Below are 132,667 nucleotides of genomic sequence, written 5' to 3'. Positions count from 1 at the left end.
GGAATCTAGTTCTTGTGTGTATTACCTCTAAGTTTGGGGTTCAAATTCTCTTTCTCCCTCCTTTCTAAACTCAAAAGAAAGAAAGCAAAAAAATTTGCATATGAAATATTTATCTACACTGGAATGCTGAGCTGTCATAATTCATAACTAGTCTCTCTTTGCTTTCACCCTTCTGCATTGGGAGGGCCAAAATGCAGGAAGACACATTTCCATCTCAGGATGGGCTACCAGAAGGTTCTCAAGAGAAAAAATACAATTAGGCAGGAAAGCTGATGAAAGAAGAGAAAGAGGAGGGAGATGGATGAGGGCTGACAAAGTGTAAGGAAAACAGTGACACAGTGGGCTGCCTTGCAACAGGAAGCGCACATGCATCAAGGGCAGAGGTACAAGCCCCTGCTTCACAGACCCTAGGAAATAAAAAGTTCTGGCAGCTGTCTGCCTGTTGCCTTCTGGGGAAGGCTACTATCCAGCCAGCAGCAGTGCCATTAGCAAGGAGAGCTTCTGCACAGAAGTCCTGAAATCCAGAATATTCTCTCAGTCCTTGACTTGCCATACCTCTTTACATACTTGAGAATTTTATGGCAGATACGCAAGATCAAATTTTCCTGCACTTGTGCGCTTGCTGCTGACTGCATGGACACGTATGGTATGGACTGCATACCTTTCGTCCACTGCTTTTGTTAATACAGTTCTTTAAACAAAAGCTTATGAGAAGCATAAAAATTATGCCTAGCCAGCAATTCCTAATAAGCAGTGCTTACTATTTCAGAAGGACATAGACCTAGGAAAAAATGGAAAGATGAGGTGATAGTAACTCAAATTGCAGTTACATACATACATGCACAGCCGATGAACTCTGCATATTGCCCACCCTCTTCTGAAACATACAAGTTAAATCAAAAGCATATCTAGTTTGTTTTGGAATAATTTTCTAAAGCTTTCCTCAGCCTAGTTCTATTGCCATTAGCAGAGAAATTGCTCCCTTTTCAGCATGTTCAAAACTGAGAAACTCTCTACCACCTCAACAACTGTCTTTAACACCCTTTTTCATCTTTGCCCTCCTCTCTCTTACAAATATTACAGAATCCACAATCTCAGAGATACTTTTCTCAAGGGACTCAAGATACAGCATGAAAACAGCTTTCACTTGCCTTTCAGTTTGCCAGAACTACAGTCTGTTTCACAGCTGAGAGGGCTAATGCAGTCCCTGCAGGTATGAAAACAGGACTATGACACAGAAGCAGAGGAGAGATCTTACTTCTTTACCTTCCACTGTTAAGTGCACTATGGTATCCAGAACTGTAAGTCATATTTCAAAAAGATGTTAAAATATTAGGAACACAAAAGAAGTGATAAAAAGTGACTAAGGCTCTAGAAGGCAAGTTTACAATGTGAAGTTTATGGAGTTCAACCTATGCAGATGATTGAGAAAATGGAGAGAGGACCTGATGAATCTGTCTAGCATTCCAACACTTGGAATGGCTGCATAGATAAGGAAGATATGAGAGATCATTCCTACCAAGTGCTGAGTAGACAGGAAGGATCACATCCCTTGGCCTGCTGGCAACACCCCTCCTAATGCAGCCAAGAATACCATTAGCCTTATTTCCCACAATGATACATTACCGGCTCATGTTTATCTTGGTGTCCACCAGGAACCCAAGTCTTTTTCTGCAGAGCTGCTTTCCAGCTTCAGTTCACTGCACGTGCTGCTGCATGGAATGGAGACAAAGAAGTTGAGTTAAAAGAGGCGGAGTAAGCAGGTTTCTGGAATGTATCTGAAAGAACTAGCACATAATGAAGGTTTGTACTGTGGAATAGAAAGGGATTGATTTAAAAAAATATCTGAGGGAAAAAAATTATGACACCTAGCAAGAGACTCTGTGAGAATAAAAGCCAAGACAAACCCAAGGAAAGAAAAGATGCTCAGTAGCATATTCCCTCATCACTAGATAGCTTCGTGACAGAATTATAAGTGGTTGCAGCTTCGACTACTCAAGTTGCTTATGCAGCACAGCTTATTGTGAGTGAGGTAGAAATTAAGCTTTTCCTATCAGATCAGATATCCGGCAGACTCAAAAACTCTGAGATCATCGTTCTTCAGAGATTTTTTCTTTCTATGTCTGGGATATTGTACTGTTTGGAGAGTGTGTCAGATGAGGTTTGGTCAGACTGGATTGGCTGAAACTGGCAGAATTATGCTGATGGATAACAACAGATCATGCGGCCAGTCGACTTTGTCCAGACCGTTTAAAATAATGAACTTCTCAGTAACAGCTAATTCTTCTTCTGCTTTAGTTCAACTACAGTTAGAACTGATCGTTATCCTTAAACGGTAAAGGTATTAACATCTTTGAAATCACGGGGAAGCAAGGTAGAAATGCTCAGGAGTGAAAACTAGATTGCAGACCTTAGAAATCCAATTAGACTATAAGCACTGGGAAGGGGTTTTTTTTGAGTCAGTGGTGAAGTCCTTGTAGGCATCCAGAGCAGAAAATGTATAAAAACAACTGCAGTACAGAACAGAGTAGGTTTTATCACGCAAAATACCAAAATACTCTATCAGCATAACATACATACATCAACACCCAGCTTCCCCTAAAGTAATGCAAAGCAGCTGTTTGATCCCAGAAACCAGAGTTAAGAACCATGGCACATACTTGTCTTTTCAAACTGGTTTTTAGCACTCCTTAGCTTCCTCTCATTGACAAAAAAGTGAGCGGAAAAGTGGATTCAAGGGTATCACATCCAGACGTTCATCTGCAGGGGAATTTTGTGAGGCTGACTGTAACTAGCTTTGCTAAAGCCCAACATGAACACCCACAGCAGCAGTGCAGCACCAAGGAGCATGTAGTCATGTCTTACAATGACGGTCCCTGGTCAGGTCACTGGGCTTGGCTCTTTATTTCATTTTTCTTCTCCTTTGCTTTCTTGGAACTTTTTACCAGCAGCGTCGACAGGCTCCCGGGCAAACCTGGCAGCCTCCTCCCGCCCACCAAGCCTCCCTGAGGCAGGGAGCACCTCCAGGTGGGTCGAGCTGCAGCCTTTGTTGAGGGAAAGGCCGTCTGTGCTCACCGGTTGCGCTGACGCCCGCGTGCCCTTTTGATTCCACATTTTTTTTTCCTCAAAAAAAGTAATAAAAAGGCGAGGGTCGGTTGTGAGAGCCGTGCGGGCCGTCACGCCGACCTGCCCGGCCGCGGCAAAGGCCCGCCGCCGGCTGGGGCGACCGTTGGCCGCGGCCGTTGGGGATGTTGGAGGGAGTGGGGAGCGCGACCCCCCCCGCGGCCGTTGGGCGGCGATGCACGCGCCACGCCTGCCCCCTGGCGGCTTCCCGCCCTCCCGCCTGAGGCGGCCCGGCGGCGGCGGCGGCGGCGGCTACCCTTACTGCACCCTGGCAGGGGAAGAAGAGGTCCGGCTGCCTTTAACAGGCGACTCTGCGAAGATAGCGTCTGTCAGACGGTATTTATGGAGAGGCGTGGGGCCACAGGCTGAAAGCGACGTCAGGAGGTCTCCGGTCCACCCTTCACCGCCAACGGGGGTCAGTTCTTCAGGCCGGACTGGGCTTCTCAGGGCTTTCTCCAGTCAGGTCTTGAAGACCTCCAAGGATGGAAACTGCACAGCCTCATGGCGAGGACTTGGTCTACTGCTTGACTGTCCTTGCAGAGAAAAATTTTTCCATTACACCCAGCCTGAACTGCTGCTCTTCTTTTTTGTCATCTCTCATTCTCACAGCCTGGCTCCATCTCAGAATGATAGAATCGTCTAGGTTGGAAGGGACCTTTAAGATCATAGAGTCCAGCCATCAACCTAATACTAGGTGCTGAAAAGGTGCAATTCGATGTCTCTTCTCTAAGCCAAACAGAGGGAGCTCCCTCAGCCTCTCCTCACAGTGTGAGTCCTCCAGCCCCATCACCAGCTGAGTGGTGTCCCACCAAACTTGCTCTAATTTATCCACATCTTTCTTGTGCTGGGGAGCCCAGGAATGTACACACTATTCTAGATGTGGTCTAAGAAGTGCTGAGTAAAAAGGGGTAGTGTCGCTCCCCTCACTCGATATACTGGCAATGCTTCTGTCAATACAGCAGCAGACACTCTCAGCCTTTTTTGCTGCCAAGGCACCCTTCTATCATGAGCTACATGGACAGAAATCATCTCACCAGCATCTTCCTCCCTACTGATGGGACTATTTTCGTCTTTTCCCCAGCAGCAGCTAGCACTTTTGGAGATGAGGTATTGAGAATCTATGCATTAATTCTGCCAGTCTTTAATGTTGCATTGTAGTTTTCTTGTCATTTCTTCTCCTCTTCTGAGGCCTGCCTCATGACCAATCCCCCAAGTCTAGTCCACTCTCAACAAATTCTTTGCAATTTATTCCACTCACATTTTGGGAACTTTTTATGTAAAACTAGAAAGTAGCCAGAAGATAACGAAAAAAGGAGAGTTATTCACATGAACAGAACTGGAAGGCAGTTCGGGCAGAAAAGAAGCCATGGGACAAGACATCTGAGTTTTAGAAAAGCGGGGAAATGAATTGTAAGGTGTGCTTCAAACAATGGAATGCAACAGGGAGAATGGAGTTTATACACACCATTGAGCATCTGGACACATCAGAGACGGGGACAGAGGCTCTCTAAGGGGAAAAGTTCCTTTTTCATGAAATTTATACACTCTGCAGGTGAAAACTGTAGTTGATAGGAAGCAGTTTTCCTCTCAGGGAAAATGTAAATAATTGAAAGTATACTCTTACTCTTAAAAGGGAAATCATGAAAAAAAGTATTTGTAAAAACTGAGGAAAAAATCTAGTCAAAGCATTTAATTTCAATAGTGTCGGTACTATGCAATCCAAACAATTAAGATCACAATGAGAACATATAAAATATCAAAATAATGCTTTTTGATTTTTAATTATTTCCCTCTTGCTCCCAACTTCTAAAGACAATTTTTGCAAATTGTTTTCAGCATTTTCAGGAAAAATAAGAAATCTGTTGAAATTTTCTTTTTAATACCTAAAGGCTGAATTTTCTTTATGGGCTGATTTCAAATGACCTAATGTCATGGTTTAAGACCAGCCAGCAAGTAGGACCACACAGCTGCTCGCTCACTCCCCTTTCATTCCCCAGAAGGGTAGGGAGAAGAGGGAGAAAATGAGAGGAAAAAAACCTTGTGGGTTGAGATAAAGACAGTTTAATAGAACAGTAATGGAAAAGGATAATAATAATTGTAGTAAAAAAATATACGAGACACAAGTCACTTTCAACACCCGGTGAATTGGTTGCCCAGCCCGACCTGAGCACTAATCGCAGATTCCTGCCCCCCAGCCAACCCCCATTTATATACTGAACATAACATCTATGGTATGGAATATTGCATTGGCCATTCCACTGTTCTGTCTATGCTCCTTCTCAGCTTCTATGGGAAGCTGAAAAAAGTCCTTGAATACTATAAACATCACCTAGCAACAGCTAAAACAATATGCATTATTGACATTCCTTTCATACTAAATCTGAAACATAACAGCCACTGGAAAGAAAATTAACTCTATCCCAGCTGAAACCAGGACACCTAAAGAGAAGCACTGGGAGACTGATCTACCAGTGAATAAAGAGGCCTGATAGTTTTGGTTAGATAGATTCCACTATCTAACATGTGTCATTAGACATGTATCAATATAAGTACGGTGGTTTTTAAGCTACATAGTGCAGTACAAGTCCAACGTATATACTCTTCTCCATCTTTTATTGGTGTGATTAAGTACAATTTCAAAAATAAATAACAATATGAAAAGAATGGAATTCAGTAATACTGCTAGGCTCAAGAGGGTCAGACAAGAATAGGCCCTGTGAAGAGTCTTCATGTGACAGAACGGTGAAAAAACAAGAAGCCTAATACTAAATCCTTTCAGTTTGCACTAGCACTCCATACAATAGAACATCAGCCACCTGAGACATGAAAAACCATTCTCTTACATGCCTCTATGACAATTTCTGAGCATTTAGGTAGGGTGAATAGGCACCTGTAGGGGAAGGCTCTAGCATCACATTCATTACACACACATAATGACTCCCACTGTGCAATGTAAAGTAGTACTGATAAAAGCGTGAAGCTTGGTAGGGGTGTCACAGTGACATTTTGCAAAGCGCTCTTTTGCCACATACCCTCAACAAGACCTCAACGTCTTAAGGAAAGATAGTATTATTATGTCCTTATGGCATTACCTAAGGCAGCAAGCAAAGATGTAAGGCTCTGTCAGAATGAAGCAAGTATTCCTGTGATTATGGATTTTTAGCAGCCAACTTTTGCTTTCCCCGGACATTTTAGGAGGTAAACTGAAGAGCACATGGGTCTTATAGTCTTGGAGATATTACCATAATTATTTATTGGCTTTATATAAAAATGTTACTTACTTATTACTGATCTTCTCAGAGATACCTTGTCTTTGTGTAGATTCTTAATCTGGCTATACAAGCAATATTAACTGAAGTTTTTGCCTTGGCAATATCTGAAAAATACTTTAAAACCCCACTCCTTTTTCTTCCCTTTCTCCCTCTCACACTTGCAGGAAAGAAAGAAAAAAAAATAATAGGGAATGCCCCACCCTTTCAGTCCTGGCAGCAGCTCTGCATGTTCCAAGAATACAAAATATTCTGGAAGAAAGCCATCAATATCACTTGAGCTGTTGCAGTTGATACTTTGATTGTAGTAGGAGCATCTTTTTTCTACCTTTCACTGTACATGTCTCAGAAATTTGAAGTAAAATAACAGCCTCTGTGCTGATCTCACCAGCCATTAGGTCTCTTTGGGTCAGAAACAAAAAACTGGACCCTCCATCGACTTAACCCTGCTAATATGAGAAGAAAAGGTTGCCTGAAAGCCAAATTGCACAAGAAGCTTTAAAAATATATGCAGGAAAAACATCCAGAGAAGAAAATTTCCTGATTCAGTGCACTTCTTGAATAACCTCTAAGTATGTCAACAAATACAATGTATTGCATGGCAGGCAGCTGCAATGGGTCTTTGCCTTCCCAGCTCTTCCAGGTGAAGTAAATACAACCAAAATGCTGTTTATGTGAAAAGATGAAGAACACAGATCACCACAGGCTTAAGTGACTTCTCCACAAAGATTCTGAGTGAAAAAAATTGAGATCCTCTGTAGCTACTGATTAAAAGTTTCTGAGCATTAGGTAGGTAAATCTAGATCTTGGTGCATTGGGACTTTCACAACAGCTTAGTGAGAGAAAATCAGAAAAAAATGTATCCCTTTTAGTGTATTATGGCAATACTGCCACTGAATGCATACTCAGCATTCAGTGGGAAAATCCATTGCTTTTATTTTAAGCAAATAGTCCAATATAGCTGGTAGAAATGCAGTGTCAGGAAAAAGTGAGTTAGATTTTACACATGGCAGAGAATGCAGATTGTCCTAACATGTTTGTCTGTTGGTCTTCTCCCACTGATTAGCAAAAATGTCTATTATTGAAGAGGAACAAACTTACTCTATTCCTCATTCTGAGAGCTGGAACCAGCTGATGTGATTAAGCAGCTGAGAGATAAAGCCCCCCTTAACTGATCTTAAGAAGATCTGTGATAAGCAGCAAAATTCTGAAACTTTGTGCTAGAAAATAACAGGCCCTGGAACAAATCCTGCATGAACCATACTGAGAACTAGTAGAAACATCACAGCCTCATTCCTTATCTTTCTGGTAAGCGCACACAAACCAGCACCAGGACGAGAACTTACCTGTGTGAGTTTGCATATTTGGAGATGTGGGTGTTTCTGGCTTCTTTACATGGGAAAGAGTAAAGACATTTGCCTGAAGTTCCATTCTGTTCAGAAACTTCTGCAGCAGTGCAAGGTAGAATTTATTTTCAGTGAGAGAAATGTGGTTGCCTGTTGTTCCTCCAGCCTAATGTATAACTAATCATCTTGTATGATGTCTCATAAGGCAAAAATTATTAAGATGCATTTTGTTTAGGATTTTTTTTTTTAAGCTAAGTAAAATTTCTTGATTCACAGACCAAAGGAGGAATCTGCCACCTTTAACTCAAAGGAAAAAAAATGTCAGGGTCCTCTACAATGTCCCTGGTGAGAGTGAAAACCAAGTCACTGGTGTTGTGGACCCTTCCCCTTAACAACTTCTCTCCTGCAGCCTGACCCCTACATGAAAATATAGAACTGAGATCTGGCCCAGAGTAATTTCCTACTGATTTTCTGGGAGACTCTGCTATGGAAACGCATCCCAAGAATGACAATGCAATGGAGTCTCAGCCACAAAGAAATGCATCTGAGACATTAAGTTACCTTCAGTGAGGGGGCCATGTGAAGGCCTGTCTAATTCTGTATGTGTCATATTCATTCTGTGTAGGAACAGCTCATTACTGATATATATAAGATGAACCACAGCTATTGTTTAACATTGTCTACAGACAAATGGTTCAAAGGAAATTAGAAGGATGGCTGACTAGCTGAAAATTCCAAGGAGCTTATTTCCTGCATTTGAAAGTAGATAGGAAAAAAATTAAATGACTGTTGCCATTAGCTGCAATCTGATTTATAATCTGGCATAAATGAAACGTTTTAGCAATAAGGAAAGCCTGGAATTGAAACAATGGAGCTAAACAGCTCCAAAGACAGGCTGAGGAAGCACTTAGGAAACTAAATTTAAGAGAAGGCATCTGTGAAGGTCCTGGTGTCTTTGTAGCACTGTTATATGTCAGGGCAGACACTGCAATTGGCATTGGAACTCTCTAGTCATTTAGGTGCTCAATTTGTCAGCATCACTATAATATGCAAGGAAGGGATGCCATCCAGAGGGACCTGGACAGGCTTGAGAGATGGGCTCGTGCAAATCGCATGAAGTTCAATCAGGCCAAGTGCAGGGTCCTGCACCTGGGACGTGGAAATCCCAGGCACAAATACAGGTTGGGTGGAGAATGGCTGGAGAGCAGCCCTGAGGAGAAGGACTTGGGGGTGTTGGTGGAGAGAAGCTCAACATGAGCTGGCAGTGTGCACTGGCAGCCCAGAAAGCCAACCGGATCCCGGGCTGCATCAAGAGAAGTGTGGCCAGCAGGTCGCAGGAGGTGATTCTACCCCTCTACTCTGCGCTCGTGAGACCCCACCTGGAATACTGTGTCCAGCTCTGGAGTCCTCAACACAGGAAGAACATGGACCTGTTGGAACGGGTCCAGCAGAGGGCCACGAAGATGATCAGAGGGATGGAGCACCTCCCCTATGAAGACAGGCTGAGAGAGCTGGGGTTGTTCAGCCTGGAGAAGAGAGGGTTCCGGGGAGACCTCATAGCAGCCGTGCGATATCTGAAGGGAGCCTACAGGAGAGCCGGAGAGGGACTCTTTGTCAGGAGATGTAGTGACAGGACAAGGGGTAATGGTTTTAAATTGGAAGAGGCGAGATATTAGGAGGAAATTCTTTACTGTAAGGGTAGTGAAGCACTGGAACAGGTTGCCCAGGGAAGTTGTGGATGCCCCATCCCTGGCAGTGTTCAAGGCCAGGCTGGATGGGGCTTTGAGCAACCTGCTCTAGTGGAGGTGTCCCTGCCCATGGCAGGGGGGTTGGAACTCGATGATCTTTAATGTCCCTTCCAACTCTAACCATTCTATGATTCTATGATTCTATGAATTCCCGAGAAAAGTAGTCAAGTACTGTCATGTTGTGCCACGGGAGAACTAAAACACAGAGTTAAGCAATTTGACTGAAGCCATACAGGAAGGCTTTGAAAGAGCAAGGTACAGAATCTGATCTCCTGAGAATCACTCCACTGTCTGATCCACAAGGCCATTCTTCCTTGTTGAGCCAACTGCTCTACAACTGATCTCAGTCACCGCAGACCACTTTTCCAACAGGAAATCCACATTCTGGGCTTTGCTTGAACCAGATTACAAAAGGATGTAGATGTTTCTGAACGGCAAATGGATAACAAGCAGGTTTAGAATCTGGGCAGACTTTGATCTGCAAGGGAGAAAGAGCACAGTGGAGGAAACAAGTCAAGTCAGAGGCTTGAAAGTTTGGCAAATGTGGATTAAGGAAGTATTGGTTTATTGGTTTAAGTATCTTATATTCTTGTTGGAATATGTCTTTGTACTATCTAGAGCAAATATTCCTGTTTGTTGTTCATCCAAATTAAGTATTCTTAATCTTTTATTAATAACTGCATTTCTTAAACCAGCCATTGGCATTTTCATGGCTCCTGGATCCTAGACCATTGTATGCATGCAGTCAGTACACAGCAGCATTAATAGATTTTCTGTAGTAATCCTTCTGTAGTTGCTCACTTCCTAGACACCTAAGGAAATGAATCACATCAGCAGTACAGTGCAGATATAGCTAGTGGGAAGTGCCAGGAAGCTGTAAATAGGCAGCAGAGACCATCTTACTAATTTGATCAGGAACTTTTGAACTTTACCATGTTGGGGACAATATAGAAATAACCTTGTAAATAATTTCTTTCCTCATTTGCAGCCATAGAGAACATGCTTCCCTGTGTGCATATCCACGTGGCTAATTGATGCCTCCAGTAATTCCAGCTCCTGTAAAAAAAAAACAACTTCTTGTTATCGTCTCCTCATCTTTCATGGTTAGGCCTCCTACCCAGGATAGCTGCATCAGCACCTTTTTGCCTGTGCTGGTGTTGCTGACCTGTACCTTTTGACAGCTGTTGACAAAAAGCTAGTTACCACCATGTGATGATATGTTTGTTACTGGCAAGCAGCATGTAGTCCCAGGCCCCCATGTGAGGAGTTTTGCATTGCTTTTAAACACAGTCCTTAAAACTGGCTATGGATTTTCTGAAGTAGCATTGTTCATTAGGAAAAGCTAATTCTTTGAGACATGCCCTGCTAGTGAGAAAGAGCAGTTTTTCATAAATTGACTCAGTAAAGGTCTGGCGAAAAAATTATGTGGTTATGACATCTGAATTTAATGTTTTCAAAATGAAGCTTTCTTTTTCAACTGGAAAATCTTTTTGTTTCCAATATTTATGTTTTTAAAGGTTTAAAATGTTCAGACGTTCAAATGGAAAAAGTGGTTTTCAAAATCAGCCTATCAATATTTCATATCTCCCCATTCTTTTATTCCCCACAGATTATTTCCCACAGAATTTCCATTTGCTTTGTTTGATAAGCTTAGGGTTTTCATACCACTTCAGAAAGAAGAGATACTTCAAAATTAGACTTTCACAGAAACAAAAAACTGCTTGAGATTCCTCTGTAAACTTTCTCTGTTTTTTTCATATCACTGATGCCTATCCAGATATTGCAAATCAGGCACTTCTCTAAAGTGGTTCTTATTAGGGCCTTTGCCAATAACTTTGCCTGTTTTCCAAACATCTGCTTGCATTTAGCGGGGTTCATTTAAAATCACAGACATTGGCAAAATGAATACATTCCATCATGCCCTTTCCTGTAGATCACTTTGGTACTCTAGGTGTTATTCAGACTTTCTAGATCAAAGAAACAATCACTTCATATTTCAGTTCCAGGGTCTGAAATACCGCAAGAACAATCTGATCTATCTGTACAGTACTGTGCTATTTCTAGTTTCATTCCTGGCTGATGAGAGCAAGTGAAGAGATATGTAAGCAATTAAGAGCATAAATCGAATTTGAACTTTGAGCACTGATGTTTAATACAACGGACAAAACATGCCCAGCCTTGCTGTAGTCAAGCTCTGTAACCAGTAAATAACTAATTTTATACTGACTGCATCAGCACTGCAATGTACAGGGTCCCAGGTAGAGACTTGATACTTAGGGCCTAGGGAGTCAATCAGAGCCTGCAGTAAGGCGAAGATTTAAACTAAAGTGTGGCTGCGTTGTCTAACTGCATGTATGTCAGTATGGGTCCACTTACAAAAGTGGACAGAGTAAGGTATATACGCACAAAAATTGTTGCAAACATCATTCATTCATTCGAACACAGGAATAATACTACTTCCTTGCCTGGGTAGGCATCAGTCTCCTTTCTGTAGGTATTTCACTACAAAGTCACATTTTGGTGGTCTTTTTGGCTCTAGGAAGGGTTAGTCAGTTAATAATTACCCTACTAAAAAAGTGGTTGGCCCTTTTAAAAATTAAATCCTTGATGCTGTAAGAGCAAGGTCCACAGAGAAAGTTCCTGCTGTTGCCAGCCCTTACTTTCTGGTTGCGTGACTAGACTTTGCACCTCAACTCTCTGCACATTAGTGTCCCTGACTGTTAGATAAGGTAATGGTCCCCCAAGCTACAAAAACGCTTTAGCATCCCTAGACAAAAGGCACTGTGGAAGCACAAAAGAACTGTTTACATGAGTTAAAAAATAACTTTTAACCTTTGATCTTTAAGATCTATTTCATGTGTGCACCATATGCTCAAAAGCCTGACAGCTTCAGCTTCACCTTTTTCCATGGATGCACTCTTTGACTTCACAGCCCTTATGCTTTTAGCTTGATGGCATCCAAGATGTTTCTTAGCAATCATATTCTGCCAGCAACACACATTCTTTGCTCCTCAAGATCTGGGAAATTTGCTGCATTCCTCTCTTTTCCACACTGCTCTTTGGAGAAGTTAACCTCTGAAGAAACTCAAGCAAACAAACAAGAAATCCCACAAGCATAAGGGATTTGCAGCATGTTGAAAACGCATAGGGGTGGAAAAACAACTCTGTAGTTGTCAGCTGAACCTGATCCAAACAATCTGATCAAAGATGATAACTCGACTTTGTTTTGTGAAAAGAGACCTTTGTTTATACATTGGGTGCACAACAAGGGGAAACCATTAGCAACATTAAAGTAGCTGGAATAAGAAATATGATGGCTAGAAGAGAGGAACAGCAGCCTGTAGAAGAAATTCCGCTTTTATAGGGCTTCTGGTGACAAAGGAAATGGTATGGAATATGGAAGGTTTTCTTCAGGGCAGATATCTTTTAACTGATATCTTGTTTCTGATACTTGATTAGGGAATGTTGTGGGGCTATGTGGGGCAGGAATAGAACAGAGATGACCATTAACACCTTACATATGCACCTGCATGGTGATCATGTTGAAAGATTTAAAAAAAAAAAAGAGACTGCTTGGCCAAGCCAAGGGGTCACAAAGAGAATGAAAATGTGAGAAAGACAGAAGATCAAACAGCAGCCTCACACTGAAAACTGCAGACTGGGTCACTTGAAAGTACAGGACAAGGAGAGGAAAAGGCAGATTCTTTCCCTGCTCTCCTCATCCCTGCCTTTCCCATCTAGCAGTCAACTAACAATCACGTTGTTCAGCACTTTCTCACTGATGACTTGATCTCATATGCCAGTGCATTCAACACCCCACTATATCTCTCTCTCTCTCCCTGGTTCCAGCCTTCCTAAGCACATAAGAACAGCCATCCTCAGTTGTAGTAAAGGTCCACTAAAGAATGTAGCATACCACCTCTGTAGGCCAGTGGCAAATGCTGAGGGAAGGAGTATAAGAACCATCCGAATGTGGTTCAGTTCTCTGCCAGGTTCTAGAAATCCACCAGTTAAGTCCTCCCCACAAGCCAGAATAATCCTGGGTGGAGCTTTCTTTCATGAGATTGTCAAATCCCATTTTGAACCCATTCATACTTTTGACCTTAATGGCATCCCTTGTCACTAAACTCCATAATCTGTGTGGAAAAGACATTCCATCCTTTTGTTTGTTCAACACTTCTCCATATCATTTCACTTGCCTCCCAATCCACTTCTTGTATTCTGAGAAACGTCAAATTCCTTTTTTGCTTTTTCCAGACCATGATTTTGCAAACCTCTATCATAACTTACCTCAGCTGCGTTATCTCCAAGCTGAAGAGCCTTTGTAGTCTCTCCCTGTACATAAGTCATTCCTGTCCACTGATTATTCTTACTCCTTTACTTTGTGACTCTTCTAGTTCTAGTATATCCTGTTTTCAGTGGGAAAACAGACCAGACCTGAGGACACCATTCCAGATGTGGACATGTCAGAGTTTTGGTCTTTCCATGGCATCTCCAAGTCTACTGAATTCAACAAGAAGCTGAAGGGCAAACAGCTGGTAGCTGAATTGCAACCGGTTGTAATCAGTGTAAGTCCTCTTATACAAGCACTTCTAAAAAACAAAGAATAAAATAAACAAAATTAACAACCACCAAGAAAAAAAAGAAAAAAGTCCAATCACTCAAAATGACAAAATTCTTACCATCACCCAAAACAAACCAGCAGCAGAAAAATAAATTTGAAAAATATTAGTAACACCAAGCTACTGTGCCAAATGTTGCCTTCTGCCTTATAAGATGATGGATGATCATTTTATTTCAAACTCCAAGCAAAATAAATTGGATTCTGGGAAAGTTAAAAAAATAATGACTACAATACTTTTTGAGGGTGGCAAATGCTACTTAGAAAAGCAAATAACGCAAAGCAAGTGTAATGACTAAAAGAGAAGGCAAATGGTGAAAGCAGTAAGTATGGCAACTACTGATGAAGGACTACGGAATGATCAACATAAAGAAAAAGGTAGAATACTAATATTAAGACTGGAATACTACGTGGGACATAATCTCTGAGCACTGTCATTCAGTCATCCTAGGTTGGAAAACTGTGAAGTGATGATACTGATTGTTGAATCTTTGTTACAACAAGTAAGTTATGTTTAAAGTGCTTCCTGTAGTTTCAGAGTTGAAAATCTGTAATGATGCAAGTAACTAGATTCTAATTGTACTTGTATCAATCTTTCGTCAAATTCCTAGAAATTTGAGATGAGCACAGAGAGGCAAAAACTTGCCTCTGATTGAAACTTGATTATACTAAGAGTCAGGGCCTTTCAACCTGAGGAGTGACTTTAGCTTACAAAAGCATTGTGAGAACCTCTAAGCAAGGGCTAGCCCTTTGGAAGAATCATCCTCAGACTAATTAATATTTTATGTGTTATTTCTCAGGATAGTTTCAGGAACCTTCAAGGAATAGAGGCATTGTTTAAGCCACTTTTTATAGCTATATCTCCTGATGCAGGCAGGGCCCCTTTCTGTTTCCATCTAGCCTCCTTAGTTATGATGATACCAGTGATTGCGGGGCTGTACAGGGAACAGGACCAAATTAAAAACTTATGTACTTTTAATTTTGATTCTTTAATCAGATCAGTTCCCCAATTTCCTATCCATCTCCACAGTCAACCACACACAACAAAGAGGGGTAAGTGACTGTTTGGGGCCAAGGGAGGCAAGTAGGAAATTCTTAACCTTCTGGCTCTGCTAGGAGGATTTTCTTGAAGCCATAGCCTCAGATACAGACAGGTGATATATGATATTAATCTGCGTATCTTGTTATGCCCTTTCTTTCCACTAAAAATCCAGAATTATCTGTGTCATGATAATAGGTTCATTTGTTTTATTTCAATAGTGACCTAGTTGTTGAATCAGCTACCAGATAGAGCAGTGGATGTGACCATGGAATCAGTTAGTTAAACTGGCCAGTCACTGGCAGATAATGGGGTAAACAAGATTGTAGAAAGATTTGTCACAAGCAATTAGACCAAGTCACAGCTGGTAAGGTGGAGAAATTATTTTCAAATACCCAGCACTAAAGGCCTATGTAATAAATCATTGCCTGTTTGTTTGCAGAGTTACCCATTCTTGTAACTATCTGAAACTAATCTCTGCAATACTGAATATGGATATTAATCCAAGTGAGTTGATTCCTATTTGCAAAGGAGAGGCAATACTTAACCAAGTGTGTCTTTGGAGCAAAGAACCTTCCAAGAAGCAAGATACTTCCTTAATTGAGACATTTTGTCATAGAAACTATTAAGACTGATGTAGAAAAATAATGTAGTAAGATATATAGCTAAACACCATAAATAACACCTCTTCCCTTGCCCTTCAAACGTGATGTCAATATTGACCAATAACTGAGTATTTAAAAGCCACCCAGAAAATTCTCATTTTCTATAGAAGCCTGAAGACTCACTCTGCCCAAGAAGATGTTCTAAGGCATGGTAAGTGTGGAAAAGTATATGACAAAAAGTAGGTGCAATACAATAGCAACATTTTAAATTACTTTTTATGTTTTCACAAGAAAACAGAATGTACTTTCTGATGTACATTATAGATATCATATCATCCCATTAGCAGCTGTAACAGGAGACAAGAGGAGATTAATTATTTCCTTTCTTTAATGACTAGATTTATTCAGTAATGGCTGAACAGTACGTGTGACCATTTCACAGGAAAGCAGAGGTGGTTAATGAGAGCTTCATTAGGACTGATGATCAAACAATACTGTAATAAAGGCATAAATTCAGAGGCTGGGTTGTTATAAAGACAGGAGAATGCATTGTGAACGTGTAGTCTGACCTCTTGTAACAGAGACAGTTGCATTTGGAATTAATGTCCTATTAAAACAAACAGTTTTGAATTGAAAAGTTTTCCATTGCAGGAGATTGTACCAGAAATTGTTGGTAATTTTTCTGAAAGCTATTTGTCAATGATATTACAAAATTTAATCGATTTCAAGTCTGAATTTCCTTAAATTCAAATTCCAATAAATGTCTCTTGCCCTGCTAGGTGTCTGGGTGTAAATGCAAGCAAATGGGTGTCTGTCCGTTTCTGAGAAGTTGGGGGCTGACCCATCTCTTTTTGCCTACTTTGGAACACCAAACAGGTAAGGTTATCTACTTTTTGCTTTACTACCATAATACTGTCTTTGGCTTTGAAACTGAAGAGCTCCCTATTACCACTTTCCCCCCCCACGCCAGGTTGATACTTGATGGCTGTGATAATCTCATACCTTCACCTTCCTTTTCATAAACTAAACAAATCTGTCTCTTTCACATTTTCATTGAGGCATTTTTTCCAAATCTTTAATAATTCTTATGTCCTTTTTCCTGCTCATCTCCAGTTTTAAGGCCATCTGTCTCAAAGTGAGAACACTTGCACTTGATACACCATTCCATCTGTTGCCACAGCAGTACAAATCAGATCTCCAGTTTATGAATTAACACTTCTCTGTGCAGCATTGTTCAGGTGAACCTGATGTTCATCTACATGTCCATTGAGATGTCCTACTGCTTTCATAGCAGTTGAGGACTAAGCCATAGAGAATACATGCACATGTGTCAATATGTGTGGGTTTCTCAACATGAATAACCCAACAACACCTGAAGAGATTAGATAGATTGTTGTGGATGACTGAGTAGAATCGCTGAGGTAAATCTGATGGCATTTTGTGTGAATCTGAAAAGATACTGAGAGCTACATTCATCCTGTTTTTAAGATTTTTTTTTTTAACCCATGTTAAGGTCCTGACTGAAGTATCTGTTCAGATCTTTTGATGCGGCCTTATACTTTCGCTCACCTTCTGTTATGTGTTATATAGTAAGTATCCTAATGGATCTGCATTACAGATCACTGCTCGCACTGCCAGTTCTTCATCTGTCTATTGTTATCACAGAGCAACAGGAGACAGCAGCTCATTTGTAGATAGTCAGATCCCTGTAATTTTTATGAAGGAGCGTATTAGGATTCAGCCTTTACTACAGTAAAAACTTTCACTTACAAAGATCTTAGGGAAAAGTGGCTATAAACCTTCATTATCATGAATAATTAACCGCAACAGCAGCTGAACTTAAATTCATCTCTCAGTTAATGTTTGTTCAGACAGATAATACCTGAACTGACCAAAACCAAACACAAACCCCACATCACACCCAGTCAATCCGTCAAATCTACTCATGCCTGTGATTGCATGAAACAGGATAGACTCTTTAAATAAGTCACATTTTAAAATTATTTTTAGCGTGCAAGCTAATTAAGATCATTCTGTTCTTAGTAGGCTGTTTATTATTCAAAGCATAAATTCTCTGGGAAGGCTACAATTTGGGGACAGATAGTATGTGCAACTCAAAAGTGGAACAGAAACTACAAGAGAAAGGAACTGGGAGAAGAAACCAGTAAACCAAGCTTATGTGCATTTGGCTAGAAATCCAGCTAAAATGCAGCACTTCTGTGACATCCCCTCTTAATAGAAGTGCAGCAGGAGATCAGGAAGGACAGGAGTTAAGGAGATGTGGGAAACATGAGGGAATATGAAGAGGCTTCCCAAGAGTAAATGAGCACTTAAAGTTCAGTTTTGATCTTGAAATTTTTTAAGACATACCTATAGGTCCTGCAAGAGTACTTCTAAATGCGGGGGGGAGGGTGAACTTTCTTAAGCTATCCAGCTGTAACTTGAAAGTCTTCTGATTTCAATGTAGTTCTGTGGTTGCTTTTAATCCTATAGTATAACTTTTCCTTGGGTTGTCAGTGCTGAAGGGATGTTTGGAAGCCTCCTTTGAGATCAGATTTGATGGTTCTCCATCCCAGTACTTCATTTGCACTAACTGCAGACTAACATAAAGGGAATAACATTTACGAACCTACAGACAGAGCAGTGTGCACAAGTTTTTTCTGTAGCTTTTCCAAACCAAATTTTGGAAATATAGAGAAGAAATAAAAGTGTAAAAGTGAGGGAAAACAGTGAGAGAACTAGTATCAGAAGCTAAGAGAAAAAAAAAAGCAAACAACAAAACTGTCTGAGGAAAGAAGATCAGAGAATACAGGACGAGCCTGTCTGGAAGAAGTAGGCAGCCAGACACTAGTAAAATTTGCCTTCAGTTCAGTTATTGTGCTAACGCTGGAAAGCTTCATCCTCAGTGGCCTGGTTTTTCATGCTACTTGTCTCTTTTAATTTATGAGCAAACAGAGATACTGTTCACCACGCTGATTTTTAAATAGCTGTTAACAGGCTCTGGAGCTGAAATGTGGAAGGAAAGTCCTACCTCTCAGAATTATTGTTTGAAGCTGGCAGCCTTCTGGTGCAGATATCAGTACATCCATTTTGACTGGCTCACATCTGGAAAGGTTTTTTTGCAATCATAAAATGTGGACATGAAACTGTTATTTTATCCATGACTAGCTCCTGAAGCACAAGACAATTCTGTCATGAGGGAAAACAGCCAACTCACTAAGCTGCCCCAAGTAGGCCAAATGGGACCTATAGATCAAACAAATCCAGGGCCTGACTAATAAACAAAGGAGCTACAATAGTTATAAATAACATTATAAATAACATGATCTCAAAGGTCCCATCCAACCAAAAATATTCTGTGATTCTGTGATTCTGTGATTTTAACAGAAAATTTGTTGCTGAAAAGTTGTAGCAAAATAGGATTTTAAGAAGAGTGTGCTTGGCTGTGATTAACAGAAGGACAATGATCTCTGTGTGCTTCTGCTTTGGTATTCAGCAAATACCTTGGAGCTTTTGTTTTGGTTTTTCATACTCCCCAGGGCAGGATATTCCAGGGTTGCTCAACAAATAACTGCTCAAATGATATTGCTTAGGCTGCTTGTATCTGCCAGAGTAGCCCTGCCCAACTGTGCAGATCCTTTTAAAAAAGCTAAGGAGGGAGAAGAAACACTTAACGATAACCAAATAAGCAGTGCCTGTGTCTGAAAAAGGAATATGAGAACAAAGATGAAGAGGGAAAGGAGTGCAGAAAAGGTGAGAATTGACATCACCAGCTATTTCCAGATCTGTACACGAGGAACACAGACCCTCACCAAGAAAGTAGAATATTTTAAAATTAGTTTGGAGGTGGTCCTGGAAAATGTACATGCAGAACAATTCTGCAATGGCAGCAGGGGGGATGGACTGGATGTGAACTTACTGGGTCTCTTCCATCTCCAGTTTCTATGAAAACAGTCACCATTCTTTAGCAATATGATAAATATTTTAAAAATCATAGATACAAACTAAATAAAACATATTAAATAACAAGTTCAGCCAATTTAATCATGACTTTTCAACTTTTTAAACCAAGACAGCAGGGAGGAAGAAGGAACGGGCTTGAGATTTTTAGGCCTCTTTGTTTAAGGCTAATTCACATAGGACACACCTTCATGAGACTTGTTCAATAACATTTGTGGAGCTGGGCTGGAGTTGTTGTTGGATTGTCCTCAGTCCACAGGGCTGCTGGTTTTATCCAATGCACACTGGGTGCTGTCTCTCTTTAGCAGCCTTTAATTCAGATTTTGCCTTGTGTATGTTTCACTCCTAGCTGGACCAGTAGATTTCTTTTTGTGCAGTGTAATACCAGTCTAGTCCTTTCAGCATTTAGTTACCAAAGCTGATTCCTTTTTTCATTCCTGCACTGACCAAAACAACATCAACTGCCCTTCAAGAGCAAATTGCTCCTCTGTAAGAGATCCATGTGTTGCAGACACGCAGACTTCATGGTCCTCAGCAGGGGAAGAAGAATTTTTGGCTTGAAAAACATAGAATTCATTATTAGAGCACGTGGTGTATCCATAAACTCTAGCTGCAGTGAGGGGACTTGTGTTCCATGGGACAGCCACTAGACAGTGATATAGCCACATCTACACAGTCAAAGTATGTCAGCTTAACACCCCTGTAATAGCCCCAGCCTCTCTCTAGCTTTTCCTTTAGAGCTTAACAGCTCGAATTTTCTCTGAATCCCAGTCAAAACTCAGCTTGCGTATGTTGCTTCTGAGTACTTATCATTCAGTCGCAGCAGAGAGGAAGGCTGAATAAAGCCTTTTCTCCTATAGAAGCCAAAGATGAACATTCTGGGGCAGAGGGAGCCAGGCATATGCCTTGCCTGCGGTGCTCAGCTTGTCCAATGGAAGGAAGACCTCAGCCTTCTGGGTTGTCAGTCTTCAAACTAATAGTCTAGCTTCTTTTATTAGCAATAAAAGTAGTTTAAGAAGTTGAGGCAGACATAGACATTCTCCCTGTCACATACTTCCCTGAACTTATGTAACAGAACAAAAGAATGGAGAGCCTGGTTTAGGCTTTATCAGTATAATTCCCTTCAGCATATCAGGCCCTGGGAACAAGACTCAGCCATTGGTAACCTAGCTCAAATTTGGGCTTCGGCTTGCCACGCAACTGGCTCCAGCCACTTACATCCGCACCCGTTGTATTAAGCATACCTTTGGCAAGCACCAGCTGCAACCTCAGAAAGCTCTATCAGAATGAATATCAGACTTTCCAGTTGTCTCATCTGACTTTGCATCTTGCCATCTAGCCTTTACACCTTCTTCCTGACCCTTTCTTCTACCCCAACCACATGCATACCCTGGGTGAGGGACAGAGATAAGCTGGAAGAGGCTAAGTTACAGGAGAAGCAAGCCTGTCCTAGCACCAATCCACCCTCCTGACTAGGGCCAGGTGAACTGGGCAGCTTTCCAAGACCTTTTGGAGACCTGAGTGACTGCTGCACTTAAGAGCTGCAAGAGTTCTGTTTGGGTGGTTATTTATATCTATGTCCAGATGATGGACAAAGAGCTTGCTATTTAGAGATACAATTGTAACTGTCCTCTTAACCCTCTGCAGAGTTTCTGCAGGAAAATGCTTCTGTGGGATTGTTTTGTCCTTCACGTGTAGAGGGGACCAGCAGCGGGTGAACAAACTACCTGTATGCAAAGAGCAACCTTCAGTACTCTGCCTTATAAGCTGACATCTGCCCTGTTTGCATCAACACATCCTCACCACTCCCCATACCTTGTGAGACTCCATCACCTCCTGGCATCTGCGCATTCCCTATTATGGCTACTGACAAGGAGATTAACTTGGAGAGGAGTAAGTCATCCACACAGCTAGGGTAAGATGGGTGTGCAATGCCATCCAACAGAGCCATTATTCATGACCAGGGATCATCAGAGGCATCATCAAAAGAATCAGCAGCCAAACATAACTTGCCCAACTGTGCCCTAAAGGACAGTCCTTGAGACCCTATTTGCCTTAATGCTGCACAATGAGATGTGTTATATACATAAATTCTTCAGTATGTCCAACCAACTACAGATCCCACTCCAATCAATAGTCTCCTTCAAGAGTCCTTCCCAGCAGTTGCCTATTTCTCTCCCAAGCCACTTTTGCCTCCGAGTTGCTAACTTGCCTGGGCATCTGATGATATACAGTTGGAAACCATACTAGCCCTGCAATCAAACAAAATCCTTGCAAGAGGAAGCTAGCTGTTCCTGAGGATCCTTCTGTCTTTCTGAACTCCCCTTGTTCTATGAGACACCCCTTGTTGATCCCTGAAGAATCTCCCCACTGACATCACAGGTGTCTTTCCATCACAAGGGACCTGCTGCAGCCTGACAAACTTGCTTGACAATGCAGCCTTTGATCCTTTGAGATCAAACCCTGAATGCCACAGTCAAGTAGAGGTGACCACACTACTCTGGAAATCAGAGAAGTCTCTAGCCACCTCAGCTTTTCTCTTCTTTAGCCTTAGGTCTGGTGTTCCAGCTCAGTCCTTCCTGGCTTTTCCTTGTTTAAGTGCTTGTGGTATTTCCAGGAAATATTCAAAGGTGGTTTTGACTTATAGTTTTAAAGGAACAGTGTTCTCTGTAGCTCTGTGTATTCCTTTTCTTTTTACTCTCATGTGCCTCTGAAGTAGAAGTGATTCTCGGTATTTGTTGCTTTGCTTCTTTCACATGCACTGTATTACTGAACTACTAATGCTGTTTAGTATTACAACAAATGGGGAAATAAATAATAAAAATAATATATTTAGCTTTTACTTATTATTTATATGTGGTATTTTAAGAATGTATTGCATATGGCAAAGGCAGAGAGAATCTGGAAAACAAGAACTAGCTCCCAGATCAAGTCACCACTGAAGCTGGCTTGGATCCAGAGTCTCTACTAAAAATGACGGCTTCATCTGCAAAGATAGTGGTAAGAGTTAAAATCGCAATCAACTGTCATTAGCACAGGACTCAAAATGTTAGTGTTTTCCTGCTGCAAGGAACTTACTCTTTCTTTTTCCTCCCACCTAATTCAAAATAAAATGAGGCCATGTGAAACAAAATGAAGGACAGAGTGGGTTTCAAAAGGACAGCATGAGTAACTTTTCCTCTGGAATGCTCTGTGGCCAGCTGTTTAGGCTATTTCCTTGCTAAGAGATGTGGGTTCAAATCTGCTTAGACACAGGAGGAGTTGAGCCTTCGGCATCCTGGCTGAGCTCTCCAAACATTAGGATTTGAGGGTGCCCTGACAAAGTGCATTCTGGTATGGTCTGCTTGAACTCTGTAGATGAGGTAGAGGAAGAATGCCTGTCATGGTGCTCAGGCTTAGATACAAGGGCCCTGAATGGGTGTAACTTGACTACCTTGGCTTGTGTAGTTTAAGCACTAGGAAGCAACGAGTTGTCCAGCAAGAGTACAGGAAGTCCCTATGGGCTTGTCTTGCTGCCTCTCCATTGTCCCATTTTTATCAGTGGAAACAGCTTTTGTTCTGTTGCTACTGTCATGGTGAACGAAGCAATCACAAAGGGATGGTATGACAGATAATGGGGAGCTACAAGTAATAACAAGACAAATAAAAAAAAACCTGTTCTGTTACATTGTTTCCTATTTGATACAACCATGCCTCAAATACTGCGCCACACAAAAGCTACGGCATAAATTCCATGGTTGGCTAATTGGGGATAGTGCAGCAATTAACACAGTAATATCTGACTTATAGATTTTGTGGAAGAAGTTTGCAAAGGTACCACAATCTGACATCCCATTTTAAAGGTTTTGTTTTCTTCCATCTTTTCTGCCTCTGCCCCATAGCTATAGCTAGGTGATTACTTAAAATAACTGACTTCCTCTTTTCCTCCAGTTTCTGTATAACCAGAGAATAGCCTTAAAAAAAGTTTAGTTTTGTTGCCATGCTGCAGTGTAGTCTTGAAAAACCTGACTCCAAATACTTGCTGTACAAAGAAATCTCTAATGTTTCTTCAAACAAGAGTTTATTTTTATTTGGGATTCGAAACATTAACACTTTTGACACCTGCAGGGAAATGTTAGGTTTGCTTGGGTCCCTAAATGAATGTCTAGTTTAACCTTAATAGGGAATTTTCTGAATTTGTAGACCTTTTATTTGGAGCCATCTCCAATTAAACATGATTAAGAATTTAGGAGGCTATTCATTCACCTTTGCAATCATTTTAGTTTGGGTTTGGTTTTGGTTTTTTTATCGGGAAAGTATTTGGTCATAAAGGTCATTCAATTATGATCGTGCAATTATACTGTAATAAGTATTATAAGGATGATTATTTCTTAAAAAGTTAGTGTACTGCAGTAGAAGTGGGAAAATAAGTATAATTATTTATCAAAATTAACTGCATCTTAATACATGAGAAGCTATCTGAGGACCTAAGTGACTTTAAGTCCACTAATAATTCTGCAATAATACATGGACTAGTCACGTACTAAAGTTAGGTCTCATGGACCTCCTTCAGAAGTAAAGGTCTTTGTCACCTCTTCACGGTGAAAAATACAACACACTTTTACTATATAGTAAGTAAGTATCACTCTCATCAGTACATTGCAACTCTAACGACAGCTTTGTTGTTATTATTTGGGAAATGAAAACTACACTCTCAGGACAGATCCAGACCACTAGGACTGGGTAGTAGAATAGCACCAGAACCTGAGTATAGCCTAGGGCTAGGTGCTACTTATCTTTAAAAAAAATAAAAAAAAAAAATAAAAAAAAATAAAAAAAATAAAAAAAATTATGAGGTTAAGATATTTCAGATATAAACTGTACAGTGATCCCAAAAGACAGTGTTGCTCTGAACCAACGTTGACAGATCTTTGGATGTGAAAAGCAGTGTAATAACATCAGTGCTAGCAAACAGTGATGAAAGCATTTTGTTCTCTGCATTTCAGTTCTAAAGATCCAAATGAACTGCTGAACACAGCAAATCTGGAGCTGTATGTATCCGTACAGCCACAGAACAGTTCAACTGTACAGAGTGATCTGAGGAATTTCTCCTTCAAGAGACACAGGTGTCTGGTATGGTTACTGCATGGGGTTCGGCTACCTGGGAACAGCATAAAACAGAAGGCCAGATTTTTTTGGTGTGAACTGGAAGAAGACCCCAGTCTTGAAAAGAAAACTGAGGGAGGGATGCTTTCCCTCCCGGCAGCAGTGTCCCCACAGCCGCAGGGCTAAGAACTCCGGTGCCAGCCTGTCGAGTGCCTGTCCGGGGAGCCGCCAGCGCCAGGCAGCAGCGCTCGCACCGCGGCCGTGCCCCCCGCGCCCTGCCCTGCCCTGCCCTGCCCTGCCCTGCCCTGCCCTGCCGGGGAAATCGCGGGCCGGGCAGCCCAGCTGCAGGAAGGTTCGTGCAGAGGTATCCGACGTTCCCGCACCTCCTGGGGCGGTATCCGCGATGCCCTGTCCGGGGACGCCGTGCCCAGGAGTAGCGGGGCGGCGCGGAGCGGGGCGCGCCCGGGCGGGTCCCCGCGGTGGCCGCCGCCGCCCGCCCCTCCTTGCGTGGCCCGTGGGAGCGGGCCCGGCTGCCGGAGGCGGCGAGGAGGGCTGGGACGGGGACGGGGACGGGGCCTTGGCCAGGGGTTTCTCTCTCCCCCACCCCCTCCTCCCCTCGCCGCCGGTTCCCGTGAGGCTGCAAGTGCCGCCGCGGCAGCTGGGGGGCCGGCGGGGGATGCTGCTGCTGCCGCCGCCCTGCCCAGTGCCGGAGTAAGGGCAGGAGCTGGTGGCGGCAGGAGCAGCCCCGGCGGCGGGACGAGGTGAGCGGGGCGCGGGCCCGCGGGTCAAGTGGGTGCGCGCCCGGGAGCGGGGCCGGGGCGGGCAGCGATCCCGTCGGGGCCAGCCCGCCGGCGCTGGGGGCTGGGGGCGCACGGGGAAGGGACGGGGTGCAGCCTGCGGGGTTTGCACCGGCGGCGAGGCGGGAGGGGAGAGAACCCGCGGTGCAGCGCCGGGGTCTGGCTTTGGGGGTGCAGAAACCCAGAGAAGCAGAGCCCCCGGCGAGACGGGATGGCGGGGGCGGGGGGGGAAGTGGGGAGGGCAAGGCGAGGGCGACGGGGAGCCAGGGGCATTTCAGGCTGAGCCCGGCCGGCCGTGCCGGCTGCAGACGTAATTCCACGGAGGGACCCCTCCGCCTCCCCTCCCCAAGTCTTGGGCAGGGTGGCTTCTGATATATGTAGGATCAGGCAAAAGGAGAAATTTCCGTAGAGCTCAGAGGTGTTTTCTCTGGCTCAAGTTATCTAGAAATAATATTGAGGGGAAGAACAGTACAAAACTTTAAAGAGCAACAGGTTGCTTTACTGAAATCACACGCATTGGGAAAAAAATCACAAGTGGTCCTGATAGAAAACGGCTGATAGCAGTATCGTGCAAACTGATTTATAACACGGGAGTTTTGGGAGCACCTAGCACTACTGAAAACAAATTTCACCATATGTCTAAATACACTGATGAGTCTGTCCTTAAAATCTTCATTTTTACTTCTGTGGATAAAGGATATGATCCTTAGAATTACTTTCATATGTTTGTTTGAAGTGTCTCCCTTTTGACCGATGTTTTCCCTACTTCAAACGGGTGGTCCATCATGCACAGCCTTCCTGTTCACTGTCAGCCTCTGCGCCCCAAACCCGTTTCGGTGTGCCTTCTTGTGCAGCTCTGGTGCAAACAAGAACTAACTCTGCTGGACACCCTGGGTTGGATTTAGAGGAGCAGGGAAGGTAATGGGCTAATAGCCCTACATCTGTCAGCCATGCCCAGTGCGGTGCTACTGCTCGATCATGTGTGTGGGGGAGAGTGGCTTTGCAGGCTTTTCCTGATTTCCCCTTGCGAGTACTGTCTTTATCACAGACAGGACTTTTCTGCCTCCTACTCGAGTTTCACCACCTGGTGTAAATGCACAGAGGATGTGCTGGGAGGGGCAAGGTCAGGGGAGTATTAGTGAGGCGTTGCTAAGGCTATTTCCCAGGCAGTGTAGTGTCCCTGAAAGTGTTTATGCTAATTGTGGAAATTAGAGCCCTTAACTCTTGTTCTTGATTTAGGCTGGGGCTGAGCAACTGTGAACTCTTTTCACTTACCGCCTTACTCTTCATGCCTCACCATGCTGCAGGATTAAGCTCTCATCTCAATGAGAAATGCCAAGTTCCAGCCCTGGGGACAGGATACAGTTCTGTTCCCTATGCATTCACAGGGGTTTGGTCACTGATCCCAGTGTTGTGAAGTCTGGATCCATACATCTCTTCTAGTTGTGAGAGTGGAAAGAATTAGTAGGATTTGCTGAGGTTTACTGAGTGGTGGTGAAGGGATCTGATGGCTGTTAAAATGAAACACAATTTGAATGACTAGCTTACATTTAATTAATGTAAGTTATTGAAAAGTAGATAGTTTTAAAGCAGATTGATTATGGCAGGTTGGTGATGAGAAGGCAAACAGAACATCTCAAAGTAGTTTCTTTTATTCTAGGTCATGACATGGCTGATGTCTGGGGTCATCTATAAAATTATTAGAGTGATCCCAAGTCTGTGCCCAAGTGTGTGTCAAATCTCACCACAGTATTTGACACCAGACTGTCCTACCTGTAACCTCTCAGAGAGGCTAGTGATGGAGTGGATGGCATGCTGGCAAAATTTTGGCATCATCTCAAAGTAGCAGTAGAGCGATATTGACAGAGAAGGTTGTACAGTTACCTCCTGTGCTAAACTTTATGGCTCAATAAAAGAATTCAGATTCCACATCTGTCAGTATGACACCCTTTGCGCCATTCTCAAGCCTCAGTATTTTCTTGATATTTGATAAGCTTGTTAGAATTAACTTCTGAAACATAAGCAAAGATATATCAAGTGAGACAGTGGGAGCTTTTTCAGTCTGCTCCCATTCAATCCGCTTGTTGGTTGCAAACTGTTGCATCTACTGTTGGCTGCAAACAACCTCTTCTGCATAAGTTGGTAGGCTTTCTCAGTCACTTATTAACTGCAAGAGTGAGGAATGCTTTACCTGCACTAACGATTTACCTGTGCCAACGATTGTAAGAACATTATAGACACTCAAGTAGACTGAGGAGGACATTGAGAGAGTGGTAGCTTCTCTGCTGATGTATCAGGGCTAATTCTGTATAAGCACGTTTTTGGTTCAGCTTAGAAAGTTAGGATAGGCAAACTGCTCAGCTCACTAAGTATGAGAGATTGTAATCTCGTGTGTATGTGAAAAGCTAGTGAAGGCAACACAATCTAGTGACTTAGGTGTAAAGATGATTCCAGAACCTGTTCTGGGCTTGGACATAATTTCCTTTCAGTTTTACAGTTTCAAAAGTGGGGATAAGAACCATACCTCACAGGCTCTTGTTAGAAATGTCTTGCTTAGAAACAGGGGTTTCTAAAGCACACTGGAATTCCCATGCAAAAAGCTCTCTATTGCTGTAAGGTATGGTTACCTTACCTGCCTATGGTTATGGCAACAGGCAAAGCACAGGTGTTCAGAAGTTTCTGATTCCATTTCCTGCCATTTTCAGAAGGGTTCAACTGACTGGTGCATAGAGTCAGGCGACAACTTCTCTGTTCTGCAGTCTTCAGCTGGACCTTATAACTAGATTCCCTGTGCCTGAAATTAGCTTTACTGATTCAAGTCTGTTTTGGAGCAGGAGAGAAAACTTCATGCTACTGAACTTGATAGATTCTATTTATTAATAGTTAGTTTGCAGCACTTGGGGCCGGCATATTAACCTGTCTGACTACAGTGCTTGGCACTGGGACAGAGACTACCTGGTGCTGAGTGCTTTGGTGGACAAGATACTGAACACCTGGGTGAGTATCTGGTATGGGTATGGTAGGTAGTAAGTGCCTGGGTTCTGATTTTTGCCCCTTGAAAAGCGTGTGTGTATGCGAGGGGGGGAGGAAGTTAAACACAGCTGTGACATTGCAGATATAGATAAGCAATATTTCCTTGTGCAGAAAGTGAGGGCCATTGTGCTGTGTCTTAGAGTCTGGTGGTACTTTTGAACCATTACTCCTCGGCACTTGTCAGAGTGCAAGCACTCATGGTCAATGGTGGCACTTTGCATGCTAACAGTGACTGTTCCAACATACTGCACAGGGAATGGGAATTTGTGATGACAGATACAAAGAGAAGAAAAAGAAGACAGAGAAAAGCAAGAAGGATGGGGAAAGAAAAAGGAGCAAGGGTGGCAGTAATCCTAGCAGAGAGAACATTTACCAGTAAGCAGTTCTGAATGTGATGTAAAAAATAACAACTGAAAGTTTTATTTTACTACACAGAGCCCAGATTCTTCCTTTGATCTCTGTACAAGCTTCCTTTTGGCATCTGTGGGAGATCAGTGGAGAGTGGGGAGTGTGTAGTCTTGAATTTATGATGCAGCCCGTGGACAGTCATGAAACAGAATTCAGTGCTCTCCAAAAATGAATACATGGCTGTGTGTCAACCAGAAAGGTAGACTCATGGTCCTGAAATAAATTATAAAAATCAGTCTGTTCACAGACATCTCACAACCAAAATCATAGGTGAGTTTTCTGAATGCTCTGTTCTTTGCAGCTAGACTGTTGGCATCTGTTTTAAAAGATTAACTCAATGTCCATGCTGCTGTCTACAGGAATTTCTTAATAGACTTGGTTTGTGTAATGGCTTACACAAATACACTATTTTTGAGACTTTTACCAGTATTCAGCATCTAGAAACAGTTTTCAGGTTAGTAAGTAAGGAACACATTAAGTGATCTCTAATGTGTAACAATAAATTCTCTACAACACTTTCTAAAATTATGGGATCGGTGTAATAAATTTTGCTAATTATACTTACTACTTGAAAATAGCAATATGTGAGCTTTAAAAGATACAACAACCTCTCTGAGCAAACCAACTACACGAGAATTCATAGAACTTAAGATAGTTGATTTCAGGGTTTTTTTCAAGTGTCTGTCATGAATAATCAACATGTATGTCTATTCACCTAGAGAAAGCTTGCTTTAACTTGAAAGAGTTTCACATCTGATGCTTCTGTTTACTCGTTGTGCTGATGCTATACTTGGACACTTGGTATCTTGAATTAAAACATTGGGAAACTAGGGGCTTTGGGTTCCTTCACAGACATCTTAGGAGAAACAGAAAATTTAGGAGCAATCCAAAGCAAAGTTGAACATCGAAGTGTCACTGTAAATCATCCCAGCTATAAGAAGCTCTGTCTGCTTTCTGTCTTCAGTCAGCAAGTTCTCTGAGCACCATGACACTGCTCAGAGCGTTGGAAGCAGTGAGGGCTGCTGACCTGTTACCATGACTTGTCTCCACTTAGGAGGACATCTCATAAACCAGAATAGTGGTCTACAGTATGCTCTGCAAACAGAAAAGAGAGCTGCTACCTACCATAAAGTGCTGAAGTTGCTTCAGGCAGATTAGGTTAAAAGATGGAAGACATTTCATCTTTCCATTTCCTGTCACCATCTCCTCAAGGAAGAGCTTAACAGATGTAGTCTTTTTCTCTGAGAATTACCATCTAACCTGTATTTTCTGCTTTCTGTTCTGTGTGCTTTCTTTTTATCTTGTAACCTTAATCTTCTTCAAAAGGGGACATACATTCCCCATTCCTGTTTTTCCACCCTCTGGCTCACCAATGGCGTAGCACAATTAATTTAAGCATTTGCTTGCAAAGTTTCTTTGTTTGAGAATTGTCTGTGCTAAAGGAGGACCATTGAAGACAAGCTGTTGGAGGAATGTAAAATTATGGGGAGATTTCCTCCAGTCCCATTACTTCTGGTCCTCTAGTACTAATTGGAAGCATCAGGAGTTGATAGCAATGGGAGCAGGCTGACTGTTTCAGTGAATGTGCAACAGATCTGTGTCTCTTATACTGGCTGTTAGTATCAAAGTGTTAAGCAAACTCATGGCTGTGTTCACATGGTCCATTGCACAAAACTCTCCACAGAGGCAAGGCAGAAAGGGAAGTTGAGGTCTCGTGGTGATGGGGTTCACCAGTGAAGTTACAGATTAGAGACTGACATAGTGTATGGGTTGTTCATCCAGCCTTCTATTAAATTCTTCTTTGAGAAGCCTGAGCTGATCTAGAGATTGAGACAGTTTTGTTGGCACCCTTCCCTCTTCCCAGAAAGGTTCAGGTACTTTTGAAATACACAGTGAGTGCCATTTCAGGTGCACAGCAGTATGGTGCCCAGCTCATAGCTGCTGTGCCTCACAAGGGCAAGGATCTTTTGTAGGTCCTGTGTCAGGTCTGCCAGAGCAGTGCAGTTATCTCTGATATTCTAGCAGGGCATGGTGTAGGCAGGTTTACATGTCTAGACTAGTGCCTCAATAGTTGGTGGTTGGGGCAGAGATTGCCTCCCTACTGCCATCTCCTTCCACCTTTCACCTCATGGCTGTCTTCAGCACATGCAATGCACGTTTCTGCTGAGTTCTTTGACCTGACTTGAAACTCTCTTGTGGGATGCCATGACTGAATGGGTCCACATGTATCACACAGTCTGCTATGGTAGCTGCTTTCAAGATGACCTATTTAGCTGTATGTGTTTTTAAATATTTTGAACATATCATAATTGGTACTCATTAGGAACTTCTGACTAACCCTGAGCAAGCCAACTCTCCAAGCCCTGCAACAGCAATCCAGTTTTCAGATCTCTCTCTTTGTTTACATTCTAGAACATGTTTTACATTTAGCCTTTGAGAAGGAATTTAACTAAGCTGTACCCAGTCTACACCAAGCAGTACACACTACACCATGCAGTGTTGCAGCTGTTCAGATGCCATTCTTTCTACACAAGTGTTTTGAAAGTAATTTGAATTGTGGAGGTAGTTCCTTCCAGGAGACTTTGTACTGGAAAGACAACAGTCTGCTCAAAGGTCAACTAATCTACACCATATTTAAGTCCCACAGATATTTTATGTCTTCTGCATAGCCATATATTTTGCAAGACTGTCATATTCTTGCTCAAATGATAAAATGTCAAACCCTGCTGATGAGTTTCCTCCATTCAGTGGCCTTCAGTCTAGGGAAAATGCACAGATTTATAAACTGAGCTGTAATCCTAAATCTTCTGCTGCTGTCTTTATTATTTCAGGGAACCTGCTTACAGTCCTTATCTTACCTTAGGGAGGCAACTGTAATTCTCCTGTTTAACATATTAGAGATTGAAGGGCCTGGATCCAGTCAGTGAATGACAAACGGGTTATAAAAGTCTGGTTTCTAAACAACAGAAATAAGTTCCGCTTGTTGCACCATACTGTCCTTCAAATACATTACTCCATATGATACCCTTGTCTAAAGCATTGTAATGATGATATAAACATTGATATCAACAGTGGTGTGTGAATGTATATATGAATGTATAAGCATGAATTCTTGATATGATTTAGACTTCTGTCTTTAACAAACATACTGATAGCAGATTATGCTGCTTATACCTCCCAGGATAGTCTTAGCTTGAGTAATTGTAGCAGCTAGCTAAGGTACAATTACTGCTGCTTCCATTTCTCAGGAAGCGGTGTTTGCACAGTTAATGGTCTCTGATACGTTATGTCCATTTTCATGGACATTTGCATACCTAAGCCTTTGAAAGCAGCCATCAATCAGAAAGCTCGGCTTAGTCTTATGGAGAAGCCTTTTCTCTCCTGCCTCCACAGTTAGATCAGAGCACATACTCTAAATGTGCTGCCTGGGAGCTTTCAGTTGAGAGCTTTGAGCAGTGTCTCTCTCTGAAGTGGTGCAGGAGGCCCTGTGCCAATGTGCTGGCTTGCAGAGATGAGATCTCAGACCTCTAGGCTTAAGCAGCAGCTGGATTACACTTTCGAGGGTGGAAAAGTCTCTGTCCCTAAAGTGGGTGATGAATATCTCAAGAACCTTTGAGGACCTGAATTTTAGTTCCTTAGTGTTAATAACTGTAATCCCCCTTCCTCTTCTGGAGTGTCTGTAACATTTACTGTATTTGTTTCACTCTACTTAAGCACTGAAGTTTTGATTCACAGCCATGAGAGCTAGAAGAGTTTAGTTTTAATTGAAAACTGAGGTTCAAATGAAACTACGTGGTCCCTGATCACCGAAGTCATAGGTGCATTCTTGCTGAGTTTGTGCTCTGACAATAGATGCATCAGTAACTCCATGGCTGGAATCTCACACAGGCAGGACCTGTCACCATATATTGGAAATAGCCATAATGAAGCAGATTTAAGTTTGGGAAGTGTTGCTGAGGTTATTTTTGATGCTTTCATAGAGTTTATTTCAGTTTTCAGTTTTGGCTATGAAGTATTTTATGAAGGAAAAGCAAAAAAAATTGGCCTCACTCTTAATGGGAAGGACTCACTGCAACCAGAAATATCCATACATACTGTTCAGTGTCATAGGTGAACAATATGGAGAGAAGAAATGCAGTGGTTGTCCTTGTTGTTGGATGCCACCCATGCAATGATAGAGCTGAAGGTACTCAGGTGGAGGCCTGGATCTAGTCATTTTTCAGTACTTGTCAAATTGGAATTGCTCTAGCTGAAGTAGGACATGTCTGTATCATCAGCAGTGGTAGCTGGCAGTGCAGTGCCATGAGAGATGCTGCAGTGGTAGCACTGAAACCAGCAGTAGTGAGAGGGTCTGGAGCAGATGCAGAGACCTGACAAGAGACAGTGGTGGGGTAGGAGTTGAGGCAGGCACAACGCTGGCACTGTCCGCTCTCTTACAGACCTGCCTAAGTGAAATGTGGGAAGAACTTTGTCTCTTGCGTGGCTGTGGGAGTGAATAGGGTCAACGAGATGAAATAAGGGACTGCGAGGATGAGTGCTCCCCATTTGCTATTTGTGTGAGGATGATGTGCTTTTCCAATGTAATGCTTGGTTCCTTTCTCCCCTAATAAACTAGTTATTCCTTGCTTCGTACATCAACATGATATTTATAGAAATAGACTTATTGCCTGTTAATGACACTGAAGCATAGCACTTAGTTTCCATTATTCTAGGTGGTGACTATTGCTGGTGATAGCTGTATCTGATGATATTTTTTAAGAACTTTTATGTTGGTGACAGTGCCTGGCAAACTACACTAAAGATCCCAAGACAGATAAATATGCAGTCATAGTTTGGGTCTTGACATACATGCTGTCCTCTGAACAGTGTCCTATGAGAAGAGACTATCTACAAAGATTATTACTGAGGAACAGATTATTTTAATGCCACTGTATAAAAATAATTTAAATAACTTATTCTGAAATTACTTCTTTTCCTGAAAGTTTTATAGTTTTGCCAAAATATCTTTTGTATAAGTAATGCTATGATATTGTTAGTGCTTGCAATTTTTAAAGTGAAGTCTTATTCTGGGAGGTGATTTGTAGTAGTCCCATTTTCTTATTCAATACATCTGTTGCCATATTTATCAAGGTGATAGCTGCAGTTATTAAAGACTAAAACAAATCTTGGGCACTGGTGTTTCTATTAACATTGCAAAACCAGCGGAGCTGACACAAAGATTTGTATTGTCTCTCTTCATGTGCATTGCCTAGAGAATTACTGACTTGTAATTGAGAATTTTTGACAGTTGTGCCAACAAACCGGGGGATACAGAAGAGTGTAGGTGACACCGAGGGCTCAGTTTGTTCTGGTGATTTTCTGTTGCTGTTAGCAATTTGCAAACTGGCAGGTAAGTTTGGAGGGATGGCCATTAAAAACAATAATATCTTGTAAATTATAAAGAATATAGCTGCATGCAACACATGTGGAGTATTAAGATTTTGTTTTTACAGGCACTTTTTGAAACAGCCCTACATTATATGGGCTTGTTTGAAAGCTCTGCTTGTAGTAAATCACAGCACATTGAAATAGCTGTCTCAGAAATGAGAAAGGTTGGCTTGATTGAGCCAGGATTTGAACATATAATTCCAGACAGTAAAAACAGTTGACAACAGCTTGGCATCCAGATACTGTCTTTGGTCCAAAGATCTAAAGGAGCTTTTAAAAATGTCTAATTACAGCATAATGGGTTCCCATTTTGTATCAAGGATTATCAAAGTGGAAAAAATACACAACTCTAATTTTCAGGTTCAGATTTCCATTGTTGGGTACTTACATTCATATTATACCTCATGTTATTGATCTAAATATGGGCTTAGATGGCAGCTTACATTCAAGTTTGAAAATGATCTGATTTCCAGGCCCAAAGATGAAAAGGTAGAATTTTTGGTGAGCATATAAAACATTTAAAAGCGTAATTATTTTGTTTCTCCCCGGGATTTGTGCTCGTAAATTTCATTTTTGCTTTTGCTAATTTGTCTCTGATTTCAGCCTGTAGCTGCCAGCTAACACATCTCTCTGCTGCTTACACTAGTATTATGGAACCTTCTTCAGAAGCAAAGCAACTACAAAAATTATTCAGGGAACATTACAGGAGCAATAACTAGGAAGGAAAAAGAAGTAATAATTCTTAGTTAAGCAGGTAACACTGCAGTGTTGGTGTGTACCTAACAATGCACATTTCCTCCTAAATGAAGTATTTCAGGTGAGCAAGAGTTCACATCCTGTTGGGGAAAGGGATTATGAGATATATACCTCTTAATTAAGGGAACACAATTTCACTAATACAGCTGACAGTGGGGTTAGATGACTCATGGCTCTAATCTTTTCCTTTTGATGCTGTGGACTAATAGAAATTTAAGATGAACATGGTGAGATCTTGCCTATGCGCTTTGTCCAGTTTAAATCTAAGTGCTCTCATGTTAATTTTATGGCATTGTTTCATCCCAAAAGGCCATGGAGTACAGTTTTTAAATTTCAATGCTTCTAAAATTCAGAAACCTATTTCCTCAGGATCTGCGAGCTTCCATAATGTTTCCTGTACATGGGGAAAATACCTGTGGGAATTAAAGTTCACCTTCTCCCAATGGTCCTCAGTTATCAAAAACTGTTAGAACCACAGGCAAGCGATACACAGAGTGGTCCTATAGCTATACAGTGGCATGCAGGGCTGGGGCTGGCTTCTGTGTTTGTTACTGGATTTGGGTAACTGCAAAGATGGCATAAAGCTATTTTTGTTTCACCTTCTCTGGTCTTACGCCAAGAACAGCTTGGAGAATCTGGGCATAACTTGTACAGCAACATTTACTTACGCGTAATTGCTCATTGGGGCACATGGTCCCTTCTCAGTTAAATGTTTAAGATACGAGTTGTTACAGATGCCTAGATTCATTGCTTTCTATGTTTATTTTTGATTAATAAATAAAATCCTTATCTACATGGATTGTGCAAATCTTAAAGAGGCAAAAAAGAAATCCCTCTTCCACTGCTTATTTAATTTGTAATAATTATACATAAAAATATACAGATGTCCTCATTCTGAACAAAATTCATAAGTATATCAAATAGCAAACCTTATCCCAACTTACTATACCTGTTTTTCCTAAATGCCTGAAGAAACAGAAAGATCTTGTGGTTCCTCTGCTGATTATTAAATGAACTATCCTATGTACACTATCTTCTTGGACTATTACTTCAGAAACATTTTGCATGCTCCAAGACTACATGGATACATATAAAATTACAATAACAGCTGCCTGGCATGATATTATGCTAGGAATACTGCATGACTGTGTAAATAAAGATTGCATGATAATGCAAATCTCAGCTAGTTAAAAAATCAAAAGGTCATTCTCATTCATTCTATACTGAGATGAAAAATGAAAAAATGGATGAATAGAGCAGTACAAATTTGAGTTCTTGTTGTGAAGCTGAGCTAGTTAATTCTTCATTTCAGTTCTAGTTCACATGCCACTGTGACTGAAGTTATTTCAGTTCACTTAAATAAAATAGCAAAATAATCATTCAAGTTCAGCTGTGATTTGAGGAAAAGCTCCTTCTCCCTGGTTACAGGATGATTTAGTCATGCATGAGTAATCAGATAATAACCAATTGAATATAGGTAAAATTGATAGCAGGTTCTGAAATTTTAATTAACTTTACAGAGATTTTAATATTTCTTCAGAAATTTGTATCAGGAATGAATTTCATTTACATTTCTTCAAGTATTGTTCACTATTCCATAGTTTTAAATTATTATTAGTTTAGAAATTAGAGGGTGCATATGCAACTATTGGATCATTTTAAGGTCACATGACATCAAGAGAAAGAAACTTTGTCAAATGTTATTTGTCTGAACAACTCTTCTGCACTCACAAATTAGAATAGAGTTTGAACCTTTTTTTAAAGGTTCAAACTTTGTCCCCCTCTTTTGAGCATTTCAGGTATTATGAATGCTGTCGTTATCTGATATTAAAAAAAAATAAAATAAAAGGGCATTTAAAACATTTGTACATATAATCATCAAATGAATGCATTAATTTGAGTTTATCCCGTAATTTAGAGATTATGCTAATTTACACCGAAAAACTTAATCCCATAACAGGGTTTGAATCCTGCTTTCAAAAGTGACTTCAGGTCAGGCTTTTCAAGTTGTTGGTGAATTTATGCTCTTCAGTGAGCAAAGCAACACTTAATTTTGGTTGGCTAACTGTCAGATTTTCAATCCTGAATTATAGATTTCCTACAGAGTATATTAAAGACCTGGCAAAAGATTTCCAGAAAACAGATAAATGGGCAGCCACATAGACTTCCATGGAGTAAGATGGTAACAAAGGGGGCTGGGACACTCTTCCTCTCCCCTGAAATTCAAGCTGTGTCCTCTTTTAATCTACCTCCAGGCTTCTGATACTATGCATTTTTCTCACACTGCTCCTAAATTTCCTATTGTCACACCCTTCCCACATTGGTAAATTTGATTCAGTCTTTTGCTGTGTAGTCTGAGCAGTGGCAGAGTACATTTGAGCTCTGTAGGTGAGAGATATTTTCTTCAGTCTAAGTTAAAAGCCCTGCTTACGAGACCTGAGCAAGACCTGAGCTGGGGGTCTGAGCAGTCTGCCAGCTTACACGGGTGCGTTCACAAACAGAACGTCAGCTTCTTGTGGTTCTGTGTGAATAGGGAAGGAGAAGACTGGGGATGTTTTGGATGATCCTGCTCTGAAGGAGAAAAGAGGGTAGGATTTGACAGAGAAAGTGAGATTATTTAAATCAAATCATGGAAGCATATAAAAGTTGTATTGGGAACGTTTTTTTCCAACTATACCGTACATTTTTGGATCAAAAAGAAGAAGACACATTTCATAATTGAATGACTGTAATCTAATTGTAGGTGTCTCACTTGGTATGTAGGATGGCCCAGTTCTAGTCTTTCAGCCAGATCAGAGCCAAGTAGAGCTGGTTGGACTCCAGAAGTTGTGTGCAAGTGCCCACGTTGACAATGGCACTGGCAGTCCTGAGCAATGTTTGTGACATTTTTGGCTTAAAACTGGGAAAGGTCTTGTAGTTGTTCTGATGTGGAATGGAGAATATATCTTAAGTTCTGACAGTATTCACTACATGGGGAAACTTTTTTTGACATAGCTTTGTTGTAGGGGTGGCTGACATGTGGCTTTGAAACTCTAAATGACACCTACATGATAAAGAAATACTTCATTGACAGGTGTAAGCCAATTTTTGGCAAGACGTAGGTTCTCAAGAGTCAGATTTTTAGACTTAATCAATACCTAAACATTTGATTAGGAGCCTACTGGGCTTTTCCAATGTGCCTAATCACCTAGCTCTTACTGACTTCAGTTCCCAAGTTGGGGGACGCAAGTCTAGAGTGTCAATTGAAATGGCAAATGACTGTGATGTGTCATAAACTGTTAGTATTTCTTTCATTAAACTGCAGTCCAGCATGTTGTCTCTCACTGAATCTCCAATTCTTTGTTTCAGTTGTTAATTTCTTCATTTCCTATTGTTACCGATCATTGTAGCTGTCTTCATTCAGCAATGTGTTTTGCTGGAGGTATATCAGAAATAGATCTATATTTGTAGCTATATGTATTTATAGGTCTATGTAAAACACTCTTCGGGAAAGCCAAGTAACTACAATGATTGATCCATTTCAATGTGTGTCAAAAGCATTAACAGTAAATGATGCTTAAACAGATGCCTGTCTCAAGGCCTGGACTTCTTAAGGTGACAGACCTGTATAACTATACTGGTTTGGAACCCATGTCCTTGGAAACAAAGCATCAGTTTTTTCCCTAAAAGTTGTATTGTTTTAAAGCTGCAGGTAAAGGCTACTTTGCTTATTTTTAGTGGGCTGACGTGATGCAAACTTTATTCAACATGGCTAGATCCCAGAAGACACAGCATAGCTGACAGCTTTACTAGCAAGGCCAAAGCCAGGAACAGCAAACTGACAGACAGACAAAGACACATCGCTGGGATTGTGTGATTCTAAAAACATAAATACATTAAATGCCTGAATATAAGCATATGCATATAATATTCAGAAATATTAATCACACAAATATACAAATAAAAACAGTTATGGTGTCTTACAGTTCATGATAGAAGATATGATGACAAACACATGGTAAGTAGGCAATTGAGTTAAAAATGGCTCACCTTTGAAAAAGGAAAAGGAACAGTTGAACTTGAGTTTCTGGATTTCGGCAGTATTCCCCATTTTTCATCTCCTAAATACAGTTTGAGCACTGTCTCTTCCTAATGTTATTAGCGTGTGCACAATAATATGTTCGGGGACGCCTACGCAGCTCCATCCCTCAGTCAGGATAGACAGAAAATCAGTATGGGTTTTTAAAAACACCCTGGATATGTATGTCAGTCAGTGGAAAATTTAAGCATCAGGGAAAATTTAAGCATCAGAGAAAATTTACCAGCCTAAGGATATAGCAGGCTTGAAAAAATGATTTTTTAAAAAAGTAGTGATGAATAGTCATAATACAGTAGGAATAGTCATTGCTAACGACGACATTTATTGGTAGAAATGTGAAGTCCTTTTTGCCTCAGTGCTTGAACAGCTTATAACTGTTGGAGATGAAGGTGGGACCTGAGGTGGGAGGTTAATTATCCCAGCTCACTGTTTCTTGTTCTGAAATGACCAGCAATGATTTCTGCTGGAGAGCGAACCCAGGCAAGTTATGTAAAGGTGTGGATCCATTTTTTTCTGTGTTTGTACCTAAATTTTAGTGCTCTTACTGTGATACTGGTACTCAAAACAACATGCTCTTATAATATTCCCCTCTTGCTAATTTCTCACTAAAATAAATAATAGAAATATTTTCTGTCTCTCTAGAAAGCCCTTTGCTGGCTTCTTCTAAACTCTGAAGGCACTGTCCCTTGATACTGATGTTCCAGACAGAGCTATTAGTGCTGGGCCTCCAGACACAGAAATTGAATTTACAGACTCGATGTTTTAAGGCTTCAAAGAGATGAAGGGGTGGAGAGAGGCTGGTGTAAAATAGTATACTTTTCTCAATTTCACTTTTGGGAAATTAAATAAACATTTACAAATAAAATCATGAAAGCATTTTTTTTTAAATTAGGTCTATAAGCATTAGCTGTTCATTATATTCCCCCACTTGCAAATTGTAGTGAAGAACCATTTGTCTTTCAAGAGTGTGGTGGCAAGGCTTAATTTAATGTTTGTTAGGAAGTCTTGGATCCTTGGAGAGAAGTTAGGAGTATGCAGTATCATTTTATACATAATAATATTCTGTTCTTTTATTTTACTGGGGAACAATGATTCAGTCTCAACATCCTCCATCCTCCACAGAAGAGGTCAAAGCTAATTGTTGTCTCTCTATTTACTGGCTGGGGAAGCAGAGATTTCTTTTGCTGGATTCAACGTTGCACAAGAAGTAAATGACTGAGCAAGAAATGAAGCTGGCAAGAAACAAGGCATATACAGTGAGCACTCGAAATCTTACAGATGTAGTTGTTTACCAGAGTACCTCCTACTACTGTTTTCTTAGCAATGCTTTTGTTTCTAATGGGTTGAGCTCAGAAAGAGGTTACAAATGCTAATGTTAGTTCTGTGCTCTCCTTGATTCCTTGCAGAAGGACCAATAGGGGAGTGCTTTGTTTTGTTTGAAATTGTTTCCTTCGGCTTTGCAAATATAAAAGAGAGATGAATATGCTGAATTCTGAAGATTTAGGGGCAGTCAGCCTTGACGTTTTGTAATTTGAAAAGGTGGTCCCGCTGAGTCTTCAGCATGGCTCTTTAACAATGTTATCATCCATAATCAATTAAAACAAAAAAACTTTCCTTGAACAATTTGATTAAGATTTGCTTCTGTCAGTCACTTTCTAAATGTTTATTGCCTTGGCTGCTGTGGTACTACTTTTTCACTGCCTGTCTGGTATTTTCACAAGTTTTTCTAGATTACAGAAATCCAGATTTGCTCTCCTGCATTTCTGTGGTACACCTTAGGTCTTTCTTTTTAATAGTGGAAAAGGAGAGATATGACTGTTTTTTTTCCATTGATAGGTTAATTTTAAGAGTATTCACTTTCACTTTGTATCATACTAGGTCTTTTAGCTGGCTACACATCTGGTAGACTTGGGTTTAGCAAGGGCATATTTTGAGTACTGAATCTGTACAGTCAAAAAGAGGAGAAAATAGGGTATCACTGTAGTGATAAGCCTCAAGAAGGTTCGAGAACAAGTTTTCAGATGCAGCATTTGCACTTCCCCTTATAAGTGTGGGTAGGTCTCATAAAAGTGAGCTATCAATGAAATGACCTCTTGCTCGTCTATATTTATTCTCCTTTTGAGGCTTTGTCTTTGCTCTATTCAGTTTATAAATCAAAACAAAGTGTCACACCATTGCTAACACTGCAGGTTCAGCCTGCTATCTGAACATCAAGCCAGGCTTGTTCTGCTTCACTACAGTAGCACCCACAGGAAAAGGACTCTGGATCTGGAAATTATCAGGGTTTTTTGTTTATACTTAATACAAGTGTACATGTGACCTAGACTTCAACTTTTACTGTGCTGACACTATAGGAAACACTTCCCTTGTCAGTAAGTTGATATGTCAATACCAGAAGTAGTTACAGCAGTTATAACTAGTGGCTACTTTTTCAGCTGGTTTTCTGGTCATTTTTTTAGGTACTTTTAAGAGGACTGCCTAAACAGCTGAAATATGACAGCTCTGCTGAGAAGTGAGTTAATTCCTCAGCAACCAAAGTTAAGGAATTTTTTTTTCTGCAAATATCTACAGCAGAACTTGGTGTCGCATTGTTCTCATTTTGTGACAGTGACACATATGTAGCACACTCTAGACACATGTTGGCTTTCAAAAATTAAGCATGAAGCTTGTGTTATGCCCTGAGGAGCTTGCAGTAAAACTGTCACAAGACATACAACATCACATATACCTTTCCTTTACTCAAATACTATGCATGTCTTTTGCCCCACATTTACTCAGAAGAATAAGCCTCTTTGAGTCATGCAGTGATTGCAAAAGAAATATGTCTCTTTTTTTTAAGATCTTGTAAATCTATGAAATCTCTGGGTTTAAGTTTGTTATTTGCATCTCCCTGTGCAAGTCTAGGGAGATAAGAAGAGAAAACAGAGAGTTAGCTGCACTTGGGATTCTCGCCAGTCTTTGTGGGATGGAAAATTCCTTCCTAATTCCATATCTGACTTTAAATTTGACCCTCAGCGTGTGAGCAAGATAGACCAACACACGCACTTCAGAAAAAAAAGATCCTTTGTGTCCGAGCAGGACACTGGTGCAACTTTTCCAAGGTCCCAGTCTAGCTGCTGCCAATCAGTGAAGCTTTGTCTTCCCTCAAGCATCCTAGAGCGTGTGGGTAGATGGGGCATCCGAAAAAAGAACTGTCCTCTCCCTCCTGCAGGCTGTCAACAGAAGCCTTGAAACATGAGATTTGGTTATAGAGTTCATCTCAATGCAGGGCTACCAGAAAGATGAGTATGTTGAGCACAATACAGAACACCAGTGGTCCCCAGGGGAGAGTTCTAGTTTTGTATATTCCAACATCAGTGGTCATTTATACATTAAAACTTTTTCATTGTTAGCTTTTGTGTTCCTCCCAGCTTTTAACAAACACAGTTTCATTTTACTATCTAGAGGACTGATTAAAAAATATTTAATAGGTTTCAAAATGAGATTGATCTCTGAGTGATGTTTTTAGAAATGAGTCCACTCGTTGGTATCATCCCTTTAACAAAACTTTTGAGATCTTTCCATAAACTAATTTTGAATCTCTCTATTAATTACAATTTTTAAATTTGGACAGTCATATGCCTTGGAGAAGCCCATGTTGTAGTCTGTACAGTTGCTTTTATCAAGTCAGTGTTTCTTAAAAAGAACAGCGGGGGTTTTTTGACAAGATGGCTCACATTAATTGTATTTTATCCTCATTGATTTTTAGAAAGAATGCTGACTTAACTCATTTCATTATTGTGTCCAAATTGTTATTGGGGTATGACACCTATAATTTCCTGGGCCTTGCTTCTTTAGTAGTTATTTAATACCTAGATACGCTTGCAGTTCTCTCACCCTTTGGAATTTTCCCAGTTTTCCATGAGTTGTTCAGTATCAACACTAGTGGTTCGGAGAACTCCTCATTGAGTTTATGTAAGACTCCAGGCCTGTTGATTTGAAAACATTTAATTTTAGCAGATCTCGTCTCACATCTCCTTTTATTACCTACAGTGAATTTTGTTGTGCTGACGTAATATGGGATGATACATTCGCCAGCTTCATTCCAAGGACAAAACAATGTGCGAAGGACAAAATGTTTATTGGATATTTCCGCCTTTTTTGGATTGTCATTTACAGTTTTATCACTCACATCTAGCAGTGGGCTCATGGCCAGTCTCAAGCTTTTTCTAATATTTATAAAAATATCTTTACTTGTGTTAACTATTAGTACTTCCTTGACTTTATTAACTTCCCTCATAAGTTCCCTGCATATTGTATCTTAGAAATTGTTATTGACTTTTACTTTCCCCTTTCTTCTATGCTGCAAGTAGGTGATTTTTAGTATGTTTTATTGCCATCTTTTATCCCATACAGTTTCTTGTCTAGTATAAATATTTTTGTGCTTTGAAGTGTATTTTTGGCCCGTCATTGGATAGGCTTAACACTTTATTTTACATTTCCCATTTGATTTTACACTGCCAGTCAATTGGGCTGACAGTTGTTCTAAACTTTCAACATTTGTCCTGTTTAAAGCTCCAAGCCTACATTTTGGAACCAGTCCTCTATTACTGATTGATGCCACATTCTGCTTGCATATTGTGATTGTAACGACATCGCCAGTATTGGTACCTAGGCAATTGCCAGTTCGAGGCAAGCACTTAAAACTTCTAGTCCATCAGAAACAAGTCTGTGGCTGAGCTGTTTGAGCTTCCAGGGGGAAACTCTTATGTTATCACTAGAGCCCCAGGAAACTTAACTGTCATTTTGTTACTGGCCACTTGACAGGTACAGCACATACTCTTAGCAGGAGCACGTCGCTGATAAAAGAGTTTATTTCAAGTTAGGAAGGAAATTGTAATAAGAACCAGGCAGGAAATATGAGTAAATAGTCATTAGGAGCAATTTCAGTGAGATTCCCAAAGGAAGCATGAGGGGTTGCCTGAAAATTCCTGGAGTTTTTTTCCCCTCCCACTAGTGGGCTGCTCAATCTTGCTCCATGCTGTATGCTACCCCTGCTGTTGTGCTAGTGGAAATGTTTATAGGCCTGTGCTGTAAATAAAAGCACCAAAAAATCAATCAAATTTTTAAAATGTCACCAGTGAAGATGTGTTCTGATTTACAGCAGGGTCTTCTGGAAGTTGTATCAGCCAAATACCTATTCTTGGAACTTGCAATACCAGACTGAAAAAGCACAGGTTGGTATATTTTGTACCAGTCCCCGGGGCAGAGAGGTAAAATGGATATAGGTGTTCCTTTGCACACTGGCAAGTATAACGTTCATGCTCACTTTTGTTACTTCAATGCTGTATGAGCAGTCTTGATTCCAGCTTAAGGAGGCTCCACTCTGAGATGTTATAGGGCTCCCTGGGGGAAAAGTCAGTCAGTTAAATACCTGGGAATTTGTTGAGAATGATGAAAGCCCATGAAAAAAAGGACCATCAGGAGGGAAGGCTGTCCTTTTCACTGCCCTCTCTTGAGCTACTCCTGTAATATTTCCTGGCAGCCTACAAACCCTGCAAAATACAAAATGCTATCTCTGCCCTTAGCAAATCTCAGAAAAAGAACTGGAGGGAGGCAAGACAGACCATTTTTAAGTTTCAAAAGGTGAGGAGTCTCTTCATTTAGGTATCTGTTCTCCAGCAGCAACACAAGTGCAAGACCAGGGGATGAACTGGATTCCCCTTCACCAAAAGATAAACCCAAAGTGTACTTTGCAAAATCCCTCCCAGCGGAAGGGAAAGTATGGCTAAGAAATGGTGAACGAACATTCATGTTAATGGCACACACTGGTGAAGGGTTTCTTCCATTCCTGTGCCTGGAATAGTGACTCTCGTCACTCACCTTTCCTTGTTTCCCCTCCCACATAGCTAATGAAAGCATCCATTAACTCTGCCCCTACTGAGAACCATGTCGGCATGGAGTGAAGCCCTGTGGACAGGGGGCTGACTCCCATGGAAAACGTTACTGGAGGTGAAATGCACATCTAAGTCTGGCCCTCTCCTGACATTCATTTGTTTTCCGCGTTAATCCTGACAGCAGCACAACTAAACAGCATAATGCCCTGTTATATACAAAGATACATATGTAAATATCTAGTCAAGGTAGAAAATATAGTGGTATTTTTTTTTCTTTTCTATTCTTTTCTTTTCTTTTTCCACTTGCTTAAATAAGCACAGCAGTGCTGTTTTTTTATCACGCTCCTGCTCCTGCATTTTTCCAACCCAATTAGGCCATTACCAGGGCTAAATGAGGCATGGAGCCTCCAAAAGTCACACCGTCGTCCCGGAGATGAAGCGCGTAGAGCTGCAGAGTTGGCAGGCAGGCAAGGTGGCTGGGGCTCACCGGAGTGTGACCCCACGTGTTTTTCTGTTCCAGAAAGATCACCTTCAGAAAGGAGGGGCGGGGGGGAAGTCAATTAAAAAATATTATTTTAAAAAGTGCTGTGTTAATGAGGGGTTGCCATGTTGTGTTCAAATAATGCAGCTGTGTTTCTTAGGGATGCACAGAAGAAGTGGATGGCCACAGACTCTTCTGATTTCTGGACAGCAGGGCAAAAAAGGCTGTGAAGATCATGAAAGCCTTCATGTATCTTCCAGTCATTCTGATATTATTTTTTTCCTCGCTGGTGAAGAACTCTCTGTCTGCTGCAGCCTGCCCCCAGGTTGCTTCTGGGCAACCCCACTCCGCTGGGAGCCAACTGGTACTCCAGTGGCCAGGCTCCCTTTCCAGCTGAGGGCCTTTAAGTCATTTGTACCATGCCAGCTTGTGCAATAAAGCTGCGCTCTTCAAGCAGGGCGCTCTTCAACTCTTTCCATGACACAAACCCATATTTCCTTCTATTCCCAAGCTGCTGGGAACTCTTTGTGCTGGAAGTAGAAATGATGCAGAGGAAGGGGTCGTCTGTCCTGCCCTGAAGCTCTGGTGGCTCTCACTGATGGTTCTTAAATTATGAACTGGAAAAATTTATATCTTAAGTGTCTAAAATGGGGGGGCGGGGGAGGAGGCTCCGTTTAGAAAAACAAAGGATACAAAGCATAGCAACTAGGCTCATCAAAGACAAGCCTGGGATCTCCTGCTTTATTTCAGAGAGGAGCTCTGCCAGAAATGATGATAATTTTCTGTCATATACTGTTTTAAGCACATAAAGTTTTGTGTGCTGAAAGGAAATTAATACATGAACTTTTATGACTTTTATTTTTGTACAGTGAAAAGAGTGGGTAAAGTCCATTGCTCTGAATACAGATTATATTAGAAGCTGAATAGCTTTCCTTGTCCCTACCTTCACCGCAGTTCTGCTGCCTTTACTCACACTGAGCAATACCTTCATTACTAGCTAAATCATATGAAACTTCTTGCAGAATATGGTAGTAGAATCATGTGCAATACTGGATTCACCAGCTAAATAAATATGGAAGTGAGAAAAATATAATTCCTAGCTTTTTTCTGGTTTAAAAGAGTGATAATATGTCTGTGGAGATAAACGTAGTCAAAAGGAGCCAACACTTGAGCATATTGGACATCTTCTGGATCTAGCTGCAGCAGTTTGAGGTGTTATTCTTAAATCACCATGCTCTTTACCTGGGCAGTGTCCCCAGCAAGAATCATGCACCTGATCTGCTTCAGTGCCAAATCTAGCCAATTTGGTTAATCTCATTTTAACAGCAGTTTAAGCTAAACTGCCAGCATTTGCAGGGAAAAGCTAAGGTGAAGGCTCAAGATCTATTCTGATAACTCTTTGGAGCTCCTGATGACCTGCAATGTGGTACAATAAGAAATCACAGGTGAGATTGGGATATCTTAGGTGGTTGTATCAACTGTGGAGAGTGACAGGGAATTTCCAATAGGGGAATATCACTCAGAGATATAGATTTTGTTCACAGGAATGTGTGTGTCTCAGTTGTGGCGAGAAAAAAAGTGAAGGTGTTAATTATTTTATTCTAAGGCTGACTTTTACAAAATTAGGGCTGTTTTTCACAAAACTGTTTGTTTAGGACATTCACCAAGTGCTAACTAGTGGAGCTAGAAATGTTCCTTGTAAGACATTAGCATTATAATTGTCTAGCACAACATTTTTGACATAGACGTTATGGGGTACTGCTTGAGGCAGGCTCTTATACCAAATGGACTGCTGATTTGAATCTGGATGGCAATTTCCAGCGTCTTCATATATTACAGGGCAGAAAACATGCATCTATGGCGTTCAAAATGAATCCTGTAAAGAATTTAAGTGGGATTATTGAAAAAACATTTACGCCTGTCCTCCCCATCTTTGACAAATAATCATGGACAGTTTGTGTCATAGAAACTTGTAAATTATGTGGTGCATCCCTGAAGAGGGCAGGTGGAGCAGTAGAGGAGAGCTACGCTGGGTGTTTGCACGTTGCCGCTTTGATATGGCTGTATGTCATGGGTCTGTGATGTCATCTTACCGACATCTTTAGCGGGGAAATGCAGCCCCACGCACCCAGCCAGCATTTCTTAGGGGAATAATATAAATACTCATAAATGATAAACAAGTCCTTGCATATCACATTGATCTTCCAGTGCATTGCATAGGCAGATAAGGGTCACTTGTTCCTATCCAGGGGTCAGTGTATAGTGTACAGTGTTGTATTCTACCCTGTGCTCGGTCCCCCTGAAGACATGCTAGCACAAGACAGCTCTGCAAAGAAAAGTCAGTAAAGCCTGCTTTCTCTCCCGGTAGGACTAGAGTGGGACATGTGCCTGCCCGTGCCAGTTACGCACCTACCCTCATGCCTGCATTTCTACTCTTGATATTTTTCTCTGCTTTCCACTGGTCTATGTTTAGTGATTTTATGGGTTCAGCAGAACCCATCCTTGTTAGAGTCCAACTTTCTAATGACCTTACCGCAACTTCCTTTACATTGAACCTATTTCCTGGGGACCCTGTTCACCCCTGCCTTCTTTAACAGGAAGAGGTTACACATAGTATACACGCAAAAGAAATACAAAAATAGGAAAAGTGTGTGTTGGTATTAGAAAGAAAGGAGGAGAGAGAAGAAAGCTGGAGAGGGAACAATAATTATTCCATTCAGGAAATCATAAAGAGGAGAAAATAAGCAATGGAAAAATAAGGAAAAAAGACATCCTGGGACAGTAGAGAACAAGAAATGTAAGAGAAAGGGTAGAAAAAAAAGACCACAAAAATCCGTAAGGATTTATTAATAAATCATGTTGGACTTAATGTAAAAATACACTATCCAACACAAAGAAAGTGTTTATTTGTTTTTAATAATAGTATAAATGAGAATGGAACAGCCAGCCAGGGGCTACTTTAGTCTCTGATTCAGCATGCCACTAAAGTACACACTAAGCTTTTAGAATCTAGTAAATTTCATTAAAGTCAAGTCTCACTAAAGTTGAGCACATACTTAAGTGTTTTTTCTGAATTGGATTTATGTTGAAATTGGCTCAGAATTACAGTTGTCCTTATTGTTTGCTTCACTGAGGATTCTACAGGGAAAAAGTGGGATCAAATAAAGTGTCTTTCTTCAGACCCAGAGGTTTTAAAAAAAATCAAGTAAAATTAGAGGAAATTACTAAGCAAAATATATTTTTCCCTTGTACGCAATTTGACAAAGTTGAATTGGAAAAAATATTCAACTCTCAAATCTGTATTTTTTCTTTTTTTGCTAAAGCAAAGCCTGAGTCAGCCTTAATTCAGCTGATACTCAGTTTGGCATCTGTAGACATGGCTGACGCATAGTTGCAGTACATCTCTGAAATTATTTCTGGCCACTATTACAAGTTGGGAAGCCGAGTCCCAGACACAGAAAGTGATTGGCATAAGGCTGCCCAGCCAGGCAGGAGAAAGAAGCAGGTATCATGTCAAGGATCCTTCCCCACAACAGCTCTGGGAGAACATCACTTTCAACAAAACCATACCAAGTTATCAGAAATCTGTTATCCTAGTTTATTTAAAAACTGCACTTCACAGACAGATTGACTTTTCTAGTGTCTTGCACCTAATACCAATGCATCAGAGAAGGTTTTGAAAGAAGAATTTTGCTGATACAACCCAGATCCTTCTCATGTTTATTTACATGATCCTAGCTTATTTGCTCCTGATATTTTGTAAAAGAATGATCAAAAGCTGGTTGACTAACTCAGAGAAATACAGAAAGATAATTATGCTTTTCCTTATTCTAGTGTTCTTATTCTGTCATTTCATGTTCCCTGACCTTTCAGCTTGCTAACCAGCAGATCTTACGATGGCCAGTCAGAAAGTGTGACATCTCGTTTGAGTAACACTGCACTAAATTGTGTAATTTTAACTATATACAAATGACTGACTGCTTTGGTGTCTCCCACATAACTCCCCCGTTCTTTTCTGCCTCACAATATAGCAGAGTTTAAAATGACCTGATTCTGGTGACCAGCCTTTCTAACCTATTATTTTCTAAACAGAAGAAAGAGAGACAAAAATTAAAGACAAATGTAGGGTATAGAGCATCCAAGAGTTGATAACAAGGATGGTTCCTTCTTACCCTTTCCAAGGCAGACTAGAGCAGTACAGTTTCATAAATTATGTTCTTAGATTGGCATTTATTGGTATTCCAGAACTGAGCTGAAGCCTCTTTTCATTTGCTTGTAGAGAAGTGCATATTAAAGTAGTGCCCTGATGCAAAGAGCATAACGCAACCATACTGTTTTGTGGGCATGCCTAGCAAGAAAGGACTGTGCTAGTGGGATTGAACCTTCCTTTCAACCCCACAGATGTTTCTTGCAAGAGAGGACTAGGAACTGGGAACGATGGAGAAACTTCCCAGTTACCTGTGCAGTATTGTTCTGTAGAGCAGTGGTGGACTTTACTTCTGTGGGCTGTATCTTCTGTCTTCTAAGGCCAGCCTCAGAAAAGCTATTAATTCTGAAAATTAGAAATTAAGAGCGATTCAGTTGGGTGACGCTTGCTGGTAAAGCTTCTGCATTAGATGTAGGAGGAAAGGCCTGCTTGAGATGCAGGAATGTATATAGAATATGCAGGAATGTAAGGTACCCTGAAAGGCACACAGGGTGAATGCCTGGCCATTTCACCTGCAGGCAAAAGTCTGAACTAATCAAATTTTACAAACAACATCCTGGTGCCCTATGTACCATCCCACAAGGATGTGCTGTCTTCATTCTGCAGAGCACCCTACAGGCTTTCTTTCTCCATTTGTCTGGAAGAGTCTAGTCACTTCACAAAAATATGGGGTGGGGTAAAATAGCTGTCACTGGAATGCACACTCATTAGCATGGTTGGTGGGACATTCTTTAGAAACAAGGAAAGTTAAGGAAACCAATTTCATAAATATCATCTATTCTATCGCAACTCTTAAGGGTCCTAATCTCCCCTGTGCATGAAGACAAAAATCATTGAAACCACTGAGGAGCCTTAGGCTGGTATTATATCTGAGGCATCTTTTCACCCACTTTAAACAACTTATAAGATGATAGGCTTTTAACAGGAGCGGTAGGAAACAACCAAGTTAGTAAACTATGACATAGCAAGAGAGGGTCAGTCTGGAACACAGAGAGACAGAACAGGACAGGTTTAAGATGTAGGCCAGATGGATTCGCTGGTACCTATAATCTCTAAGTCTGAGATTGCTTGGGGGTCCGATGCAGCTCCCAACATAAATTAGGGTAGCAAATAACTGGTTGGTTTATAGCGACTTCCCAAAAGGCTGCAGATGGGATGCTGTGCCTCTGGAACTCCCTAGGACTTGGAAATCCCTCCAAGCCCTGCTGTTCTGCTGTGGCTCCTGTGCAGTGCTGTAGCTTCTTAGCATTTCTTAGCAGTTCATTAAGCAATCTAACAAATTTGTCACATGTTGTTTCTTGTCTAGTCATTTCCCAGTGAATGCTGGGGGTGCAGCAGAATGCTTTGCTTGATTGGATGCCTTGATAACCTCATGCATTTCGGTACTCCCTTTTATGTATACACGCATGAACTTTTGCTGCACTTGTACTGAAGATGGCACAGGAGTGGAAATATGAGAAGCTGCAGAATCTGATTCCCTTCTGGTATTTGTTTCAGAGCTTTGGGATATGTCTTGTAGAAATGAACTTTAGCTCTTATTGCAGAAAACTTACCCTTCAGAGGAATAAAACCAATCATGCCTATAAGGCCCCTAGAGCTCCTTCTCAGGCTAGTTTACAGCCACGCCTGTGTAGAAATGGCTTCAAAGACATAGGTCACCCTCCGCATAGATTTCCACCAAGTGCTCACTACTCAGAAACCACTTACAGCTCTGTGTCTGCTAATGGGTTTGCTGAGTGCATTGAGTGAGTCTCTAAGGTATTTTTTATTCCCACTTCTGTTTCTGCTTTTTGCTTCCCACCATCAGCAAACACAGAATTATTTCCACAAAGGGATGTCAGTTCCCAGGACCCAAATCACAGTGATCAGGGATTTTGAACATGATTGCATGATTACAAGTTACTTGAAAAGTGTTATGTGAATCCCAAAGTCAGGTATAGTACTGATTGAAAGGTGGTTGCTATAAAGCTGTGCTATCCCAGCTACATTGCTTGGCATGTGATCGTGTGAACTTTATGAGCCAGCACTGAAGTGGGAGGGAGATCAGAGGCCTCGTAATCCTGCATTAAATCCACACATGGTAAATGCTGCCTGTGGGCAGGTTTGGATTTTTACCTGGTTGTACAAGAGCCAGGAGCTGTTACTCTTTTGACTGCTGTTGCTGCCACCAAATTTGTTTGAGATTCCTTGAAACAAAGTATTCTGGTTAGTTCTGGCTCCTTCTTGCAGTTCCCCAGATGCTCGGACATCAGCCTCTAACAGTTTAGGCTTCCTTGTTCTCAAGTTGCTCTGTTGAGCAGAATATCAGCAGTGATGCCCTAGGCATAGTTTTGCCACTTTGGTATTCCATAGTGCTAAACACATATCAAGGTGTGACTCCACACTCTTTCATAGCAGGCTTTTTATTATTTGGACATCAGTGCATGATCTTAGGAATAAAGAGAAACTAATGATATGACTGCTACATGAAAATAATGTAATAGGTATGAAAATTCTAGAAGCTTAAATGGTAGCTCACTGATGAACTTAACTATGTTGGGCATATCAGATGTAGCAGAATTAAATGTGATAAAATTGCCTGGTTTGCTATATTTTTTTAATGTTTAGTTTATCTTGGAGAATTGAGAATGTTACTCTAGGACACAGAGCTTAGGTTTTTCGTGGCCAACTTAAACATGTTCTTAGGCCTACTTTTTCTTCTGCGGGATATTCCTCACTGTGTTAAGAATATGGCTTGCTTCATTTGAACTGGCCAGGTCACAAGCTTCAGCAGCTCCTTTATTACCATGGTTGATTTGTATGCAGCATTTTTGGCCTCCTCTTAGTTTTTCCAATGCCAAGTGTGACTGTGATGTATCTTTTTTTAATATACATTTTCTGTAGTGTAATTGGATATTAGCATCCTGATTCCTGCCAGCAAAATGCCATCTATAACAGATAACACCTCCTTAAGCTAATAGGAGGGCATGGAAATACTGTCCTGGAGGCCCTGTGCTGATGGTCTTGATGATTTTGTGAAGTTTCATTCTCAGTAAAAGCTCTAGCATTCATGTTTTCAATTCGTTCAAAACCAAGTGTATGGATAGTACTTTTAAAATAGAGTTATTATTCTAGATCTGAATTTTTCTCTACACTCCTCTTGTCTCTGAACTCTCCAAACTTTTCCAAGGCCAAGATTCCATTTCCCAATCATGTTATTTGTCCCGGCAAAAGTCTCCCTATTTGGGGGAGTGTGGTGTGCAAGAATTATGTCTTTCGGCATTGGCAAAAAGTACCTTGTAGTAATTTTCAGTTAACACTTGCCTTCTTTAAAGACAGAACAGTCTCATTCCACAGAAAAAGTTCATACACAGCTTCTCCATTTGAGCACACTAGCAGTCTGTTTTTGAGCGCATCTTTGATGTGCTTGGCACTCATTTTGACCAAAGAGGTGCAAGAAGGCTGAGCTAATGCTTGTTCTGGTGACATATGTGAACAATTTACTTCTTTGCATATTGTCTTGATACCTCAGTACTTGAAGTCTTGTCTGGTCTCAGAACTATGAAGACTTGAGTCCCCTGTCCAGTCTCCACTTCACAGAAGTGCCCTCCTTTAGCTGTTTTGATCAATGAGATTGGGCACAAAGTTGACCACATATATCCTCTCTGAGTTCTGTTCTATCTGAACTTCTTCCTTGTCTGTTGAGGGCAGGTATGTTGCTCGTGGCTTCAACCTTAGCATGGTCTAACCATATGCCTTGCATTAAGAGAATTTCAAGGATATCTGCTGAGGAGATTCTGTCACTTTAGCAAATTCCAGCCGTCTGTTACAGTGAGGCTTAATGAATCCTAGATTTAAAAGCCACAAAAAAACTAATGAATTATTCTGCCACCTGCATTACAAAAGGTACAGCTCTCCAGCAAGTAATTATTTTATCAGATGCACAGCTCCTTACTGAGATATGCTGCACCTTCTAGAAAGATATAGAAACCTTGAAACGTCGACCAGCAAAAGTTGAACAGGGAGTGCTCAAACATTTTATGACAAAGCAGCATTTAGTCAGAAAACAGTGATTTGTCAAAAGCAAGAAGCTCTGTGGAAGTCTCCTGGTGGGGAAGTGTTTTGCTGAAATGCAGCTGGAGTTCCCGCAAGCTTTTGCTTCATGCCCAACAGCCCCAAGGGGTGGATGAGCAGCTTTGCTCCTCCAGACAACCCAACATCACATCTCTGGGGCAACCTCACCTGCAAGCTGTGCTAGCCATGGGACATCTGGGCTCCCAGAAGTGTGACAACCCTGCTGAATAGGCTGTGTTCAGGGTCTTTTGGGGTCTGGGACAGCCCTGTTGCCATGGCCAGGATCAGGAATCTTCCCCAGCTCTCTGCTGTAAAAAGGTCCTGAAAGGTCAGGAGACTCAGCTAGGCTTGAGCATACCGGTTCCTTGTTGGTATCCAGGTTGATCACATGAAGTTTAGCAGGTTCTACCTTTGGGCTGAATGGGAGGGAAAAGCTTTTGGAAGATGAGAATTTCTTGTGAGGTTTCATAGCCTTGTGGATATAACATGCAACTTTGCCTTGTGTTCAGCTGACGATCTACCATAAGTTAACAATGTCATGCTGTTCCAAAAAAGACAAGTGCCACGCTGAGATGTATAAACAGAGCTGTAGCCTGCAAGATACACGAAGTAATCCTACCACTCCGCTCAGTGCTGGTAAGGGCCCAGCAAGGACACTGTGTCCATTGCTGGGCACCAGTCTGCACTAAATGTGGAGGCATGCTGGAGAGAGGCCAGCGAAACAAAACAAGAATAATCTGAGCTCAGGAAAGCATCTTTATGAAAAAAAAGATTAAATTAATTTAGTTTGTTTGGTCTGAAAAAAAAAGAAAAAAAGGGGGGTGAATTCAAATCCCAAATAGGGCGATTATGAGGAGGGAGGCACAGGACTGCATGTGATAGGTGGGAGAAGACAGGCTAAGTTGTAACAAAAACCATTCAAGTCAGATGTGAGAAAACATTTGCCTCAGTAACAGCAGAGAAGCATTGGAGTAGGCTGCCCTGGGTGTCTGACAGGTACTCTTACTCAAAAGGTTTTAGAGAAAACATGTCAGGAACAGCAGTACTATTGCTGATCCCTTCTTGGGCTAAGGGGCGGGCTGCATGATCCCTTGAGATCCTTTCCAACCCAGCTATTATATGAACTTGAACAGTTGCTGTTTAAAGTTGTGGTTCAGTTACTGTTTGATTAAGAAGTGCTTCGTAAGTACTATATGCGATGAGTGTGCCATTCAGCTTCTTTTCACTCAAAGAACAAAGATTTATTGAACATTTCTGGCTTTTCTGCATGATTTAGTCTGATAACTAAAAGATTCATTCAACTAGCAAAATGCTACTGATTGCTGCGAGCCTTTCAAATGTCCATGAGTGTACCCTAGGTACCTTCTGTCCCCCTTCAGGTACTATTTCTGCCATGACATGTGTCCTGATATCTCCCCACATTCCTTTGCTTCCACTTCTAGGAGCGTTCAAAATCAAAATGTCTCATAGTTACAAAACAGTGGAAAAAAATATTAAAGAATATTTCAAGAAAGGGGAGGGAGGTTAAAAATAGGGCTGTGTCAAAAGAAAATGGAAATGGCTACTTATTTTTCATATTTTTCTTGCAAAAGAAATCTTACGGAATTGTATTTGCTGAATATATGTACAGGGAATAGGTGTTCTGCATTGAAGAGTTTATAATCAAAGAGTTTATCTGCTAATACTAAATAATGTTTTAAATGTAAAAATATTTGCAAAGGAAAAAAAATAGCAATGGTTTCCAAGCTTCCTTCTTAATTCAGTTGCTTGTTAATTTAATCTTTTTAATGTATGAGCTGAAAACTGCAGGACCACAGTAATTTGTTTATTAGTAGTACAATTTCCACCTATATTTTGTTACGTTTTATGTCTTCAGGCATGGGTTAGTAGGTAATTCAATCTTTGGCTGCATAACGCTTTCTTTTAATAAGGAAGAAGTTTATAATCTTAATCCAATTAAAGAAAAGAAAACTGAAGGGAGATTTGCCACAACACAAGATGATACTAGAGGATATCAGCTTGGGATACTGACAGCAAGCTAATAAGTGTTCATCAGGAAATCAGTATCTTAAATATTTTCAACCTCAAGCGTGGAGAGCTCTTGAAAGCAGCTGGGAGACCTGCTTCTCCTATTAAATGAATTTGAGATACTTAGTTTCCCAGCTATAGTTAGTATTTAAGTATCGAGAGTTGTAAATTTTGACACTGAGATTTACAAGGATCTTGGCATACATTTAGTTTTGGTTTTTCTGGATATTGTTTTGTGCTAGTGCATCTTTGGACATTAATCCCTCAGTTTGCTGCCTCAGGGATGTGTTTTATATATACCTGGACCATCTTGTTCACAGACAGCACTTCTGGTATTATTTCAATTCTGTATCCTGTCCCTGAGAAGAGCTAGTTCCAAATTATTCAGAGGGATACCAAGTATTACCCTATACCATGAATTAATAACTTGGTTTTCATTGTCTAATCCCTTGTTATGCTCTTGAATGATATCTTGGAGTAAATGCCATTTTAAAATGAACCCTATTTTACCAGTTTAGATCTTTCAACTCTTCCTACTGTGAGAAAAAAGAAATAAGAATGTGAATTTATTTTTTCTACATTGAATACTTCAGCCACGTACTGTCTGGTGGCAAAGAGCGGTTCCTAAATATTCAGTAGCATCAGTTCAAACCCCCCCATGGCATCCCAGCAAACTAAATTACATTGTCTATCTGTTCATGATGAAAATTATTTCCTTTTTCATAAGCGAAGAACCCTCAAGGTAAAAGAAAGCCTTATTAAAGGAAAAGAAGAAAAACAGAGTAATAAATCAGCGGGCTGTGGTCTTGAGTTCACCCTCTTCCCACAGCAGATGGGGAAGTCACTGATCCTATTCCACCTTGTCTAAGTCCTATGCACAGCTCCCTGCCCACGCTCTGGGGATCCCATTGCTGGCTACCTCCATCTCTGCCCCCGAAGGAGCATGCAGTCCCCCAGGTCTCTTTGCCAGTGGGAAGGCAGGCAGGGGAGGAGGCGCCCTAGGCTAAATAGCAGTAGTCAGACCATCCCATCTGTTTGCAGCCACTCTTCACAAATTACTGCTCCCTGCTTCAAATGTCTTGCCTCTAAGTACTGGGTCTGCAAGGTCTGCTTACTTACTTTTTTGGCTGCTATTTCTTACAGAAGAAGGGTCCTGTTAAATTGTCCAGAAGAGGACCCAATTTTGCCCTGTTGTTACTGTTTTTCTTGTAACTGCTCATTTTGGACCATGCTAATCGTAATGAGTATAAAAATATTTTGTTCAACTCATAGTTCCTTCTAAGAACAGAAGTTCCCAGCATACATTTTCATGCCTGTGCCAGACAGAAATGGTGGTTAAGTGGGACAAGTATCTACCCAGATAGTTAAATGAAGCAGTCAGGGAGGGAAGTGCAATCAGCTACACCAAAGGCACCCTGCTCCACTGAGATGTGTCACTCACACTGGGACCAGCTGGACCAGAGCTCATGTGGTGGATGTCACTTAGCAGCCTCAGTCTCTCACAGACCATTTGCAGGCTACAGAGCAATTCATGAGGGCCCTACCCGCTCTTGAATGTTGTTGAAGAGCAGACTGCAAAAGAGGTGAAGTGGTTCAGCTGGGGAGCAGACCACTCTTTTTCTCAGGGACTCCATGCTATCAGATCACCCAGTGTTGGGAGGGTGCCCTTTGAAAGATGGAAGCAAGGAACGGACCAGCAACAGTAGAACAGTTTGACTACAAGTCTCTTTGCTTCCTGATCGGAGCAGTGCTTGGGAAAAAGAGCGGGCAGAGTAGCAGCAAGGCTTCTCTGGCCACGGTTCTCCATGTAGGTGGAAATTTTCCTAAGTGGTCCTCTCGCTTGTGCAGTGACTGGGCTGTGAGCAGATGTCAAGAGCGTGCATGGAAACTCGACCTCCTCATCTGCAATAAACTTGATGCACTCCGAAGCACTCAGCTTGCTGCACATTCACCATCTGTCTGCTGTATGCACAGGAAGGCTAGCTATATGTCAAGGCAGTGGGTCATGGTGTAAAGCCCGCTTCTGCAGCCGGCAGACCACGTCTTTCGTCCTGCCACAACACCAGACACCCATTCTGGAGATGATTGTAGATATTTCTATGGGGCATCAGATAGCAGAAGGGCTTTGTGAACCAGGTTAGAAGGAAAGAGCCTGCAGCTGACTGCAATAATTGTTTGCCTTTCAGTCCTATGTCTACTGCCATAAGACCTGGCAGAGAGAGAGAACATCAGCCTAGAAAGTCTTATATGCTTTTTCGTATCTTTTGTGAATCCATAAGTGGTGGAAGGAAGATGACCTTTTCCTACCTGAAATGTGGCAAAGTGTTTCCTTCCTTTTTATGTTGGGCACCAAAGAAGCAATGGCCACTGTCCATCTGCCAGGGAAAATGCAAACCCAAAAGCTCACAGACAGTTTTCCACACACTAACTTGTTGCACTGCTCTGTCACCTGCTAGTCCTAGCTCTAGTTAAAGTTCTGTCATCCTGGTGTCAAAGGGCCACATGCCAATAACAGAGGCTTGTCAGTAAAAGTCAGATGTTAACGTGCTCACAAGTCATAGACTATATTGGATCCTGGCTAGAGCAGTGCGACATAACTCCAGTTGCTTGCCAGAAGAATGTCCCAAAGTGTTTTCTGACTGCCAGTGTCAGCAGCATCTGGATATTTCATGTCCATGTTTCAGATTTTGAGGGTAGTGTTGAAATCCCCACTCAGCAGTAGGGATCTAGCAGTCAAGTTTGTCAAAATGGGAGTTTCTGACTTTGGATTGAGTCACTTTGATGGTGAAAACATGTTATTTCATATGAAAACCAGTATGTTCCTATAAAATCTTTCAGTATGACTCCACATTTCCTGGTACAAAATTGCTTGCCTAGACATATTCTGATCTGTAGCCAAAGATTTGATTGCCCTTGACAATAAAAATGTGCTTATTCAAGCCAGGACCAAAGAATAGTTTAGAGAGGACCCACCACAGAGAAGTGCAGCGTATGCCCAGCTGTCTTAAGTGTGTTGGCCGCAGAGGCATGAGAATGATGTGAACTTCGTCTCTCTTCTCCCATTGACTGCTGCATCTGGACCTTCATTTTAACAAATATGTGTGAAATATTTCCAAATGCTTGGTGGTCATACAGTATGCATAATCATTAGGGCTGGCTACTAGATGAACCCCATGATCAGTGTTTCCCTGCAGTAGTTCCTTTTTTGACCTAGGTAGAAGTCAAATCTGTCTAGGTACATTTAGTGCATAAGTCGTCATCCCATAAACAGCTTCTCAGCACTTGAAAACTCTTGATGACTTACTTCAAAAATTGAGATGCAAAATTAAATGTATTCCAAATAGGCTGAAGAGACGTTTATTATGATTTTTTTGTGCTACCTCCTCGCCCATAGCCATAGCTATTTTTATATACCTTAATTAAGTTAGTTCTTCATTTGGCAGGCCTGTAGATAAGCTGCAGGGAAAATGTATTGAGCACAGAGAAGCTGCAATATTTCTTATCCCCAGGACACAGGCTTCAAAGCTCAACAGCTAAGCTTGCAATGACATGATCACCGAACCTTTCAAGCCTTCATGATTCATTATGTTTGAGGAGGTGAGGCTGGCATCACCGGGGTGTGTGACTTACTCTGTCAAAGTTGGTATGTATCCTGCACAGGTTGTTGAGTGGAGGTGGCCACGGAGGCATACTAAGAAGTTGATGGGACAATGCAGAAGTGCCATGGCAGTGTGGGGTCTTGGTGTGTAGCTAGAATCACTTTTCATGTCTTTCTTTTGCAGTTCCCGGAGATGGGCTCTCCAATGCTTTGGTTATGAAGAAAGAAGGACTGCTGAACTGTTGTTTTACAATGGAGAAGACAGAGGGAGAAACACCAGCACTGTGGCTCCCACCCTGTTGCTTACCCTCCTGCAGACATGTGTCCCAAATCCCCTCTGTGCTCTATTAAGGAAAGGAAAAGCTTAGACTTTACGACGTCTGCTTTCTTACATCACCTTTTCCAATTTTTCATCCTATAACCCCCTGGTGAAAAGAGGAACAATGACTTTATATAGCTGCTGCTTGATTCTTTTGCTATTTACCTGGAACACAGCTGCCTATGGACCAAACCAACGGGCACAGAAGAAGGGAGACATTATTCTTGGAGGATTGTTCCCCATTCATTTTGGAGTGGCTGCTAAAGACCAGGATCTAAAATCAAGACCAGAATCAGTGGAGTGTATAAGGTAAGCCATGAAAAGAAAAAATAAACAGTTTTGGTGGGGGAGTCTTGCCCTTTCTTGGCTACAGGTGACATGCTATACACTGTGTAAATACAGCCTATAACCTCATGCTTGTAAGGGCAATGGGAAAGTGTGGTGTAAATAACAGAATAAAAGAGTCATGTAAGGACAGGAATTGCATATGTTAAACACTAACATAAATAATATTTGGACAATGAAAGAGGACAATCCTTGTATTACCCAAAGCTGCCAAGACATGAATCTATCTGGCCATTCACAGTGGACATTTGAATAGTATCTGAAAATTAGCTTTCCTAGCAGAAGGATGGAAAATAACCCATAATGCCCTTAAGTTCATTTGATTCCAATCATGCACAGAGAAATAGCTTAGAAATCAAATTTTGGGTTTTTTCCAGTTCTGCCTCATCTTCTAAGACTTTACAAAACTGTTTAGTTCCCTAAACAAGTGAATAGGTGAAAATCACTGCTTTTGAAAAGTCCCACTGAACACATAGATGTCTCTTTAGGACCTTTACAAAGTCCCAGACTTGAACTCCTTACCCAGGCTTTTGACACTCAAAGTTCTTTTCTTCTGTGTAAACAGTGTGTATAGGTTTTGTCTTAAGTCTTTGGCAGTTAACCCTGGAGAGAGAAATGCACATGAAAACAAAGTATTGTATTGTTGAAGTGTAGCCATTTTTATGATTAAACACTAGGAACTTTTAACCTTACAACCTTGCACATAATACACATAAAGTGTGACAGAAACTGATTGCATCTGAAATGTCATATAAACAAAATATAAGAAATTGATGTGGAATTTTGTCATGACCATGCATGGGAAAACAATTAAGTATTATAGGACCTCTTCTGTAATCATATGTGAAAAGTTGTATATCTGGATTTATTTGGACCTCTCATCCTAAACTGGGGTTCTAGTACAGTTTTGTTGCAGGTGGTAATGAAGAATGGCTGACAGCATTCCTGCTACGCTTACAGATTCCAGGTGCGGTTTCCTGCTGAGACACTGAGCAGGACACATTCATCTAGGTTATGAGATCATCCACAGATGGTCTCATAGCAAGCACACAGAAAGAAGTGCAATTAAGCAGGGTTTCTTTTGGCTTCTTCTGTGCATGCACAAGCAAGTCATGAACTAAATGTATGTGAAATATCTGCTCCATGGAGCAAGATGCTCTGCCAGATTTTCAGCATTTCTTTCTCTCCCAGGTGCAGCATCTTAAAAGTGAAACACTGAAAAGCAATGGATGTTTTCATCTCTGCTGTCTTCTCCACCTGTTCCAGGTGGCAGGCATAACAGTGCAGATATTTGCAAACTGAACATAGCTTTCATTTCTGTCAGTGTTGTGTCAGCCTTGGTGACTCCCTTGACATGATCACTTTATTGGAACAGATCACAGGAGAACATTCCCCTTAGAGTACTGCAAGAGTGTGGTTGCCAAAAGATTTGTTAGCACTGCCAACAACAGGCAAATCCTAAAAAGCCAGACCAGCCATTTTAAGGACACAGTGGGAGATCTTTCTGGGTGGCATTTTGCCTGCTAAAAGTCATCCTCCAACTGAAATCTTCCTGGATAAAATCTATGTTCCTCTTACCTCTGCACCAAGAAGTTTCAGGTGCAAAAGGAGGAGTTGACTGAAGAGGCATTTGTGCCACTTTGCTGCACTCCTTCAAGGAGCTGGATAAATTGTGACTTGATAGCATAATGCAAATGGAGAGAGAATACTTAATGAAAGCCAGAGATCTATCTGCAAAGCTACTAGAAAGTAAATAGGAAGAAGGGGATAATTGGACCAGAGATGACTGGAAGCTCTTCCATTGCACATGTCTTTACCAGAAAATGTCCATTTCCAGGAAAGATTTAATTCAAAAGAGATTTGGTTGGGAAGACTTCTTGAGACTGGTCATCAGATTTTCTTGATTAAGATAATTAATGCATGGGACCCTTTATGTGCTATGGTGTTTTCCGTTATTGGTACATGCTAAATTGAGAGCAGATACTTTTCCTGAAAGAATTTTTCTATTTAAGCAGAATTTAAGTCAGAAAATTCCTCTGACTGGACTTGTACAGAGATCTCACAACCATAGTGGGCCTTTTTGGTTTTGGACTCCATGATTATGTAGTATCTTGGGGCAGGGTTGTGCATGCTGAGTTTGAGAGTCCAATAGATTCTTCAAGTTATGAGCTAGAGTCTTTCATATCACATTTCAGTGTCAAAAACTTTTATATGGTGGGAAATAGAGGACCGTAATTATGGCTGTACCTGGTCAAACCAAAGGTGCTAAGTTTGTTCCATACCTTTTGCTGCCCTGTTGCCTTTCTGTGAGCCTTCTCCAGCACTGCTGTATCTTTTCAAAGCTGAGGCAAATCAGGCTTATAGCCTTTTTAGATGGCTGTGTTAGGCTTTTAGTCTCTTTATTACATAGAAAAATGTGTCTCATATTACATAAGAAAATTAGACCCAGGTCACTAGGAGTATGTGGGCATCCTCTCTCTTTCGTCATACTCCTCCATTTGGTGGCAACAGGAACAAGTCATAAGAAAAGCTCTTTGCTTTGGGACCAAGAAAAGACCTAGGGGTCCCACTAGAACCCTGCAGGTGTTTTGCCCCTGACTCTTCTGGAGTTCAGTATCAAAAAGTTTAAGATAACGTGTTTTTCCTTTCTTTTGAGGACCGCTCAATCTGATCTGTGCTGTTTGGACCTCTTCCCACACATTTAGCTGTGTTCACTGTCATACCTGTGCTCCCAAACAGGGCTTCTCAAAATGGGTAGGACAGTTTTCTCTCCACTTTTTCAGTTTTCACGCTCTTGGGGCACAGAACCTTTCTCCCCAGCTCAGCATATGTACTGACCTGAACCTACTGTGCATACCTTACACATGATTATTTGGAAAACTATATACATCGCTCAGCAGTGAAAGGAAAAGAGAACAGTAATGAACACAGAACCATAGAATCATAGAATGGTTAGAGTAGGAAGGGACCTTAAAGATCACCAAGTTCCAACCCCCCTGCCATGGGCAAGGACACCTCCCACTAGATCAGGTTGCTCAAAGCCCCATCCAGCCTGGCCTTGAACACTTCCAGGGATGGGGCATCCACACTTCTCTGACTTGCCCTTGTTGAAGCCCTGTTGGCTGTCACCAATCACCTCCTTATTTTCCATGTGCCTTAGCAAAGTTTCCAGGAGTATCTGCTCCATGATCTTGCCAGGCATAGAGGCGAGACTGACCGGCCTGTAGTTCCCCGGGTCTTCTTTTTTTGCCTTTTTGACAATAGGGGTTATGTTTCTCCTTTTCCAGTCAGAGGGAGCTTCACCAGACTGCCACAGCTTTTCAAATATAATGGAAAGTGGCTTAGCAACTTAATTTGCCAGCACCCTCAGGACCTGTGGATGGATTTCATCAGGTCCCATGGACATGTGCACCTTCAGGTTCCTTAGATGGTCTCGAACCTGATCTACTCCTACAGTGGGCAGTTCTTCATTCTCATAGCCCTTGTTTTTGCCTTCTGCAACTTGGGTGGTGTGGTTAGAGCCCTTGCCGGTGAAGACCAAGGTGAAAAATTCATTCAGTACCTAAATGATCTGATCTGTTCTCCATTCGTTTTGTGCTGATTCTACTGAAAATGCATCTTCACACTTTAAGCACTGAATTTTAGAGTCCAAAGTGAAAACTTACTCATGATTTTGCCCCAACAAATGTCAAATCACAGTATGGAAAGTGAGAACAATTTTTTTTCCTGTGTTTCAGAAATACTGACGTGGCTTAATGTTTAAGCAATCAAATATCCCCCATTTGATATAAATACACCTTCTGTCTTTGTGTACCTTTGTGTGTGCTGTTACAGCAGCTTTCCTTATAACATTTGCTGATGCATATCCGATGTGTGCCGTGGAGGCAGAGGCTGAGCACAGCACAAGCAGTCCCTGACCCCCATTCCCTGTCAGCACCCACAGAGGCCTATTCATAACCTGATTTCTCTGTTCTTTCTTGATTTCAGGTAGATTAACAGTAGTGGTGGTGGTAGTATGGTTAGTATTATTTTTAGCATTATTGCACAGATGGGTGATACCCATAGATTCCTCCTACTGTAACAAACTCTCTGCAATGAGAACGTATCTTTACTGAGCTGAGATACAGTGTTGCCAATATGGTGTCACTGGGTCATCATTTTTAATGCATATTCCCCATATTCGGATCAGCAATCTAGCCAAGGCCCCATGCTGTGATGCATAGCTTTCAGGCTGTGAAACTGTGGTGAGACATCATCCACATGTCATAGTGCAGGACTTCACACAGCATGGCTCCGGGACACTTTAGCTTACTGACTCTGTCTGTCCGTCTGAGGCAAAAGAGAATTTTAATTCCGCTCTGTGTAGATGTCTTTGCTAATCCTGCTAGAGAACTGAATGCACAATATGTTATTTAGAACTTCCTCCCAAAGACCAAATTATTTCCTTTTCCTCTTTCTTTTCCACCCACCTTCTGAATTTTAATTTTTAATTTTATTTGGTCTGCAGAATTACCCTTACCTTTACCTAGGTTGTAAGAGTGGTAAGCAACTCGTTATACTTACTGACTGCAGGAATCCGACAAACAACTGAAGGTCTCCCCTCTGCATAGCTTAGCAATAGCAATGGTAGTAGCAGCAATAACATGTAATTAATGTACTGGAAATCTAGAGAGAACAGAGAAATTAGTATGTGCATACAACCACTAGAGAAAGTGGAGTACTGGGGTGAGCCGAGAGTCATATGCAGGCTTTGTGACCATTCTTAAATAAAAGTACCCGTTGGATATGAGAGGGTAAGGGAAAGCTGTATTTACAGCTTTCACATTACTTTCTTCTTTTCCTTCATATTCTGTTGCTTTCAGTTTAGTTTTGGTAAATGAAGGTCATGAATTCACACAAGGCTGTGAATTGTTCCTCTGTGGAGCCTAACAGGAATCAGGACTAGCTTCCCTGCTGGATCCAGACAGCGTGAGCTGTTCAAACCAAACCAGAAAAAGAAACAGACAAACAGGGGATGGAGCTACAGGGAGCTCAAACCATGCAGTTTATGTCACTTAGATTATATACCCTTACTTTGTAACATTGACTGAGACATTTAAGCCATCCTGAGCACCCCTGGATAAATGCATGTATACCAACTACAAAGAAACCTACAGGAATCAGTGAGATCTTGCGAGTTTACTATCTAGCAAACTGGGCCACTGCAAAGATAATCTGTCCCCTGGAGATGTGAAAGTTAAGATGAGGATTTGTGGAGAAATTGTTCCTGATTTCTCTTTGTGCTCTTGTTTGTGCTCCTACCTGGGAACAGAAAGATCAGTGGGTTGCGTACTCTGACAAGTGGGAGAACAGGCATGACAGGGGAAACATTTAAAGAGCTGAGTGTAAATGGAAATTCCTATCTGCACCTTTGGGCACTGAATTTTTTACATTAAACTCTCATTTAGAACTTAATGACCACTTTTCATAGCAGCACATCTCAGAAATGTTAAAACACAAGACACTGCCAACGTACCTGTAGAGTAATATGGCAGAAAATAACTTTTGGAGGCTGCTTATTTTCCAGCAAGAAAATGTCAGTGGCCATTTAAAGCTTCTGGAAGTCTAATGACAAGTTTGCTTCTGTTAGCAAATCCTTTGCAGTTTCTTCATGGAAATTACTGGTCAAATTTCTGTATGGTTGGCAGAGCATTCCAGTGAGAAGTCATATTAGTCACAGCAGCAGCATCGCACAGGAGGTCAGCTGGAAGGGTGTAACCTGCTGCCAGGTTAAAAGGCTGCTCTTACCCATCACTCATGTGATGATACACAGCAAGCCAAGAGGAGCCTATCTGCAGCCCCTTGCTGGGGCCTTACATTATAGTGGGAGAAAATTTATCCACACAATTTCCATTCACAGTGATGGAAGGAATCATGAAATCTTGCTTCATTTAGACTAGTTTAGTGGCACTGCCTTCATCTGACCAGAACCATCTAACCACTTTAGCTCTGGTACATTACTGATACAACACTGTGTCAGTTAACAAAATGAGACCTTGTCTGAAGCTCTATCAGGTATTAGATAGTGAGATGTGTTTGTCTCCATCCCATCTGATCCTCTTCTGATCTGCTGACGCTGCTATCAGCAGAGGTGCAACTGAAGAGAACTACAGGTCTCCTGCCCAGGCTAGTTTGAAGTAAATTATCAAAAGCATTTCAAAGACATTTTGGAATCTAGTTCCCAGAAAACACCCCCTGCCTTCCTTTCCCCTCCAAAATAAAACCAATCCAAACTCTAGTACCTGAAATACAGGCCTTATGCTGTAAATAAACATTCATCAGGAACGTATGTCAGAAAGGAAAATAAAAGCGATTGTGCATCATGGGCCTTAATCTGCATCTACTGAATTAAATGGCAAACATATTGTCTGAAGTCAAGGAGAAGACCTTTGAACTTCCCAGCTAAATTCAGCAGTCTTCCCTCTAAATATAGAAAATGCTTTCAGATTTTTCTCTTTTACGTGAGGAGCCTGGATATAGTTCCTTGCTTCAAAACCTATTTTTATGTTAATTAAAAATATCTGTAAATACATTTAGCTTTTTAAAAAGAAGTGTCACAAAACCCCTTTTTGCTCCCACTCATCCCAGCATTACTTACCACTTGAGGCAGTGTGGTGTGCCAGGCACGTCTGTTTTCTGTGCAAACGCTCACTGCCTCATCACTCTGAGACTTCTCCTTTTATTTCAGAGCTCTTCCATTGCATCTCGCTCCTTAATGCTTTGGAACTAGAGCAAAGAATAATCGAAATTACTTCTAACTGTAACCCACACTCGTGTTCTAAATGGTGCTCATTTTTTTCAGTGTGATTTTAAAATAGGTAGCTGTCCCATTGGTCATAAATCATAGAATCATAGAATCATAGAATGGTTAGAGTTGGAAGGGACATTAAAGATCATCGAGTTCCAACCCCCCTGCCATGGGCAGGGACACCTCCCACTAGAGCAGGTTGCTCAAAGCCCCATCCAGCCTGGCCTTAAACACTTCCAGGGATGGGGCATCCACAACTTCCCTGGGCAACCTGTTCCAGTGCTTCACTACCCTTACAGTAAATAATTTCCTCCTAATATCTAAATTATAACTAAGGTTTTTTATTGACCTCAAACTTTTTGACTTGAAGAGATTTGTAATGAAACTGTGATGTCTGGTCTTTGAGGTACAACCTCAGAGCAGAACCTCATTTGGAATTTGGCCAAAAATGTCTGGAGCAGGTGAAATGAAGTTGAATACATTAAATTTTTAAGGCTTAAATATAAACCCTAGATGTGATATCTTTAGAAATTCTGATCCCAGATAACTCAGATTAAACTCCTAGAATGGAAGTAATATGGCTATGTTCATTCAGCTTTAAAGAAGTCAGACATAGCTAACATCAACTTTGGAAGCAACTAATTTAATCCAGCAATTAAAAAATGTTCAATTTGTGTGTCTCAGAGATTGGAAGCTCATGATTTCATGAAGCTTATCTTCAGAAATCTTCACCTTTGTAATAGAAACGTCTCTCAAAATGTTTCACAACGGCACTCATGTGACATTTCATATAGAATCTGTTCTTGGGCAGGCTGTTTCCCCAGGCTCTTCTAGTTCTGGGGGCCATCAGTTTTTCCAATGGATCTCAAGCATAACAGTTTTGACACTTTCCCATCTGCTGCTGCAAGCCAACACGAAATTGCAAACTAACTGCTAACCTGACCCATATAGTGCATTACAGGGAAAGGCAGGTTTCAGTTCATGAAATATTCTGCCGTTCCAGCTGAATTGCCCTAAAACATGGCAGCTTCTCAGGCACACAACCAATTGCTCTTGCAGCTTTACAGGAGAAAACACCGTAGGTAAAACTTGAGAATAACACATAACAAAGCAACTTTCTTCCTGCTGCTTTCCACAAAAAACCTTCTCTCTTTTTTGGATAAGTAGTCACTCACCCTGCACCAGCATCTTTCACTGCCAGCCCAGGCAATGCTCTAAACAGGGATTCCCAGGTCCCCCAGCACACTCTTGCTACCACTCCCCAACTCTGGGTTAGCTCCATGCATAGCTAAGAGAGAGAGTTAGAAAACTCAGCTGCTCCATTTTAGAGAACAGAGGAGGCTTCAAAAAACACTTTTTCAATTTCACAGGCCAGCTCTTATGGCATCTCTGAGCTTGCGTCTAAAGCAAATGTATGAGAGCACTATAATAAAGAGAAAAGTTATTCCTTTAATGAAAACACTGAAGTATCTAATTAACAAGTTAGGAAGCAGGGATTTACATTTATAACATGTCTCCATTCTTTGGTATAAACAGGTTGACTGTGCCCTCTCTCACAGTGTGAACTGTGTGATGTGAGGCCAGATTTCCCCGAGCAGACCTACCAGGCACCTTTGCATCGAGGGGCACGCCAGTGCCGTGTCTCAGGTCACTCTGCCTGCCTCAAGCCAGGAGGAGCTGGAACCCTGAGTATCCCTGCGCCCAAGTCCCTGGCAGCATCACGCTTAGCACAGGCTTAGCAGACACTGCCATCTGCATTCAGAAACATGTCAGAGGATCCTGGAAGGAAACCCAATTGGTGTAGCTTTGTGTCATAGAATTTGCTCAGGAATGACAAGATCCAGGTTTAAGGTACTGAGCAGAAGGGACAGGCCAGAGCCAACACCCCTGGCATGCTCTCTTTCGACTTTCTCAGTCTTTAGGGGACTTAGAAAAGTTCAGCTCACCCTCACAACCTCTGTAGTGAGCTCCCAAACTGAAGAGATGGAAACCAGATATACATATACATATACGTATGATGGCATATACATGCCTCTTCTGTAACCACTGAACACAAAAGCAAAACTTTCCAAATTTAGTAGGATGCAAAAAATCATATAAGTTGCCTTTTATATCTGAAATTCTTCACTCTGTTTCAGTCCTGATCTCCTCTCTGTTTCCCTCCTCCTCACTCTATTTTATTTTTATTTTTATTTTTGCTTCCCCAGGTATAATTTCCGAGGCTTCCGCTGGCTCCAGGCTATGATCTTTGCCATAGAAGAAATAAACAGTAGCCCAACTCTCCTTCCCAACATGACTCTAGGATACAGGATATTTGACACTTGCAATACAGTCTCTAAAGCCCTTGAGGCCACACTGAGTTTTGTGGCCCAGAACAAGATAGACTCCTTGAATCTGGATGAATTCTGCAACTGCTCAGAACATATCCCTTCCACCATTGCAGTTGTGGGGGCAACCGGCTCTGGCATCTCTACCGCTGTGGCCAATCTGCTGGGACTCTTTTACATACCTCAGGTATGCTTTCACTTCTCTTGTTTAGCTACAGCTGGGGTGATTGCTGTTTGGAGGGGATCTGTAAGTACATTAGAGACCCAGGACAGGGAACTGCACCGCTGCCTTACGCGCTCCATCTCTGTTTCAAACAAAAGAAGGTTTAGAAATGCAATGGCCCTAGCTGTAGGAATACAGGCTTGTAGGGCCAAGGGGTAACATCATGATGAGAAGCAGTGGCTTTTAAAGTGGGACACCAGTTTACATGAAAGAAAACAGTCTACATCCCTCCAAACTTACTATGTCAAATCAAACCATATATTTTTTATAGTAAGAGATACAAGTCTTCAGGCTCACATTTGCCAGGAGTGTATTTGGACCGGTACAGGTATGGGCAGTGGCTGTGGCAGCTTCTCTGTCCCACTCTCTGCCAGTGTGTCCTAACTACGCACTGGGAGGTCTCAAGAGGAGTTCAGTCTCCATGGCTCGTTTGATTTTTTCCTATTTCCAGTTGAGCCTCAAGGAAAGAACCAGTACAAAATGTAGAGGATTTCTGATGGTAGAAATCTGTCTTGCTAGCAATTTGCAATCCCCAAACACAAAGCTTACCAAGCAGCCAGCAAAAACACTCAGGCAACAGCAACTTAGTCTAGGAGGACTGGAGTCCTCTAGAGTGGTTTATTCTGTGCACACGAGTAATTTAGGTCAGTCATTGGCAGTTGCCAGCCTTGACAGATTAGTTGTGATGTTACTTCATGGTGGTCACTGTCTAGTCATGCCCAACTCCCACAGAGCCCTCTTAAGTCAGAGCTCAGTCATTGCCAGCTACTCTTAGGTCTCCCCGCATCTCTGATCATTCAAGTTGGTGATCTGTAAAGTTGTTGCTTCTACTCATCCGGTGTGGTGCAGGTTTCTTCTGAGCTGACTGTCTTTTCTTATGCCCTATGGCCTCCAAAACAGGTTTGTTAGAGCATGTGGATATTGCCCCCACCTTGTCCTGGGGTCATCTGTGTGGTGGTGTAGTTGTGCCAGCTCCTGTATCACAGAGTCCTTCTTGCTATCTGGTGACTCTGCTGGGGCCAATGCCAGCATCCATGGTTCCATCCTTTTGCTTAACAAACTTGTTGCTCTGCCAAGACCTAAGCAGACTATGAGGCTGGCATGTTATAGCTTAATGTTGTTGCTCTTGATTTCAGATTTCCACACTGAAGATAACTTTGGAAAAAGCTCTTGGCCTTATGCATTTCTGTGTTACCTTGTATAGCCTAACATTTCCAATTCCTCTTCTAAAATGAATATAAGTGCCAGAGCTCATAGGAGTTGTTGCAACAAGATTGTGTCACGCTGCACTCTCAGTCTGTTCTGAGGGAATATATCTTTATTTCAGCCAGGGCTCCAACTCCCATCTGCACCACAAATTAAGAAGGAAGGATTCTTGTCTGGCTGATGCACAGTAATATATTTTGTCTATTTAATGTTATCAGTCTGACTCTCTCACAGGAGTCTGAAAAAATGGACATTCAGCCTTTGAGCAGAGCAAGAATGGTTTAAGCTAAGACCAATACTTGCTATCTAGATATTGCCCAGAGTAGCATTGGAAGATGGCAAGTAATAAACACCATGATGGCATTTTATGTTGTTTTTATAGATAGATATATATAAACCCCCCATGTATATGTAACATATATATGTATAAAAAACATTTTATACTGTTAATTTACACATCGCATTACCGGGTGAACAAGGGCAGCTGAGAAGGGTTGGTGGGTTGGACTGAACAGAAGAGATGTTTTCAGTTCTCAGACTTGCCCTTTAAACAGAGGATGTCATTTGTGCTACGAGGCAATAGCCTTGTCTAGACATCACTGAAAAGGGTAGATGTCAGGAGGTTCAGTTCTGGAATGAAATAGCCAAATGGTTGAAGTAAGACAACTGAAAGTAAGCTTTTAAACTGGGAGTTGTTGGGCAGTATTAGAATATGCATTATCGCTGCCATTTATAACAAGACCATTAGCAAATCCATGCTTAATAGACCCTGCATTTCAGTACAAGTTGGAGGTATATTTTACAATTAATGTAAGGCTCATTACTCATTCATTGACATAGAAACTAAAAATGTTATGACTCAAGTTCTGTTTCTCAGTGTCTCACCTCAGTGTACCCTTACAGCACATGCGGGAGGGGGGCATCTTGCCTGTACCCCCTGGCACTGGGTTTTAGAAGATGAGACAATCATTGGGCAGGATTAGCCTGTCCAGGGGAGACTATAGCTCTGTGAAAGGAGGATTTGCTTCTGTGACCCTTGAAACCAGACCAGGAGATATCCTTTTCTTCCTTCTTGCAGAAACATTAAATGCCAGAGTTTAAGGAAATGATAAAGTTTTCTCTAAATTTCCATTTTGTACAAAATGAACTGTTCATAGACTTTTTCAAAGTGAGAGTGAGTCCTAAAAAGTTCAGATACCAATCTCAGATTGCAAAGATAAGTGAATTTTAGAAGTTCTCCAGATCTTTAAACTATTCTCGTCTGGCTTTATGGTTTTGTTCCTACCATTTTTTGTAGAAAATCCAAATTGTATCTTAAGACCATATGGCACTTGTTCTGATTAAGAAAAAAATATTTCTTGATAGCTTTAGAAAAGGAAATAAAATCCCATTTCAACTGTAAAACATGGTGGCTCATGGAGCGTGAAACGCCTGCTGGCTTTTTTGCTGATTCTGGCCAGCAATAAAGAAATACTGCTAAGGTAGTATTGACCAGCATTACCTTAACACTCCGTAGGGTCAAGGCAACTGATGCGCATCAAATTCTTACTTCAACTGGCATGGATTGTATGTAACCTGAATATAGTGCCTGATGAATCCTAAGGATGGGGACAGAGGTGAGAGGCAAGGAGAGAGAGACAGTGCTCTTCAGAGTAGGTCTAGGATGGCAATACCAGCCTGCTGTCTTAGGTCTAGTCCAGGACGGAGGAAGCCTGCATTTTGTCTGAATTACGTGCATTTACCCTTGTTTATCTAAAAGATACATTCTTGTTGTTTCTGGACTTGGCAGGAAGTGCAGCAGGGTACCCATAGATCACCTGTAGCTCACTTTGCCATTTCTCCAAGCTAGTGTCAGTGTCTCTTTCTCTCAGATCCTCAACCTTACAAGTGGACATAAGCTTGCTCCAGTCACTTGGGCCCAAGCAGCTGCTCCTGTATGTGTGCCTCTGTAAGACAGTCACAACTACAAGAACATACAGACTCTCAGAGTGGATCATGTGCAACCACAAGCTAAGAGTTTGTGGCTGCCAGTGTGGTGCTCTGCTGTCTCTTCATCCTATATGAGGTTACACAGGTTGACAGCGATGCTAGATAAATGTACACAATTTATTCCCAGGCGGTTCACTTCATGGTGTGTTTTGCTTGTTCACTGTGCTCTCACAGGTCAGCTATGCCTCATCCAGTCGTCTCTTGAGCAATAAAAACCAGTTCAAGTCCTTCCTCCGCACAATCCCCAATGACGAGCATCAGGCCACGGCGATGGCAGACATCATTGAGTACTTTCGCTGGAACTGGGTGGGAACAATTGCAGCTGACGATGACTATGGCCGGCCAGGGATTGAAAAGTTTCGGGAGGAGGCGGAGGAGAGAGACATCTGCATTGATTTTAGTGAGCTCATCTCCCAGTACTCAGACGAAGAGGAGATCCAGCAGGTGGTGGAGGTCATCCAGAACTCCACAGCAAGGGTGATTGTTGTTTTCTCCAGTGGCCCGGACCTGGAGCCACTCATCAAAGAGATCGTCAGGCGAAACATCACCGGCAAGATCTGGCTGGCAAGCGAGGCCTGGGCCAGCTCTTCCCTCATAGCCATGCCGGAGTTCTTCCGTGTCATCGGCAGCACCATTGGGTTTGCACTGAAGGCAGGACAGATCCCAGGCTTTCGTGAGTTCCTGCAGAAGGTGCATCCCAAGAAGTCCACCAACAATGGCTTTGCCAAGGAGTTTTGGGAGGAGACGTTTAACTGCTATCTTCCTGATGGGTCCAAAAATTCTCCAGCTTCAACTTCCTTCCACAAGGGCCATGAAGAGGGACTGGGAGCTGGAAATGGAACAGCTGCCTTCCGACCTCCATGCACAGGGGATGAGAACATCACCAGTGTGGAGACACCATACATGGACTACACACACTTGCGGATATCCTATAATGTGTATTTGGCAGTATATTCTATTGCCCATGCCTTGCAGGATATATATACCTGTACCCCTGGGAAAGGACTCTTCACTAACGGATCCTGTGCAGACATTAAGAAGGTTGAGGCATGGCAGGTAAGTGTTTCATTTGTGTGCCTATGCAATATACTTGCAGAAAAAAGACAAGCTGTCCAGGAGCTCTTATGGTGCCTTTCACAATCCTGGGTCTCAGACACAGCATCAGGCTCCTGGGATGTAGAATATCGTTGTGTGCAAGTTAGGTGCACGCTCCCACCCCAGAGGGAATGTAAGGTAAGTTGTGTTAGGTTTGCCTGCAGTGAGAGGGGCTTAAACTAAGTTAAATTCTCTTGCATTCACTACGGGCCAAAAGTGCACACACAGACAATTACCACAGCCTGGCTGACGCAAGGTAACCTGATCATATATTGAACCCTTACACAAACAAGAGGGCTTGGAGAGAGCACATAAACAAGGAAAACAGTTTTTAGAGTTCATTTTCTTTGGCAAGCTCTATGTCTTTTGCAATCCCACAGCAATTTTCCATACAGGCCGTATTTTTTTTCCACAGTTTTAAGCTTATATAGAATCAAACTAAAGCAGGTTGAGTAATGAAGGAGAATAATGTGTGGCTATCGGGCAAATAATAGATAGCTGCTTTGATTTGGCAGTGATATTTGTGAACTGGTAAAATGATTCTAACAACTTAGTCACATTTACCCATTCATTTGATGCATTCTGCCCACTGGCATATGGATAGTATTCTGGCATTTTGTCTTCTGATCCTTTGTGAATACTCTATACCTTACCATATGTTTGATTGTGCTATCCGATGTAATACAGTATCAGTTTTTAATATCTACTGCATTCTTAAATAACAGAATTAGCTTGTAAGGCTATCACATGCATATATGCCAAATATGTAGCAAATTCTGTTTGCCCAGTTCTGGTCATCACAGAAAACTTGGACCCAAACATACTTGAAATCAGAAGACGACAGGTGAATATAAGGAGGATCACATCCCTGTTTGCATGTGTAATTTCCTATATTTGGGGTAGTCTAACCAAGATGAAGGCTAACAGTGCCACAAACTTTGCAGGTCTTGGGTCAGCATTTGCATGTGGGAACTGCAGTTTGGTTCCTGTTTTGTCTCAGTCAACTCAAAAACATCAGTCAAATTAAAGTAAAAGACTTTGTCTTGGCATTTATGGGAAACCTGCATTGCTTTAGGTACCTGATTTGGGTTTACCAAAACCACTTTACTCGGAGTTGATAAGTGCAGGGTTTGATCCTGATTTTGGGGAATCCTGTGATCGCTGGCTCTCTCTGAGATTTCTGTCTTTCAAAGCTATGCTGCTTTTCGGGAGCATACGGACAGAAGTTGGCAAGTCACAGGCAGATTTAGCTTTCACTGTGTCAGTAAAAATGATCCAGAATAAATATATTTTTAATTTTTTCCCTTATGCCTTGGCAACTTGCAAAGTAAAGCAAGATATTCATACCATAGCTAAGTAAAATAATGTGGTCCTTGTTGAGGATTCCACAACTGGGAAGAATGTCCTCTCATTTCTCTCTGGTGCTGAAGGATGGCTGTATCAAAATGTAAAGCATCCTGCGTATGCTTTTGCGTATGCCTACTTGCCTCGAAGGAGGGAATCAGCATGAAGAAAGTATGTGGGGGATAACATGACTGGGTAGGAATAGCAGGTGCTACAAAGAAACAGGCTGTATTTGAAATGACCACCATTATGTGATGTTGGCTGTCAAGCATATTTGATATTTATGCATCTTTTCATTTCAAAATCAAACACATGAATAGCAGGTAAATGCCAAGTATGTGTGCACATCTACTTCATATCAGGCATTACGGCTCATTAGCCTCAGGAAGCTTTCCTCAGCTCTGGGGGTAATGAGTTCATCTCACAAACATGCATCCTCCAGCATCTCCAGAGAGTGGTTTTCTGATAACCAGACAGAAGAAAACCTCTCTACTAAAGTCAGTCTCATTTGCAGCTGTGTTTCTGCTGGTGCTCAGCACCTGTTCCCTCTTTTCACAATCAGCTCAAGGGTTTCTTGGTAGGAAGAAACCAGAGAGAGTGAGGACGATGTTAGGAAGCCTCCACACCTGAGACTGGAAGCAGCAGCCGCTAATAGTGTCTGCAATCACTGACCAGGTGGTGTGTGGGACTGATAAGGCAAACCCGGTGAACTCATGGCTCCATTAGCCTGAGCTCCTGTTCCGAGCAGCCCTTGCCAGTGGGGTCAGTGGCTGCCAAGGATAAATGGTGCGCTCCACAATTTAATTATGTACCATTTAATATTTTTGCCTTTCAATGCCGTTAACACATTAACACATATTGTTTATTTGTTGTCTGCTAATTGTTAATTTTATGTGCTCAGAATATAAACCTTTTGGGAGGAATAGGTTTATGTAATTTGTGGAGGGTGCTTGTGTGTGTCTGTATATAAAAATAATGCTTTTACCTCAGTGATCAGTTCATTTGAACTGGATAGCAGGAAGCCTAGCACAGAATTGCTGTGAGTTGGTTACATTGAGTGCAATTCTCCTATTAAAAATGTACTGTCTACTATTTAAGAAAGCTCTAAGTATGTTTCAGCATGGGGAGCACAGGATTTTTACATGTCTCACAAGCTGAAATATCAAGCGCTAACAACTTTCTTCTCTACTTATTTATAGCTGCTTCTTTAAGAAGTTGCTTACTCGTTTTCTCCACGTGAGTCGGTGGTCTGTGACAGACCCTGTCCAACAAACCCAGTCTTGCTTCCTTTTGTTTTACCAACGCCTCCGAAGCTGGCAGTGGGCACCTCCACTAGAGATGGATGGGACTGGTCAGCCCAAGCTCACAGGCAGGAGCTGTGCCACTCACCCCATCCATGGACCTGCCCATGGGGTTCAGAGTCCTCTCTCTGAAAATGGAAAAACTGGCACTTCTGTACTCTACAGAAAATTGCACTCTTTAACAGGATGTCTGTGCTGCCCTTATTTTGAGCAATGTATATGGCTACGGCTGTCATGTTTTAAGAACCTACCCTGCTGAAAGGCAGAAGATAATCCAGTTGCACACCTTTGCAAGACACCGGCAAAGAGCAGATAGTGTTCTCTGCACGTGCCATTGTATCCTGCACAATATTGATTAGATTAATTACTTCTTTTTGCAGTGTCTTGTTCAGGTAACAAAAAGGTGCAGAGCAATACAGAACAAAATGTATAGGCAATTTCTGTCACATTTGGAAATGGCAAAATTTTATAGAAAGCACAAAGGATTCAAATGCAGGACCGCAAATAGTACAATAGAAAGAATCCTCTTACAGGGCTCTGACACCTCTGATTATCAGATGCCCATTCTCTTTCACTGGCAGGCTGTGATTTTTTTAGGAGACTGCATTGAGTAGGGCTAATTCTGTTTGTTTCCCTGGTTCATGGATTGGCCTCCCCCAAACACAGGCTCTCCCATAAGCTACAGAATAGCAGTTGGAAGATATGGCAAGAGGTGGAACACAGGCTCAGGATTGCTGTATTGATGCTGCCTCTTTGTCAAAATTCCCAGCATCTTTGGCCTGTTTCTCCATAACAACTCAAACAGTCTGGTTTTGAAGCTCTTTTTTTCTTAATATCTTTCTTGATAAGATTTCCCAGGTCCCTCAAGTTCTTTCATTTTCTTGGTTTCTGCTTATGTGGATATTGCCATGGTCACTTCTGACAGCCCTTTGGTGCATTTACAGAAGCCTCTCTGGTGTCTCTCTCATTTCAAATACTGGGTGTTCCTGCAAAAAATAAGAGGAAAACAAGTAAGGGATCCTAATCTGTCCTTCAGAGCAAATATTACTTCATATTCTTTCTGTGTGAGAAGAGGAAAAGCCTGTCTTTACCTCAGACACAGTTGACTCCATGTCTCTGCCCATTCATTTGGCTTCTTGATGGTTGCCAACAAGCAGCTGATGAGCCTCTCTGTCTCACAGTAAAAGCATTGCGATTAAATGGGGGAGACAGGCTCCTGTGGATTTGAGAAGGCAAAGGTGAGCAGTTACAGGGTCACAGAGCAGAGCATCCTTAGGTGGGCTCCCAGACTATTTGCAGGTTGTGGTTACACCGGAGGCTGTGAACTTTGGCAGGTTCATGAGAGAAAACTGAGGTAGCTCTTCTAGGCACCAAGTAAAAGCATGCTGTGCAGGCTGAAAAATGTGCTGTCCTAATCATGTAAATTATTCTATGCCTAGAAATCTGATTGACCTCAGACTTAGTGGAAAGCTGCCATATGCTGTTCCACAAAATAAAAGCAAATACAAATTGGCTTCACCTAGCAACACCTAAAGTCTTTTATTACACTTGTGTACCTACCAGCCAGCAGTTCCTTCCTCAGCACCGGTGATATGCATTATGAAGAGGTTAAAATGGATTGGTGCCTTCTCCAACTTTACATTTAGGTATGTCTGGCTGGCTGGAAATTGATCCTGCAAGGCTTTAAAGAAGTGAGTGATGCCTTAGATGACATACGTCTCTCCAGACCTTTGAGCTTAAGGGTTTATCTAATCAATTTTGTGTCTGTTGAACTATATAGGCCTATCTGAACAACTAAAGTGATGTATGGAAAACAGCTGCGTTGTGGTATAGAGAATGAAACAGTATCAGAACAGGTATTAACTGCAGCTGATGTGAAAATTAGTCATTTGGGAAGAGTTGCAGGGAGAGGAAGCTGCTGAATATCAGGCAACTGCAAAACTTCACCTAGTCTGCATTACAAATGCACTGGAGGTACATTTGTTATGAACAGAAAGCAAGCATTTCACCAGTGTGCCTTTGTTGTGGGAGACTGAATTGAGACACAGATGATTTGAGCCACACACAGAAATGTGTGGGTCAATAGAGCAACCACAGCTATTTCTCCACAAGGGCAATAACAGATGATTGCTTATTCATCAGTTTGGAAATAACGACTTGCCATCAGCTGAGAACATCACTTGTAAGCTCTTCAACTAAGAAGACAATAAATGGAGTATTCTTTAGATGTCTCTGTAACTAAAAGGAGAAAGACTTAACTGAACTTTACTAAAGGGAGGGTCAGGCCTGTAACAACACCAGTAGAAAATGCACAGAGAAACCGTCACCCCATCAGGGTTGCTGAACTGCATGCAGCAAATACACAACCTCCATGTTGTAAATGAAGGAGTTGTTTTATTAATTACTTGTTAGAGAATGGCTGAGATTCTTCTGAATCAGAGTAGTACACACTGCTTGATGACAAAAAACGCAGTATTCCTGCCCACCCCCAAACATGTTGAATTTTTCATAAAAGTCATTTTTAATATAGTCGCTTATATGTTGCATTACAACAAAAGCTGTATTTGAAATGAAGCGGTTTCTAATATTTATGAAGCTCATTTCTACCTTTGTCACTTGGGGAAAAGAAGTCGGTTTTTCAGCCTATATTGGACCTGGGAATTTTAGGGAAGGCTCCATGAGATATCCACATAACATCTCTCTCTGTAGTGACTTCAGATAATAATTATCCCTTGAATTACCAAGACATCAGTATCTTTTACTAAGATACAGAAGGTCTTTGTTACACAAAAGGATGTAAAGTTTCTTCTAGGACTGACCTTTCCTAATGCTACTCACAAATGGAGCTGGTGACAAAGGGCACCTTGAGAGCCCCCTAAAGGCACTCAGAAAGTGAGGTGAGAAAACAAACGGATTTATCAAAAATTCAGTTTCTTGTTATAAACGTTCCTCTGACTTGGCTGATTTCCATTTATCCCAAGGTAGGGGTGAAGCTAACTTCAAAGGCATGGTAATCATAGCATTGTTTGTTATTTCTTTTCTTTCTGGGTGGTCAGCCATCCTTACAGATGCTTTACTAACCAGCCACTTAGTTTTATCCCTGAAGTGAACTTTCATGCACTATGAAGGACTGGTATTGCTCCACACAGTGGGTGAAATTTGGAGGAAGAACAAATTACCTTTTATGTCATTTAAATGACCTTTTGTCTTGTAGAATTAAAAGAGTGATCTCCCCACTGGAGCAGAAGCGATACTTTCCTCAGAAAGGACTTTTACCTGTGTCTCTAGGAGGAATTACATGAAGGTTACTTAGGAACTGTAGAAATCAAAGCCTTGACATGAGATTTCTGTCTTGGCCAAGACTTATATTGATAAAGGAAATGGAAAAAACAGTTTTAATCTAGTAGCCAAGTGGAACACGTGCCCAAACACAGTAACAGTGAATCCCCTGGGACTTTAGTTGACCATTGATGGGATCTATGACTGTGCTTGCAACAGATGCCCATTCTAAATGCCTGAAACGGTTGCATGAGTTCAGTCAATTCAGTGTGACTATAGGAAACTTTAGGACTCTTTTTTTTTTTTTTTTTTAAATAGATAATAGTTCCTGATTAGATTATAAATAACCATTGAACTCAGGTTTGATGAATGACCATTGTTGTTTTTGAAAGAAATGACACCAGGTATGCAGTATCAGTTGGTTCTCGTTCTAACAGAGAGAGGCAGCTTTCCCAAGTATTGAAGTAATTCATCCTGTAGTTCCAAATACGAAAGCGTTTACAGTCAAAAGCTATGACTTCCTCCTGGCCTAGAGAAAGGCAGAGTTCTTCAAATCAGTATCAGCAGTGTTCTGTACAGGATGCAATTTCAGACGTTGTTTGGACTTGGAAGAGACAGATCCATAAAGGGCTATTAGAAGAAAGCGACAGCAAATGGGTGCACAGAGACACATAAAAAGATTCATTCTCTGCACAGCTGGGTAGAGACGGCATTAAACACCTTCTAGAAAAGACACTTCAATCAGATTTTGATCATGCAAGACATTATATGTGACTTATGCTACTTGAAAACACTGAGCTTGCAGGGTAACAATTGGCTCTATTATTAGCTTTAATAATCGGGCAATTAATTATGTATTATTTAGTATTAAATTTAGACTTAAATTAATAAAAAGAGCCCTATCTTAAGCTTTTAGATACTTTGCCATAACAGTTATTGTGCAGTATGATGACCTCCCAAGAGTATTAAAATGTCGTTTACTCAGTCAGGACTTCTGCCAATAGAGCCTTCACTGTTAGTACACACAGCACCCTGGGCCATTGTACCCAATGGATTGCTCCATATTATATTTGTTACAAGTGAAAAACAAAGCAAGTATGGCATTGAATCTAGATTAGGTGGCCATGATGGTTCTTTCATATTGTAGCTGTAGGTAAAGACAACAGCATACAAAGTGCAGTACAAAATACCATCTAACAGCACTGACAGTTAGCTCTCACTGTACCTGTACTATTCATTGCCTTTGTCTGTCCAAAGACCATCTCTGTCCACAAAACCTTAGCAGGATCCAAAAAAATGTTCAAATGGAGTCATTTTCCAAATGATCACGCAGTTTGAAATCCTTTGTATAATAAACTGTAAATTTATGCCATGTTCAGGGAAGTAATCTAGATGCAGCTAAGGGATGCTTCACAGTGAATGTAAAGCCTACATATTTCACTTCTGAAGGGCTGTGTTTGCCAGTCAAACTTGTGTTTGGCAAGATTTATTTTCTTCAACGACATGCTGACTAGCAGACCTTTTTTTTTATTAGTATGATCCATGGCAGGTCACATCTCTTGTCACAGATCGTGTCTTATTTCTAGTTGGATTTAACTGACCTTTAGTTTCATTGGTCCTTACTTGGTCTTGCTCTATTAGATTTAAAAGTCTAGATGAAGTACTCCTAATTTTTCTCCGTATGGTATTTATGCACATTGATCAAATTATTCCTCGGTCTTATTGTGATAATTTAAACAGAGTGGGTTTTTAGTCATAAGATATGTTTTCTGCTTTATTTCTGTATCTTGTCCTTCTTTTTGGCATATATTCAGTATTGCTTTAACAGCCTCAGCACAGCCAGACAGTGAAAAAAAATCCCACATTTACATATACTTATTACTTCCTCATTTATACGTGCACAAGTTACATTAGCCTTCCTTGCCACAGCATGCAATGGAAAGGTTGCATTAAGTTGCCAGTAATACTTCACAGGATGTGGTACCCTTTCTGTGCCTGTGGCTTGAATTTCTTATGCCTTGATGCATAAGTCTGAATTTCACTGTATTAAATACAGACGTTTGAGAGCGATCTGAGGGAAATGCTTTGTCTTGATTATTATTTACCATTACATTAATCCATGCATTTTCTGCAAATTTTTCCAACAGCTCTTTTGTATTTGCTGCCAGAGTATTGATGAACATATTGGATAACAGTGAGTGGTTTACTGCAGCTGGAAGAATTCCCCATGAACTGATGATCTGTCTCTGTTGATACCTGTTTTTACAAATCTGTTGGGCAATGCTTGATCCATCAATGGATGCTTTTTTTACATTAAAAGCTCAGATATTTCACTTCTAAAAGAGTGTGTTTGCCAACCAAACTTGGATTTAACAATATTTGTATTCCTCAAAGCCTTATTGACTGGCACCAATTATGTTTCAGTCCTATAATTTTGTTTTAATTGATCCTCAACCCACACCTCTTGTTTTCCCATACCTTTTCCTGGGATTAATGTCAGACTAACCAGCCTTCGGTGACAGAAGACATCCCTCTGCCTTTGACAATTCTGTCTTTGTTGGCAGCTGTTGGAGCCCATCAGAGGCTGACTCTGGAGCAAAAATATAAGCCTCTGTAAGAGGGGTTACCTCTGATTCATGCCCTGCATAGACTGTCACAGGGGGAAACTGCAGGGACGCTGTTAGGACTGTGTTACACGCGCATGTGTACAAGAAAGGTGGATTGGGATTGCTGTGGAATAATATTAGATAGGATATTGATTTTGTCATTCAAAGCCAGTGGCATTTTTATGCATATATCATAAACCTACTGTATTAGCGCTGGTTTTATTGCTCATGGAGTGCTGTGATGAACTGTCTGGTTCTGTCAGCCTTTTAGATCTACTTTAAATTGCTTGGGCTGTTCTCTAATCTCTTTTTAAGGGCCTTCTACTTCTGTTAATGTCACATTATGGCTCCAAAACAAGTGCCTTTGGGATAAAAATGTCCAGTTTTTTTTTCTGATAGCAAGGGCAATAATATCTAATTAATTTGGCTTTCCTGCTCCTCCTTACCTGTCTCTTTAGCTTTCTCTTTAGCTGTCTCTTATAGCCTTATGTCATGATGATCTGGCAAACACAACACCTTTCAATTTTAATATATTCAAGAAATTTCTTAATATGTTACCTGGTGTTTTTTTCCTCTTTCTTCTTCAGGTTTTTCTATGTTCTACTTTGTGTTACTATAATACTTGTGTTTCTCAGCCTTGTTTGAAAGGTCAGTATTGAATTAGTGCTTTTAAAGCACACTATCATAAATACTGCTGTTTGAGCTTTATTTGTATGATGAGGATAGCAACATATAATTTCCCCTTAATTAATGAGCTTTTATTTTAATGAACACAGCCAAAATTTCTGAATTGATAATGGGTTTATCATGCATGTGGTACAGTCATTCAGTCTTTTCCTCTACACGGTCCATGGATTTTCTCCATTCTGTTGGGTGCGGAGACCTCTGTCATCACTGGCCTGTGCTTGTACATCACTGGGGCAGAGACTAGTCAGAAGCCTGCTTGATTTTGTATAGAATTATATTCCACATCTAGAGATTCTCCACAGATACTGTTTTTCATTTTGCAAACATGACTTTTGTCCTGATTACTAGGAACTGCATTAATGCTCATGGTATTTGTAAGGAGGGGAGAGATTCTGTCAATCCAGCCATTTTTCTCCAGAAGTATACTACAGTCAGTAGATCAGATTAAGTCTGTTTGGGATGGCACCGAACTGGGACTGAGGCTATTCCAGATTCCTTAACTCCTGAAGTTACTTGTGGGAAGGATTCTTTTGGACTCCAGGGAACCAACAGTACAATATCATGCTTTGGGCCATACAAATATATTGGGATACATACAGCTGGATTTTAATTTAAAACAGAGAAAGGAGAAAATGTTAGAGGAAAAATCTCTTTTGTCATCTCTCTTCTTCCAACTCAAAAATTGCAGTTAATTGAAACAACATTGTCCAAACAAGCATTTTGACAGACTCAAAATTTAGTGTTTCCCCCTTTTCCCATTAAAAAAGTAATTACAATTAAAAATGGAACTGTGACTTGAAGGTCACATTTTTAAGTTTCACTTTAAAAACCATATTTACACTGAATTGCAGTTGACTGGATTTCACATGATGTTTTCCTATGTAAAACTTTGATTTCAGAAAATCCTGTAGTTGAGATATATGCAGAGGATGTTCCCACTCTGTTTATTTCCTTATATATCATGTGGATCCAGTCAAGGCCAAACACATGAAAACTTTCTTGCTATATTTTTCAGTTACGTCACACTTACCAAATCATTACCCTTTATTGTAGCATGCTTAAGTGGTGCGCTGTTAGCTGTCAGTTTTGCATTAAGCAATACGAACTCAGGACTTGCATTCTGTAGACAATTGCACTTAGAACAGCAGGTGTGCACATGGCCAGAATGAATTCGGGAGGACCTTCAGACCATCCTTACTGTGTCCTGCAACCTCCCAACTGATAGTTCAATCAGTGTGGAAAACCAGCTGTGTGATGCCAAAATACTGTAAGATCATTTCTTGATTCCTTTGGGAACCTCTGTGACTCAGCAGGTCTTTCTGAAGCAGTTTTGTAATGGCAGTCAGGCATCTGCAAACACCAGTAAATACCTAATGGGATTTTCTAAAATATCTCAGTTAGACCTGACTTGTGCAGCCTCTGTTGTGGAATCCATTTAGGCTTGTGGGTTTGAGTTCTTTCTGGACATCCTTGTAAACACAGTACCATAGTAAATCTGACCCTAAATCAGATTAGTCCCATTTTATAGCTAGTTCCATTTTGAAATGCATGCCTTTTGCCATTTTTGACTTGCTCCTACTGTTGTAGCAGCTATTAATTTGTTACTTCTGTCACCTTTCACTGCCAAGAAAGCGTCAAAACGGCTGTAGTTTTGAATCAGCAAAGCAGTGTCCATTGGTTGCTGGCTAGAAAGCCATGTAAGCTAACCCATCAAGCCCAGTCACATACAGTCCAAGTGGACCTTGCTGTAGGAGACTCTAGGCTTTATCAGTTTCCAAGCAGACCAAGCATTCATAGACCAAGCATGAGACAAAGGAAGCACCAAGCACCTTCCACTGACCAGCAAGTGAGGTGTTTCTAAGACATTCCATCTGAGTTCCTCCCTCTCCCAATTTCTGTAAGTTTCTATTAGAGGTCCTGCTTCTCTCTCTCACAAAGAAAAAACAAAATGGGTGCCCACGTCAGCACCACTGCTGCCCCTCCTCAAGCAGAGGGCACTGGTCAATAAGACGGGAAGAGATCCATCTCTCAGGTGCCTAGCAATGTCACGTCCATGATGGAAGCAGAAAGAAACCAAACCAATTATCAGTTAAAATATGCCAATCAGCACATCTTGTCATGGCATATTGATGTCCTATACTTCTCTAGAGACCTGAATAAAGTCAATTGGCTTTGCAGAGGTCTCTGCTTCTGTGAGAATGTCACCTCTTTCCCATAAATCACTGTGTGTGTCATAAACAGTCAAATAATCCCACACTTTGATTTCTCTTCAAATGGAAGTCAGACTGGCTGTCTAAGAGCTATCATCACCACCTCTGGACCTCTCTAATCTTCCTTTAATTTTATTCTTCTGTTCTGATCAAGTGACTAGAACTAACTGCATTTTCCGGGGGAAACTGTATTACTGATGTACATATTGGCACCATATTTTCAGTGTCATTTTATTTCTTAGTTTCATATCCTAATATTTTGTTTGCTCTTTCAACTGGATAATTTCACTGAATAGCACTAACTAATGCACTCACTCATAATGCACTGAGTGTTTTTACTGAGCTGCCTACAATAATGAACGGGTCTTTGTCTCAAGTGGTTAGTTAATTTAGTTTCCAATAAAGATTATGAATAGCATAATTATTACTTATAACATATGGCACATCATATTTGTCATACACACTTAGCCTTCGGTTGTGCTGTCCATTGACCTGCCTAGCTTTACGGGGATGTCATTCAGTTCTTAGCAAAGCATAACCACTTTGAATGTTCTTGAGTTATTCTCAGCCTTTGTACAGCTGTTCCTGAGTCTTGAACTAAACTCTTTCTTTCACTCTGTTCTTCAAGGCGCTGGCAGATCTAGCATTTCACCAGAGCAGGGATGTCCACCTCATCTTGCCAGAATTCCTTTGCAGTATTGTCAATGAATCTCTGGCTGACTATCAGTGTTCTCTCTCTTTAACTATTTGACACCAGCCCTGCTTTCAAAGTTTATTTCCCTTTGTCCATCTGCACTGTTACCAACCTGACAGTTTTAGTCCTGGAGTACAGTACAGTCCTTGTACAGTAGGTGATGACTGGTCTTCATTATTTTAGCATGAAGTGCCCGGTGTCCCAACTACAGAGCAGGCACTCCTTGTGCTTGGAGCTGAACACGTGTAGCAAAAAGACATCCCATTTTGTCATGAGGCATTTACAGTGAGAATCCCAGCTCTGTTCCTGGATCCCTTTCACTTTCTCCACCTGGGTTACAGTGGATAAACAGTATTAACAGTCACTTCTTCAGAGCAGAAAACCCATAGAAACAAAGCAGATTAGGTGGAATGTCGCAAGTGGTGCATGGTAATGAATCACATCCTCCACTGGCTGAAGAACTCTGTTGTGTTCTGAATGGCCTTTGGAAAAAGACGAGATTGATGGTGTTGGCATATCCTGGCATTTTGGTTTTAAAAAAGCCATCAGCACTACATCTTGTCCCGTTCGGTGCACAATGAACAGCAGGAGAGGAGGAGGTGGGGGGGGAAGGAGACTTCAGCTCCTGATGGCAAGAAGAATGCTTTGGGCAGAAGAGCTGTGTGCAGTTCATCTTCTCCTGCCCCAGGCTTCTGGAAACAGGTATTACTGACTCAGGGAGCTAGGATCAGCATCTTCCTGCCTGCCAGGTCCTTTGTGTCACAACTGGTCGATACTGTGATGACAGCACTGCGTTTGGGAGAGCCTAATCATTGGCCTCATATAAAAAACAGGCAGAACAAGATAATCCAAAGTAGAGAATGCAGCAGGAATTAAACATTGATATAGACAGTAAAAATTAGAGCTTTGCTAGCATGTAAATAAAGATTGACAGATAGATAGATGGAAGCGAAAGGAAGAAAGAACAAAAAAACCCTATTGCTTCAGGGAACACTTCAAGTATTTTACAAGTGGCTCTTTTGGAACTGGCATGGGCATACTTCCTCCTGATACTTGACCACTGGCAGAAACCAAATCCTGTATGCTGCGACCACTGGGCTAATGTGATAGCTAAGCTCTGGAGTCCTTAAGCCTATTACAGCAATATGAAAATATCTTCTCCGGGTGCTTGATGAGGAATCCAAAATAAGAGGGGAGAACGGATGCCCAGCAATTCAGAATTAAAGGGAGGACTTGCCATCTTCAGTACAGTCGCCAGCTTTTCATCTTCACATTGAGCCATGAAGTGGAATTGTTCGCTGCTCTCAGGATGGGCACCCTACCAAAGCAAAGGGAAAAGCATTTAATACCCATTGGTCCAGAACTGTTTTACAGGCGCGGATATAGCTAGGTAGACAGAAATTAAAACTCAGTGTGGGAACTGTCAAGACAGGATTCCTTGTAACTGCATGCTAGGAGTGAGAATCGTTTGTCTTTTGTGAGGACAGACACTTGTAACATGCCCAGGTTCAGTTCCCTTGCAGGACCATTGACCTAGTGAGGAAGTATGTCAGAAAGAAACTGCAGAAGGAAGCCAAGGATATTAAATCCTTGCTGGTATATGGAGACTAGTTAAGGACCTGTCACAGTTGAGAGAGAGTAAAGGACAACCTGTAGTATATCTGGATACTGATGTCTATTTAAGAATTAACAAGACTAGAGCTTTTAACCTGCCTAGTATCTTGCTCATTTTCCCCACTTTTGTTAGTCCAGCTGCTATCAAAATGTACAACCAGTAGATACTGCTTGCAGCAAGCAAGCAGCAGGCTTGTGCTCCAGACTAGAAAAGTTCAGTTTTGGACATTCAAACGCACACACAATCACCTGCTGCCTGACAGCATTAACAATTTAAGTGGGTTTTTTGCCTGCCATCAGCTCTACTAGTGACACAAAGTAAGGGCCTACTGCAGATCAAGAAAAGGTGGAGAAAGGGTAAGGGAGCTGGCAAGGCAAAACAAAGGTATTAATTGTGGTTTATTAAAAGTGAGACAGCAGCCTTCAAATAGCTGAATTATGTCCAGTGAGTAAAATTGGAAGGATCTAAACTCTGGCAGGTTAAATGTAAAAATAAAATAAGGCAGGCCAAAAAACAGAATGAGGAACCGGCTGTAAGTGGAGAAAAACCTCATCAATCCTTTTTTAAACACTTCAGCAGTAGGACTGTCTGTTGAGCCATAGATTATCACTTCAAATGACAAGGTAAAGCCATGACAGAAGAAAAATATGCTCTTTATGGACAAACTTGAGAAAGTTCCTGAGTTTATTTAATAATGGGGAACTTGTAGAGGATCTGTCCAATATTGAAGTAACTGCAGAAGAAGCTATGAAACACAAGAGCAAAACGAACCTTCATACTTTGGTGCAAGTGAATGATATCTACCCAAGAGTTCTGCCAGAATTCACAGGTGAAGTAGCTGAAGTTCTGGCTGCAGTTACCAACCCCTCACTTAGAATAGTCTTGGGCCCTGAAGACAGATGTGACATCAATTTTCTAAAAGGGTTCTAGAGGACATCCAAGGAACTAGTAAAGCCTGACTGAGGCCATTATTAGAAACTGCAGTAAAAAAAAAAAAAAAAAGGAAGAAAACATAGAATATATTGAGGAGGAGGTGACCCCCTGAATTTTGTAAAGACAGGCCCTACCTCACAAACCTTCTGAAGTTCTTTGAAGGCATAGGGATGTATGTGGGTAAGAGAGCTCCTATTAATAGAGTATGTTCAGGCTTCTAAAAGACTTCTGGGAGTCTGTCACCAAATTCAGTCCTCAGATGGATGAATGGTTGAAAGATACTCAGCATAGAATAAAACTAGGTGGTGAGTTATGACTAATCACAAATTGAGTCTTCAAGCTTGAACAGGTCCTTAAGTGGACTCCTGAGCTCTGGCTGAGTAGTAGTCAAAGAAGAAAATGCACTGTTAGGAATAGTCACACTGGAAAAAGGGACAGAGAGGTAAACAGAGTGCCTTGGGTGCACTTCATTAACCCTTGGTGTGTCTCATTTCAATATCACGTGCTGGTGTCAGAATTGATGGAGACTGGGAAAGTTTGGAGAAGGATCAATGGAACAGCTTCTGTACAAGAAGCAGCAAAGTCAGATAGGGCTTATCAGCCTGGGAAAGAGGTGGCTGAAGAGAGATCTGACAAAGGTTTTCAAAATCCTGAGAGGCATGGAAAAGGTGACTAGCAAATGACAGTTCTTTGCCTCTTCCAACATAAGCACAAAGGGCATTAAAAGAGATTAGTAGCTGCTCCATTCCAACAGGCAAGAAGAGGTGCTTTTTTCATAAAATGTAGATCTCCTTGCTGTAGGAGGCTGTGGATGTGAAAAGTCTGCACAGATGCAGAACACAAATGTGCAACGTCATGGAAGAAAAATCCACTGCAGGTTATCAAGTACAAAGACCTTTGGCCCCGGAAGTCACTGAGCTGCAAAATGTGTGAGAGTATTCTGGGAAAGTATCACGTCCCCTTCTACTCTTTTAGGCATTTGCTGTAGGCTCTTGTTGTAGGCATTTGCTGTTGGCCACGGTCAGAAACAGGTCCTGGGGAGATGGGTTGCTGGCCTGACCTAATACAACTGTATGTTATGTTTTTATGATCCTTCCTTAAGAGTGGAAACCACACTACCCAGAATATATAGCCTGGTAAAGCATGGGATGCTACGTGGCTGGGAATGGCCTTACTAGGAATAATGGGAGGGTGAAGTAGAGGGCAGCTTGTAAGTCCTTTCTGATAATAAGTGTTTTAATTAAAAAGAATTGTAATTTGATGTGGAGCCTGTGACAGCGGGGAAAAAAAAAAGACGGAAAAATGACAGAAAGAAATATCTGAAGACAGCAGCTTGCATGATGCTCTCCCTACAGGCTTCCACCAGCTGCTGACAGTGTATTCAAGCCACGAGGTCAACAATTCTTTCGTAAAATCTTGGTTCCAGGATATGATCTGTGCACCCCTGACACGTGCTCTTGCCCTCGCTGAAGCAGGGTCTTTTAAGTCTTTGTGGATTGAGTGCTGGGTATTTATGTTTCTATCTTTAGTTACAAAACACAGTGACACATTTTTAACTGTAAAGCCTTTAGCTAATCATTGATAGACTGGTGCCTATGAAAGAGTGCTGTAGTTATTCAGAGTCTACAACTTCCTCTTTTAAAGTTTAGTGCTCATATATTCCTTGGCTGTTTAAACAGTATTTTCCTCCTGTAGAGAGCAGAACTTGTATGGTACACAGGTACTATCCTGGGATTTTCTTACCATCTAAAACAGAAACATGTCCTACAGTTACCATCAGAAATTTAGACTTGAAGGCAAACTTTGCTCTTTGCTGGAAAGAGAAAATGGGTTTTGTTACTCCTGCTGTTCCTGTTGCCTCTCCATTTGGGATTTTAAATAGGGCACATATCTTTCCTGCATGAACTGATAGATCTGGGCTCTCCTGCTCCACAGCTATGGCTGTATAGCTGAAGCTGCTATTCTGTGCCTGGGGAAAGACAACATTAAGTGCAGATCAGTGCTTTTATATGAATATTTACCCACCAGATAGAGATATCGGCTCATACATGAAATGGTTTATAACCTGAATCCTCAGGTGTAGTATGTGTGTGACCAGCAGAAACGTGCTGCTAAACTAATCCTACAAAACCCCACCAGTATTACTGTCTAAGAAACCTTATGTCAAGAGGTAAGGCAAAGGAATAGACTAAATGAGATGAATGTTATGAAATTAAACCCCCCAAAAAATGCATCCAGGGAATCCAGAAGTTTATCCAGTGTTCATCTCACTGACTATAAGACCAGCCAGCCTTCTGCCACTGCAGCTGGCCAAGAGAGGCAGGGCTTGAACCAAAGAATCCTCAATATGGCTTTTGCAAGATTGTCTCCTAATGTGCGTAGTAACTGTAATCAAAAGAAGTGCAAGGTCTGTAGCTCCTATATATACAGATAACAGTCAACACAGCAGTGATACCCAGTCAGGATAACCTGGTGTAGTTCAGCAGAGTGCTTCAGTGCTGCACAAGAGCACAATACTGAGTTGGAGTGTGGAGAAACATGACATTCAGCTCAGCATAACATCTCAAATCTGATCTGGATGTGAAAGCTGCAGGTGTCACCCTGTGGTAGGTGCTAGAGCCTGCAGAGGAACGTGGGTCCCTGCTTGGGACCTACGCTGCTAGTGGACAAAGTTCCTGCTAACACATCCAGGATTGCAGTCCCACTGCAGACAAGGCCAAAGTGCGTTGATGCATTTCAGACACCTCTCTGGATCTGCAGATCCTGTGTCTCCCGTTCTGACCTCAGAACTGACTCTGCCCTGTTCTTGCTCTGTTCCCTGCTGGAGCTGGGCAAGTAGCATCTTCCTGGGTTCCCCTCAGGGATGAGAGGGAGGAGAGGAGAGCAGTTGACTCTTTTCTTCCTCACAGCAGGCAATGCTCCAGCTCTCCACAGCAAAGTGCCAGAGCAGAGCATCTTCTTTTGCTATATCCATCAGAAGGTGAGATCTTCTAGGGACAAGTACTGGCCCTTCAGTGATATCATCACAGCTGCACACCTTATGGAGGAGCTGGTCTACAGAGGAGGGCCAGCAGGGATGAGGAAGACAGAAAAAAATCCTGCCTCTGCCATCTCACCCATTATTCAAAAACAGAATACTGTGGCAATATTTTGATGTACTTCCATCGACATCACACAAAGCTGAAAAGGTATTGCCAGCCACGTCTTTCATAGTGCTACTATGATTTTTTCAGACTCTGTCAGGCTGGCATTGATATAGGCATGAGAGGAGGGTATCTCTGTAGCTCTGGGGATTTTAGCTTGAGATGGGAGGATCCCTAAAGGAAACAGAGAAAAATGAGACAATTTAGCAAAACTGACAGGAATTAATGAAATTATTTTGTTCCCCTGTCCCTGTGTTTCCAGGTGAAAAGGCTTCATCAAAACAATATTGTCTGTTCCACATCTATGGGGTGAGGAGGGCTCTGCCTGCCCAGACAAATTGATTTCATTTTGGTTTTTCTTACATTTTGCCATCCAGGATTGTATGTTTCGGCACCTGCAGGTGAGAGAGAGAGAATTGGGAGTACAGGCTGTTGCAGGCACTAGAATCACAGCAACAAGTCCCACAGTGGTCTAGGGACAGCTGACAGCCAGGTACCCTCAGCGTCACCTCAGCTTTCTGTAGGTGAGATCTACAGAGAAACTAAGAACATCCATTAAATGAGGGAGAAAAAAAAATCTGATAACGGCATGAACCAGCAATTAACTTGAGAAGAAAAACATGGTGTGGATGAACTGGATCACAGTTGCCAGTATCTTCTTTCTTTCATGCTGCAGTTTCTTTGGACTACCTGTCAGGCTATCTCAATCGTGAATTTTGCAGCTGCAGTTGTCCCTGGGATTAACTGCTCTTGTCTGCAGCATATGACAGTTTAAGGCATGAGGTGAAAATTACAGGAGTCAACGTGTGCGGACAGGCAGAATGTGATTACTTGAAACTATGCAAGCAGGAGACAGGAGCCAAGAAAAAGTGGTATGAATTCTCTAGGCCTGCCATGTGGGGAACGAGCTTGATTTGTTGTTTTTTACTCAAGTGTATTGGGCTTGGGGTTTTTCAATCAAAAGTCAAGTTTGAATTGTTTCTCAGCCATTACTGTTTCTGAGTGATTGATCATTCAGAGACGAGCGATGCCATCTAAGAGTATTTATACAGAATGGTTGCAAGAGCACAGGGTAAGAGGGGTGCGTGAGTGACTGAAACACTTCAGTGGCTGCTGCCAGTTCTCTGTCCCTGAAGGAGAGCTGCAGGCTTGTAGAGGTAGCTGGAAGGGATGCTAAAAGGCTGATGGGGTAGCAGCTGGTAAGGAAAGTGTTACAGATGGGTGCCATCCACCCTGAGGGCCATGATACCTTGTGCTCTCAACGAGATTTGAACAGGCTCTGTGTGATTTCTATGAAAGAAAGCCTGCTGCTCTTGTGATTAAGTGCTTTTTAAGAGATTAAAGACTGCATTGAATTGATTATTTCCAGTTTTGTCCCCATAGCAGATGTGTGCTGTGGTAGGGCAGTGGAAAGGCATTCATGGTCTCTCTCTCTCTCTCTAGGTTCTCAAGCATCTGCGCCACTTAAATTTCACCAATAACATGGGGGAGCAAGTGGATTTTGATGAATTTGGAGACCTGGTAGGGAACTACTCAATAATCAATTGGCATCTCTCTCCGGAGGATGGTTCCGTCGTTTTTGAGGAGGTTGGGCACTACAATGTTTATGCCAAGAAAGGGGAGAGGCTCTTTATCAATGAAAACAAGATCCTGTGGAGTGGATTCTCTAAGGAGGTAAGTGCTTAAATCCTCATAACAATGTTTCCCAAGTTTCCAGAAGCTGAAATTTGAACTAACCCTGCCCACTCCTGTATTATGGCTCTATGTCTCATTAAAAGACCCATTCATCTTACTGTATACATGGTCTCTCCCCTAGTCTTTCACACCCTTACCACACACTTCTGGAAACAATGAGCAACTGCTTCTCTGCTCCTACACATTTGATGAGCCTCAGTATTAATGCCCTAAATAATGCCTTTTTTTCTGGCCCAAGGAGTTAGCTTGGAATTTTGTAATGCTGTTTTACACAAGGATGAGAAAGTCATTGCCCAAGTCTGGTTGTTTTCCTGAGCACAGTAGTTTCATTGCTGAAAACGGCCATCGCTTCCACTCCCAGTATCTCTGTATCAAGAAGTGTCTCCTCCTGCTCCTAGTTAAATTCACAGCTGTTTCTGCTGGCTTTACCCTCCAAGTCCCAGGGCCTTCCACACACCCTTGCCTTGCAAACCAAAAAGGAAAAGCCCCATCAATATTCCCAGGTTAACTTGGACACGGTGCTCAAATAGTGGGAGACACCAGTACCTTCTACCTTTTTTTAATCTACCAGAAGGTGCTTGTGCGGTCTCAAAAGTACATGACGTAGCCATTGACTTTAGTCAGGCTTAAGTCCTTCTCCACTTCCTTGCATATGTTAGATCTTTTCAGCATAACTGTATCATCACTAGCAGCCAGGGCTGTGTCTCCCCCGTGTGACAGGAACGTGGTGCAGACATGTCCAGATGAGACGGGTGAGCTGCAATCATAGCCAGAAGCCTTGATAGAAAACCCAGCTCCCGGAGGGGATACTGAGCAGGCATCTGGCATGTGGCCTGGAAGGAGACACAGGGGCCATTAGCCTAGAAATGTCACTGCCAGGCCCTGCTGCAATGTTTAGGCATGTTAAATCAGCACCCGATAAATGAACAAGCAATTCACTTCCAGGTGATTATTCACATTGGCTGACAGATCAGGTAATGCTTGTGCGGGAGCTACACTTGCCTAATACACCATCAGTTAAGCCTTACCTTTACTCCAGATACCCCAGCTTCACTTATGGCTTAAATCCAGAGCTCTCTGAAGGAGGCATAGGTCAGGCAGAGCACACTGCAGCAGAAATACTGAGCTCAGGCTTTTCTAAGCCCAGCTGGAGACTCTGAGGCCAAACAACAAGAGGAGTTAAAAACCCCTGATATTCTAATCCCTTCTTCTGGTCATTGCAAATGCCACTGACACCTCTTCCAACAGGCAGAATTATTATTTTTTTAAAACTTAAACTAAGTAATTATGTTCTTTTGGTCTAAATTCCTCCAACACTGCAATATTTATCTTCATTCTCTGTCCTAAACTGTTAAAAATGTGACTGATAGTCATGACTGAGTGTCATGGCAGGGCATGTAAATTGTGTGCCAGTGAAGGGGGTTGTAGTCTCTATGGCTGTTGCAGCTTTTTTCACAGTTTATAGGGTTTGGATTTCTTACAGATAAAATGCTCTGCTCAAATAATGTAGCCAGTACTTCACTCATTGAAGTTTTCTATGACTCGGTCATCCTCAAAAAAGATTAAATGTAGTTAATTTTACCACAGGAACTTCAGCATTGGCCAGACTTGCAGAAGAACAAATTAAAGAGTAGGTAAGATAGATTCGTTTTGGCAGAACTTGATGAAATTCCCCACAGAAAACTTAGAAAGGCAGCCAAAGCAATCTCAAAAGTACTAGCAATTCATCTTTGAGAAATGTGGAGGATGGGTGATGTCTCAAAGGATTAGAGGAGAGTAATCGTAATACCTATTTTTAAAAGCAGATACAGGAGAGCCAAGGGAATTACACACAATTGAGCTGAGTAACCTAAAAGACTTGATAAAAAAATATTAAATAGTTTATAAACACTTAGAGGATAATAAACTGATAAGAAAAAAGCAACATGGATTTGTCAAGATGAAATCATCCCAAACCAATTTAATTTTCCTCCTTGGAAGCTAAATCAATTTAGTAGATAATGGGGAAGCAGTGCATGACTTCAGCTGGGCCTTTGATTCAGCCCTGTTCAAAATCATCAGTGACAGCCTAGACACTCTGGTTCCCAACGACTGTCTAGGCTGATGAAGTCCTCTTGGTGGGTGCACAACCTGCTGAAAGACTGTCCCAAGGAACAGGTATTACCAGCACACTGTATTAATAGCAATAGGTATTAACAGCAAAGAGTGCTTCAAGTGGGCAGATGCAGAGATTTTCCCTGGATATCTGTCAGTCCAATTAATTATGCAATCCTGATTAACAGCTTAGAAACAGTGTTTCCAAACTATGCTGCAGCTGTACTGCAGGATGATAGGCAATGGCAACTGCTCTCAGCTGCAGGCAAGTACCACAGTTACAAAATTTGCATCTCCATATAGGAGTTGCTACTACCAAGGGCTTGCTTACCCTGTGGCTGAGGTCAATGCCTGCACACAGGTGATTTCCAAACCATATCCTGGACTCACTGCCTAAGTGCATCCATACAGGAGCTTCCTGAAGATCAGCAGGTTAGGAGCATTTGGGCAAACTAGCAGCAATCTTCCAAAAAGGTGAATGGAGGGTTCCAATCAGAGCAGCCCTTAAGTATGTGCAGATCACGGTACTTTGCTGGCAGTAGAAATTGTGGGTTTAACTCCCCTGAGCTGAGAAAGCCATGCTCTGTGTCAGCTCTCTTTCCTTAACGTAGTTAGGAAAAGGTGAGCTTAACCTCGGGTTGTGCTTCTGTGTAAAAAACGCCCGGGTTTTCACTCATTATGCTGAACTCCTTGGTGTCAGTGTGCATTAGGCATGTGTTGAGCATGCCCATGCGACCGCTTGCTCCTAGGATATGTCTGTGCCCAGGTGGGCTTGCACACAGCATAAATACACATCCAGCAGGTGACACAGCTCATTGTTTGCAGCAGCAGAAGTCTGGAAGCCTTTGGGTCTGCATATAGCTGCTGATTTGCATCTTTAGATGCTCAGTGTTCTAAAACCAGGGCCTTTCTTTCTTTCATATGAAAACTCCTCTTGTTTAGTTAATTTACCTTTTTTTATTTCTGGTTTGGAGAGTGTCTACAGGAGAACAGGAGGAAGTAGGTTTCAAGAAACTGTTTTAATTCCCATAAATTATTAACAGTCAATATATGGGACTGGGGATCAGCAGTCAGAGCCCATCATCTCCAAGGCTGACTCAAATTCCTGTCAGTAGAATCATAGAATCATAGAATACCAGGTTGGAAGGGACCTTAAGGATCATGTGGTTCAACCTTTCTTGGCAAAAGCATGGTCTAGACAAGATGGCCCAGCACCCTGTCCAGCTGAATCTTAAAAATGTCCAATGTTGGGGAATCCACCACTTCCCTGGGGGAGATTCTAGTGGCTGATTGTTCTATTTGTGAAAAATTTTCCTCTTGTGTCCAGTCGGAATCTCCACAGGAGTAACTTATACCCATTACCCTTCGTCTTTTCCATATGACTCCTCATAAAAAGGGAGTCTTTTTGTAGCCATCCTCTTTGTAGCCACCCTTTAAAGAATGGAACAAGAGAGATTCATTGTCTTTTCTTTTAACCATCCAGTGACTGTTTTCTGGTATGTGTATCATGGGTCACATACCAGTTCGTGGTGTCCACAACACAGTAAAGATACAAAGATCTGTTGATCTTCCTTACCATCCCTTGATGTGTTCTTTCAAACAAATACCACTGCCACGGGTCGGGGAACAACTGTTGTGCAAAATGTGGCTGTTCTGTGGAGGGAAGGGGTGAGCTTCTGAGGCTCTCCATCTAGCATGCTAATCAAGCAATAACACCCAGGTCCTGCTGTAGGAAGGCTGTATGTGAGGCATTGCCACCATTAACCCTCCTTGGGTTCTTTTCTTGCAGGTGCCTTTCTCTAACTGCAGCAGGGACTGCCTTCCAGGCACCAGGAAGGGCATTATTGAGGGAGAGCCCACCTGCTGCTTCGAGTGCGTGGATTGTCCTGACGGGGAGTACAGTGATGAAACAGGTAATACCAATGGAGCTGCTTTGGGGTTCACAGAGGACCATGCGAGCCCTCTGGGCATCACCTGTAGTTATGCTGAAGTTGCTTCCCTGCAGTGCTGAGCTGGAAGCTGCCTTGCTAGGGGGCTTCCCAGAAAGTCTGGAGGGGCTTCTAAAAAGCTTACAAGAATTAAGTCCTGTGGTCTTCAGGTCCTGTCTTCTGCTAAGCTTGCTTGTCCCTTCTGCTCTGAGTTAGGAGAATTAAGGCAGAGAACTTGAAAAAGGTCTTGCATATAGGAAGGCTCTCAGGCAGCCACAAGCAAACTCCATTGCAGTGTAGCAGTAGCTTTTGTTCCTCCAAAAACCTAGAGGAAGGAGACACTCCCTACCCTAATCCAAAATTCTGTAGTTATCTGTCTGCCTCCATCTTTTCCTCATGTTCTCAAGGTTTTATTTCATGCTTTACAAAGAAATGAAGTCCATTCCATTCCTGATTTCAAAAGCAGAGAGGAATATTTCCCGTTATGGGATCACCAATCACAGCTTCTGTTGAGCACTGGCACTGCAGGAGACCAGAATCTATGGGTCCTATCAAACAGCCATGGACATCTTTTTTGTTGGTTTCAGTGGAAGCGTGGATCAAGCCACTCAGGTTCTGCAGTGGAGGGAAAAGGTAACTTCAGTTTTAGCACTGGTTGAAAAATTCTGAATTTCCAACACCATTAGTGCTCCCTCAGCGTTGAGCATCCCCAGGGTAATGAATGCAAATAAATCATTTCAGAACAGCAGTCACCTTCACACTGCAGAGCGCTCAGTATCTCCTCACACCCTTTCCAGCGGCACTGGTCCCAGCACATGCTGTAGACCTTGGCCGAGATGAAAACTTCAGTAAGCTGCTTGCAAAACTTAACAAGTGTTCTCCTCTGGGAGAATCTAATTTCTGTCCTATCCGACAAGAATGGTAATTTTTAACCATAAATATATACTATTACAGGATGCTTGGGAGTAGCATTTTCAAATTAAATAGAAGCAATTCTGGTCATGTGTAATAGGGGTCTTTTGGTGTTTTTCACATTATTTTGGGAGCTAGCACTGCTATGCTGGTGAAATTCGTGGGGCTGAGGGGGCGACTGCCTTCTGACTCCACAGTTTCCTGCTGCTATTTCGGCTGACAGTGATGCTCTTTATTTCCTGTGCTTGCCAGTTTTATAGGCGTAGAGAGCAGTTTTACAACCAGTTGCATGCAGCTGAGACACCGATGCTACAGAATGTGACAATCTGTCGTGTCCTCTCCCAGCTGTTTGCTCCCACCCTTTGTCTGGGAGCAGTGCTGGCACTCGGGCAGCCATAGAGCAAGTTGGATCAGGTCTCTGGTCTTCCTGAAAACAAACGCTCAGCAGGTGACTTTGCAGCTAGAATGAGAAGCTGCGTGATCTGTAGTGCTAACACAAAGGAGGGATTGGGAATGAGCAGCTTTGGGGAAGGAGGGAGATGTGGTTTACTCCCTTCAGTGGTAGCATGGTCTCTAGGTCAGCTCAAGAGGACAGTGTAAGCACATCTTTAGGATGCAGTACTAAACAGCTGCCCCCGTCTCTGGTAGAGGTGGTTGAGTTCCCTGCTGTGTGAAGTTAGCTCTGCCTTGCCTGCAGCTTGCAATAGGCCACCAGGTAAAAGGCGCAAGAAAAATAGAGATGATTGGCTGAATGGATGTAAATGAAGTGACATGTGGTGATGGCAGCTTCTGACCGAGCTTTTGCAACAAGTACAAGTTTTTCACATGAACAGCTTAGGTGAGGCAAGCAGTCATTAGGAAAGCAGTATTGTATCAGGTCACAGATGCTCCCTCCAACCACCCTTCCAAAACAAGGGAGCTTGAAATCCCCTGCCCTTCTTAGCTGGGCATGCTGGCTTTCTCATTAGCATCAAGCTCTGCTCTGGGAGCTACGCTCTGAGTCTCTGTCCGTGCTCAGGTGCAAAGCTCAGAGAGAGGTTGGTGCAAAGCTCAGAGGGAGGTTGGTGCTAAAGGAGGTTTCTGAATGTTTGTTCCCAAAATTCACTGCAGTCCATTGCTATGCTGGGATCCCAAAGGCTGAGGTAGGTTGTGACTTCCAACTCACTGCTCTCAGCCCCTTTCCACTTTTATCAAGGGAGTCATGACCCTCCCCAGTGGTGCAAAAGACCGGTCTTTTGGGTTGAAGAAGGAAAGCAGAAGCACCAGGTCCTTGTCTTTTGATCCTGGCAGCCATTGGAGACATCCATTGCCATCCCAGTAGGCACAACTAGTTTCATGTAGAGGAAAGAGATGAAGGCTTCAATTTTTCCTCTGCAAGTATCAGTGGGATGTTTTGCTGGGTGTGGGGAGAGTGATATCATTAAGACACATTTTCCCCTGATGTTCCAACATGAAATGAGAGTGTGATGGGAGTCAAGGGCATTGCCTGCCTTCAGGGAAGAGCAATTTAAACACTTGTAAGACTCGCCTCCATGGAATATGAAATAGGCTCTCAAAGCACTTAAGGAGGCAAGCACGTTTTTAATTTTCTCTGTAATAGAGACAGGCAGGATGTTTCAAATGATAGTAAAAGTGTGAGAGGAAGGCAGACAGACAGAAGTAGATGATAAAAATGAAGGAACAAGAAAGAGAGAGGGACAGAGCCTGTGTAACAGCTGATAGCAATCAAAGTTTTGCCAAGAAATAGATTCCAGAAATACAAGTGCAGGGGCAGGGCTTTTTTTAAGCGGGAACTAAGTATGCTTTGTGTTTTGCTACATAGCCCATGGGATGCTGGTTGTTTCAGTGTAGAACAGTCTGAGACACCGACATATGATTCTGGGAACCTGCAGACACCTGAAGGGAACACCCCATGTATTTAAGGTGAAGGCCGATGCATAGCTGCCATATATGTCATCCCACATTTCAGCCTCTCATTCTGACAAACCTTCCCTCTCCTTGTCACTTCTTTTTCAGATGCAAGTGCCTGTGACAAGTGCCCTGAGGATTACTGGTCCAATGAGAACCACACGTCCTGCATCCCCAAGCAGATAGAGTTTCTATCTTGGACTGAGCCCTTTGGGATTGCTCTGACTCTCTTTGCTGTGCTGGGAATTTTCTTGACTTCTTTTGTCCTGGGAGTCTTCACCAAATTTCGCAACACGCCTATCGTCAAGGCCACAAACCGGGAGCTGTCCTACCTCCTCCTCTTCTCCTTGCTCTGCTGCTTCTCCAGCTCATTGTTCTTCATTGGCGAGCCCCAGAACTGGACTTGCCGTCTGCGGCAGCCAGCTTTTGGCATCAGCTTTGTCCTCTGCATCTCCTGCATCCTGGTGAAAACCAACCGTGTCCTGCTCGTCTTTGAGGCAAAGATCCCCACAAGCCTCCACCGAAAGTGGTGGGGCCTCAACCTCCAGTTCCTCCTGGTCTTCTTGTGTACATTTGTGCAGATTGTCATCTGTGTGATTTGGCTTTATACGGCCCCACCATCAAGTTACCGAAACCATGAACTAGAGGATGAGATTATCTTCATCACCTGCCATGAAGGCTCCCTGATGGCCCTCGGCTTCCTCATTGGCTACACCTGCCTCCTGGCAGCCATCTGCTTCTTCTTTGCCTTCAAGTCTCGAAAGCTGCCTGAGAACTTTAACGAGGCCAAGTTCATCACCTTCAGCATGCTGATCTTCTTTATTGTCTGGATCTCCTTCATTCCTGCTTACGCTAGCACATATGGTAAGTTTGTCTCTGCCGTGGAGGTGATTGCGATACTGGCTGCCAGCTTTGGGCTTCTGGCCTGCATCTTCTTCAACAAAGTCTACATCATCCTCTTCAAGCCCTCCCGCAACACAATCGAGGAGGTGCGCTGCAGCACAGCTGCCCACGCTTTCAAGGTGGCTGCCAGGGCCACGCTGAGACGGAGCAACGTGTCACGCAAGCGCTCCAACAGCCTGGGGGGCTCCACCGGCTCCACTCCTTCATCCTCCATCAGCAGCAAAAGCAACCATGAAGACCCTTTTCCTCTACCGGCCACCGCTGAGCGGCAGCGCCAGCAGCAGCGTGGGTGCAAGCAAAAAGTCAGCTTTGGGAGCGGCACAGTCACCTTGTCGCTGAGCTTTGAGGAGCCGCAGAAGAATGCCATGGCCAACAGGAACGCCAAGCGCAGGAACTCCCTGGAGGCCCAGAACAGCGATGACAGCCTGATGCGGCACCGGGCCCTGCTTCCCCTGCAAAACAGCGAGCCCCTCAGCATTGAGCCCGGCTTCCAGGCAGCGTCCAGCCCAGAGACCAGCTCGCAGGAGTCGGTGGTGGGAGACACCAAAGAAGAGGTACCAAACCCTGAGGCAGAGCCTTCCCTGCCATCGGCTAACTCCCGAAATTTTATAGGCACTGGAGGTGGCTCTGTCACAGAGAACACGGTACATTCCTAACAAAAGAAGATTGTGAAAAGCACACCAGTCCCCAAGAGGAACTTGCTCACCTCTTGCTTCTGAACGGGAAAGACAACAAAGACACAATCCTGTGACACAGCCCCACCACACCTTACTGTTAGCATCAGCAGGGTAACACATGTGCCTCCAGAGGAAGGACTGTGTCTGGGGAGCCTTGGACTGAATTTGTGTTCGCTTTATCAAAACCGGGACATCTCAGAAGGACAAGTGAAGATCGCCTCTGGTGGGGCTTAAGCAGAAGTCTGCATGCTGCCTTGCCTCCATAAGCTTTTCCTGCCAGACTGCAATTCAGCTGACTCTGGGAGGCACTAGGCAATTCCACTATACTCTGCTTTTACATTTATGTATAATATTCCTCTTTCCCACTATGTATAATATTCCCTCTTTATCCAGTATATGTGATCTGTAACCATGTGCATCAGGACTCTCAGCTCTACAAAAGTAAGGTACACGGTTTCACTTGGGGAAAGCACGGTCGTGGGGAAAATAAAAAAGCCCCCAACATCCTGCATGCTGTGTACAGCCAAGGGTGTGAACATGTAAAGTATTTAACATGACAGAGCGCCCATGCTATTTATATTTAGTAATGTCCCAATCTCTCCTTTCTGCCCAGCAGGAAATACTGGACAATACTCTTCATAGACTCCATTGCACTAGACCAAGCTACTAGGTTCCTACTGGTTTCCTCCAGCTGAGGTAGCTTTACCTCCAGCCTGCCTGCTTTGGTGGAGGGGGAGAACAGCTTGTAAATCCCGCCCCCCGCCTGGAGAACATTGCAAGAGCACAATGAGATGTATCCATGATTGATTATGTCGCTAGTAGTTGTATGCTTAACAAAGTGTTGCTGCTGTAATATCCCACATGGCATACATGGCTAACCCTCTCACACCATAGTCAGTGTTGTGCTTTGCCATATTAATCTGCCTCACACCTACGCGGGGCATCGCGCTGGTCGTGACGACACTGGTGGGCCTGATGGTACAAAACAAAGGAAAGAAGGTGAAATGGAGGAGTTAGGGATGGAGAAATAGCCCCCAGAGGTGGTAATATGATCGCAGGAGTGGGCGAATATCTGAAGTGTGTGTGCTGGTAGATGACTGGATGGGGAAGACATACAGGCCCGTGCGCTGAGACACGCACAAAGACGAACGGGTCAATTAGCTATGTTTTGGATCTTATAGGCCACCCACTAGGTTATTTCCCTCCTGGCTCATCTTGAAGAGAGGGCATCTGGCACAAGAAGTGTGGACTGTACCTAAAGAAAAACAGTAAGGACTTCAGCAGAGAGCATAGCAGAACTTCATTACTCTTGACACTTGTCCCACTCCCCCAAAAGCAGACATTAAGTGCTCCTGGTTTTGCAAGGCATAGCTGGTTCCTCTCCATCTCTGCTGGAAGGGTCGAAGTAAAGAGAGTCATTAAAAGAGCTATTTGTTGCAGCCCAATGAGAGAAAAAGCATCCCTTGACAGCCCGGGCGGAGGGGTGGGGTTACGTTGCAGAACTTATTTCCCTCCTCCCAGATCCCGTATGCGAGCACAAGCATCTGACGTGAAGATGTCAGTACCCTCCCTCATCAAACATGAAGGTAGTCCACACACCACTGTGGAAAGGCAGACAGGCCTGCAGCTTGGTGTGAGCTGTGACGAAAGGACTGTGTAAATGTGTTGGGGAAAATACCACAATTCTCTTGTTACTGTTTTTGCTTGGTTGTTCTTTTGTCAGGGCAGGCAAATAAAACTTACAGGTGACATTACTGCATTAAAAACTTTGTTTTGCCACCTCCACTTGTTGCCGACAAGGAAGAGAAGATTTGGCTTAGGAGAGCACAGTGGAAGTCCAGAAACCCAAGCAGCACGCTATTAAGACAAGTTATTTTAACACTTCTGTTGATCTGTTACATTCATCTCAAAGTGGGCTCAAATTTTAATTACACCATGGAAGAACCAATTCAGCTTTAAATGTAAGGCCTGCAAATCACAATATTTGATTAAAGCTACGGCATAGCAGGTTAAAAGAAAAAAAAAAAAGTTTGAAAACACAAATTTTTGTGGCCACACTTTGGGAAACCACATTCTACCCCTGGACCCAGTGGGAGTTGATCATTGCTTCTGATAAACGAGGTCCCTTCCCCAGGCTGCTGAGTGTGGCGTCTAGGCTTAATTTAGGGTACGGAATTGAGACCTGTGGTCTCTTGAGTCTAAATGCACAAATGGAGACGGGCACTAGATGGCAGAAAGGGCTAAAAAGAAGTGCTTCGGTTGTGGTCTATACCTCCAAAAATCCTAGTAGCCAAGTAGTTTTAGTGCTAGGGAGTCTTTCCTACAGGCAAAATCCAGTACAGTAGCCCCTGAACTGAAGCCCACAGCATTGAAAACATAGAAGTGCTTAATGAATGAAATGAAAACAGCACAGGATACGAACTGAAGACTGTCCGCGAACACACACAATGTGAGAAAGTCATCACTGGTTGCCTTGTTTGGAGAACAATACTCGCTGGCTCTGCACACAGTAGAATATGTTGACATTTGGGTGGTTTTCATTCTTGAGGTGATTTTCGTTCTTTAGATCTACCTAAAAGGAATTTGTACCCTGGCACATGAAGGTGTTGTCCCGAAGCGGGATCATTTACTGCGTGTGCAAGACACCAATATACACACAGAGTAGAGGTATTTATTTAAATCATTTCTGCAGAGATGGGTGTTAGGTGGTAATCCACAAAGCTAGCACACCGGCCTACAAACTCATCAGAATATTTAGACAGTTCAAAACACAGAAATACACATCCTTAATTATAATTATTGGTTAGTACCTTATCTTAACAATTTTTATTGGTTAGTACTGTCTCTTGCTTTCATTTAAAGCTGCAATGTCCTTTAAATGATGTGTCCGTGCTCCAGTACAGTGGGAGGGGTAGTTCTGTTCAGTCTCTAATTGAGTTGGCGGTTACAGTCCCCTACTGCCATCTGTATATTTCCCCAGTTACTGCAAGATCTTTGTTGACTTTATGCTTCATCCAGCTGTCCGGTTTTCAGACGGTTTCGGTGCCTTCTGCGGAGGGATGTTCCCTTGTTATCAGCCTTCTGTTCTTTTTCAAAGGTATATTCATTAGCAAGGCATGTATTGTTTATACAGAGTCCAGTTTCACAAGGCCCTGTAACCTTTTTACAGCTCTTTGCTCTTGCTCAGTGAGAGATTACACCTTCTAAAATACATTCTACCTTTTCAAAGTACGTCAATGAGGCTCCAACAGCTGCCATAATTTTATAGCAAGAGACCAAGCGTGCTCAGCTTGCTGGGGATCTCCCTCCCACCCTCACTGCACCCATACCCCGAGCTCTATGCCTCAAGCTCCACACGCCACAGCCCGCTCTAGTGACGCAGATGCTAGATGCAAGGGGAGCCCAGTGAAAAAGGACTCCCTTCCTGAAGGTGATTTGCAACCAAACCTGTATTCCCATGCGTGGAGGAGGGTATATGTTCTCATCCTGCCGGGTCCAGGAGAAGAGGAAGTTTGCTGAGACACTTGTCCGAAAGCCTGTCTGTCACACAAGATGATACTGATGAAGACAAGTTAGGCAACATCCTTCTGTTGAAAGCTCAAGCCCGAAAACCTCCACTGCCACGTCCCACCAGAAGTTGCCCTCGTGAATGGTGAATGGCTGCCCCATCCCACTCCCCACCCCCGGCTCAAAAACCTACTGGAAAGCTGAACCATCCGGTAGAGAAGCAACAACGGTGGGGACAGAAGCAAAGAGTGTATCAGCCCTGCGGTGGGATTTCCATTGGCAAGCTTGGCTGATGGGCAGGAGGGAAACGTCCCAGTGAAGAGCCTGATCCTTCACCCCGGCTCTGCTCACACACCCGGCAGAGCTCTGCCTGCCCACGGCCCCAGCCGAGCGTTTATTTGCTCCCCGCAGAGAAGGGAGACGATGCCAGGAGAAAAGAAATCCTTCTTTCCCATTCGGTTTCATTCTTCTCACCGCGTCCTCCCCACCAGCGCAGGAGGTCCTTTCGGAATGCAGTATCTGCTGCTGTTAAATTCAGGGTTATATTTACTAAATGTACCGAGGGATGCTGGGAAGCGGGGGGGGGGAGGAAGGTAGTTTTTTGGTGGTGGTGGTTTTCCACGGAATCTGGATGTTTAAATTGAGGGGAAATTTAGCTAAAGACCTGGACATTCGGACTGAAGTTTCACCAGGGGGTTCCTCAAAGGCTCACAGAGGTGCCACCCGCCGAGGACAGGCCGCAGACCTCCTGCGGATCATTCCGCAGGCAGCTTTTTATCGCAACTCTTCCTTGTAGCTTTTTTTTCTTTTCTCCTTCCATCTTTTCTAGCAGACCCACTGGGCGGGAAGCTCTCTGCCCAGCCCGCAGAGCCGCTCCCACCCGCTCCGTAAACAGTCGATGTCCCCGGCCCAGCCGCGTCCCCGGGGCCATCGCCGCCTCCTGCCCCCGCGGCCGTGACAGGGGCAGACCGCTCCCGCCCGCCGCCTCACAGCTCGGAAGGCCCCAACGCAGGTTTGGAGCCCCCGCCCTGGGCACAGGCCCGGCCCCGGCCCCGGCCCCGGCCCCGGTCCCGCCCCTCAGGCAGACCCGGCCCCGCCTGAGCGGAGCGGTGCGGCGCGGCGGGAAGCAGAACGAAGCGGCTGCCACCATGTTGTGCGGGGGCACCTCGGCGGCCCGGCCCGCCACCGACGAGACGCAGCAGATGGCGGATGAGGTGAGGGGGAACGCGCCGCGCCGGGGGGGAGCCCCGGGAGGAACCCCGGGCCCGGCGGCGGGCGCTGGGGGCGCCTGGGGCGGGGCGGCGGGTCTCCCGGGGCTTCTTTCCCCCGCCGGGCCCTGTTGGTGGTCGGGGGCTGCCGGCTTTGGGGCCGCTCGCCGGGGAGATCGACAGGCGGTAGGTCTGAGCGCAGCGGTCCCGGTGCAGGGGGTGGCTGAAGGCCCGGGTGTGTTTGGCCACAGCTTTACACAGCCGAAGGCGGAGACGCCTTTTTTCCCCCCCTCAGCTTAAAAAGAAGAAGCATGAGAGACCCGTGTAAGTGTGGGGTGAGCGGTCGCTACCTGTTGCCTGCTCGGCCCTGCGTAGTTTTATTGACTCCCGGCGGAGCAGGTTCAGGATTTTAAAAGGACATTTTAGATGGATTTAGAGAGCTCAGGGACAGGCAGGGTGCTTCTGGCTCCGTCCCTGGCTCTGCAGGTGATGTGCTGGCTTTCAGGGTCGGCACAGAGCCACCGGGCAACCCACCCATGTCCCAGCTCTGAAAGGTCCATTTGCTGCTTGAGCCTGAGGAAGGAGCTCAGATGGCTCTTAAAAGAGTTTTAAACTGAAAGAAGTTAGATTTAGATTAGCTATTAGGAAGAAATTCTTTACTGTGAGGACGGCGAGGCACTGGAACAGGTTGCCCAGGGAAGTTGTGCATGCTCCATCCCTGGAAGTGTTCAAGGCCAGGCTGGATGGGGCTTTGAGCAACGTGCTCTAGTGGGAGGTGTCCCTGCCCATGGCAGGGGTGTTGGAACTAAATGGTCTTTAAGGTCCCTTCCAACCCAAACCATTCTATGATTCTTACACTAAAGACTAAACCTTGTAGCCACATTTATTTATTTTCTGTGGGAGGAATAAACAAGAAAACTTCTCAGCTGCTTCTGCTATTCCCCAAAGCATAATTCAACTCACTGCCAACTCCAAATCCTGATACTACTTACAGTAACTTCAATTACTGCCTGTGTTAATAGAGCACATGCTAAAAATGCCTGGGTACCACTAAGCTCTTCTTTCAAAGCACAAGGCTTTCTATCTGACATGGTGTCACCAAAATTGGGATTAAACTCCTTAACACCAATGTCTTAAGAAGCAGGCATTCTTTTATTCGGTGCCGGGGACATGGGGGATCTCTTCACCCAACGTGTCCACCGAATGCAAGATTCACAGAGACTTATATCCATACAGAGTATGCATAGTCATTACATTTCCCAGAACTCATTATAATACTCACATCACCCCGGTCCGTTAGGGGCTTCATGGAAGGTCTTGGGTGGTCCCTAGTGGTGTTCGGTGGTCACTCTGAGTGAAGTCTCAATGAATTCTTGGTGGCTCTTTCCATATGAGGCCTTGACTTGGGATGTCCTTCTGTTTGATTAGTATGGCTGGTTTGTGGTGATAACTCTTGGAGTGGATTGGAGAAGGTAAACCTTGCAACACCTCCGTTTATTTTGCAAGCTTGTAAACAGGTTCTTTCTGATGGTATTCTTCACTGTTTGTTTCTGCTTGTATTTGCGAAAGGCGCTCTTAATCCTTTTGGTTACACATTTACATACGCCCTAGACTCTCAGTTCCTCATTGTAGCAATTGGAACTCAAGTTCCTTCTGCTTTTTGGTTTTATCAGCTAGGGTGTCTGAAGAAAGATGAAGGACAAGCTCCAGCTTCTTAGGCTTTTTGTCATTGTCAGATGACAGCCAGATTTGTTCCCTAGGCTGCAGCAGTTTCTAAACGTGTCCAAAGCACCCAAAGGCAGAACAGTCACTGAAATTATCGTTTAGCTTGTAGAATCTGATGATTTTGCAATTTAAAAAAAAAAAAAAAGAGATGTGCATCTCCTAAGCACTAAGCTAAGTTTGCAGTAATGAGTACATTACTGAGAATTGCTGAGAGTCAATTATTGTTTTGACCCGAAAAGGCCTATGTGTCATGTTAAAGATAACGTGAGTATGCAATTAACGCTGCACATGGACTGAAAACTAGACTTGTTTAAAATGCTGAATTTCCATTCTGTGGCAGACTGCAGTGGTTTTTGATAGTCCAAATATAAGATGAAGAGTGAAAACAAAACCCATTTGGATTCAGACGTGAATGGAATTAATCAAAACTCTGGCATTTTCATTTAAGTCATCTAGATATTTCAAAGTTTGTCCAGCTTGTTTTGACTGCCATTTTAAAGTACTTTAATTAAATATACATGGAAAAAACCCCATACTGAAATTTGCCCATGCAGTCATATGCGTATCTGGATATAGACTGTGAAGGAAACGTTAGTTTTCTTAAATCAAGGTAGACTTCTAAAATTACTTTGTTTGCTTAAAATCAAATCTTTGTCGAGATTTGTTAGAGCCTGCCAGTTTCCTTGCTATAAATACAGTTTCTGTTCCTGCTTTTCCAGTTCTTGCTTCCATTGTATTGTTTCGTAAGAATCACAGCAGCGGCTGAACATTGTTGAGATTCATGTCGCTGGCAAGAACTGCCCAGAGCAGGTACAGCGTGAGACGGAGAAGGACAGCTTCCCTCCGACAGTGTCTCTGGCTTCGGAGTCCCATAGGAACTCCCTCTCCACGGCAAGGATTTCCACCCCGGCCTGTTCAGCCCTTGGCTTCTCACTGGCAGCTGTGGCAGAGGTTGGTCAGGGTGATCTTTTGAACCATCTGCTTTTTAGTAACTGCTCTGGGAGTGAGCAAACAGGCCATGCAGAACAGCAAAGAGCCTTCAGGGCATGACAATTTTCAGCCCTGTGATTGAATCGCAGATTGTTTGGGTGGGAAGGGACCGCACCTCCTGCCGAGCACAGGGTCAACACCCCCAGGCTGCTCTCGGCTTTGTCCAATTAAGTCTTGAAAACCTCCCGAGGATGGAAACTGCACATTTTTTCTGGGCAACCTGCTGTACTGCAGGAGTGTCCTCCGAGAAAAAGTTTTTCCTCACATCCAGTCTGAACCTCCAGTTTTGATTTATGACCACTGGGTCTCATTCTTCTGCCCCTCTGTAAAGAGCCTGGCTTCTTGTAAGTACTGGAAAGCTTTCCTCAAAGCCTTCTCTTCTCCAGGCTGAGCAAGCTCATTTTCTTCCTCGCTTCACAGCACAAGAGCTCCAGCCATATGACCTCATGGTGGCCCTCTGCTGAGCTCGCTTATTGACATCTTTCTTGTATTGGGGGCCCAAAACTAGACGCAGTGTTCCAAATGTGCTCTAACAAGTGCCAAGAAAAGGGCAATAGCTGCTTGCTTCTGCCCTCTGGCTAGGCTCCTGCTGGTGCAGCCCGGTATGCTGTTACCTGTGTTACCACCAGGGCACAATGCTGGCTCGTGTTTAGTGCACTGTTCACTCCCAGATCTAGATAGAATCATAGAATTGTCTGGGTTGGAAGGGACCTTTAAGATCACCTAGTCCAACCATCAACCTAACTCTGATAAAAACCGTCACTAAGCCATGTCACTAAGCTCTATGTCAACCCATCTTTTGAATACCTCCAGGGATGCCTCAACCACTTCCCTGGGCAGCCCATTCCAATGCTAGATAACCCTTTCAATGTAAAAATTTTTCCTAATATCCAATCTGAACCTTCCCTGGCGCAACTGTCGTTTATCAACGACATAGAGGGATTGAGACCACCATCAGCAAGTTTGCAGATGACACCAAGCTATGTGGTGTTGTCGATACACCAGAGGGACGGGACGTCATTCAGAGGGACCTGGACAGGCTGGAGAGGTGGGCCCAGATGAACCTCATGAGGTTCAACAAAAGCAAGTGCAGGGTCCTGCACCTGGGCCGAAATAATCCTCGGTATAAATACAGACTGGGGGATGAGGTATTAGAAAGCAGCCCTGAGGAAAGGGACTTGGGGGTGTTGATGGATGAGAAGCTGGACATGAGCAGGCAGTGTGCACTTGCAGCCCAGAAGGCCAGTCACGTCCTGGGCTGCATCAAAAGAAGTGTTGCCAGCAGATCCAGAGAGGTGATTCTGCCACTTTGCTCTGGTGAGACCTCACCTTGGGTACTGTGTGCAGGTCTGGAGCCCTCAATATAGAAAGGACATGGACCTGATGGAGCCGGTCCAGAGGAGGGCCATGAAAATGATTGGGGGTTGGAGCACCTCTGCTATGAGGACAGGCTGAGGGAGCTGGGGTTGTTCAGCCTGGAGAAGAGGAGGCTCCGGGGAGCGTCCTTCCAGTACCTGAGGGGGGCCTACAGGAAGGCTGGGGAGGGTCTGTTTACAAAGGCCTGTAGTGACAGGACGAGGGGCAATGGCTTTAAGTTGGAGAAGGGGAGATTTAGATTGGATATTAGGAAAAAGTTCTTTACTCTGAGGGTGGTGGAACACTGGAACAGGTTGCCCAGGGAGGTGGTTGAGGCCCCTTCCCTTGAGATATTCAAGGTGAAGCTCGACGAGGCCCTGGGCAACCTTGTCTAGTTGGGGGTGTCCCTGCTGACTGCGGGGAGGTCGGACTAGATGACCTTTGGAGGTCCCTTCCAGCCTGGATGAATCCATGAATCTATGAACTTGAGGCCATTTCCTCTAGTCCTGTCACCTGTGACTTGGGAGAAGAGACCGACCCCTGCCTCTCTACAGCCTCCTTTCAGGTAGTTGTAGAGAGTGATAAGGTCTCCCCTCAGCCTCCTTTTCTCCAGGCTGAACAACTCCAGTTCCCTCAGCCTCTCCTCATAAGACTTATTCTCCAGACCCCTCACCAGCTTTGTTGCCCTTCTCTGGACCCACTCCAGCACCTCAATGTCTTTTTTATGGTAAGGGGCCCAAAACTGGACACAGTACTCGAGGTGGGGCCTCACCAGTGCCGAGTACAGGGGGGAAATTGTGACCATGAACTAGCAGGGTGGGCTGATACCAGGTCTTTCAGAGAGTCTCTCTCTCTCTCTCTGGGCTCTCCTTCTCCATAGTGAATCAGGATGCCCATTTGTCACATGCTGTGGTGAGTCACTGCCACAGTAACACCCTGACGAGCTTGCAGCCGCGTGGGACTCTGAGCTGTCCGCAGTCATGGAGCCCCGTGTTCAGCTTTCTGGTGGAAATACAAAATGTGCCAAGCCAGGGAGATTTTGAGACCTAAGAAACCCACCTTGCACAGCGCCTAGGATTACTACAGGAGCACGGGACAGGAGAGGGTCAGTGGGATGCTTGTTCACCCTCCCCCCCCCCTTCCCCCGGCTTCTTAAAATTTGTAATAGTAGCTCTAGTGGTGGAAATGAAACCGTTTGCTCCATCCTCTGACTCAGGGGAAGGGGAGGAGGGAGGACTGAATCACTGCGGTTTCTGGGGCTGTGCCCTTCCTTGCATCTCAGAATGCAGAGTTGTTGGGGGCACTTCGATTTCCATATGGCAAAAAAAAATACGTACAAAAGCATCGGACTAGATGATCGTTGAAGGTGCCTTCCAACTGAAATACGAGAGAAGATGTACAATATGGTCACAGCCCCCAGGGGCAGGATGGTCAGTGATCAGCTGTCTTGGAAAGGCACCAGAGTTTGGTCCTGCACCTTCTCAAGTGCTGTAGAGGCGGGAGAACATAACCTGTTGCAGGAATTGTTTCTGTTCCTATTTTACCTGGAGTGCCTGAGCAGTGGCAAACTGGCACTCGTTTTCCCCCAAGGAAGCAGTTGGGATTCAGGCAGGATAGCAAATGCATTCATTCCCCTTGAACTTAGGAAGAAGGGGAAGTACACTGTATAGCTGGAAAGAGAAAATCTACTCACTGCTGGTGGTGTTGCTCTGGGAGCGGAGGGAGGGCTACAGAATGATGCAGCGCAGGAGGTAATGCCTTCTGGGTAGAACAGAGCTTACAGCAAGGACTCCCAAGACTAATTCTTATTGCCCTTGTAAACAAAGCCTGAAATCTGCTTTCCTGACCCAGAATTTTACTGTATAGCCATGGGGTTCTAGAGAGCCAAGTGTGGGAAATATGAGCTGCAACTCGTATGAGTTCATGCCTCCCTCGGGGGCATTGGGCAAGTTATTCTGACTTCATGAGAAGCAGTTTTACACTCTGGAAATTGGGATGATAACTCAGAAGGCTTTATGGTTCAGTTATTTTTTGGGAAATATTTGCAGTTTGAAAACATTATAGATTCCAGCAGACATGCTGGAAGAACTGTCAAATAAGTGTTGTAAAACCTCAGAGTTGGGTAGTTTGCTTTCAAAGCTTGATTTTTGTACGTGTGTCTGTTCTGTGATGCTGGGTCTGTAATGACTTGTTTTGAACTTGAAAAGGGAGCTAAGGCTGAAGACCTCCCTTTTTCTTGTTGTAAGAATGTTGTATATTAAAAACTTCTCTTTAAAAAGGCACGTAGTCTTGTGCACGTAGATACTGAAGCACTTCACGTTTGTTGTTAAATATACAGGACAGAAGGGGAAGCTGAGACATCAATAGAGGAAATCATTTGTCAAATCTTTTAGAATACCCAAGCAGTTCTCTGTTGGAGGCTCCAGACTTGGTGTCAGTCTGTGGCGACTGAATCATACCGCTGTCTTGGCTTTGCTGCCTGTCTAGATTTCTGGTCTTGCTTTAACACAAAACATTATTCATTTTTAGCTTCTAATAACTTGGAAAAGAAGGAACTCTGTGTCTGGGAATTCAGCAGCAGTGACCTGGAGGGTACTGAGGCACACTGATAGTGTGGGTCGTTAAATACTTGAATCTTGCATCAGTCTTAAATAACCTATTGTTTCCTTAAGGTGAAGCCTCAGCTGGAAGAAAAAGAAGGGAAAAAGTTTGATGTCTTCACTGCAGTGGAGTTTAAAACTCAGGTGGTTGCTGGAACAAACTACTTCATCAAGGTAGAGGACACTGGAATTTTTTATTTTTTTTTTTTAATTAGTATATATAATATTTGGAATGGTGTTTTTTTTCTTTACTTACCTACAGACTGATGCTAATGATTTGGCCTTAATAAGAAAAAGATCTGCACATTAAAAAAAAAACCCAAAAACAAAACCAAAAAAGATCCTGCCCCCTCTTCACCTCCCAGCCCATGTCCCTGCCTGTATTAAATGGAGATAAGAGTACTTCTCTATTTGCATAATGACTTTTACTTTTTAGGCTTGGTTTTTTTTTCAGTTATTTTGTGAAACTTGGTTTGGGGGATAATTACACATCTGTGATGTTGAGTACTAACAGTAAGTGAAGTCAAGATGTGGAAAGATACAGCAGAGCATCAAACCTGCTCTGACTCCGCCTGTACTGAAGCCAGACACAAAAAACGAGCAACAGTGATCAAAGCATTTAAGTGCTTGTTGTGCCAGATAAGATTAGAGCATTTTGCGTGTATTTGATATATTAATCACTTCTCTGCAACTCCAGTTCCCTACCTGTAAGTTCCCCATTTCAGGCATAAGGAGGATTAACAAGCATAGGAAGGCTAGGTGGTGTTTCCATAAAGTCATGACCCCCAGTCTGGTTTAAAACCTTTTGAGGTGGTAGTTTTCCTTACTGCCTCTCTGCTTCTCGGTCCTCAAAACCACACCAATCTACACCATCCCTCCTGCTGAAGGCTGCTCTTACTCCGTGGAACTCACTGGTTTTTATGCTTTGCAGGTCCATGTTGGCAACGATGAGTTCATGCACCTGCGGGTGTTCCGAAGCCTTCCTCACGAGAATAAGCCGCTGAGTCTCCACAGTTACCAGAGCAGCAAGGCTAAGCATGACGAACTGACTTTTTTCTAGCAAGCTTATCTTGTGCATTTTCCTAACGGTTTCTTAAGTGGGTTTTCCGTAGGCTGCAAAATGTTGATTCCTGTGCCAACAAAGGAGAAGAGAAAGTGTCTTTTTTTTTTTAAACTTAATGCTGGAAAAAATCAATTTCTTTTATGCCATTCCCTTCCTGTGCAATACCTGTATTTTTAGAGTCACACAGCTCTCCTTCCACCTGCACTAATGCAAACCCAAGTAGCTGCACTGACTTTGGTGCAACTTAACTGGAAAACTGTGGCTGAGTCCAGTTTGTGGACTTCTTTGGTCTGGAAACGGAGAGGGGAGTGACGCTAGCACTCACGGATTTACAGCAAGGACAAGAGGAAAACCAGAATCTTTTCTGTGCTGTTTCGCAACTGTGAATATATCTCTAGGTTTCAGTTGTACTATGTATTTTATTGGCAAAGACCTAAGGAGAGACTTGAGCTGAAGCAGTTTTGAAAGCAAGAGAAAGATCACAGTCTTTTGAAACAAGCATCCCCTTGCTAATCATGTTTATCCCCTTGCAGCGGTAGGATGTAATGTCCAGTAGAGGGTGTACGAGTTAAAAAATAAAATAAAAAAACTACTTGCTTATTTCTTCAGTCCTAAAGAAAAGTCTTGGAAAGGAACTTAAGCTGGACAAGCATTTCTGCATTAATAACAATAAATATTTCTCTTGAATTGAGATGGCATATTGGACTGGTGTTTCACTGGTTCTTTTTAGTGGTTTTCAGTATTGGTTATTATCTTGCTCAGTTTTTTTTTCCATGAGTGTTTCTCATGTTCCAGATACTCTTACGTTTATTCTGTGTTTTAATTAGAAATTCGTTAAACTGGCGAGGGATGGGAAAGGCTACAAGAAAGGCTACTCTAAGTGTATCAGCAGCAAAAGGAACCCAAAGGAAAACGTGGGCCCTCTGTGCTTGGTGGAGCAGGGGACCTGCTGACAGAGGACACAGAAGCAGCCGAGGCACTCAGTGCTGCCTTTGTCTCAGCCTTTACTGGTAGAACTTGCCTTCAGGAATTCGAGGCCCTTGAGATGAGCGTGAAAGGCTGGAGAAAGGAAGAATTCCCTCAGTGGAGCTGGATCGGGGTAGGGGAACACTTAAACAAACTGGACTTAGGCAATGCTGCGGCACTTGAGGGGATGCACCCATGGGTGCTTAGGGAGCTGCCAGTGTCATTGCAAGGCCGCGCTCAGTACCCTTTGAGAGGTCATGAGCGTCGGGGGAGGTTCCTGACGACTGGAAGAAAGAAAATGTCACTCCTATGTTCAGGAAGGGCAAGAAGGAGAATCCGGAGCTCTGCGTGCTCATCAGCGTCACCTCAGACCCTGGAAAGGTGATGGAGCAAATAATTCTGGGAGCCATTTCCAAACACATTATGGGCAAGAAGGTGAAAGTAGTCAGCAGGGATTGACAAAGAGAAATCATGCTTCAATTAGCCTGATAGCCTGAGATAAATGTCTTGGCAGCGGAGAGAAGAGCCGTGGGTGTTACTTAGCTTGAGATTAGTAAGGTTTTTGATACTGTCTTCCATGACCTTCTCATAGACAAACTGATTAAGCACGTGTAGGTAAGTGGCCTGCCAGCTGAAGTGCTCTGCTCAAAAAGTTGAGTAGCACATAGTCCAGCTGGAGGTCAGTCCCTATTGGTGTACCCTGCAGGTCAATATTGGGACCAATACTGTGTAACATCTTGACCTGGAGGATGGGACCACATGCACCCTCAGCAGGTTTGCAGATGACACAAACCCAAGAAGAGTGGCTGATACACCGGGTGGCTCTGCTGCTCTTCAGAGGGTGGAGAAACAGGCAGCCGGGCATCTCACAGCTGTCAACAAAGGGAGTCACAGCAACAAAGGGTGCACAGTCCTGCACCTGGGAAGGAAGAACCGGAGCAGGCTGAGGCCTGGGAGGCTGAAAAGCAGCTCTGCAGAAAAGGACCTGGGAGTTAATCCTGTGGGACATCTTGTAGCAAAGGTGGCTACTGATATCGCTGGGCTGCATTAGGAAGAGCATTGCCAGCAGATCCAGAGGCCAGTCTTCCCTCCCACCCCCCCATTCAGCACTGAGGAGCCCACATGGGGTGTGCTGTCCCCTGTTCTGGCCAAAGGCCCCTAACTGAGCAGCTGCTAACAGCAAAGTAAGTATTTTGGTGGTGGATTGGGCTTGCCCTCAACCTTTGTCACCTCAGAGCTCTGTTGAAGACTGCTCTCTTTGCAGGTGGCTGATGCTACAAATAGAAAAGAAAAAAAAAGGATTGAGCTCCACTGGTCTCCGGTAAAGCTCTGGTCTCCAGGGCAGGTGCTCCCTGCTCCAGGGGCTGAATGCAGGCATTCAGCTCTTTGAAGCTCCTTCAGGAGCTCATTCCTGCCCCTGACCCTGCTCTTACCAAGCGGACAAAGTTTGGCTTCTCCATTCCCCCTCGCCAGACATTACCCCTCTCTCTCACACGCTCCTGAGGAGTGGCCAATGGCTTTTATTTAGTGCACTTAAACCCAAGAAGCCACATGCTGAAGTATGTAGACTGTTACGCCTGAAGTACCCTCAAGAGGCCCAGGTTTTGTCTTCAGAGCATGCCTGAGAGTGTTTTGCGGAAGAGAAGCTGAAAGGGGTGAGCTCTGCCTTACACCTGCAGTACCTCAGGTGGAAGAAACAACCTTGAATAGTATTTCAGAGCCTACTCGAGCTTTAGCCAGGCAGCAGACCTAGACATGACACGCAGCAGATCAACAAACAGCTTTCCAAACTTATTTTATTTTCATGCATTTTTCTGACACAGGCAGAATCCACTTGCGGCTTGCAGAAGCGAGGTGCCATTCCTCGTCATCTCTCAGAAGTAGTCAAGGGGATCATCTCTGGTTTTGCCAGTCTGAAAACTGACAAGGCTGGGACCTTGGTTTTCATGAGGAAGGGCCTGAAACACCCTTAAGTGGACGTAGTCGGTATCACAAACTTGGACCTAGAAACCAAAACGGTGGGAAAGGGAGGATCATGGGTGAAGCGGGTTCAAACAAAAGGATGCTCTTTATATTCATCTTTGCTCAGGACCTTAATTTTAGGTGTCTCTCCATTTTTACTTCAACAGCTCTTAACCCAGCTCTGGACAGTAACTGGTGGCAGAAACTGTCTACTCTTGAAGAGAAATGAATGGGAAATGAGTAGGACTTCTTGGGTGTGGAAGCCCCAGGAGAAGCACAACAGGAGAAAGGTTTTGATAGCATCCTGTTTAGGTCATCAGGAGCCCAGCACATGAGCTTACAGTTTCGCAGGACACTCAGGGAGAGGAGACAGGAGCCAAGGAGTAAATCTTAACAAGTCAGGGGTGGGGCGAGGTGCAGAGACAGTGTCAGCTCCTAAAAGGTACAGAAAAATCTATCCAAAACCAGCACGTGGTCCCAAGAAGCACTGACAACCTGAAAGCCTGGATCCCTTGTCTTCAGAATTACAGCAAACACATCAGTGGTCGAACAGACAACCTGACCCGTCTTGGTGCTTGTGGGAGCGGCTGAAATACTTTTGAAAATCAACTCACCTTCCCCTCCAGAAAGTCCTGACACACAGACACACTAGAGAGCTGGGCGTGATTCCGTGCATACGGAGCCAAGCACAACCGGTGCTAAGCTCTCCCTGCGAGAGGTATATAGTAGGTGGGGAAGTTTAAGGCCTTTGACTCTAAGGGGTTTTACACATTTTCTGGTGGCTGCAACGTGGCACTGTGGTTCTCTTGGTCTGGGTTACAGCTGGGCTCTAAGTCTGTTGGTAAAATATTAGTGATGTGGAAAATTCAGAAGTATAAAAGAATGAATCTTGTGACAGAGCTCATTCCACTCGTGCTGTAATGAATAACTGTTTCCTGTCACCTCCAAGGCTGGGAAAGAAGAGAGAAATCATCAGATTTCAGTGGTCTAAATGGATTTCCTCCAAGTTCGGTAACACGTGGATCTTCATTTCCCAGTAGTTTGGTCATAAGGCTCAGCAGGGACAGCAGAGGAGTATTTTACGTTGCCTCGCTCAGCCACGGGATGGCACTAAGGGGGGAAATGCAACCGAGTGTGGCCTGTGGCTTTACTGCAGCCTTCCTGAAAAATGTTGCTCTTCATTGCTCACTACCTTGTTCACAAAGTGAAAGCACCTCTCACAGGAGCAAGGGAAGGATAAACATCAGTCATGTCAGACTCAGACTAGCCGTATAACAGGGAGTCTGTCAGTACAATCCTCTGGTGCCCACAGAGCGGAAATAACTGTTAAGAGTTATTTTAGGGAAGGACCCAAGAAATAAAGAAGGTTTGGCAGTTTCTGTCCTTCCTGGGATCAACTGAATATGAGAAGCGTGGAACGAATGCTCCTAATGTCTCTCTGCAGAATTACTAGACCCCAAGCCCTACCTGCCAATTTCTTTAACAAGATTCTGACACTTGCCAAGGGAGCACGTCCTGCCAGGCGTATGGCTGCGCACACATGGGGTGAAGATACAGCAGCCACACGCAACGTTCGCTCTACGCCCAGAAAGCCAACCGGCCACTAAGCAACGCTTCCTGGCCTTCCCTTGCAAAATATGCCCAGCAATTTCTTACCCCTTACTTCACAGAAAGCTGCTCTAGTCCATGGGTAAGGTTTTCTAGTCAAGGATGAATGGTGCCATCGGAGGGCTCCAAATTAAGCATTACCCACGGTTCCTGCACAACTGAAAGGGGGTTTTGAAAATATGGAAAGAACAAGCAGGCAGGCTCCACCTCTGCAGCACATGACACAGAACCAAACGTCTACATACATGCTTGCCTGCAAAACTAGGAAAAGGCTGAGCTACTTAATGCCTTCCTTACCTCAATCTTCTTTAGTAGAAGGACCCCGAGTACCCAGCCCCCTGGGCTAGAAGACAGGAATGAGGAGCAGAATGAAGCCCCCATAATCCAAGGGGAAATAGTGAGTGACCTGCTACAGCACTTAGACATGCACAAGTCTATGGGGTGAGATGAGAAGCACTATGGGGTACTGAGGGAGCTGGAGGAAGTGCTCACCAAGCCACTTTCCACCGTTTACCAGCAGTCATGGCTAACTGGGGAGGTCCCACTTGACTGGAGGTTAGGAAATGTGACGCCTATCCATGAGAAGGGCCGGAAGGAGGATCTGGGGAACTGCAGGCTTGTCAGTCCGACTGCAGTGTCAGGGAAGGAACAGATTATCTTGAGTGTCATCACACAGCATGTACAGATCAACCAGGTGATCAGCTCAGTCAGCATGGTTTCATGAAAGGCAGGACCTGTTTGACAAACCTGATCTCATTCTATGACAAGGTGACCTACTTGGTGGATGAGGGAAAGGCTGTGGATGTTGTCTGCCTAGACTTTAGTAAAGCCTTTGACACTGTTTCCCACAGCATTCTCTGGAGAAACTGGCTGCTCATGGCTTGGTCAGGAGTATTCTTCACTGGGTAAAAAAAAAAAAAAACTAGCTGGATGACCAGTACCAAAGAGTTTTGGTGAATGGAGTTAAATCCAGTTGGTGGCTGGTCACAAGTGGTGTTCCCCAGGCCTCAGTACTGGGGTCAGTTCTCTTTAATATCTTTATCAATGACCTGGATGAGAGGATCAGGTGAACTGTCAGTAAGTGTGCAGAATACACCAAGTTGGGTGGGAATGTTCACCTGCTTGAGGGCAGGAAGGCTTTGCAGAGGGATCTGGACAGGCTGGATCGATGGACCAAGGCCAATGGGATGAGGTTCAACAAGGCCAACTGCTGGGTCCTGCACTTGGGTCACAACAATCTCATACAGTGCCACAGGCTTGGGGCAGAGTGGCTGGAGAGCTGCCTGGCGGAAAAGGAGCTGGGGGTGTTGGTCGACTGTCGGCTGAACATGAGCCAGCAGTGTGCCCAGGTGGCCAAGAAGGCCAACAGCATCCTGGCTTGTATCAGAAATAGTGTGGCCAGCAGGACTAGGGAAGTGATCATGCCTCTGTACTCGGCACTGGTGAGGCTCTACCTCAAATACTGTGTCCAGTTTTGGGCCCCTCATTACAAGAAAGATGTTGAGGTGCTGGAGCGGGTCCAGATAAGGGCAGCGAAGCTGGTGAGGGGTGACCTGGTACTGAGGGACATGGTTTAGCGGTGGTTTCGGCAGTCTTAGCTTAATGGTTGGACTTGGTGACCTTAAAGGTCCCTCGCAACCTAGATGATTCTATGATTCTAAGCTATCATTCACATCTGAAGAAGCACAGTGCATGTTTTATAAGTTTTTTTATATTCCTATATATTTATATTTAAATACAGTAGTGCCAAACAGAGGAATCTTGTAAGCATCTGGAGATAGTCCCTAACTCCCTTAGTCACATCAGATGGCTTTCTACTACATTTGCTCCTCTTTCTTGCTAGAAGCCACTACGCAAGTCACCTATATTGTTTAACTACAAAGCACTCCCCCCCAGAAGATATACAAACCTTTATAAAGTAGTTTATCCCAGCAACCACCTGACTCCTATATACTATGGCATTGAAGATGCCATATGTTCTGTTTTCCCTGCTTTCGAGTTGTGGCTTCACCTGTAAAGAGAAAGGGGAAAATGGTTGGCGGGTTCATATTTAGGCTTTTCTTTCACATCTAACACTCCAATTTTTATCCCTTCAGATACGTATCCTTAATGAAATAAACCCAGAACCCCCAAAATAATTCAGTTTACACCAAGACCTCCAGCCCTCTTTCCTAGCATTGCCTCCAGCGTTCTTTCAAACTTTTCAAAAAGAATTACACGTCCCGGTGGATTTCCCCCCGCCCCAAAAGCTGTGCAGCGAAACCGTCTCCCACACACTACAGGGAAAGGGCTGCCTGCTGCCCTTTTCACTCTCTGTCAAAGGAGCCAGGTACCAAGCCATGCTCCCCAGCAGGGTACCCCCCACGTCAACCACACCGTGGCACAGCAGTGCAAGACAGCCCCTCTCGCCTGTAACACCCCCACCCATGCCGGTCAGCCTGGGAGGCTGTGGACCCCTGTTGTGTTTCACAGCCTCAGAGCTGCACTCCATCTCTTCAACGTGGTACTTTAAGGACTTGCAATAAAGGTGATTATTTGAGAGTATCGAGACAACCACCTGATCAAGTAGTTCCTGAAAGTTATTCTAGTGCTGGTGGAAGCCCTGCAGCTAAAGAGAGAATTCGAACTAAATACTCTTCCTTAAACATCTAGAACCATGTAACGCACAGACAACTTTAATAGTTACAAAGGTCCAGGACTAAACTCTGTATTTCCATCCCCCAAACTGGAAGCGTGACCTTTAGATTGTGAGCCACAATCAACCCCAGACCTGCAGAAACACCAAGGCCTTCACTATGTTGCGGCTGCAGGTAATGTAGTTCCAGAAGAAACTGTGCTCTGTGCTGACAGCCTTCACACTCACAGCTCTGGTAGATGTGTTTATGCACAGTGCCCAGTTTAAGCCCTCTGGATCTTAAAATATGCACAGTTTACACATCTACAGACTTTCCACATGCATATTTAAAAGAAAAAAAAAAGAAATTAAAAAAAGGTGTAAGAGTTTTTCCTGAAACACACAAGGTGTAGGGCAAGTTTTAAGTTCAGCAGCAATCATACTGGTACTGTCCTCTCAAAGATGAAAAATTCCTACAATTCCTAGGCTGAAAGGGCACGGGGCTAGCGAAGGAGACAGCTGTGAGCAGCTGTGGAAGTCTGGCCAGGTGACTGAGGCATCGTGATCTATGTACCAGTGTAATAGTGGTTTACTGTAGCTGTTTGCATCGGATGACATGAATTCCCTACAGAAAGGCAATGGCAGCGAATGTAACCTGAAAACTTATTTCTGACATCTAGAAAGCATAAGCAATCTTTTTCAGGCTAGGTAACAGCCTCTCCTCTGCACATGCCGCCTGTGCCGATGGCCTGATGCAGGGCAGAGGTATTCCAGAGGTTGGGCAGAGGAGCGCAGCGTCACTCGGCAGCCTGCTCAGGCAGCCCCTGGGACGGGCCGGCAGCACGTCAGCGCTTCTCACCACCCGCCTGTTTCGCAGGAACGCACAGAATTAATTGACTTCCTCAAAACATCCACCTACAGCCTGGCTGCCGCTCCCATGGCATTCCTTCCTGGCAGGCAGGTCCCGGAACATGCCCTTGAAACATCCAGATCAGCTACTTCCCCACCATCAGAAATTATAATCATAGTCAGGCTCCTCATAATCTCTTACTCTGCCCTTCTTCCGAGCAGCTTCTACGGGACTTCTATCCCTGGGAACTGACAGTTATGCTTTCAGCTCAGGAGCTGCTACCTCTAGCATACCAGGGAAACTTCAATTCCCAACTCTCTTCCAACTGGATGGGTTTGGGGGCTCTTAGGATGCCCCTAAGTGGCAACTTTGGGCACCTCTTCTTACATTATTCCTCTTCTCAGAATAAAACAAAACAAAGCCACTTCTCTCCAGTTTTACAATCTCTCCCAACCTTTGACCACTACATCCCCCATTCGTTATTTATGGATAGAGTCTTCAGGAAAATCAGGCAGGCAAACAGCTCCTTAATCCTCAGATGGAAAAATGTAACATCCCTAAGCTCTTCTCTAACAGCTCCTTAAACCTAAACCATTCCGAAGTTTTGGGCAACAGCTGTAAAACAAGGAAACTGAATAAATATAATTTCTCAGCTCACTAAGGATGACTCAGACAAGGCACAGGTGTAATTAAGTAAAAATTTTGTAATCCCAAGGGCAGATAGACCTCGGGCATCCCAAAGGCTGCAGATGCTCTTAATGACTTTGCTCAAATCATACTAATTGCTTCTCTGCTCAGCAGAGCATAAAATCCCACAGAATTGCATCATTAAAGGGTGACGCCGCTATCTGGCTGGAAGCAGAGCAGGATTGCCCCAACATAAGATTTGTCTCCACAAGAATATTTTCCATAGAGAACTAATTATACCAAAGCGTGGAGTGTGAGCTTTTTCAAAAGAAAAGAACCAGGGCCCCATGCCCAGCACAAGGCAGAAATTTCACCTTGCAGCAAATAAAGAGCAAAGAATAATTTATTGCCATTTTCCCGAAGTTACTGAGAATGGACCAACAACAAAATTAAGATCAGTCCTCTTCAGGAATCAAACAGAAAATCTGTACATTTCAGATTCTTATCCATATCCATTTCACATTTCAGATTCTGTATTTGCCCTGTACTTGGTGAGCACTAGCACAGCCTGAAACGAGCACTCACATTTTTAAGTGCATGTTTGCTCACTGAGAGTTCAGCCCTGTGGTTTCCTCTCTGATACACGCTGCAATAGGGTAGGTTCTTTCGATCACCTGTAGCACAGCCTAGCATTAAAAACACAGCTTGGTATCTGGCACGTTGCACTGTCCCAGCACTGTTCAAAGGAGGCCCTTCAGAGAGCACTGTGTCACTGAAGGCACCGTGGGGTGCATCGGTTCGGTTGGACTCAATGATCTTAAAGGTCTTTCCCAACCTGAAAGATCTTATGATTCGCAGGGTCATTAGCCAAATTTCACAGCCTTCAGCTGGCAGGAATCATCACCTTCCTGTCTTACACCTGAGGCAACAAGAATTGCAAATTCACAAAGGTGCCAAAACTCCTTGCCCAGGGTCTCTCCTCCATCAGTGGGGAATTTCCGTTCTCTGCAAGTGCTGCTCCTTCAACCACTTGTGCCGGCATGGGAGGGACAGCGATACTGCTCCTGACTAATTCAGTCAGTGTCCCTCAACCAATTTTAGACGATGCTTTTCTCTTTCTGTTCTGCAGTACATTATCTCCCCCATGACTAACCCATTATCCCATTCTTCAGCTCCCTCCCACGTACGTGTACCCAACTCTGGCAAGCCCCGCTGTGACTGACCAACAAAGCCCTGGAATGGGGGAAGGCTCAGAGGAGCTGGGCAAGCACAATGTGCAGAAAATAATGCAGGGTGTGAATGCCCGCAGCTTTTGCAAAGATGCTGACTTTATCTCAACATCAAGGGGACCACAGGGTGTGCATTTTAGATAAACAGATACGTCAGCTGAGTGGATCAACTGGTGGCATAACTCCCTGAGTCCATTAAAACAATGTGAACGCCTCCCTGAGTTAGCCAGAACAGCACGGGGGGAGTGAATACGTGGCCTGAACTGGCTCCAACCCACATACTCCTTCTTGGTGACTGACGATGCCCACCATCATGACGGTGAGCATATTACAGAGACCAGTAATGGAGATCACATTGGTATTGGGATTGAACTGTGTATTGCAATTGCTTTATTTTCCTAAGAGTAACTTACATCTACATTCTCTTACCAGTATATTTGTATCACTCTGCTAAATCAGAAACCTCTTGTAACATCAAATATCTTCAAATAAGTTAGTCTGCTATTAAACATGACACCCTCCACGGACTGGACTCTGACACCAGCCTACCCAGCCCATTTACAGATCTCTCCTTGTGGCTCTGCCCCACCGCATGCACAGCCCAGCTCACCTTCGTCTGGTTTCATCATTGCCTGGTCTTAGCCTGCAAGCTCATGGGAGATGTGGAATGGTGCCGGCACAAACTCTGTCCTCGGTGGCACTGCAAAGGAGGGAGCTGGGAGCCCTGCACACACAGGAGTGCGCCGGAGTATTGGCCACCACGTTCAGTCCCACTACTTCCTATTTTTGTTTCCTCAAGGAGAGCATAAGTTACACTTGGTGTGGTTGCCAGAGGGGGGAAAAAAAGCATCTTTCAGAGCTGGGAGGGTGAAGGGGATTGGGAAGGTGGGAACACATGATGGGAGACACAAAAAGGAGCTTTCTCATGCCATGTTGTTCCCCTCCCGCTCCTCAGGATGCACTTCACACTCTTATTTTAAGAGCTGTTGCACTGCAGGGTGTCAGAGGATCTGCAGAGGTGTCACTCACACCACTGCTTCCAGGACAGGACCGCTGCCTGGAACCACCCACCAGGGCAACTGGACTTGTCCTGCCTGCCTTGTGCCAAGCTCTCCTTGCCCCACTGTCTCAACAGCAGCCCCTGCATCACAGCTGTGATTCTAGAAAAAACAAGATGCCAGCACAGAACATGCCCTTTATCTATCGCCTTGTCCTCTATGTTTCTCCTCTCCATGTCCTTCACTGAAGAATTAATTCTGCCAGGCACAATCTTCTCCCTTCCAAGACACCACCTCTCATTTCAAAGAAGCGAGCTCAGTGCTGGCATACCAAGAGTTGGTCTTTGAACTACATGCAGACATTAACTGCTGGTAGCCAGGCTATGGACAAGGATGAGATAGAGAAGTGGTCTGTCTTGGTCCTACTAGTGCACTGCCTATGCGGAATGCTGAGAAAATACTTACTGGCAATCAAGGGGACTCCCGTTTTCAGCACCAGCCTTCTTCACTTTAAACACTGGTGCAGTATCACCACCGGGTCTCTCAGCCTTTACACGAGCTTCAGGACTCGGCCCTTTGCACAAAGAGACTTCATCTTTAAATAGGTCACAACTCACCTCGTTAGCAATCTGCTGGACTTCGGGAGTAGCAGGCTGAGTGTCAGATAAGCCCCCAGGCATCATAGTGGCAGGAAACTTCTCTGAAATGATGGGTGCTTCTGAAGAGGGAAGTTCAGCGCTGTCTGAGCAGAGTCACCAGGCATCTCATATATATACATATGCATGTGTCATGGAATCATATGACTTGTAACATATGGAGCCTACCATTAGTGAACTGGAGAATGGAGAAGGAGAGAAATGGGGAAACCAGTGGGAAAAAAAGGAATGTAAAGCACTGATAATATTACTACTAAATGTAAAAAGCACTTTAACATCTTAAGTGTATATAGTCTCCATGTCAATAAGAAAAGCAAACAACAGTCTCCAGCTACCCACAGTTTCAGACAGTTGGTATGGGCTGAAACTAGAACCTCTTGCCTCTCCACCCATGTGCAGATGACTATTCCTTGCTTAGCAAATAGATCGTCACACCCAATATTTCCCAACACCATTCAAGATCAGAAAAAAGCACACAGTAATTTCCTTGGTACAGGTTCCATTCAGATTGAAATTGAATTGTCTCAATATGCTTCCAAGTAGGAAACTGAAGCAGCTTGCATTTTACTTTCAGTGACTTTGCTTCCCTCTGCCTCACCAGAAAGGTGCCAAGGTAAACACCAGAACCAGAAGGAGAAAAAATTAAATCCTAGGTTCAGGCAAATACTGCAAATAAGTTATTTCTGCTTCTTTCCTATCAAACCTACAGCTGCATTCAGACAATCACAATAAGAAATGAATATGCAGTGCCATTTACATTTTCATTGCAACTCTAGTGCCGATTTCCTGGAAGACGAAGTACAATCCCCCTCACTACAGCAGTTGTGCGTGCACAATAGCTGTTCAAATTTCAAGGTCCTTATATGTCACACACTGCTGAAATACATAACGTGCAGAATATATAATCAGAAGTATTCATTCTGCAGTTACAGTCACAGACATATGACATAGTCATATTCATGACCATATATGAACGTACAAAGCTCAACACACATGCAACCTACTGAAGGCTAGCAACTCTTAGCAGCCCTACCTGATAAGGGAGAGAGAACATTTCAAGACTAGAGAAAAACTACTTCCCTTCAGTATTCCTGCCATCTCTCTCTCCAGCAACTGGGAAGAATGTTGTTCCAGAGCAAGGACTGGAGAAGAACAAACAGACCTGGCACCTTAGGGGTGAGGGCATGGGAGGGGGTGAAATGCGAATGTGTGCTGCAGACAGGCAACCAGTATTTCTGCTGGAATCAGCACAGGGAATTTGCTAGAAAGAAGCCTGTTCATGGCCACAGCAATGGTGACTACATAACACAGACCTATCAGTGGCCTACTGACCCTCCTCACGGGTGACAAGGGATGCAACAGACGGTAAACAAGTACTTCATACCTAACTTCAAGGCCTGTTCTTGGTACAAAGGACCCGAGATTGAGAAACTGGGGCTGTGAGGGCCCTAAACTCATCAGTACACATACAGATCAAGGTAAGAGCATGCTACCAATAAGGAAGTTGCAGAATTTCCCAAACTTGAGCAGCAGTGTTACGGGAGTGGATGAAAGGCATTTGAGGAAAAAGAGTTGTCCTGAGACAGCATCGTCCTGAACAAAGAGAAACAAGTTCTCAGTTCTTGGGAATAAAGGGAATGGGTCATGTTAAAGCTGGAAGTCTGCCTTTTTCTCCAAATTCACCACTCCAGATGAGGAGTCCCTCACAGCCCAATTCGTGGAGTTAATGACCATTCAAGCTGATGAGCTCAGCTTCCTTCTCACGCACAAGACCTTGCAGATTCATTCAAATGCTGATCATCTTCCACAACGTTGCTACCACACACCTTATTCACACAGCAGGAGACAGGAGGTAACCAACTGGAAGAGTCAGCTCACCTTTACTGAGGAAGCCATGGAATGCCTCCAACAGCCATGCAGCACCAGTGCTATGCCAGGACATTTCATAAACTTCCGCACTTGCCAGGATGCAGATCTCACCAACTTCCTTGAGAAAGCTGCTGATAAGATTTCCAAGGAAGCACCACCCGTCTGGAGAACCCTTGATTATGATTCACAGGAACTACACTAAGCACAAAGACCAAGACGGTTAATTTATAACCTTGGGAAAAGAAAACTCCAGGTGTGAAATTAAAGACATTAATGTTCTGTGGAAATCATTCATTGGACTCCATTTTTCTGCATTTGCTGGTTTTTGACTTCAAAGCATAAGAACTTTTTTTTTCCCAGAGAACACACAAAGTTGTGCAGAAGGGAAGGAAAATCAACACTAATTGTCAGCAAGCTGACAAGTTTACTCAGGCAAACCAGTCTGTTTACTGTCCGTGGCAGTGCTGATGGCCATCCCCAAATCCAGTGGTATTCCTAAGACTGGGATGCAGCACTCATCCCGCATACATAATTCATGAAGACGCTTTGAACTGCTGATGTTTCACAGAACTGCTATCAAAGATGATCTGCAGCAACAGCACTCTCCTAAGCAACCCTCATCTGCACCTCCCTCTATTAAGCTTTAGATGTAATGAAAAAGCATTTGGAATTCTGCCTTAAAAAGAACAGCCGACCCCATTCCATCTCTTGCACAACATCGACAAGTGAGTCAGTGTCTCCCCTTTACCCTGAGACGTGTTTGATAGTACGTACCATTCCAGCCTACATTCACCATTTGCACACACGGCACTTTCTCTTCACGTAACTACTGCTGATAACTTGGAGAATCTGCGCTGGGAGAACAGCACTAGTGTTTTTTAGAGTTTTAAAGCTGAGTAACATCTTGCACTATGTACTACTGCAATATTGAAGAAACAAATCTTTACAGCTTGCAGGCCACGACTGTCTGGTCCTGTATAAGCAGTTTTAAGAAGTAGAAGCTACAGTCAACAAAAACACCAGTACAATAACAAAACAAAGCAAACAAGAAAAACCCAAAGCCCCAGGGTTATGTATTTATGAGTTATTTTTAAACCAGAAATGAAGTCAGTTCTGTACAAATGATTGTGAAAGCTATGTCAGTAGGTCAGTCTTCTGGTTTTGTAGCGACAAGACACGTAATTTTGCCTGAATGAAATGACACGTGGTCTGCACCATTTTAAGAGCTGCTACGAGAAGGCAGCCCTCCAACTACCAATTGAAGATCTACTTGTCATTGTCACAGTAACAACAGCCTTGACTTTCAACACGCTGCTCTGCAAAGAAGTTTCCCCTCCTGATACCCGCCCTGATTTCAAAAGTTTTGTGACACTGGACATCATCTAGCATTAACAGAAACCTGAACTTCAGCAGCACAAAGTTGTCATATCCCAGCCTATGCTGAGACCACGGTACCAGTGAAGTACCTTTTCCCCTCACGCTGCTTCAAGGCAACCAAATTCTATCCTTAAAAAAAATCTGTAAAGAGATTACCTATTTCATCAGTCCTGATGCCTACAGGGTGCAGAAGACAGCAACAATGAGTGCCAGAAAAAACACGCCTCTTCATTTCATAGAAGGAAATTAGAAGCACATGCTTGAGAGGACTTTCGAAGGAACCGGGATCTGCCCACCTACATTCACCATTACCAAGCAATAGGAAAGCCCCAATAGAGGGGAAAACCACCTGCACGATATCCAGATTCTGCGCAGGGGCATCAATTGTGCTTCTTGTTCAAGTGCCTTTACTTGCAGGAATAAAGTCAGAACCAGGAAAAGGATGAAACCTTGGTGTTGGTGGAGTCCATTATTTGATTCACAGATGACAGCAAGCAGCCCAGTAATCTTGTGACTACCTTGACAGTAAAGTTGAAGCAGATTAAATTGCAGACTAGGCACGATGCGAGAGTGGACAGGGCTCACTAGACACAGAGATTTTACCTGCCTTTGTTTAGTATGGCCACAGCTCATACCATTGCCATTTACACCATCACAAAACATCCCACTTGACAGATGCATCCTAAGTACTCAAAAAATAGCAAAGCCATTTCCTCCTTTCCCGTGCCCCAAAGCATGGCATGCAATTCCAGTTACTCACCTTCATGTTCCATCAACTTCAAGATTCAAACAGCCTCTGATCCGTGTGATTTGCCATGTACAGTAAGAGATACCCTCTGTGCTCACAGCAAACTAAATAGGGGAAGTCAACTTCTTAGTGCAACCCTCTGTATACAAGCTGCAAACACCTGAAGAGGGGATTTTGGGACTTAGAAGTCTGCTGATGGTGTCAGAAGTTTTTCATACACAGGTTTGTATAGATCTACTTGCTCAGCCTTATATTCAAATAAAAATAGAGCTATGTTGGGGTTGTGGTTTTTTTTTTTACATAGTTTTCTCATAACAAATGGGATACTGCAGCAAAAAAGATCTGTGTATGTATCACATCCATTTCACAGGTCATTTTTCACAGCATCTCTTTAAGTGAATAAGTTTTCCCACAAAAGCTAAGCAAACATCTGGGAGGATGTGACTGTGATAATTTCTCATTACAGTGACTAATTCTCATTACAATTTCTCATTTCTACAGAAATACAATACCAGCTTAAATATCAAGGGTATTTTTGCCAACTCTCTACACGCTGGCAGAAGTTTCTATCATACAACTGGCATAAAAGGAGAATTTGTCCCCGCAGTTGCAGATCCAAGCCCTGGAGACAGCAAATATTTCAAAAACATGTATTAGAGGTCAGTATTAGGGTACCAACTTTGAAATCAAAATTAACTGTTCTCTACATCTCACTACTGGACCATCTACTGTGGAAATTAGGGCACTGGCAATTCAGCCAACAGGTCTGAGCAATATTTGATTTCCTCTGAGGATATACAATTATAAGAAGTTAACAGCTGAAGAACAAATGTTTTCTGCTTTCAGAGTTGCAGAAAACCAATGAAAATACTTCAAGAGTAAGACGAGTGCTCCAACTGGAGAAAAGCGCTGCTTAGAGCAGTTGTAGTACCTTGGGAAGAAAGGAAAAAAAAAATGAAGTTTGAACATTAGGGTTTACATCCTCAAAGACCCAGAATATACTTCTGCCTCATTCTCAGAGAAAAGTGAGTCTAAATGACTGCTGCCTAAAAATAAAGGCCACCAAGTAGTTTGAGTCTCCACTGGACAAACAACTATAAAACAGATGATGCTGCACAGATTTTTGCCACCTTTCAGCAACACAGGTACATTCCTCCAATCGCTTCCCACCCCCATATAGGCACAGCTTTTAAGGCTGTGACAGTATATAGTCACTTTGGTGCTATAACAGAATTCCAAAGGGTTTGCAAGATGAGACCTCTTTTTTAAGGCTCTGTTCAACTTCAGTGGTTCTTAAAGCCTTATCACTAAGTAATAAAAACAGCTTGCCACCAAGCAGACCTTGTCATTTGACCGTCAGCCAATTAGAGCTAGTAAAAAATAAAGATATAATTACAGCAATTCTGTTTTGCTCATACTTACTCACTTTTAAATGTTGTGTTACTTCAGGGGTGTTGCATTTAAGGCTTTCTAAATAAAACACTATGGCCAGAATCAATAGGATCAGGTATGCACAAGTATTTTCTCAGGTCAAATATAATTCACCTAGAGAATTAATTTTAAAGGTTCAGAAAGAGGGACAAAATGGGGTCACCGGATAATTAACTTCTCATTCCCAAATGAGACGTATCTTCATCTCCAGCCCTAAGTGGTTTCAATCAACACCATGTTCCCTATTTAAAGAAAATGGGATCTGATGAAATCCCTCCGCAGGTCCTGAGGGAACTGGAAGATGAAGTTGCTAAGCCGCTTTCCATTATACTTGAAAAGTCATGGCAGTCTGGCAAAGTTCCCACTGACTGGAAAAGGGGAAAAGTAACCCTCATTTTCAAAAAGGGATAAAAGGAAGACCCAGAGAACTACAGACCAGTTAGTCTCACCTCTGTGCTTGGCAAGATAATGCAGCAGATCCTCCTAGAAACTCTGCTAAGGCACATGGAAAATAAGGAGACAGCAAACAGGGCTTCACCAAGGACAAGTCATGCCTGACAAACTTGGTGACTTTCTGTGAGGTGTTACAGCACTGGTGTAACCAGGGGAAAGCAACTCACATCACCTCCCTGGACTTGTGCAAAACGTTTGACACTGTCCTGCATGACATTCTGGTCCCTAAATTGGAGAGACACAGATTAGATGGATGGACCACTCGGTGGATAAGGAACTGGCTGGATGGACACACTCAAATGGTTGTGGTCAACAGCTCAATGTCCATCTGGAAACCAGTGACGAATGGCATTGCCCAAGGGCTGGTAATGGGAAGCCATGCAGAGGGACCTGGACAGGCTTGAGAGGTGGGCCTTGTGTGAGCCTCATGAAGTGCAACCAGGCCAAGTGCAAGGTCCTGCACCCGGGTCACAGCAAACCCAAGCACAAATACAGGCTGGGCAGAGAACAGATTGAGAGCAGCCCTGAGGAGGACTTGGGGGTGTTAGCTGACGAGAAGCTCAACATGAGCGAGCAATACTAGCTTGCAGCCCAGAAAGCCAACTGTACCCTGGGCTGCATCAAAAGCAGCATGGCCAGCAGGCTGAGGGAGGCGATTCTACCCCTCTACTCTGCTCTGGTGAGAACCCACCTGGAGTACTGCATCCAGCTTTGGACTCCTCAGCACAAGTAGGACATTGACCTGTTGGAATGGGTCCACAAAGGTTGAAGGGCACAAAGATGATCAGAGGGCTGGAGCACCTCTCCTATGAAGACAGCCTGAGAGAATTGGCGTTGTTCAGCCTGGAGAAGAGAAGGCTCCAGGAACACCTTATAGTGGCCTTCCAGTATCTGAAGGGGGCCTACAGGAAAGCTGGAGAGGGACTTTTTACAAGGGCATGTAGTGACAGAATGAGAGGTAATGGCTTCAAACTGGAAGAGGGTAGATTTAGATGAGATACCAGGAAGAAATTTTTCATACAGTGGGTGGTGAGGCGCTGGAAGAGGTTGCCCAGAGTAGTTGTGGATGCCC

The 132,667-nt window shown here is 43.1% G+C and overlaps 3 protein-coding genes across 4 annotated transcripts; 2 read left to right on the top strand and 1 right to left on the bottom strand.

Annotated features, from left to right (window-relative positions):
• The first annotated feature begins 59,981 nt into the window (after window positions 1-59,981).
• Window positions 59,982-101,737, top strand: CASR (calcium sensing receptor). Of its 2 annotated transcripts, XM_074157347.1 has the most exons (8): window positions 59,982-60,166; window positions 69,197-69,503; window positions 72,909-73,790; window positions 93,085-93,315; window positions 93,944-93,966; window positions 95,541-95,550; window positions 97,220-97,343; window positions 100,287-101,737. In XM_074157347.1, the coding sequence occupies exons 1-8, from the start codon at window positions 59,982-59,984 to the stop codon at window positions 101,735-101,737; spliced, it is 3,213 nt and encodes a 1,070-aa protein (XP_074013448.1). The 2 variants fall into 2 exon arrangements, with proteins under 2 accessions (XP_074013448.1, XP_074013456.1); XM_074157355.1 differs by lacking the exons at window positions 93,944-93,966; window positions 95,541-95,550.
• A 4,099-nt stretch (window positions 101,738-105,836) lies between these two features.
• On the top strand, window positions 105,837-114,911 carry LOC141471253 (cystatin-B-like). The gene is made up of 3 exons (XM_074157682.1): window positions 105,837-106,479; window positions 113,217-113,318; window positions 114,076-114,911. Exons 1-3 carry the CDS (start codon window positions 106,414-106,416, stop codon window positions 114,202-114,204), a joined length of 297 nt encoding a protein of 98 aa, XP_074013783.1. The 5' UTR covers window positions 105,837-106,413; the 3' UTR covers window positions 114,205-114,911.
• A 2,136-nt stretch (window positions 114,912-117,047) lies between these two features.
• Window positions 117,048-125,744, bottom strand: LOC141471260 (cystatin-A-like). Its single transcript, XM_074157694.1, has 3 exons — window positions 125,679-125,744; window positions 120,653-120,754; window positions 117,048-117,176 (listed from the first exon to the last, which is right to left on the bottom strand). Exons 1-3 carry the CDS (start codon window positions 125,742-125,744, stop codon window positions 117,048-117,050), a joined length of 297 nt encoding a protein of 98 aa, XP_074013795.1.
• Window positions 125,745-132,667: the final 6,923 nt, after the last annotated feature.

This window comes from Numenius arquata, chromosome 1, assembly GCF_964106895.1.
Source record: "Numenius arquata chromosome 1, bNumArq3.hap1.1, whole genome shotgun sequence".
Taxonomy (NCBI): Eukaryota; Metazoa; Chordata; class Aves; order Charadriiformes; family Scolopacidae; genus Numenius; species Numenius arquata.
Note: the sequence above shows the minus strand (reverse complement) of the source record. Positions and strands in the feature narration are given on the sequence as shown.

What these genes read in the sequence shown, in the direction of transcription:
- CASR (XM_074157347.1), top strand. Translation starts at nt 59,982, where the DNA reads ATGACTTTATATAGCTGCTGCTTGATTCTTTTGCTATTTACCTGGAAC. An exon ending in GAATCAGTGGAGTGTATAAG is followed by an intron (nt 60,167 to 69,196) that starts GTAAGCCATGAA and finishes TTGCTTCCCCAG; the next exon opens with GTATAATTTCCGAGGCTTCC. An exon ending in GGAGTGGATTCTCTAAGGAG is followed by an intron (nt 93,316 to 93,943) that starts GTAAGTGCTTAA and finishes TACATGACGTAG; the next exon opens with CCATTGACTTTAGTCAGGCT.
- LOC141471253 (XM_074157682.1), top strand. Translation starts at nt 106,414, where the DNA reads ATGTTGTGCGGGGGCACCTCGGCGGCCCGGCCCGCCACCGACGAGACG. An exon ending in CGCAGCAGATGGCGGATGAG is followed by an intron (nt 106,480 to 113,216) that starts GTGAGGGGGAAC and finishes TGTTTCCTTAAG; the next exon opens with GTGAAGCCTCAGCTGGAAGA. An exon ending in GAACAAACTACTTCATCAAG is followed by an intron (nt 113,319 to 114,075) that starts GTAGAGGACACT and finishes TATGCTTTGCAG; the next exon opens with GTCCATGTTGGCAACGATGA.
- LOC141471260 (XM_074157694.1), bottom strand. Translation starts at nt 125,744, where the DNA reads ATGATGCCTGGGGGCTTATCTGACACTCAGCCTGCTACTCCCGAAGTC. An exon ending in TCCAGCAGATTGCTAACGAG is followed by an intron (nt 120,755 to 125,678) that starts GTGAGTTGTGAC and finishes TTCTCTTTACAG; the next exon opens with GTGAAGCCACAACTCGAAAG. An exon ending in GGATAAACTACTTTATAAAG is followed by an intron (nt 117,177 to 120,652) that starts GTTTGTATATCT and finishes TTTGGTTTCTAG; the next exon opens with GTCCAAGTTTGTGATACCGA.